Raw genomic sequence first — 144,179 nt, forward strand, 5'->3', positions numbered from 1 at the left:
AATCGCCATCAAGCCAAATGATTCTATTGTTCTGTTTACTAACTGAATTTAAATTTTTGCCTTGTACAAACAGGAAAGCAATAACTGTATAAGATTAATGAACTGTCGTTATTTTTGGATTTGGCTGTACCAGTTGATACCACCTGGGCATTAAAACAGTTACTTGACATGTACAGCTATGAACTCACTGTAAAGTATTGTAATTGGATAGACCTTTCATTTGCATGTTTAATGTATATAATGGATATAAAAGCCAATAACTGGATTATCTCCCTTGCTAGCACTTTTTTATTATTTTGTTTTCTTATTTTAATTTTGAAAAAGATATAGATCTTTATGTCTCCTGTAAAACAAAAACTGAAGCTCATTTTTTCTCCTCTTTGAGATGTAAATGTCAGTGTTATATGTACTATATATAATTGCCTTTTGAGACAAATACAAATCTATCTATCTATCTATCTATCTATCTATCTATCTATCTATCTATCTATCTATCTATCTATTATATAGTGCCTTTCATATCTATCTATCTATCTATCTATCTATCTATCTATCTATCTATCTATCTATCTATCTATCTATCTATCTATCTATCTATCTTACTAAAGGTTGTTAATGTCTTTATTATGTTTTGCATTAATCTTCTGCATGTCAGGAAACCGTTAGAAAGTTCAATGTGTTCCAGCAGACTGTGATCATTGTGGTGTGTAGAGAGTTTTCAAAATAAAATATTTAATTACTACAAAGAAATGGTGTCTTCTTAAATAGGTGATAATAAAAACAATTGTGACGCCCAAACAGGTAAACATTGCTTGTGAATAAAGTTGACGTGGGGCAGCTTGCCTGGGATGTGCTACTTCTAGATAAACCACTGTGAGGATGTGGAGCCACTAGTCATAGTGACTCAACAAACGGATACATTTCACAAGATAAAACATCATTTCTTTTTGTAAGTTTAGTCTAAAAGATAAGATTACATACCAGTGTAAACCCCAAAGATATTTAAGCAATTGACCACAGAGTCAGCTCTAATGTAGCATTCAGCCTAGGAGCTCTCCCAAAGCTGCATGTGCACCTGATTTTGTACCTACCACTATGTTATTCAATATACTCGATGCCATCTTTGTAGATCAATAGTTGACTTTTACCCATCAAAGAACCACACAAAGGAGCTGTATAGTGTGTATATGTAAGGAGCCTGGTAGATGCAGAGACACCTAAGTACCTGCTTACACTGCCTATGCAATGGGATGGTTGTTAGTAGTTAAGACAAAGAGGAATGAGTAACATGGGATGCACCAGCCCTGGACCCAATTCGTGTCCATTATGGGGCATGCTTATATACACTTCCTATGCTTGGCTTAGTTTTACATTACGTGTTTAACTTAACACAGATGAACGCATTTGGGATTTGGGAAGAAACACAAGTCTTCAGTACTCAATGACTTGACTAAGAATTGAAATCTAGTTACTATAGTTGTATTGTTTAATCTCAGCCCCAGCCTCATCAGATCTAACCACTGAACCATCATGATAATATCTAGTTGTAGCACAATACATTTAAACAATAATTCAAACAAAAAAAAAAAAGTTGAGGGTGAGTCATTAAGAAATTAGTAGGTGTTTAATGTGGTTTTCTCCCCAGCAGCAGTCGCTAATGGTAATTTCCTGAGAACTTAAACACTACAAATGAAATGCAGCTTTAGTGTTCACTTCTGCATGAAGATAACTGCAGGATGCAGATCTCTAAAGTTTACCTCTTTATTGGTAAGTATGGGTCTTAATATGAAATGTTTAAAGCGAAACTTGCTTTACCAATGTCAGATACAGGTCTTACGTAGACAACGCTAAATTGGATATGGTGATAACAATGAATTTTCAATGGCAAACATAAAATGAAATGTAATTGATCATATGTGATTTGTGGGCTGTTAGTCTAATTTGGTATGTGAGAGGCAGGGTTTTTTCTTCTAAAGCAGTTACTGGGGATGCTATCCTAAAATAATATGGCATATCAATGGAAGTGTTAATGATGTAAAAGAACAATGCTAACATAATTTAGTTAAGAACAAATCAAGAAACAAGCAAGAAGCATTACGTTTTCTTTTAAAATTTACCAAGTCAATGATGTTATTTTGTGACAGAGTCCAAACACTTTAACCCTAGACAAATGCATATTTTGCAAGGGGCTTTAACAAAATCCACTATAATTGTTTGATGATTAGGAATACATGGTGTTGTTATAAGTGAATTTATTAACAGAGTTAGAGCTGTGTCTAGTTACATTGTTAAAGGAGAACAAGGAGTACAGTAAGGGTACCAGTGTGGTGCCTGTGCTGAGAAGCAGTGTGCAATAAGACCAAACACGAGGAGCTGGTGATTCCATGACCATCTTTCTTGCTAAGCTGTAGTCTATAAATGGTTCTTGTGAATAGCAGTTTGTGTTACCTTTTAATGTAACCCAAGTCATAGTCACTGCAGAAGAATGAATATTAAATTTGTTTTCTCGATCTCATAGTGGAGCAACAGGCTCTCAGTGCGGACTGAAACAACACTGTGTGTCTCTGTTCCCTCTTCAAAGAAGCAATGCTGGAGTAACTCCTTAAAATACACCTCAGACAGTCGTGGAAATAAAGAGGGTGGCTTGTATATTCAGTGGCGCAAGTCAGAAAATTGATTCTATTATTCAAGTTTCAACTTTTTTTTATATCAGTCATGAAATAGGGCCAATACTTTTTATTGTGAATGTAACATATAAAGATAATTGAAAACATTTATAGACATGCACTGAACAGGTAGTCTGTACTAAAAAATATAAGTTATTAACTTTTGCAGACATTAGTCCTTAGGTATATCAAATCAGTTTGTCATTTCTAAATTGTACATGATTTTTACCTTCTTATTTTTCTTTATACTGAAGTCACTCTCTTGTTTTATATTTTTAGATCTTATGAGACTCCCTTATATGTCAGATCTGATCTTCATTCCTATCATCATAGATTTTTTTTTTTCTGAACATCATCATCATCTCACATCTTTCTTTATTTTCAGGTCTGACTGTCAGGATGTTCTCAGCACAGGAGACAGGTGAGGGAATTTTTAATTACATCTTGGCACTTTGACAGTCTAAGTCTCACAGTCCTCTCTGCTGAGATGTTCTACAACTATTCTGTTTCTAAACCAAAATCTTTGTTTTACCTTCACATGTTCTGTGACTTCATCAGTATTTAGAGCACCATTTTGTCTCTGCATTCATACACTGGTTTTGTTCCATCACTCTTGTAAGTTCATTTTTGCTTCAGTTTGCTCGTTCTTATTTTAGACTAGGCAATTGAAGATGTCCTTAGCACACTTTGTGGTTATTCATTGCTGTCTCACATTGTCATTGCTATTCTTGTACATCACTCAGAGGTAATGCCGCAGATACCATCAATACCTATCTGTCCTCCTGTTATTTTGTTTAAAAAGCACATACAAAAGAAACAAAAATAGACTTCGTCTTCAATGTGAGGGGCCTGCTGATATAGATTTAATAGGGCCTGGAGGAAATACTTTGTTCAGGGCATGCTTTATGGTTCTTGTTGCCATTTTTTCAAGGCTGCCTTTTTTCATTTTCTCACCGGTTGTAGTCCGACTTCTGTTTTATTTCCTGCAGAGCAATCAGATCTTTCCAAGCAGCACTCCTGTGTCTCTTCTTGGTCCATTCAGTCAGCTAAAGAGCTATCCTGTTTATTTGTTTTTGTTTTTGTCACAACATCTTTCATGTTTATCTGTTTAGGTGCTGTTGAACGCAACAAGCCATCAGCCACTACATCATGTTTGTCTGTGAAGCCGACACTCTCCTATCCTTGGTGGCTACAGTCCTCCTTTCTTGTCTGTTGTGTTCAGTCTACTGACTGATACTCAACAACCAGCTACTCGATCCTGTGTGTCAGTATGGCTGGCCTACACCTGTCATCACCTGTCTTTGTAGTCAACTGAGTTTCTTTCACAGTGGGTTTTTGCATGGCTTCTTTAAAGATTGGGACACATTTATTCTAATTAGGAATCCTGAGCTTTGGCCCCTGCACTACCCTATCACTATATTGCTCTTTTCCTTAGCTAAAAACGTTTTTCCTTTATTGAACTCTCATTTCAGCGTTTGCCATGATCACTGTGTTCAAGTGCGTCCATTTTGTAAGAATATAACCCAGAGAGAGTGTAATCTTTGATTAACAACTGTAACATTAGTGAACCTGGATATTGCATTTATTTATTTATTTTTATTACTGGCATTGATTTCTGATTGTACATCTTTTTCACAAACTGACATTGTAAGACTTTTAGTTAAAGACAACTGATTTGATGCTAAATACTGTATGTATTGGTCTAAAGATAAAGTAGTTACACCATCAATCTACCTGATATAATTAAAATACGGTACTTTATTTCTTGCTTTTTTTTTAAGAGAAATTAACTGAATTATATTAGTACAGTTGAACCTAAAATGAGAACAGAAAAGAATATCTGTAACTTCTGACAACAGCACATGTTGGGTCCCAATCTCTCCATGGACGTGCGATAAAATTTAAATAGTGAAGTAGTGAACATCACAGCTTGACAGTTTCAGAATCAAGCGGTCAAATACCAGTACAGTCTTTGAGGTATGAGCATACTCCATGGTCTTGGGTGGCTTATATCAGGATACTCCCAGTTCTTCCCAAATCCCACAAAATGGGAAAGCTACTTTACTTGATGGTGGTAACCTACAGCTGTATGATTAAGTGTGCAAATTTGGTTTGTGCTTTGCAAATGTTAAGGGCCAAACACAACCCTGTAATGGAAAGGACATGCTTAGAAAAGAAATGGATGAATATGTTAATCTTAATCACAAACATTTTTATCTTCTAAGAAGAATAAGTAGGCAGATTTGTGGCAGATAAAATTAAATGTAAAGTACTAAACATCCATCCATCCATCCATTATCCAACCCGCTATATCCTAACATAGGGTCACGGGGGTCTGCTGGAGCCAAACCCAGCCAACACAGGGTGCAAAGTACTAAGCATAGGATGGAAAAATGTTATATTTGAATACACAGTAGGAGGTCTGAAAATCAAAAGTTTACCTTATGAAATGGTCATAGTGGATTTAACACTATCAACTGCCAGACGGCGTTCCTCAAGTGTTAAGGGTAAATTTTGCACAAACACTAGGATGTTTTTCCTCACATAGAGAACCATAGACACATGGAATAAATTACCAGACAGGAGGACTATATGGACTTTCAAAATATGACGATGTTATTTTAGAAGAAGTGGATAGGACTGACAAGCTTTATTAGGCTGAATGGCCTGCTCTCTTCTAGATTGTTTTAATGTTCTAGTATACACTGTCTATATATTACAGATGCTTTCCTTTATTTTGGATTTTAAGATAGATAGATAGATAGATAGATAGATAGATAGATAGATAGATAGATAGATAGATAGATAGATAGATAGATAGATAGATAGATAGATAGATAGATAGATAGATAGATAGGCTGTCACAGTCACAGTGAGGCATTATATACATTTCTATTGTATAATCCGTTGCCTAAAATTACTCAGTGTTAGTGTGTCAAGATAAGTTAATATGTACAATGTATTCATATGCTTTTACATTTGATAACTCAAGATGTATACCTTTCATTTTTATTGGGTGGTTATAATATTTTTAGAAAGAAATATAATAAGAACTTATGCAAGTTTTTTTTTTCTTTTAGTACCTGTCTGAGCTCTTATAGGTTACTGAGTTGTTGACGTATGGAGTTTTTCATTATGTTAACTTTCACGTTGTAAAGTAAAGGAACAATTAAACTTGTACCTAATTGTAAACCAAGTGCTGCATAAATAAAAAAAAAAAAAACTTGTTTCAGATGGTGTCATATGATCAAATATCTGCACAAATAAAATCCACACTTGTTGCTTCTTTTGTTTATGATGATTGTTAGCTTAGTTGTCCTTTAAGGGTAAATGACACCTTAATTCTCATACCTTATTCTGCACTAAAAGTTTTAAACAATAAGCAAAGGGCACTTGGTTTCCTTTCTCATCAGAAACAACTAGAAATAGCTGTCATATGTCTGATTTTACTTTTGTCATTGTAATGGGTTCAAAATAATTTTTTTTTAAACTTTTCTGGTAATGGTCTTTAGTGCTTCCTCCAACTACATGCACTTTTATTTCATACTAGTCTTAATATCTTCCAATATGACTGGAATTTGTTCAGAACTTGCTCTCTGAAGCCTCACTAACCGCAGTTTTGTCACAGAAGTCCTTACAATAGTGAGGTGTGGCTTAAAAACAAAAATGATCAATTATGATTTATTCAGCAACTAAACAAAAAAAAAGCAAAACTAAAGACTCACATTTTTAACTCACACACCTAATGTTTGGCTGGTTGCTCCTACTCATAGTACTAAAATTGTACCCAGCAGTATAAAAAATTAGGCTTAGTCTCACTGAACTAATACAATGATGGAGATCTGTACAATAAAGCACTTCATTTAAAGGTGCAAAGAAACTGAACTCACACATACTGAATTGATAACAGCAGTTTTAGCTTTTTATTTTCTCTCTTCGCTGTCTTTTGTTCAGTTTCTTTTGCTCTCTCCCTGAAACTCCTGTGGTTTAAAGTGCACAGACAGGAGGGATTAAGGGCAAGTGTTTTAGGAAAATGTCCTGTGGGCAGAACCTTTTCAGTGGCAGATGCTGGAGTTATTCACTACAGACTTTAACAAGTTGTCTCCAGACGCGTGTTCTTGTTCAAGAATCGTGTCTGGCCCAGCAAGACTAGTTTTTGGGAAAAGTGGTAAGAATTGGAAAACTTCTTAAGGCCCATAACATTTTTTTTTGCTTTAAATCATGTTTTATAGCTCACGAAAGTTTAAACTTTTGAAATCTCAATTTTCATGTTTTTGTTTAATGTGTGCATTTAATTATTTTGTCTGAAGAAGATTTACATTTTTTTCTGATTTATTACTGAGTGTTATACTGTGTTAGAGTCTCTGTGGGAGTATAATGGGTTGCTAAGGAGTGCTTCTCAAGAGTCACCATAATTTCCATCACTTGTGAAGAGGTGGGGCTGAACGCACTCCTAGAAGACATGATCACTCCTCCGAAACCTCCTCTTAAACGGTGATGCAATGGGAAACAAATACAGTTTTTTACCTCCTCTTTGCTCGATTACCTGCTAACTTGCTGTTGCTGTTGCTATACCGTATGGTCTGCTTATTGCACAGCGCTTTGAATATTTAAAAGCCTGTACAGCAGCTGTCCTTTTGTCTTTTTGCCTTGTCTCTCTTCTCCCCCAGACATTCTCTGCTTTATTATGCTGTATACAAATAAAGTTTATGTTTCTTGAAAACCCTGACTGAATCTGTGCAACTTTGTAACCAAAGCCTGACCCACTAAAACTTGCTTATAAATTCCAGTGCAGTGCCAATATCCATTTGTCTGAGATTGCAGATTTGACCTGTGTACGTGCTGTTTAATAATTTAGTTTTTGGAATTCTGGTTTAAAATTCATAGCTTTCTTATCTTAACTCGATTCTCTATGTTAGCGTTTTGGATCTGATTGAATAGTAATGCTCGAGTAAAATAATCCCTAAAATTTGTGTCCCACTACAATAACAGTTTAGGCCTCTGGTTTTCATAGCAAATTAATCTCTTCAGAAACCTGATTTGTTTTTGAAGTCTTTGTCAAAGATACACACATCTCCTGGTCAGTTAAATTACATGTTAGCAGCTGTTCTCTTCTCTTTTTAACAACAGACTATTTTAAAAAGTTGTCTAAAAAAAGGCAGGTGGTTAGTGCCTGTGCTGAGGTCCAGCCAAGCCACTTGGAGTTTTTGTGAATGATATTGCATAAAATGATTTACTGCCATTTTTCTATTCATTTTCAGTCTGTATTTTTGATTTATTAAGTGAATTGAACTTCCTAATTATAGTAGCTATGGATAGTTCAAGAATAAACTTTAGCATTATGTGGTAGATAGGGGGCACTCTCGCTCCCTTGAACCCCTGTCCACGACTCCAGACACCAGGTAAAAGTCCAAATGTAGACTTTATTTAATTGCCACATTGCACAAAGCACACTTTCCACCACAATACTCATATAAATCACAAATACTACACAATAAATCAATCCTCCATTCCCAGACGCGTTGCCACCCTTCCACCCAGCTCAGCTCTCCGTCTGGGAGCTCCCGCAGTCATTTTATACTCCCTGACCCGGAAGTGTTCCTAGCCAACAGTCCACAAGCCCTTATTCCTTCTGGGTCAGGGTAAATAGTACTTTTTTTTCAACCTGGAAGCCCGTTGCTCTTCCTATGATGAACTTCCGGGTCATAGGGCATGAAGAACTCTTCGGTCCTCCCTGCAGCTCCCTCTCGTGGCCCCCATGGCATTCAGCAGGGCGGTGCATAAAAACTCCATTGTCCATGATGCCCTGCTGGTCTTCTGGGGACCTCCATGCTGCAAGAAGGGCTCCACCTGGCGGCTTGGGGGTATTGGCCGGGATAAACAGCTGGCCATCCTCCACAATGTTTATCTTGCATTAACATTTATAAACACAGTGGTACTGTTTTCAGAGCAGAGTTTAATAATAGGATAATAAAATATTAATTATTTAAATAATTAACCAGGCTAACCTTTTAATACCAAATTGTACTAGTGAAAAATAATTTTTATTACTTCACTGGTCATTGGGACTCAAAATGAAACTGAAGTTTCCCATTGGGTAGCCATAATGGCTGGGTTTCAACCTTAATGTGACTCGGAATTCTGAAAATTAAAGGGGCCCAATAAATATTTTCCTTTTTGTCTTGATTACATTTCTCTCCTGTAAAATAAAGCGAAGCTTATTTATTATTTCATGATCATAAACTGAACTGTGGACAATCTCTTGGATTCTTGTCACTTTTGTTAACTTCAGCAAAGTGAAATGGTCAGTGAAGTTTGCTGGAGCTGTTTGTGAGCCTGACAATTCACTGCTTAGCACTGCTCTCTTACTGCTCCAAGGACTAAGACTTAAATCCCATCCCAGTCACTGCCTGTCTCATGTTTGACTCATTTTCCAAATGTCTGCATGGGATTCTGTCTTGATTTTCTACTCCCTCCATAACTTGGACACTTCTAGTGTGGCACCAGTGGCAAAAGAAATGCACTCCAAACTGCAGTGTTCAGTTTCATTCATAACCAGATCTTCCATGTAACTGTGGGCAGGTCACTTGCTCAAATTTAAAAATACATATAAGCAATAGTACTAGTAATCTGTATTTGTATAGTGACTAGGAGTTGTTTTTACTTAGAAAGGGTATTATATAAAATATTTTTTTTTTACTTGTTAGGTTATGTAGAAACTCTAAGTTGCCAGGTAGGAGTCAATGTGAATGTTTGTATGAGTGGCCCTTGTGATGGCCCATTAATACTAATAAACCTGATCTCATGTTTTCGGAATATGAAAAAAATCCTCATAAACACGCCATGAATGTGTAAATACCTCACAGAACTCATAGCAGCTAGGAACTTTAACAAAGGCCAAGCTCTGCAATTAAGCAGTTCTACTCAATGCAAAACAAAAATTTTGTTTTCACTCAGCACATGCCTGTAGTCTGACAACAACCTTAGATGTGTGTGTTACTGAGAGTACCAGAGACAGACATTTTTATTAAAAAATTAAGGTTTTGTGATAACTTTTACAATTATTACTGAAATTTTTTAATTTCATTTTTTACACATATAGTACAGTGAACCGTAAATATCAGACATAAAAAGCAGTTGATTTACTTTGTGTGTTTAAACATACTTTTTGGGTTTATTTACTGATTTAATTTTTCATCTCTTTCTGCTTTCTATATCTCCACAGAGTTGCTCCCCAAGTTCACACTGACAGTCCACCCTCATGACACAGTGTGGGAGGGGGACTCGGTAACCCTGACTTGTCTGTATGAGACAAACAATCCAAAGGAGAAAGAACTGACATACAAGTGGTACAGAGAATTGACACCTCTGAGTGAAGGAATTTTACAGAATCAGTATAAAATAAATTCTGCTCAGCAGAGCCATACTGGGAATTACTGGTGTGAGGTGACAATAAAAAAGAGTAGCACTAAGAAGAAAAAAAGTGATAAAATGAAGGTAACAGTGAAAGGTGAGTGCACATATCTTCTGCTCTAAATATCTGTATCGCTGTCTAATGACTTTTGACGTTGCTGTTTCTCTTTGATGACATGGAACATCTGAATAACACCTGACATTTCCTGAGCTTGATCTCTAATCCAGTGTTATGAATATAATAGAACCGAAGTTTTTGGAAAACTATAATCTTCAACAAAAATCCTTACAACATCTTATTGTAGTTAGGAAGTGGACTATTTAGTCACATTCAGAACGTTTGCTTCTGCTTATAGACCATTTAGTTTTTGATCAATAAGTTTGGTGTATGTAGGATTGTTTTGACCATTTGACCTCTGAATAGTCCTTAAGAGTTTTCTTTGATTTTCCTTTTGACTCTTATTTCCTTTTCAATTTTTTTATTTGTGTTCACTTTTTGGTCTGGTCCTTTTTTCATCTGTGGTCATTATAGTGTGTGTTGCCATTTTGTTTACCATTTCTGACTGCAAGCACAGCCATTTTGTGAAGCTTTTTCAGATATTTGAACTTTAGCTAGGTGATCCAACTGCAAATTTGGCTAATGTTTTAATGGTGTCATGTGATTAGCTTTAGATCATTTGGCTTTTGACCCAGGCTTTATTAAAATCCTTTTCTGTCTCATCTCCTGCTCCTGTCTCCTGAAGTATTTAAAATACTTCTACATCATATCTGGCAGAACATCAGTGAAAGGATAAAAGACTAAGACTCAAAAAAATGGTCAGTACATTAGCCAAGTGTCGAAAACATATTAAATATCCTAACTATTATAAACATGAAACAAAATTAGCTAGGGAAAAAATAAACATTTGGGTAAGAAAGTGGAAATGGCCGGTATTATTTGTAGCCTTCTTTGCTATAATGAAAACACAATAAGGGTTTTGTATACTTCTTTCATTCACACTAATACGGAGAGACTTATGCCCACATCTTTATGTGTGATGGAGGAAAAGACATTTAATTTATTGTATTACTCATTGCAACCAGAAGACCTTGGAAAAAAGTCTTATGGAAACATTGTAGCTACATTTCAGCATACTCCATTCTTCACGGAAGCACTTAGTTCAGATCTTTCCAACCTGGGGTGGTTAAATGGGGCTTGAGTGGTGTCACAAAGGTATTGCTTTAATTATAACTTCCTGTAAATAAAAATTGTTTTAAATTTAAACTTTTAATATAGAACAAATCTCTAGAACGGCTATCAAAAAATTATGATTCAAATACTCACAATAAGATGAGTATATTTTTACATATATTTGAATGTATCTTAAATATTGTGGACGCTATGCAACCACAACTATTTTTAGAGCTGGCTGCTCAGAAAAACTGAGCAACTGGGAGAAAAGGTAAGTGAGGTGACCAAGAACTCGATATTCACTCTGACTTAGCTCCACAGAAGCTGTATGGAAATGGGAGTATCTTTCAGAAGGACAACCATCACTAATGTGGGATTATTGCAGAATTAGATTACATTATATTAGATTAAAACTTTATTTGTTCCCATGGAGAATTGTTTTTCACAGAAACTCTTTAAATAAGATAAAGACATAAATAGATAGATAAATAAATATGTATAAACATACTATGGTCTAAACACACCAGAATGACTGAAAAGAAAGAAATTTAAAAAGAAAGAAAACTTCTGACTTGGCAGTCCCATTCACATTGAGGGGCTATACGGGTGTATTGCTGTTGGTATAAAGGATTATAACTAACAGGTGAGGGGACACTGGCACACGCAAGTTGCTGCTGCTCCTATCTGTTAACAACACTTTTCGCAAAATTCACCTTTATTCTACACTTGCAAGAGTCCTTACTCAAACCAGCAGCAAAGAGCACATCACACCCATCCTGCTCCATCTTCACTGGCTCCCTGTGTCTTACAGAACTGAATATAAAATCCTACTAATAACCTACAAAGCCTTAAATAACCTTGCGCCAAATTACATCAGTGACCTTCTCCATCACTATGTGCCTGCCCGCTCACTAAGGTCCTCTGATTCTGGCAATCTTGTTGTGCCCCACACTAATCTACACTCCATGGGTGACAGCAGGGCCTTCAGCTGTATAGCGCCCAGACTCTGGAATGACCTACCGAAATTAATCAAGTCAGCTGACTCCATGAATTCTTTTAAAAACAACTCAAAACTCATCTGTCCAGGAAGGCTTTTAGCTCTACTTGACTTCATTCCCCTTCTCTCAGTTTACCTCTCTGTCAAGATGCTCATGTAACCTGTGTGTGCTGGACCATCAATTATGTTGTCTGTTAGGCTTTCTCTGAATTTACTGTCTTAATCTTCTTTATTTATTTATTTGGTTTGGTTTGTACTATGCTATATACTGTATACCCTGCCGTTCTTTCTTATATTCTGTAAGTGCCTTGAGCATGGGAAAGGCACTATATAAATAAAATGTATTATTATTATTATTATTATTAAAGGAGCCCCTTTAGCGATTCTTGACACATTTCTGCTGAATGATTCATTGGCTGAAAGTCCTCAGTGTTTGTATGTCACAGAGAGAATTTGCATTCATAATGGCACACAGTTTTATTTTAATTCTCTCCTCTTCTACTACCTCCTGGGTGGTTCTGAGTACATCCCATAACTGAACCTGTCCTTTTAATTAACTTGTTGAATCAGTGGGCCTCTCTTGAAGTTATGCTACTAGCCCAGCACACCACAGCATAGAAAGTTGCACTGGCCATCACAGAGTTGTAGATGTTGCCATAGAAACACATGAAAGCTTGTATCAGGTTTGTAAAAATGGACATAAAGGACTCTCAGACTGGTAAACAATTTTCTCTGGACTGATCAAACCGCATTGAACCATTTGTCTTCAATTCTAAGTGTTACCTATGTAATACCATTCCAAAAAAAGCATGGTATTGGAAGTATCATGGTTCTGAGTTGTTCTTTAGCACCAAAGAAACTGGAAGACTAGTCAGGGTTAAGAGAAAGCTGAACAGCGTGAAGTACTGATATATCCTTAATGAAAACCTGCTCCAGAGGATTTTACACCTTAGACTTGAACAAAGGTTCACCTTCCAATAGGACAATGACACTACTCACAAAGCAAAGACAACACAGGAGTGGCTTAGGGACACCTCTGGGAATGTCCGTGAGTGGCCTGACCCAGCCAGAGCCTAGATGTAAACCAAATCAAACACTTCTGGAGAGACCTTAAAATACTGTAGCTTCTCACTGATGGTCTGCTTCCAGCCTGACATAGCTTGAGAGGATGTGCAGAGAAGAAAGTCAGAAAATTACCAACTCCATGTGTGTAAAGTTGCATCAGACCCAAAAAGACTCCAGACCTTGATCACTGCCAAAGGAGCTTCAACTGAGTGCTAAAGTAAGTAAAGGGTTGAAAACTTGTGTCAATGTCATATTTCAGGTTTTTTTTTTTAAGAAATTTGCACAAATTGCTAAAAAATGTTTTCACAGGATATCGAGGGTTGCTTGATGAGGGAAAAAATTATCTTGAATAATTTTAGCACAAGGTTGTGACACAACAATATGTATTAAAATTGAACAGGTCTGAACACTTTCTGTAGGCACTGTATGTGTCCATGAAGAAGCAATGGTTAAATAACCAGAACACTTCAAAATGGCTAGAAATATTAAAAGCAAGATGAAGATAACTAACATTCATATTCATGACACATTGCTTTACAATTTGTGCAAACCCTGACTGGAAACTCAAGTTCGACTAAGGAAATAAACAATTCCTAAGTAAAATTATAGGGTGGACATAAACAAAAAAGGGCAAATTAAAGAAAAAATATTTTTCCTTCTTTAAGGAGAAAATGTCACTTTTCTCCATTAAACTATATAGAACTGCTTACAGCAGTGGCACTGTGGCTAGTGCTTCTATCTTGTAGCATCCATGAACTTAAATTTAATTTCTCGCCTAACTTGAATCTCCTCTTTGTGTTTATATGGATTATACCCTGGTACTCTCATTTCTTATACATTCTAGGAAAGTAAGTCAAGGTTAGGTTGATATTATATTGATATTGATAGGTGTGTATTTCCCCTTGGGATTAATAAAGTATCTATCTCATCTTTTAATAATCTATCTATCCATTTAATTGACACTTAATTGACTCAGTTTGATAGAATTTTGACATGAATGAGGATTTCACATGGTGAAACTTCACTCTGCCAGCATTGGTTTCTACCTTATTATGTTCAGTGCTGCCCTGTAATGTCCCAACTCTGTGTAACCCTAGAATTGTGTTAATTGAATTCTATTAATTTGATTTAAGAAGGTATGACTAAGTGTGTGTGCAAAAGTTCATTCTATTATTTACTGGCACCCATCCAGAGTTTACATTCTGCTTGTATAAGGTTTGGTTCACACAAGATTTTGTTGAATTAAGCTGGCTTGGAAAATAAATTCTTCAATCAATACTGATTCCATATAAAACAAAAAAAAGCTGAATAATGAAGCAAGCATTCAAAGAAATTAAATTCAAAACTGCAAGGTACTAAAATATATCTTGTTCAACAAAGTAGAATAATAAGAATAAATATATTTATTTAGCTGATTTCATAAACAATTACAACTGAAAGTCCTTTACAAAAAATGACAATACCAATTTTTGTTGAATTTATAAAGGTAAAAACAGAGACTAGTAATATTTGCGCTGAAATAATGATTATAGGAAGAAAAAAAATAAATAACGTACACAGAGTAGCTTAAAGTATGCTAAAACAATTATCTATGTAACATACAAGTGATGGGCGGCACAAGCGGCACGGCACGGCACGGCACGGTGGGTTCGGTTCCCGGGTCCTCCCTGCGTAGAGTTTGCATTTTGTCTGTGTGGAGTTTGCATGTTCACCCCATGGGTTTCCTCCCACACTCCAAAGACATGCAGGTTAGGTATATTGGCAATCCTAAATTGTCCCTAGTGTGTGCTTAGTGTGTGGGTGGGTGTGCCCTGCGGTGGGCTGACACCCTGCCCGGGGTTTGTTTCCTGCCTTGAGCCCTACGTTGGTCTGGATTGGCTGCAGCAGACCCCGTGACCCTGTAGTTAGGATATAGCGGGTTGGATAATGGATGGATGGACATACAAGTGATAACAAAATAAAATGCAATGAGCAATATCGTAATGAAAACAAACCTACAGTATGTAGGCCCACAGTCTTAAGTAGTTCAATAGTGTTTCAAGTTTTGTTGACCTATGCCAAATGGCTGCCTAGCCCTCCTGTATTTTCTACATTTACATTAACTAAGTCACTAACAGTCACACAATTATAGAGATTTGATGATACACACATCATTGTAGAAGCGTAGTCCTTCAAGCAAATGGCATCTTTCATTAGATCTTCAAGTAACTGACACTGGTACAGTCAGTTCTCTGTCTTTGTGAAAAAGTCAAACTGAAAAAGTGTGCTTTAATTATCTTTCTTTCTTTGTTGCTTGATTGACTTACATTTGTTGGTAAAACATTTCAAATATTTGCTGCATTAAAACAAAAAGCTGCCTCACCAATCATTTTATGCTTCATTCTAGATTTATCAAGGATGCTGGCATTTAAAGAATAGTTTAAATAATTTGGGATGTATACAGAGAAACATTCTTTTGATGAGCTTTGTATAAAGTTGAGTTCATTTTAAAAGCAGTTCTTAAAAGATTCTGGAAGCCAATGAAGGGCAGCTGAAACTAGTGTTATGTGCTAAGGTGCTCTCTTTATGGTTAGAACTGTTGTTGCTGCATTTTTAACAAGTTTTAGCCTTTTTTGAGTAATTGTGTTTTAAAAATGCATTACACCATTTATACCTGTAGTTGTACTTCAAGAAGCAGGAGCAGATGTATCAGTTTCATTCATTCTTTAACTAAACTTTCTTAGTCTTATCTTAGGGTTGAAGGGGGCTATAGCCCATCCCTATAGCATTCTAGGATTTAAACCTTTTTTGCCAACATTCCACACAAACCTGCCTATTTAGTCTGATTGGGCAGTCTAAAATGGTTCATTGACTATATGCATTTTTATCCATAGTGCAACTAGAAATTAAGTGCAATTTACTATAAGAAATTCACTGCTCATACTCCTATGTTGATTTATATAATATAAATCTTAATCCTAAACAAAATACTTACAGAATCATTTTAAACAAATCACATAGTCAGAAGCCAGGGGTGCTCCAGCTGCCCCAACCCTGACACAGACAGGCAGAGACACAATTTCCCACACAGTGGACGTTTATTTACAAGTAGGAAGCGCTTTTGTCTCGTTCCCCACAGCAGTACAATACAAAGCAGCACCAAATACAGAGTTCCTTACTGCCTCCCCTACCAAATAGTAAGCTTTGTCCCTCTTCCTCCCAGAAGTCCAAATGTAGGGCTCTGTAGCTTCCCCTGGTAGCCCCAAAGGAACCCAACAGGGCTGAAGGCAATAAGCCAACACCTTGAATTTGTCCTTCAATCTTTAATGATGTCTTTATACTAAGAGAGTGAGGGGGTTTACTGTTGGATGGTTAGAATGTACTACAGTAAAACTGACCCTTACTTGTAATAAGAGTAGATAGAGAAAAAGGCAATAAGATGTCTTTGTTTAATCTTCTTCTTTAGTTAATTAACCCCTGTGTTCTCATTCTGTCATATTTTCAGAAAGGACATCCACACTTGATGTGAAGCCAGAACACTCAGATAGGAGGATATTTGAAGGTGATGAGGTCACCCTGCACTGTCTTGCAGATGGAAATCCTGTTGGGTGGACATACAAGCTGTACAAGGGAACTTACGGGAATGCTATTAAAAGACAAATGGCGAACACCTTCACCTTCAGCCCTGTGACTCTTTCAGACAGTAGTTGGTACTGTTGTCAAGCTGAAAACAGAATGTTTTACACAAAACCTGGTAATCGTATATCACTACATGTATCAGGTAAGAGATTTACCTCTAATGCAACAGATTTATTACATCTGTTTACTGCCTTTCATTAGTTAAAATCACACATACACATAAGAATACACAAGGTTACAATCTTTTTAAAGTTAGACGGAAACAAATTAATCTCTTTACAAAAACTACAACATCCTCTCCTAAACACCTTCTGACTCTTCATACATCTGCTTAATGACAATATCTTAGCCAGCAGTGCTTTGTGACTCTTCTAAAAGACTATCTGTCTGTGAAATTCTTTACTTATTTACAGTATACTAAACTTAATCTTTGATATATCTGCTCATATCAGAATTCACTCTCCAGGTCCATCTGTAATGATTATACTGGCTTGAATTGGATCTGCCAATCCACTCATCTATAAACAAATTCAGCTTGTTATTATTATTTTCTATAAAGGTCATTTATATAATTTAAAAGAGAAGTGATCACACCAGTCATGTATAAGGGCCTCCACTTTTAATAAAATTATCTAATTTGCACAAATTTACTATAACTGTCTCCTGACTTATGTAAGTCGATTCATCTACACACAAAAATTTGGAATCCCACTCTTTTGGTTTAATCACTACCATCTCATGGGATAACTATCAAAAATTGTAATTATAAATTTGCGTATGCCTCTCTGGCCAAGTACTTGTCATACTTTCTTCTGGAATTCTAGCATATTTATGTAACTCAATATCCCCCATCTAAACTCATACTGACTTGTCACTGGTACACCCATACTTGACATATATGGCTCCATCTTGTCTTCAATAATTGCTCCCATTAATTTTTATCTTAATATAACTGGACAAGGGCAGCACAGTGGCACAGTAGGTAGCGCTGCTGCCTCACAGTTAGGAGACCCAGGTTCACTTCCTGGGTCTTCCCTGCGTGGAGTTTTCATGTTCTCCCCGTGTCTGTGTGGGTTTCCTCCCTCAGTCCAAAGACATGCAGGTTAGGTGCATTGATGATTCTACATTGTCCCTAGTGTGTGCTTGGAGTGTGTGTGTGTGTGCACTGCGGTGGGCTGGCGCCCTGCCTGGGGTTTGTTTCCTGCCTTGCGCCCTGTGTTGGCTGGGATTGGCTCCAGCAGAGACCCATGACCCTGTAGTTAGGATATAATGGATGGATAACTGGACAATAGTGTTTAGGATTCGACTGAACACCAAGTTTTTATAATGAGATAGCATTTTTTTATAGTCTTTATTAAATTTCATGGTATACAATGATTTATTAAAATATACATTAAGGATTTAAAAATGTATTCAATATGTTTTTTAAACATTCTTGGGCAAGCTGATATTTTTTTTAAATTTGCATTACTAGTAGCATTTCTCCTTTTGTAATCTCTAAATTATTTAGATTTTATTAATATTATCAGGGCGGCACGGTGGCGCAGTGGTAGCACTGCTGCCTCGCAGTTAGGAGACCCGGGTTTGCTTCCCTGGTCCTCCCTGCGTGGAGTCTGCATGTTCTCCCTGTGTCTGTGTGGGTTTCCTCCCACAATCCAAAGACATGCAGGTTAGGTGGATTGGGGATTCTAAATTGGCCCGTTTGTGTGTGTCCTGCGGTGGGTTGGCACTCTGCCCAGGATTGGTTCCTGCCTTGTGCCCTGTGTTGGCTGGGATTGGCTCCAGCAGACCCCGTGACCCTGTATTCGGATTCAGCGGGTTAGAAAATGGATGGATGGATTAATATTATCTGTAGTGGCTGGAATGTTTCTGAATTCTTCAAAGTGTAAAATGTCTGAAAAATGTGGAAAGCATTTTCTAGTTTTCGTGATATATTTTATTTCCCATAGTGTTATTGTTAAATTTCACAGTAATAGTACAGTTTCTGAAAAATGATACATAAACTAAAATTGGACTGATTCATTGATAGCTCATTTTCTGGTTTTCTTGACTACCTGAGTGTTGTTTTCTTCTTCCTATCTCAGTATACATTTTTTTCTTGAGTATTCTTGCTGACTGAGAGTTTATCATAGCCTATTTAGTACTGCACTTATGGTTCAAGAGGACTGTACAAAATGCAGATTATGCTTAATTTGCTATTGAATTGAAAAATGTTATTATTTGCTATGTGGTTTTTCTATTCATCTATTTTTAAAAGTACCTAATCCAAATTAGGGCCATGAAGGACAAAGCCTTTCTTTGCATCATTGGGTACAAAGCAAAAGCCCATCCTGAATGGAGCACCAATTTAATGCACACACGCAAACTCACTCATTCAGGGTGACCAGTTAGTCTAAACTGCATGTCTTGTGATACTTTAGTGCAGAGCTGGAAATATTGTTACTTAGACAAAAATTTAATTAAGTAAATGGAAATTACTCAACTAAAAGTAAAAAAAAAATACACTTTGAAAATAATTACTCAATTTAAAAGTAAAATTTAGTTACTTCAGAAAAACATTAGCCTTAATTAGTAAATATTCACATATATACATGAAACCTCAAATCAGAAAAAGTTGAGATGTTATGGAAAATGCAAATTAAAAATACAGTGATTCTTAAATTAAATTGCAGACAGTATGAAAACATTTCATGTTTTGTTTGGTCAGTTTAATTTCATCTGTTAATATACATCCATTCCTACATTTCAGGCCTGCAACACACTCCAAAAAAAGATGGGATGGTAAAAAATTGACCACTTTGTAATGTTGCCATTCCTTCTCACAACACTTTGGCGCTGAGGATACCAAGTGATGAAGTGTTTCAGGTGTTATTTTGTCCCATTCTTCCTACAAATACGTTTTAAAGTGTGCAACAGTATGGGGTCATCAATGTCATATTTTCCGTTTCAAAATTCTCCACACATTCTCTATTGGGGACAGGTCAGGCCTGCAGGCAGGCCAGTCCAGTACCTATACCCTCTTCTTTCACAGACATGCACCTTTGTAATGTGTGCAGAATGTGATTTTGCAATGTCTTGTTGAAAAATTCATGGATGTCCCTGGGAAAGATGTTGTCTTGAAAGCAGCATATGTTGCTCTAAAATCTCAGTGTCCTTTTCTGCATTAACGATGCCATCACAGAACTATAAATTACCTTTGCCAAGGGCACTGACATAACCTCATACCATGACAGATCCTGACTTTTGGACTTGTTGCTGATTACAGTTTGAATAGTCCTTTTTGGTCCAGAGCACATGGTGTCCATTTCTTCCAAAAAAGATCTGGAATACTGATTTGTCTGGTCAAAATACATATTTCCACTGTGTGATGGTCCATCCCACATGCCTCTGAGCCTGGAGAAGTCGATGCCGCTTGCAGACATGGTTAACATAAGGCTTCTTTTTTGCACAGTAAAGTTTTAGACGTCATTCTTGAAGGTAACTCCATATTGTAGTGCTTTGCAAAGGTTTGCCAAAGTATTTCCTTTCCCATGTGGTAATATCAGCTATTAATGAGTGATGGTTCTTGATGCAGTGCCATCTGAGGGATCGGATATCACGGGTATTCAGCTCAGGGTTGTGCCCTTGCCCTTTACGCACTAAAATTCTTCCAGATTACTTGAATTGTTTAATGATATTATATACTGTAGAGGGAGAAATATGCAAATCCCTCCCAATCTTTCTTTGAGGAACATTGTTTTTAAACCTTTCAATAATGTTTTCATGCATTTGTTGACAAACTAGAGATCCTCTGCCCATCTTTGCTCCTCACAGACTCAGCCTTTTGTGGATACTGTTTTTGTACCAAATCACGATTACAATCACCTGTTCACAACTTTGTTTGGAATATGTTGCAAGTCTGAAATGCAGAAATGGATGTACAGTATATTAACAAATGAAATGAAGTTGACCAGAGAAAGCATGAAATATCTTGGGTTCATACTCTCTGCAATGAAATAAAAATCAAAGTAAATTTAAGAATGACTTCTTTTTTTTTAATTTACATCTTCCATACCTTCCCAAAAGGGCATATTGGATACAAAATAATGTCTACATAAAACACTAAATATAGATAAATACAAGATATACAAAGAACTGAAATAAAATGAAAAATTGTGTAATAATTGTATAAGCTGAAGTTGCATAAATCGAGGTTCTACAGGACATAATTTTGAAATGAAATAAACAAACAGAATGTATTCATAACGCCAACAAGGTCACACACTTTTCACTGTACGAGACTCCCGGGCGTTGAAACCAATTTGTCAATCTCACTAATAATTTAGTCCCCTATTAACACTACTTGTTAGTTTCTGAGAGTTAATTTAAAGGTTACTCAGTGGGGCTCCTTAATCCTGGCCTGCACCATAGAGTTATCAGCATTGACTTCTGGCTGTGGAAGATCTTGAAAACAAATGGATACCTGAACCTCTATTGCTGATGTGAACCTCTGAACTTACACTTACGTCCAATGGTGACCCATCTATGTCTAACTCTACGGCCCAAAGATTCCCCCTGTGCTACTTAAGGGGTGGATTTAATCCTTCTAAATGACACCTACACCTCCAATTCCCTATTACAAAGTAGGCTTGCTGTCTGCTTCTTAAGCTTAGCTACTCTGAGCTGGAGGTGCTGGATAAGTTGCTATCTCTTTCAGAATTAGTCCTCTGGAAAACAAGTTTCTGAGAATTTTAACGTCAATCAAGGCTGACATTGTGTGAGCTTTTTTCAGTTTGTTTGGATGAAACACTGTTTTATTTGGACATCAACTAAGTTAGGGGTTAAAAGCCTGTTACCCCTCTCTCCGTTAATATAATCCTACCTATATACTTTTACAGCTTGTAGGTGTTTATCTGTAGTGTCTAAAATTTAACATTTTTTAATATCTAGTGCTTCATACTCTCTTTTGTGTTTTAGGTCAGATGTACAGTATGTTTCTGCCAAACCAAAGTTGAATCAGCATTTACTGTACATATCTGTTTCTGATTGTACTAGGTTAAATCGATTAGTGGTGTTTAGTGCACTGCTTGACTATTACTGCAATTCCCTTATCATTTGGTTACATCAGCTACATGCCTTGAGTGTCCTTAACATGCAATTTTTGTTTGTTACTAGAAATTAATTGCAAACTGAAAAAGTTTGACTTGAGTAAATTCAACTGAACTACAAACTAACTTTATTTAACTAAAAACTCCTGATATATTTTTACTAGTGCCTAAGTGTATGTCTTTAAACTTCAGTGTTGTTAATAATGAATTCAAACAAAAGCAAATTAAATGACACTACTTCTGTTAGCTCCCCTTCTACTGTATTTAGCACAGTTTAGGAGACCCAAGCACCTGCGTACATTTACATTATCTGCAAACTTTGCTCCTACACAAATGAAAAAAAAACTGAAAAAATCCTCATTGTTCCTTAATGGAAAAAAATAGAATTTTTTTCAAAGTAAATATTAAGATAAATTATGAGGTTCTATAAAGAGATAAATAGATATAAAACAAAGTAATAAACAAATAAGAAAGTTTTGAATGCAGAAACGTAATCATACAGCCCAAGTTCTGTTTGTAAGTAAAGCAAAGTAAAGCAATCTGTTTAGTTACAGATCCAGACTATCGTCTGTCTTCTTTTCTTTTTATGTTTACAGAGCTGTTCACAAAGCCCACACTGACAGTCACCCCTAAGGTCATCTGGGAGGGAGACACTGTGACACTGAAGTGTCAGTCTGTAGGATTTCTAGGAGTACAACTTCTATATGAATTCTATAAAGTGAGCTCTCTTGGTCAAAATTCAAGAAAGGATACATACACAATTCAATCAGCTCAACAGAGCCATATGGGAAAATACTGGTGTGAGGCGGAGGCCGAAGGAAAGAGGATTATGAAGAAAAACAGTGACAATGTGCCAGTGACTGTGAAAGGTTAGTCAGCGCATCAGACGTTATATAGTTCAACTGCCTAGTGTCCATCTTACAGCTTCTGGTTTCCCTTTCTGATTTTTGCACTCATTTGCCTTGCTGGTCTGAGTCTTGTTTTTCCTGATGTTAGAAAAAATTTGAATCAGTAGCCACTCATGAAAGAGGCTTAAAAGGTACTGAATTAAATTAATTAAATTTTGTTGTTAGCTGTTAAATGCTGAAAATGATCCTGCTCAGTTTTCATACTTGCTTCTTGTGCCTAGCAGGGGAATCCAACTGCTCTTTAATCATCTTGAGGGGATTCAAAATATATTAAAAAAAGACTAATAAAATTGAAAAACACTTAAAATATAAATTAGCCATTTAAAGAAATTGATAGGTATTTATTATGAATTAAAAAAACCATGTTGAAGAAAGTAAGTCTTTAATTTTTTTACAAACAGTCAGTGTTGTAGAAGCTGGTACAGACAGTGGGAAATTATTCCATAGATTGAAAACAATAGACCGACGCATAGTTACATTCACTGCATAGCTTTGTTGGTAACAACCAAAGGTTCAGAAGACCCAAACAAGAGTGAACTGAAAGGTGTGAGTGTAGCAAGGAGATTATAGAGATAAGTAAGAACTAAAACTGTAACATATTTATCAACAATGAATAGGTTGTAAAAGTGGATCCTCTCCTTAACAGTCTACTAGTAATAGGGTGACAGGAGTATATATAATTGTTAGTCCACGTTCCATACTGTTTTGGAAATACTGCAACTTCTGGATGGTGTTTAGCAAGAAACCACCAACAGGAATCAGCAAACCTCATACATCGAGCTGAAGAAAATTTTTTGTCTTATGATTTAATTGTGAATATTCTTTAAGCTCTATTTTCAACTAACATGACCAAATGTATGTTTTGGATTCATTCTTAATTTGAGAAAGATATTAATATTTTGTTATTTAAGTTTAAGCATGTCACATCATGACTTTTGAGTCTCAGCATGTTGCTAGCAAGTTGCAAGAACTCACTTCACCATTGCTAAGTAAAATCTCCCAAGATGCACAAGATATCACATCATGAATGCTCTGCTACAAAACAACACAATGCTACAACTCTCTGTCTGAGAATCCAGATTTAAAACTGTTGAACTCATAATATTAGATGTTCTGGTTAATGACTCATGGATTCCCATTTCTTAATTTGGTTCATATTTTTAGCATTTTCTCTCTGTTCAAATTCTCACAGTTTTGACAACGACTCCAGGCAGTTGTTTTCATATTTGCCTTTCTGTGTTCTGGACATTCTGTTCACATACTGTAAGTGTCCTCATCCTTTAAGCAGCTCCCTCCTTCTAACCAACGCCATTCATATTGCAAAATCATTTTTCTCCTGCGTCATTGTTTGCACTTTGTAAATATTTGGGTTTTCCTCTGATTATTCTTTATTTATTGGTTACTTTAATGGAAAAAAATTGAAAATTCTGACATGTTACAAATGATGAAAGTGTCCCAAGTCAATGATTCTAATCTGGTATCTGTGCTTTATAATCAATGTGGGTTTAATATAAAATGACTGGTGGATAAAACTGTTACTCTCAACACATTGCATGGCAGACAATAGCCTTGTGTCAGTTTATTAAGCTTTAGACATTGTGTGGCAGTAGGGGGCAGTAGTGCACCCTTGAACCCTCAGGGATGACTCCAGACACCAGGTAAAAGTCCACGACCCTTTATTGTTTGATAACAATGTGCACCAAGCACCCTCCACACTACTCATAAACCAATACTCTACGTAACACACAATAAACTCTCCTCCTCGCCCAGACAATTGCTCCTCTACCTCCCAGCTCAGCTCAGTGTCTGGACTGAAGCACCGTCCTTTTATAGCCCCTGACCCGGAGGTGTTCCTGTCCCAGCAGTCCACAGTTCCTTACTCCTTCCGGGTCAGGGCAATCAGTCTTTTACTTTAACCCGGGAGCACGTTGTTAGTTCCTGTCACGTGACCATGACGTACTCCCGGGTCATAGGGCATGAAAGAGCCCATAAGCCCCCCCACAGCGACTCCTGATGGCCCCCAAGGTATCCAGCAGGGTTGTGTAAAAATACTACAAGGTCCATAATGCCCTGCTGGACCTCGGGGCATGATCCTGCTGTCGGAGAGCTCCTCCTGGCGGCCTGGGGTGGACCGGCATGGAAAGCCGGCAATCCTTCACATTTCCCCCTCAGCGGCGACAACTGGGGCGGGCGTCTGGCCAGGGCGTCCTCCTCCAAGAGGGCCAGCGTCAGCGGACCCTGGCTGCGATGTCCATGTCTCCGGCGAACCTTGGGGAGCGGTGTATCCTTTATCGCCCACTCCCCGTCCTTGGGCACAGTCTGCCACTCGTGGCCCAGCCGGCGGCAGTTGTAACACCGGCGATGTCCCCCTGGGTGTCTCCCTCTGCGAGACCAGAAACACCTCGGGAATTCCGTCAGCGTCACCTCCGCCCCTTTCTCCGCCAAGGAAGGGTTTATGGCCGCTTTGCTGCCCTTTAGCCCTCTCTCCGATATGTCAGGAGACCCACGCTTTGGTTTGGGGACCTCCCGTTTCATCTGGGGCTTGTGCTCAGCTTGAGGCTCTCTATGGAAAGAAGAGAGCCTCTTTGCTGTCTGCACACCGTTGCCCTACGCATATTAGGTTCGGCGTCATTAGTACCGACTCGTCCGATGCACAGCACCATCCAGCTGCACCGGCACGGCGGCGCTTCGCCGGCGCTCCTATCACCGGCGCTACCCGCCGCCAGACCGATCGGGTCCTGGAGAGTTGCACAGCCCGGAAAGCCACGTCAAGCGCATGCCCCGGGCTGTTTGCTTCCCCAACCACTCGGTTATCGTGCTCCCGTCTCTTGTCGGGCACACGGTGCTTTGACAACCGCTACTCAACATCTGCGGTGCCCGATCGCACTGTGTTCCCTTACACTCTGACGGCGGGCGGACTCACCTGTACTCCGCATCGATCATCTCCGAGCTTCCCAACTCAGCCGCTGCACGTAGTCCTGCAGAGCCTTTAACGGGGTTGCGGCCGTCGCTCCCAAGTCCTCCACACGTTCCTTCAGCTGTTGTAAATCCTGTAAGAAACGGCGAAGGGGCGCGAGGTATTCCTCGAGCCTCCATAAGTCCACAGAGTTAATGTTTACGGCCGGAGTTGTTTGCGCTTCCGCATTTCGCTTACCCTCCGACCGGGAACCAATGAGCACGTCCCCTCCTGGCACGTGTTCAGCTGGGTCGCGCAAAGGCTCCTGGGCTTTGGAGTTCTTAGAGGGACGGCTGGCTTCTACGAGCCGGCTGCGATCTGCCTTTTCTTTCCCAATTGCAGACCCTTCAGCCACAACCCGTCCCTTCTTGTCGATTGCCGTTTGTTTCGGCGCTGCTTTGCACGCCTTCCCCTCCCCTTCCAGGAGGCTCGGACTCGTCAGGGAATGAGCGACCTCGTCGGAGGACTCGAGTGTCCTTCACCTTCCCGACATGCACCGCGGTGACCAGTCTGTTGTCCTCGTGGGCAGCCTTCGCTAGCCGTCCGCGGCCATTTTGCGGAGCATGAGGCAGTCATCCGAGACGCCGCTGCGATTCTCTTGGTGAGCGTCTGTAAAACATGATAAAAATAAATCCGACACGTCGGACGTTTTACCTGCAGCTCCCTCCATAGTGTATGGCGGAACCCCCGGACTATCTAGGGAGTCCGAGGCGCTCGACAGCGGTCCGTGTCCCGACTGACGCGCTACCCGGGCTAACTCGGCCCGAATTAGTTCTCGGTCCTCTTCGCTTCCGTTCAGGTAGGTCCAGGACCTCTCGGCGTCCGTCAGGCCCTGCAGCCAGCTGGGACTGACCTTCTTTTCCGGTCTTCTTGCCCATGGTCCTGCAGAGCGGGATGGCGCACAGTTGCAGCTTTCGGTAGCGGGTGGTGTTTGCACCTCCGTGAAAAGATGGGGAATCCCCCGAGGGTTGTCTGCCCACACAAAATTTGTTTTTAATGCAGGTCCTCTGCCAACAGACGGCCAGAGAATCCTGCCGGCTACGCCAGTGTGGCAGTAGGGGGCAGTAGTGCACCCTTGAACCCTCAGGGATGACTCCAGACACCAGGTAAAAGTCCACGACCCTTTATTGTTTGATAACAATGTGCACCAAGCACCCTCCACACTACTCATAAACCAATACTCTACGTAACACACAATAAACTCTCCTCCTCGCCCAGACACTTGCTCCTCTACCTCCCAGCTCAGCTCAGTGTCTGGACTGAAGCACCGTCCTTTTATAGCCCCTGACCCGGAGGTGTTCCTGTCCCAGCAGTCCACAGTTCCTTACTCCTTCCGGGTCAGGGCAATCAGTCTTTTACTTTAACCCGGGAGCACGTTGTTAGTTCCTGTCACGTGACCATGACGTACTCCCGGGTCATAGGGCATGAAAGAGCCCATAAGCCCCCCCACAGCGACTCCTGATGGCCCCCAAGGTATCCAGCAGGGTTGTGTAAAAATACTACAAGGTCCATAATGCCCTGCTGGACCTCGGGGCATGATCCTGCTGTCGGGAGAGCTCCTCCTGGCGGCCTGGGGGTGCGGACCGGCATGGAAAGCCGGCAATCCTTCACAATTGTTAATTTGCTATCAGGACTTGTTTTCCAATCAAATGCTTTACATGCATATTAGGTATGTCCTTTTATCCAAACTCTACACACAGTGATGGAATGTGGTATTCAAACCCAGTGTTGTGGAGATGTGTGGAAGAAGCACTAACTACTGCACCTTTGTGCCTCCACCACATGAAGCAATGAACTAAAAATTAAATTAATATATAGTACTGCCCCTAGGATGAATGTGAAGGTGATAACAAATTGGTTGCTTCTGTCTTCTTCTTGTTTTCTTTTATTTTTCTTAGTAATTCTTGCATTGATAGTCAGCTCCATGAACTATCGTCAGATAGTTGGAGTCCAATTTATTTAAACTGTTCAGTAATTCATGTTGAAATGTCCATTGTTTAAAATATATTAATAGTTTCCACCTTGAAAGGCATATTTAATCAATAATGATAAGTAATATATTTTCAGACATGCAGTACTAAAGCAGTTTTATTCTAGTTATCTGTGTGTAAACATCAATTGTGTTTGTGTCTCTTTGTGTCCTTTTTGGAATGTAGTTTTGATTTGCTCTTTCCTGTAGAATGTCCTAAGGCGACAGTGAAGGTGAAGAATGAGAAGATTCCTGTGTACGTTGGAGACACAGTGACCATGGAGTGCCTCATTGAGAACTCCTTTGAAGGATGGAAATATCGATGGTACAAAAAGAATCAGCCATTCATGGAGCACCAGATTGAATGGTATACTCATCAGACATATACAATCCTGTCTGTGACTCAATCTGACAGTGGAGAGTACTGGTGTAATGCTTCTAGAAATGACTCTCCTCGCTACGCACAGTCTAGAAGTCCCCTTACTCTGACAATTCAGGGTAAGTATGTGATTACAGCAATGTGAAGTTTGGAAAGTGGTCACTCGTTGTCTAGTAGGAACTGCAAGGTAGTGGGCTTTGTCTTCACATTGGTACTCCCATGGCTTTGGAAACATTAACTTGTTGAAGGGTTGATGGCTTATTTTTATTTTTACATATAACATTTGATAGCAGAGCAAAACTATAAAGTAATATTCTCCTCGATTGTCTGTTTAATTACCTTTCTGCATATTATGACAACAAACAAACCTGGAAAACTTATTATTCTGAATTTAGTAGAAATGTCTTGTAGGTGGGAAACTCGGCTTTACTTCTTTTGTCAATCACCTTTCAATTTATGAAGTTCTGGTTCGATGTATGCCACATACTTTGAAATTTGGGTTACTCATCTGCTCTAGCATTTCTTCTTTAATGTGTCTGAAATTCAGGTAACATTTGAAAGTTTACCTACAAACCAAGCAGAAGAATTTCTTTTTAATAGATAAGTTGGGTATTTAACAAGTCAAAATGATTTCTTTACAGTTATAGCATATTTTAGTTTTCTGTATGAAACTGTATTCTACAATGAAACAAGTTCCTAACTCTTGTATTTTAAAACAGAATTGAAGGGTACCATGGTCATAATGTGTAAAGAAAACTTTAAATTTTGTGTGTGTGTGTGTATGGCAGAAATAGTCCTCTTTATGATTCAGTATGGATTTCAGCATTAAGGGTGCACAAGGGTAAAATCTCAAAACTCCAGCTACGACAATCACTGTCAGCAGTCAAGTGAAGTTAAGAAAGCAACCTAACTTCAAGAAAATCATACCATGACTCTATAATAAGAATTATTACTTCCAGTTTACTTTTACTGTCACAAAAATGCCCCAGAAACATGGCAGGCATGTTTCTTTTAATCAAAACCTTTGCTTCTTCAAAGTTGAAATGAATAGAAAAATACTTAATTTTAAAACAAAAATAGAACACAATTTCAGGTGGCTAATTAATATATACTAGCCAACCCGCGCGTACATATACGCGCATAATCAAACCAGTTTTTAATGATTTTTAAGCACAGGGAGAAAATTAACATTTGAAAAATCGGTAATGTAATAAATCAGCAAGAAAAGCAACATTGTAACAATGCACGGAACGAACCAACACACAATCGTCCGTGCAGCGCTCAGGCGCGGAGGGTGGAACGGGAGGAGAGGAGAAGGACGTCCATTCAGCTCCCTCCGTCATGCTAGTCTGCTGATTTCTCGTTCAGTATGCACTGCCCGCTCATATGCCCATCTCCAACTCGTCACTTGAGTCGTTGTCGTCTTTACACAGTCCAGATGCACCTGTGACTCACGTAGACTTTTCATTGCTCTGTGCGGTTTTTACAGCTTTTCTATATATAATCCACCAAGACACCTGACCACGGTAATAGCGAGGTGGGAGGGGGGTGTGCACAAAGGGTAGGGACGCAACCAGTGGGAGCATATGAGTCGCACTAAGTGGGAATTCCATGGTTTGCAGCCCGAATGGGGTTCAACGGCTTACCCACGCCTCTCTGCGACGGGTAGACACACGCATAATCTCATGCATAATTATTTATTGAATGCTAAACACTTCTGGAAAGACACGGTTGTCTAAAACGGGTTGGTGTGAGAATACAACAGTAAGTGAATGAAAAGATGGAACTCTGGAGAGAGCAAAATACAACACAACAGTGAACCCGCGGCATAACAAACGCTGCATAATTATTTATTGATGGTTGAACACTTCTGGAAAGATACAGTTGTCTAAAAAGGGAGGGTTTGAGGATACAACAGAAAGTGGATGAAAAGATGGAACTCTGGAGAGAGCAACATGTAATTGTCCGTGAGTGAAGAAGACGCATGTTTGTTGCGGATGCGAATTGCTGTATGTAGCGAGTAAAACAGTTTGCCATGGTGCACGCGGTCGTGCATTGTAACCGAAAACTCAATTTTTAAAGACTGCTTACTTCATTGTGTTTTAACTTCAGTTGTAAAGGATTGTTTTAAAGATCCCATGGAATACCCCTCGCAAACTGTTTTACACGCTGCATATGGCGACTCACCTCCGCGAGAAACATGCCTCTATGAACAGTCAAGGTGGCTCGGAGGTACATGAGGCCTCTACGACAGACGAATATAAATGACGCCATTCTTTCTGTGTCGTCGTGTCCGAGTTGGTGGGCGTGGCTCTGCAAGTTGTCGTCGTATCCAATGGTCTTGGAATTGGTGGGCGTGGCTCCTCCCTGCATGCACCATAGGTGTTTCACTTGGCGGCTTAGTGAATCCACGCCCCTTCCGGCGTGCTTTCCATGGGTTTCTTGCCTTAGTGAATTATATATATAGATTATTAAGAAGAAATAACTGCCCTGAAAAATAATGAGCTTATTTTTTGATTGACTTTATGTGTTAAGGTTGTTCTTCCTGTCCACTTTTTCTTCTTCAAAGTATTTCCATCTTGCATACACAGTTACCAATAAGCTAAAGTCTTAGAATAGCAGAATGACTATAATAATATATCATAGTGGTATATAGTGGTCCATATCATAGTGGTGATGGACAGAAGAGCAGCTCAGCAGTTAAAACTTACAATTGAATAAATATGCCTGTATGGAAGATCATTTGGAAGTGCAAAGTTGAGCTTTTAGATGTGTTTCCTATTTGTTTTTTTTTTAATTATACAGAAATCATTTTGGTTGTTATTTTGCACTTTTCTATTTATTTTGACTTTGTTGTTTTTTTATTAGCTTTATTTTTGTGATGTCATTTTGTGGAACACTTTTTGGCGCATGTACTGCTATTTCGAACAGTACTATGTTACCATGGCTGTGCTGTCATTGTTGGTGCAGAGTGGCTACTATGTGCATCATCTTTGCTGCTGTCAATGTTTCTAGTTTTCCCAAACAACGATAAAAAAAATAATTTATTTTGTAAATTAGGAATCTGAATTCTTGCTTGGTTATAAGACATCATTTCAGGTTAAAATACTGGGCTTTTGTGTTTTCATTAATTTCTTTTCTGATTTTAAACACAGCTCCTTTAAGTCTTAGTCTTTTACACTTTTCATCTCCTGGTCATTTGTGTTTTTTGTGTCTCAGTTTGTGCCCTGTTCAGGCACATCACCCTAAGCCACTGTTTCCTCTGAACTGACTGCTATAAAAAATTCCTTGAGTGGCACCTGACCAGACAGTCATGTGAAAAAAATTGACTAGAGTTCCTAAACAATGTAAGTTCCAAGGTTTTCACTTCAGTTGTTGTTTTCTTTCTTTTTCAAACTGGCACACAATCTCAAAAAAGTCATTAAATATCATAAAGTTGCTATCCATAAAGTATGAAATATGTTCGGAAACGATCAGAGTGGCTGACGGTTTTTTGAAGCATTAAACAAAAATGTGGCCACTGTCCACTTGAGTTTGTAAAGTATGAAAGGTTGTATGAGCAGATTCTGCATTTCAGGTCTCATTGACCAATCAGAAAAATACTCCATATTTATGTATTTTCAGTATGCTTTTGAGTGCAAAGGATTAATGATAGACAGCTATGGCAAGAAAACCATGCGCTATATGATATATCTTCAAGAGAAGTATCATGATCAAGTCTTTAAGGTGAAATAATGAGGAACACTGTACAGAAGTTAAAAGTTCCTGGTAGCATTGTATGTTTCACCTTTCAGCAGATTAGCATAAGCAAAATAGTCGGCTAGTCAGAAGAGGTGGCTAATTAAACAAATACTGAAAGCAAGTTTAGTTAGATTTAGTCTACTGTAAAAACAGAGATGAAGTGAAATACCACATCATTGCTTATAGCATCAAATTATGAAGGTACCATTATGGAGGTAAAATATTGTTCAATGTTCTAGCCGCTCAATCATACACAATTGCTCAAAAGGCTTCTAACATATTTGTAAGCCCATAGAATTACACAGTGTATGCCTGCTTCAAATCAACTATCAGTACAAATAAAATGTTAATTGTGAAAAGGTACCCCCATCTTCTAATGTAAAACAAATAAGAAAATTGCAAATTGTTCACCCACCCTAAAAAATCCCAAATCTCACTTATTTATATGTAGACATGCAGTCTGATGACTGTCTGGTTACAGTTCTAGTTTATTGCGCTTCTCTTTTTTTTTTGTCCATCCATCCACCCATCCATTATCCAACCCGCTATATCCAAACTACAGGCTCACGGGGGTCTGCCGGAGCCAATCCCAGCCAACACAAGGTGCAAGGCAGGAAACAAACCCTGGGCAGGGCGCCAGCCCACACACACCCACATACCAAGCACACACTAGGGACAATCTTTTAGGATCGCCAGTTCACCTAACCTGCAGGTCTTTGGACTGTGGGAGGAAACCGGAGCACTCGGCGGAAACCCACGCAGACACGGGGAGAACATGCAAACTCCACGCAGGGAGAACCCGAGTCTTCTAACTGTGAGGCAGCAGCACTACCCACTGCGCCACCATGCCGCCTTTTTTTTTATCCCCACAGACATATTCTATTAGTTCACCCTAACAGTCCACCTCAGTACCACTATGTGAGAGGGCAGAAAGTGACCCTGAGGGAGACAATTAGCTTACAGTTTTTATGGAGAAAGGTGACTCCTAGTGAAGAAACCTACCAGAATAATGTTCACAGTTTCTCATTTTAGAAAGGTGTCACTGGGCATGGTGTGATGTAGAGACAAAAGAGAAGGTGAAGGAAAAGAAAGAAAGACAAGCACAAATGCAGACATTTACTCTACAGATCCATGTCTGCATAGTTTGTTGTGGCACCCTTTGGCCCCTCCACCACATGAGAAGATTAAAAATTAAAAATATCAGTACGCCCCTAGGATGAATGTGAAGGTGATAACAAATTGGTTGCTTCTGCTTCTTCTTGTTTTCTTTTATTTTTCTTAGTAATTCTTGCATTGTTAATCAGCTGCATGAACTATCATCAGATAGTCTATGGAGTCCAATTTATTTAAACTGCTCAGTAATTCATGTTGAAATGTCCATTGTTTAAAATATATGAATAGTTCTCACCTTGAAAGGATATTTAATCAATAATGATAATAATAATATATTTTCAGGGATGCAGTACTAAAGCAGTTTTATTCTAGTTATCTGTGTGTAAACATCAATTGTGTTTGTGTCTCTTTGTGTCCTTTTTGGAATGTAGTTTTGATTTGCTCTTTCCTGTAGAATGTCCAAAGGCAACAGTGAAGGTGAAGAATGAGAAGATTCCTGTGTACGTTGGAGACACAGTGACCCTGGAGTGCCTCATTGAGAACTCCTTTGAAGGATGGAAATATCGATGGTACAAAAGAATCACCCATTTATGGAGCACAGATTGAAGGGGATACCAGCGGACGTATACAATCCAGTCTGTGACTCAATCTGACAGTGGACAGTACTGGTGTAATGCTTCTAGAAATGACTCTCCTCGCTACGCACAGTCCAGAAGTCCCCTTTCACTGACAATTCAGGGTAAGTATGTGATTACAGCAATGTGAAGTTTGGATAGTGGTCACTCATTGTCTAGTAGGAACTGCAAGGTAGAAGGGCTTTGTCTTCACATTGGTACTCCCATGGCTTTGAAAACATTAACTCGTTGAATGGTTGATGGCTTATTTTTATTTTTACATATAACATTTGATAGCAGAGCAAAACTATAAAGTAATATTCTCCTCAATTGTCTGTTTCATTTCTTTTCTGCATATTATGACAACAAACAAACCTGGAAAACTTATTATTCTGAATTTATTAGAAATGTCTTGAAGGTGGGAAACTCAGTTTTACTTCTTTTGTCAATCACCTTTCATTTATGAAGTTCTGGTTCGATGTATGCCACATACTTTGAAATTTGGGTTACTTATCTTCTTAAGTGTGTCTGAAATTCAGGTAACATTTGAAAGTTTACCTCTAAGCCAAGCAGAAGAATTTCTTTTTAATAGATAATTTGGGTATTTAACAAGTCAAAATGATTTCTTTACAGTTATAGCATATTTTAGTTTTATGTATGAAACTGTATTCTACAATGAAACAAGTTCCTAGCTTATTCTTGTATTTTAAAACAGAATTGAAGGGTACCATGGTCCTAATGTGTAAAGAAACCTTAACTTTTTATGGTGTGTATGGCAGAAATAGTCCTCTTTATGATTCAGTATGGATTTCAGCATTAAGGGTGCACCAGGGTAAAATCTCAAAACTCCAGCTATGACAGTCACTGTCAGCAGTCAAGAGAAGTTAAGAAAGCAACCTTACTTCAAGAAAATCATACCATGAATCTATAATAAGATTTAATACTTCCAGTTTACTTTTGCTGTCATAAAAATGCCCCAGAAACATGGCAGGCATGTTTCTTTTAATCAAAACCTTTGCTGTTTCAAATTTGAAATGTATAAAAAATACTTCATTTTAAAACAAATTTCAGGTGGCTAATTAATATATATTATTAAGAAGAAATAACTGGCCTGAAAAATAATGAGCTTATCCTTTCGATTGACTTTATGTGTTAAGGTTGTTCTTCCTGTCCACTTTCTCTTCTTCAAAGTATTTCCATCTTGAATACACAGTTACAAATGAGCTAAAATCTCAGAATAGCAGAATGACTATAATAATTTATCATAGTGGTATATAGTGGTCCATATCATAGTGGTGATGGACACAAGAGCAGCTCAGCAGTTAAAACTTACAATTGAATAAATATGCCTGTATGGAAGATCATTTGGGAGTGCAAAAATTTAGACTTTTAGATCTGTTTCCTATTTGTTTTTTTTAATTATACAGAATTCATTTAGGTTGCTATTTTGTACTTTTCTATTCATTTTGACTTTGTTGTTTTTTATTAGCTTTATTTTTGTGATGTCATTTTGTGGATCACTTTTTGGCGCATGTACTGCTATTTCAAACAGTACTATGTTACCATGGCTGTGCTGTCATTGATGGTGCAGAGTGGCTACTATGTGCATCATCTTTGCTGCTGTCAATGTTTCTAGTTTTCCCAAACAACGATAAAAAAAACATTTATTTTGTAAATTAGGAATCTGAATTCTTGCTTGGTTATAAGACATCATTTCAGGTTAAAACACTGGGCTTTAGTGTTTTCATTCATTTCTTTTTTGAATTTAAACACAGCTCCTTTAAGAATTAGTCTTTTCACTTTTCATCTCCTGGGGCCTCATATATAAACAGTGCATGCACAGAAATGTTGCGTAAAAACTTTTTCCCTTCAAAACCAGTATAAAACCACACTTGGCGTAAAAAACCCGCACTTTTCCACCATACTTTTTTTCAATTCCCTTAACAAGAGGGCAGAAAGTGACCCTGAGGGAGACAATTAGCTTACAGTTTTTATGGAGAAAGGTGACTCCTAGTGAAGAAACCTACCAGAATAATGTTCACAGTTTCTCATTTTAGAAAGGTGTCACTGGGCATGGTGTGATGTAGAGACAAAAGAGAAGGTGAAGGAAAAGAAAGAAAGACAAGCACAAATGCAGACATTTACTCTACAGATCCATGTCTGCATAGTTTGTTGTGGCAGAAACACGCTGCTCAAAGAAGGCACTCAGAGACCTCAGGATGTGCAGGCAGAATGGTACTATTTTATTACAAAAAGTGTAGAACCATCTCAAATCAGTGAAATGAGCGTCCAGCAATGGGGCTGTCTTACTTTTATTACAGTTCTTAATGAGGTAGTACTCTGCTCTATTCATCATGCCCACTTGACAGGCCCTCTCCCCACCTTGCGCCCGTCCTGTTCCTGTCACCATTATTTCCAGTCCTCAGCTCACGTTCACCACATAGAAGGGGGCGGGTGGGGGTCGAGTTTGTGCCTGTCAATCCCTCTCTGCATACCTGACCATGACTTATGAAATATTGGTGGTTTCCAGAGGAGAGGTTGGGAGCATGCACTGCCAGTGCGTTGCTGCACCCAGCACACAACAAACCACCTGGATTGGGACCCGAGTGCAGCAGGTGACACCTCAGCACCACATTGGAACAGTGTGAAGTTTCCTGCAAGTTGGAGGACCTGGATACAAATTAACGTCATACCCAGGACAGAGCAATTACAGGTTAAGGGTCATGCTCAAGGGCCAAACGGGGAGTTAAACCAGCAACCTTCTGATTGGTGGTGCAGATCCCTACCCTCAGAGCCACCACACCACCTCATGGTTTCCAGCTTGCTAAAAAAAAAAAAAAAATGACAAGCAAAAAATATATAAGTGATTTAACCCTTACTATTCTAGTGTACACTAAGATGTAATGCTTATTTTCATATATGTTCACAGTTCTCTCTAAACATATGTAAATCAACAGTTTTAAGAATATACTGTTTTATAAGTTCCCCTGGAAACTTTGAAGAGTTTGCACCCTTACTATCTAAATAGTTCAACAGCTCCATGTGCACAATGTTCAGTGTCCACTTTAACAAATTCATTTCTACTAATGACTGCCCTGCTGGTCTTTATTTTCATCTCTATATATATAAAATCCAACGTCTTTCCGAATGTCTGTCCTCTTTTCACGCGAGAACTACTTAACAGATTTAGTTTGGGTTTTTTTCTATAATTTTCTTGAACATTCCGGTTGATTTTGCGACTGCTCTCATTGCGCTAAATATCATAGTTTGCCTGCGGTAACAAATTATTTGCACAAATCCGAGAGATACGCAATGGGCCAAGGGGAGAAGATCTGGGCCCTCCTCACTCACAGGCCAGCCTCAGGGTGGAGCTTACCTCTGCTTATCTAGCAAATGAGAAAACTACTTAACAGATTTAGGCTGGGTCTTTTCTATAATTTGCTTGAACATTCCAGTTGATTTTGTGATTTCTCTCATTGCGCTAAGTATCATAGTTTGCTTTCCGAAGTGATAAATTTATGCTAATCCGAGACAGATGCTGTGGACTGAGGGGAGAGGGAAGCGTGACGTCAGGAGTGGGGATCCGGGCAGGGCCCTCCTCACTGTCCTGTTTCACTACTACATGGGCTGAGCTACAGGGTAGAGCTAGTGCTGACTAAAACTAGTCAATTCCAGTTGAGGGTGGGCACATGCACTGATACAGCACATTGCCTCACCCACCACACAAAGAACCACCGCAAGATTCCAATTTAGGACCTGAGAGGAGACAACTCCTCTTCACATAAAATGAAACAGTGTGAGGCTTTTTAGAGTGGATGAAGTGCCAATCCTGCCACCAACCCTGCAAACTGGAGGACCTGCTTGCAGGTTAAGGGCCTTGATCAAGGGCCTAACAGAGTGGAATCACTTCTTGCATTTATGAGACTCAAACTGGCAACCTCCCAATTGCCGGGGAAGATCCCCAGCCTCTGAGCCACCACTCCGCCATAATACCAATAGGCAGACATAAAAAAACAAATGGGCCAGACCAAAAAAATTCAGTTGCTCTTAATGTCATTCTGTTTATGTGTGGCATTAACATCATGCTTGAGGAACCATTTTTAGATTTAAAGACTTCTCCTGCTTTCTTTCATTCCATGTTTCAGTTTCCTTCATTTAGATATTTTCTTTCCTATTTGGGGTTCATTATGCACTTTTCTTTTTCAAATTAATTGAAAGAATAAATTACAACAGAACACAACTCTATCAGATAAATAAGAAAAAAAACAAACAAACAGTATAACGTACAATCAATCCACAAAAAAAAGAACTCAGCTTTCAGCCTTCTGGCATAATTCTCTTTTATCAAATTGGTAAATTTGCTAATTTGCTATCAAATACTTTACATGTATATTAGGTATGTCCTTTTATCCAAACTCTAAACAGACAGTGATGGAATGTGGTATTCAAACCCAGTGCTGTGGAGATGTGTAGAAGAAGCACTAACTACTGCACCTTTGTGCCTTCACCACATGAAGCAATGCATTAAAAATTAAATTAATATACAGTACTGCCCCTAGGATGAATGTGAAGGTGATAACAAATTGGTTGCTTCTGTCTTCTTCTTGTTTTCTTTTATTTTTCTTAGTAATTCTTGCATTGTTAATCAGCTGCATGAACTTTCATCAGATAGTCTATGGAGTCCAATTTATTTAAACTGCTCAGTAATTCATGTTGAAATGTCCATTGTTTAAAATATATGAATAGTTCTCACCTTGAAAGGCATATTTAATCAATAATGATAATAATAATATATTTTCAGGGATGCAGTACTAAAGCAGTTTTATTCTAGTTATCTGTGTGTAAACATCAATTGTGTTTGTGTCTCTTTGTGTCCTTTTTGGAATGTAGTTTTGATTTGCTCTTTCCTGTAGAATGTCCAAAGGCAACAGTGAAGGTGAAGAATGAGAAGATTCCTGTGTACGTTGGAGACACAGTGACCCTGGAGTGCCTCATTGAAAACTCCTTTGAAGGATGGAAATATCGATGGTACAAAAAGAATCAGCCATTCATGGAGCACCAGATTGAAGGGTATACTCAGCGGACGTATACAATCCAGTCTGTGACTCAATCTGACAGTGGACAGTACTGGTGTAATGCTTCTAGAAATGACTCTCCTCGCTACGCACAGTCCAGAAGTCCCCTTTCACTGACAATTCAGGGTAAGTATGTGATTACAGCAATGTGAAGTTTGGATAGTGGTCACTCATTGTCTAGTAGGAACTGCAAGGTAGAAGGGCTTTGTCTTCACATTGGTACTCCCATGGCTTTGAAAACATTAACTCGTTGAAGGGTTGATTGCTTATTTTTATTTTTACATATAACATTTGATAGCAGAGCAAAACTATAAAGTAATATTCTCCTCAATTGTCTGTTTCATTTCTTTTCTGCATATTATGACAACAAACAAACCTGGAAAACTTATTATTCTGAATTTATTAGAAATGTCTTGAAGGTGGGAAACTCGGATTTACTTCTTTTGTCAATCACCTGTCATTTATGAAGTTCTGGTTCGATGTATGCCACATACTTTGAAATTTGGGTTACTTATCTTCTTAAGTGTGTCTGAAATTCAGGTAACATTTGAAAGTTTACCTCTAAGCCAAGCAGAAGAATTTCTTTTTAATAGATAATTTGGGTATTTAACAAGTCAAAATGATTTCTTTACAGTTATAGCATATTTTAGTTTTATGTATGAAACTGTATTCTACAATGAAACAAGTTCCTAGCTTATTCTTGTATTTTAAAACAGAATTGAAGGGTACCATGGTCCTAATGTGTAAAGAAAACCTTAACTTTTTTATGGGTGTGTATGGCAGAAATAGTCCTCTTTATGATTCAGTATGGATTTCAGCATTAAGGGTGCACCAGGGTAAAATCTCAAAACTCCAGCTATGACAGTCACTGTCAGCAGTCAAGAGAAGTTAAGAAAGCAACCTTACTTCAAGAAAATCATACCATGAATCTATAATAAGATTTAATACTTCCAGTTTACTTTTGCTGTCATAAAATGCCCCAGAAACATGGCAGGCATGTTTCTTTTAATCAAAACCTTTGCTGTTTCAAATTTGAAATGTATAAAAAATACTTCATTTTAAAACAAAAATAGAACAAAATTTCAGGTGGCTAATTAATATATATTATTTAGAAGAAATAACTGGCCTGAAAAATAATGAGCTTATCCTTTCGATTGACTTTATGTGTTAAGGTTGTTCTTCCTGTCCACTTTCTCTTCTTCAAAGTATTTCCATCTTGAATACACAGTTACAAATGAGCTAAAATCTCAGAATAGCAGAATGACTATAATAATTTATCATAGTGGTATATAGTGGTCCATATCATAGTGGTGATGGACACAAGAGCAGCTCAGCAGTTAAAACTTACAATTGAATAAATATGCCTGTATGGAAGATCATTTGGGAGTGCAAAAATTTAGACTTTTAGATCTGTTTCCTATTTGTTTTTTTTAATTATACAGAATTCATTTAGGTTGCTATTTTGTACTTTTCTATTCGTTTTGACTTTGTTGTTTTTTATTAGCTTTATTTTTGTGATGTCATTTTGTGGATCACTTTTTGGCGCATGTACTGCTATTTCGAACAGTACTATGTTACCATGGCTGTGCTGTCATTGTTGGTGCAGAGTGGCTACTATGTGCATCATCTTTGCTGCTGTCAATGTTTCTAGTTTTCCCAAACAACCATAAAAAAAATATTTATTTTGTAAATTAGGAATCTGAATTCTTGCTTGGTTATAAGACATCATTTCAGGTTAAAACACTGGGCTTTAGTGTTTTCATTCATTTCTTTTCTGAATTTAAACACAGCTCCTTTAAGACTTAGTCTTTTTCACTTTTCATCTCCTGGGGCCTCATGTATAAACAGTGCATACGCACAGAAATGTTGCGTAAGAACTTTTCCACGTTCAAATCGCGATGTATAAAACCTACACTTGGCGTAAAGCCACGCACTTTTCCACGGTAACTCATACTTTGTTGTACGCAAGTTCTCCGCTCGGTTTTGCAGACTGGCATCACCCAGCGTCAAAGCAGTGCTACTGTTCCTGTGTGGTTACTCTTTATTTTCCTGACGTGGCTTTATAAATACACTGAAACTAACTGCATATTTTTTATTAGTGTAACGCATCTGATTGTAATTAACTTGTAACAATATAATGGTCCAGGGAATAGCCATAGTATACCAAATACCATAACTGCTTTAGCGTTGTTACTCTACCTGCACCTTCTTCTTCTTTCAGCTGCTCCCGTTAGGAGTTGCCACAGCGGATCATCTTTTTCCATATTACTGTCACTGCACCACTCGGAGTATTTATATCACTGTATCTGAGTGTGAATCACAGCAGCAGCTGATCGGAAAGAGAATTATCGGTATACAGCATCAAGAACACGCTGTCTCAGCCATGGCATAACGGCAAAAGCCTTTCCTGTGAGGACCTCGCGGTTCAGAAACATTTTCATCCCAAGAACTTTAAACGCACTCAATCAAGTGCTCCTTGTAGAACTGTTTGTACTTATAAATACAATTACCTCACTGTAAATTTGCACTACAGTTATAATATTACACAACCTGCACCACTTTATAAAGTGCGTATTTACATATAATGACGATATCATTTTTAAGATGAAATGCAGCAAAATATGTTGATTATATTATACAGATAGCAAAATACCCGCGCTTCGCAGTGGAGAAGTAGTGTGTTAAAGAAGTTATGAAAAAGAAAAGAAAACATTTTAAAAATAACGTAACATGATTGTCAATATAATTGTTTTGTCACTGTTATGAGTGTTGCTGTCATATATATATATATATATATATATATATATATATATATACCTGTGTGTATATATATATACATATACACATCTACATATATATACATATATACACATATCAACATATATATACACATACATATACATACATACAACACACACATATACATATATACATACATACATATAGATAAATATACATACACTGTATATATATACACACATACACATACATATATATATACACATACATACACACACACACATATATTTATATTTATATATATATATATTGTATGCTGCATCATATATATATATATATATATATATATATATATATATATATATATATATATAAAAGGGAGAGAAGTTAGGGGAGATCAATATATATGCTGAAGTCAGAGCCCTTTTACACAGAACATATATACATATATATACAGGTCTACATATATATATATATATATATATACATATCTACATATATACACACCTGCTGTATATGCTGGAATAAATGACGGGAATGCATCAATCTGGAAACTTGGTTATCATTGCAAAACCTCCAACTGCCGCCAGGCTTAGCAATCAAGACGATGGGACTGGACCAGGGACTACTACTTTCCTCGATTACTCCTAGTGCCAGCATTCGCTTGATTTCCAGTTCCACTTCTACTTTCTTTGCCTCCGGAGTAAACGCAATACGGTTTTCACTTACCACCTCTGGGACAGAGCGGATAGCTGCTTCGAGCTCTTGTTTCTGCCTGGGGGATAGCTGCTCGAAATTACTATCAGACCAGTCTCGGGCCCGAGGATTACGGGAGCACGGTCCCTCCTAGGAGGATCGGCCATGCTAACTTCGCAAACCTGCCGCCGGTACCCCTCATGTTCAGCAACAAATCATTATCAACGACAAAGTGAGGTCCCTGTGGCATGGGCAAATGCGTCTGGCGGTATTCTTTATGTGTTTCAGCTCAGAGAGCGTCCGGTCTGACCTCAAGGGCATTTTAGACTGGTCTTCTTTTTAATCCACTGTTGCGGCAGAATAAAGCGGCGAGCAACGACAGACACGTTACTGCGGAATCGAACAGCGCTGTTATCTTATGTCCATTAATAAGAAGCTCCCGTATGTTTATCCGAGGGATTGCTAAGGGCACACAAACAACCCGCCATTGTCCCCTACGGTCCGCCTTGTTCCCGACAGGTCGCAAGCCAGGCGGCCCGGCGACTTCGGAACAAGCTCTGGAATGCGTGGAAGGGACTGCTTTAGTGGGACATAGCTCCCGGGTAGTCCACAGAGCGGCTGGTCTGCCCTCCCAGGTTTCACAGCCGGCCTCTGGGTTTGCAAGAGCTGCAGCAGCTCGTCCATAGAATGGAATTCGCCCCAGGCGGCTGGGCAAATTCCTGGGGTAGTCTTTTAGCAGCAGAAAACAGGCCACTTGCTGCACTATTTGTAAGGGGTTAACTCAATGGCGTAGCCACTCACCCACCTGTTGCCAGAGAGCCATAGCCTGCTCTGACAGCCCTTTGCTTGGGTTAAACTCCCAGTTTATGATTTCCTTCACCTGCCGGCCTGGGGACAACCCATCGTTAACTGGGACCTTGGTCCCGATGGGCAGCTCGGCTTTCCTGCCAAGGAGAGCATACTGAGCCACTCGTGTGTGTTCCCCAGAAGCCAGCCCACGCCTGTGGGTCCCCTCTACGTTCTCCACGAGATGGGTGGTCCCCACCGAGTTATGCTCATGGAGCAGAGCCTGCACGCGTCCTTCCTGACCCTCTGGCGCTCCCGCCCGAAACTCGGCCCCGGTACTCACCCACCTGGTTCCGTGATAGTTCGTGTCCCGGGTTCATCGGGGACACCATCCTGCCGACTACGCCACTGTAATAAGTGGAGACCAGAGACGTGGAAAGGTTTGGGGCAGCCACCCGTTTATTACGGTTTCCCGGCTGCAAAAGTCTTTGAGGCATTGTAACAGTTGTTTACACAACAGAGTCCAAAACAGAACTGCCTGCCTAAGCAAGGCAGTGAGCTTTATAGCACAGAGGGCGGAAATGATGTAGTCCTCTGGGCGGAACTGGAAGTGACATCATCCTTGGGGCGGAACGGAAGTGACCTCATTCTTGGGCGGAAGTGATGTGTCCTTCCTGGAAATGGCGGCTCCTGGTGGGATTTCCCGGGTAAGACCTGCAGAGAACTCAGAAAGAGCGTCAGTGCACCCCGCCCCCTGGGCAGATGTATAAACAGTATTTCCTAAGCCCTTCAGCTGCTTCCCATGCACACGTGTGTGACAATATATACACACACAGACACATATATACATATATATACAGGTCTACATATATATATATATATATATACATATCTACATATATACACACATATATATATATATATATACATACATACATACATATCTATATATATATATATAAATACATACATACATATCTACATATATATATATACATACATACATACATATCTACTTATATATATATATATAAACATACATACATACATATATATATACTGTATATAGCAAAATCCCCGCGTATATCACATTGTCAGTTCAGCAGTCCGGTTGTAATATGACCAAGCTGTGCACTGAGATTACTTTTGAGAATGCAACGTCTAGTTTTGTCCAGGAGGAAAGCAATGTTGCCTCAAATCAATGGCAACCTTTTGTAGGGTGTGTCCCTGAGACTTATTAATTGTCATCGCAAAGCAGAGCCTTACTGGAAATTTGAGGCATTTGAATTGAAATGGGAGATCAGAGGGTATAACGGTGATGCGAGGAATACATTCAGTGTGTGGCGCTCTGCTGTTTTTTTGTGTAGCTGCCTTCACACAGCTTCTCCGCTGCTTTATAAACGAACACCATATAAGACCATCGTTTCTCCTTGCTTCGCGGTTCTGTACTATTTTATTGTCCATTTATTACGATTCTTATAGCTATTGTGTAGCTATTCGAGACATACTGTACTGTTCAGGTACCCATTTCCTTTATTTAATCCGCGGCTTGTACGCTATTTTTTGTTTGTTTATCACGATTAGAGATATTTATTGATTCCCTTCTTTAGCTGACTGCCTGCTCATATAAGGCGCTCCACTGGCTTTTTGTGAAGAAGCTTTTACACAGCGTCTCTGCTGTTTTATAAACGAACGACATATAAAGCCATCCTCTTTCCTTGCTTTGCCAAGAAAGCTGCCTTTTTATTTAATCCACGGGTTCTCCGCTGTTTTATTGTTCGTTTATTACGATTATTATAGTTCTCTTTATATATCACGTTGTCAGTTCAGCACTCTGGTTGTAATATGACGAAGCTGCGCGAGCTCACTCTTGAGAATGCAACGTATAGTTGTCCAGGAGAAAAACAATCTTGCCTGAAATCAATGGCAACCTTTTGTTGGGTCTGTCCCTGAGACTTCTTACTTCTCATTGCGAAGCAGAGCCTCACTGGAAATTGGAGGCATCTGAATTGAAATGGGAGATCAGAGGGTGTAACGGGGATGCGAGGAATACATTGAGTGTGGAGAAACTCTAGAGACAGCATGTGTATTAACTTGTGGATTTTTCTGTCAGTATTTGGTGGCAGCGTGACGAAGTTGCTTCCACAAGACCGCGTTAGCTGTGGAGCTCAGCTCGGAGGATATTCTTTTCCCACCCTGTCAATTGCGTAATGCGTTTTTTGAACAGGTTTGATGCATGAAAGTGATCACTCGTACTGCGTTCAGTCAGTTCACGTGAGCTGCTCTCTTGTGTGATGTTGCGATGTCCACGGCTTTATTTAATGTTAGCTAAGACCCAGCATTTAAAAGTTTCTCGCTACAGCAAATTTTAACTCCGTTACAAAGTGATCCAAAGTCTTGTTTATACCTCGTGTCTTCTCATTAAACTTGTATCTGGGGAATAAAGTATTCGGCGTTTTTCTTCAGTGCTTTGGGAGCTCTTCCTTCTTTTCCACGTACTGCGGTCACAGTCAGTTCACGTGATTACGTGGGAGGCGTGATGATGTCATATGCAGCTCCGCCCCACCCACGTCCATCGAGCTAACGTCCATTACAGTATATGGAGAAAAATAGGTTCCAGTTATGACCATTACGCGTAGAATTTCTAAATGAAACCTGCCCAACTTTTGTAAGGAAGCTGTAAGGAATGAGCCTGCTAAATTTCAGCCTTCTACCTACACAGGAAGTTGGAGAATTAGTGATGAGTGAGAGAGTGAGTGAGTCAGTGAGTGAGTCAGTGAGGGCTTTGCCTTTTATTAGTATAGATAAAACTTTAACTTCATTTAAATAATCTACATTCTTCACTGGGACTGGCGTGAAGGATAGAATAATTAAACATGTACTACGAAGATATTTCAATGTTCCTTAAACGTTTTGAAGAATCGGCGCTCTAAGCTTACAGATGGCTTAACGTCTATTACTGAGCTGATTGTGTGGCGATCCACCGTGCATAAGATAACATATTGACATTGGACTTTCTCTATTGAACATAGAGCCGCCCATGAGTACTGCTGCAATAAATAATTTCATCGAAGGTCGCACACAATCACTGCACCGTGAAACCCATTTTTAATAATGTGCTTTATCATCATGAAAATGATATCACGTATACATCTCAGTATTTTAGTTATTCAGAGAGCTGTAATATGCATGTAATGGATTCTCTTTTCTGTTGGAGGAAGAGATCCAGTTTAAGAAGCACGTAGTGATTCACACACATAGAGCATATAGAAGATCACATACAAAACAAAGCATTTAACGTGCTTTACTTTAATTATGATGTGATTTGAGAAACTGGTTAATTAAATGATTTTAAGATGAAGTTTATGATGTTCTGTTTTAATGACAAAATAAACTACATGATTAAAGTGTAAATTTTGAGATTGAAGTTGACATTTCGTGCTTTTTCCCCACTGTGTGCCTTTTTTTTCTCTGTACCCTAATAAGCTTTCATACAGTTCATGGCGACTTTGATATGTGACTTCTTTTTTATTTCCGGCACTGTGCGATTTTGTGAACGTGAGCTTTCAAGTTTCTCCAACATGCTATGTCCCTCGATCAACTTCCTTTTGTTGATTATACCACAGTTTATTTGAACAAATACTATGTTTTCCTTTGCCTCCACTTGGTATTCGCTGAAATTCTTATATTTTCCCCTGTGCTTTTCCCATTGTCTTTTCACAGAAGGCTGCACTTAAGGGCGATTTATATTGATTTGCATATTCAAAGAGGCGTAATTCTGGGAGGAGTTGGGCGTTACATGAAGCGCGTGCACGAGCGTTAGTTTTCACGCTGATCGGGATTTATGTAGCATAAGAACGTGGAAGCTGGAGTACGCACAGATTCCTGCATCTGGATTTTTCTGTGCGTAAGCACATTTCGGCTTTTGTGCTTACGCCATTTTATAGTGCGAGTTCTATGCACGGCGTTATACATGAGGCCCCTGGTCATTTGTGTTTTTTGTGTCTCAGTTTGTGTCCTGATCAGGCACAACACCCTAAGCCACTGTTTCCTCTGAACTGACTGCTATAAAAAATTACTTGAGTGGCACCTGACCAGACAGTCATGTGAAAAAAATTGACTAGAGTTCCTAAACAATGTAAGTTTCAAGGTTTTCACTTCAGTTGTTGCTTTCTTTTTTTTCAAACTGGCACACAATCTCAAAAAAGTCATTGAATATCATAAAGTTGTTATCCATAAAGTATGAAATATGTTCGGAAATGATCTGAATAGCTGACGATTTTTTGAAGCATTAAACAAAAATGTGGCCACTGTCCACTTGAGTTTGTCAAGTATGAAAAATTGTATGAGCAGATTCTGCATTTCAGGTCTCATTGACCAATCAGAAAAATACTCCATATTTATGCATTTTCTGTGTGCTTTTGAGTGCACAGAATTAATGATAGAAAGCTACGGCAAGAAAACCATGTGCTATATGATATATCTTCAAGAGAAGTATCATGATCCAGTCTTTAAGGTGAAATAATGAGGAACACTGCACAGAAGTTAAAAGTTCCTGGTAGCATTGTATGTTTCTCCTTTCACCAGATTAGCATAAGCAAAATAGTCGGCTAGTCATAAGAGGTGGCTAATTAAACAAATAGTGAAAGCAAGTTTAGTTAGATTTAGTCTACTCTAAAAACAGAGATGAAGTGAAATATCACATCATTGCTTATAGCATCAAATTATGAAGGTACCATTATGGAGGTAAAATATTGTTCAATGTTCTAGCCGCTCAATCATACACAATTGCTCAAAAGGCTTCTAACATATTCGTAAGCCCATAGAATTACACAGTGTATGCCTGCTTCCAATCAACTATCAGTACAAATAAAATGTTAATTGTGAAAAGGCACCCCCATCTTCTAATGTAAAAAAAATAAGAAAATTGCAAATTGTTCACCCACCCTAAAAAAGTGTAGAACCATCTCAAATCAGTGAAATGAGCATCCAGCAATGGGGCTGTCTTACTTTTATTACAGTTCTTATCAAGAGATTACTGTACTTAGCTCATTAATCACCCTTATTTGACAATAGCCTTGGTCCTGCCTCTAATTAGCTCCACCATTATTTCCCAGCTTAATGAGGTAATACAATGTTCTATTCATTATGCCCACTTGACAGGCCCTCACCACACCTTGCACCCGTCCTGTTCCTGTCACCATTATTTCCAGTCAACACCACGTAGAAGAGGGGGTTTGTGCCTGTCAGTCCCTCTCTGCATACCTGACCATGACTTATGAAATATTGGTGGGTTCCAGATGAGAGGTTGGGAGCATGCATTGACAGCGCATTGCTGCACCAACCACACAACAAACCACCTGGATTAGGACCCGAGTGCAGCAGGTGACACCTCAGCATCACATTGAAAAAATGTGAAGGTTTTTTTTTACGGTGGCTAGAGTGCCAATCCTGCCACCAACCCCCAAGTTTTTCCTGTAAATTGGAAGGACCTGGATGCAGATTATCGTCATACCCAGGACAGAGCAATTACAGGTTAAGGGTCATGCTCAAGGGCCAAATGGAGTAGAGTCACTTCTGTCGGTTATGGGATTTGAACCAGCAACCTTGTGATTGGTGGCGCAGATCCCTATCCTCAGAGCCACCACTCCACCTCATGGTTTCCAGCTTGCTAAGAAAAATAAATAAAATAGGCAATCAAATAATATATAAGTGATTTAACCCTTACTATACTAGCATACACTAAGATGTAATACTTATTTTCATATATGTTCACAATTCTCTCTAAACATATGTAAATCATCAGTTTTAAGAATATACTGTTTTATAAGTTCCCCTGAAAGAGTTTGCACCCTTACCATCTAAATAGTTCAACAGCTCCATGTGCAGAATGCTCAGTGCCCACTTAACATTTTCATTTCTACTAATGACTGTCCTGCTGGTCTTTATTTTCATCTCTATATATATAAAATCCAACGTCTTTCTGTATGTCTGTCCGCTTTTCACGAGAGAACTACTTAACGGATTTAGATTGGGTTTTTTTTATAATTTGCTTGAACATTCCGGTTGATTTTGCAACTTCTCTCATCACACTAAATATCATAGTTTGCTTGCAGTACCGATTTTTTCACATGAATCCGAGGGAAACACAATGGGCCAAGCGGAGGAGATCTGGGCCCTCCTCATTCACAGGCCAGCCTCAGGGTTTAGCTTACCTCCGCTTAGCTATTGAACAAGAGAACTACTTAACAGATTTAGATTGTATCTTTTCTATAATTTGCTTGAATATTCCGGTTGATTTGGCGACTTCTCTCATCGCGCTAAGTATCATAGTTTGCTTGCCGGAGCGATAAACTCGCGCTAATCTGAGACAGAGGCTGTGGGCAAAGAGGAGGGGGAAGCGTGACATCATGAGTGGTGATCCGGGCAGGGCCCTCTGAGCTGTCCTGTTTCACTACTACATAGGTGAATCTGCGGGGTACAGTTAGTGCTGACTAAAACTATTCAATTCCAATTGAGGGTGGATGTATGCACTGATACAGCACATTGCCTCACCCACCACACGAAGAACCACTTCAAGATTTCAATTTAGGACCTGAGTGTAGCTGTGCAACAGGTGACACCTCAGCACCACACATCAAATGAAACAGTGTGAGGCTTTTTACAGTGGCTGAAGTGCCAATCCTGCTACCAACCCTGCAAATTAGAGGACCTGCTTGCAGGTTAATGTCATACCCAGGACAGAGCAATTGCAGGTTAAAGGCCTTGATCAAGGGCCCAACAGAGTGAAATCACTTCTGACATCTATGAGATTCAAACTGGCGACCTTCCAATTGCCTGGGAAGATCCCTAGCCTCTGAGCCACCATTCCGCCATAATACCAATAGGCAGGCATAAAAAAACAAATGGGCCTGACAGAAAAATTCAGTTGCTCTTTATGTCATTCTGTTTATGTGTGGCATTAACATCATACTTGAGGAACCATTTTTAGATTTAAAGACTTCTCCTGCTTTCTTTCATTCCACGTTTCAGTTTCCTTCATTTAGATATTTTCTTTCCTAATTTGGGTTCATTGTGCACTTTTCTTTTTCAGTTTATTTGAAAGAATAAATTACAACAGGACACAACTCAATCAGATAAATAAGAAAAAAATAAATACAACAGCATAATGTACAATCAATCCACAAAAAAAAAGAACTCAGCATTCAGCCTTCTGGCATAATTCTCTTTTATCAAATTGGTAAAATGAAGTCCTAAAATTATATTTGTTTTTAGAACATTTTTTTTTCTTTTTAATCCTTTCAAAGCATTTCAAGCTTATGCTTTCAAGCTCATTAGTTAATAAAATAAAGCTGTATACTTTTAAAGTGCCGAAAACAACTTTGGCCAGACTTCATGTTTTCTTCAAATACCAATGAGAGTTTTTTTTTTTTTTTTACAGCTAAGACTTCACAACTACCAGCTTTCTGCATTCCCAAATCACTCCACTAGATGGCGATATACTCAACTTTGAATGCTGAAACCTTACAAGCTCTTTGTTTGAATAATAAATAATAATAATAATTTGTTTGAATAATAAAGGCCATCTTAGCCCAACTGCAGAAAAACATTGCATAACAATATAATCAAGTCAGAAATGGACTGGAATGGCCTAAACAGGAATTATTATAAAAATGTGCAATATTCAATAAAGATTAAGAACTATATAGATACAAGAACAACCAGAACTTGAGCCAAAGTATTATAACATTTTCTGACTTACTTTGACAAACTTCCTAAACCACAAGTTTGTAAAAAAAAAAAAAAAGGTGCACTCTGTTAAAAAATACCTTAATCTTAAGGTTTAATCTTAAACAGTCCTTATAGCAATTGCTTAGTATTACTCTTGAAACCTTTTTTTGTCTAAACAGAATAATATAATCCAAAAGTGATTTCCCCTTGGGATTAATAAAGTATCTATCTATCTATCTATCTATCTATCTATCTATCTATCTATCTATCTATCTATCTATCTATCTATCTATCTATCTATCTATCTATCTATCTATCTAGTACATGGAATTGTTTTATGATAAGTGCAAGAAAAAGAGAATGTGCTGCTTATAAAGGTGAATGCTAAGCACTTTTACTGAACTATCAAAATGACTGTAAGCAGATCTTCCTTTTAAGGTTGAATTGGCCAAAAAAAAATTGCCTGGAAATATATAAATAATTAGATTGTTAAGTTAAATGGGTAGGGCAAAGTCTCTGTGACAGTGACACAAGATTTTAAGGATTTTACTTGCTAAAGATTGTGTGATTTTGATTGTATATTATTAATTGATGGCTAGGAAATAAGGCGTCTTACTGTTTTTTTTTTATTTACAGTATTTACGTATTCTAATATTTTTAAATTTCACTTAAATAAAAAATAAAAATTCTTTTATCTTTAATCTGGTGTAGGCCCTGAATTTTCTTGATCTCAGAAGTGAAGGTGGGATGGGGAGGAAATCAACGTAGTCATTTTGCTGAAGGGTAAAGCTGGGGTTTAATGTTGACAAGACAACAATATGTTGTATAATCTATCTGCATATACTGTAAGAAATGTTATGGATTGTGCCGGTCTGTCACACAGTCACCCGCCAACCACTGGGGCTTGAATTTGAATTTGTTGAACCAAACATTTTGGGTAGCAGCAAGCTCTGTGGAGTTATCAGGGTTCATGTCTTTCTCCCGGTAGAGCGCTCAAAAGGGTAACATGGCAGAACAGAAAAGAACGGCTGTGACAAGTGCTGAGCATCAAGTAGGCAATGCAGAATGTATGCACAACAAAGACAGACAAGTGCCTGTGAAAAACTGACCGGTGTTTGTGTCCTCACAGCAAAGTGATAGTTATGATCACAAAATACAATGCTACACACCATGGTGGAGTGAAAAAGAACTCCAGTAGAGACATCTCCTGAGCATCAAGCCAAACACAGGAGGTTCTTCAGTGAGGAAGAAAGAAAAACAAAAAGAAGAAAAGACACTGAAGCACATAGCAAAGCAAAGAGTAAGCCTGACTACAGAGCCATTGAGCAGCTGGCTAATATTATGGGTCATCGACAAACCACAATACAGAATGCAAGAACAACAATGATGGAGAAATGTTTGCCCAAAAACGAGCCTCCGCTCACATGCAAACTTTGCTTTTTACATCAGTGTTTATTTCAAAGAGAACTGCTTACGAATGTTTGATCAGCAATGTTCTCATTGTGGGACAGTATTTTTTAATACTGAAAACATACTGTGTTGCCAAAATAGAAACATTCAGCTTGCTTTACGTGAGCCACCAGAACTAAGAAAAGATGATTTATAATCCTCCAGGACATGATGTTAATGCATTCAGTTCCATGTTATTTTAGGACAGGAGACCCACATGTTCCACTAACATGGGTATAATATTGCTTTTCTGATAACATACCTAAAGTGTCTAAGCTGCTAAATATTCAGTGACTTCAAATGCCAACCAAATGATAAAAGTGAATGGGAGACTAAAATCCAACCACAGATATTACAAATCACATTGGACTATCTGTAGCAAACAATCAGTTTTTCATTACAATTGCAATATTTATTTTCTTTGTGCATTTATGTAAATCTCATATTTATGCCTCACCAAGGGAGTATAGTAGAGCAGAAATTATTAAGTTTGATTGCACTTCATGACGCCATCCTCCTTCAATTCACCTTTTATGACATGCAAGAAAGATGGTCACCTCATTCTAACTGCAGGTCTGGAAATTGAAGGAGAAAAGTGTGAGAAATAAATTTGCTGAAGTTATGTTAGCAATGATGGATGAGGCTTCAGAAGCATCATGATCAAAAGACAACTGTTAAATGATGAAGAAAAGAATGGGGACTGCCCAGGCACAAGGAAACACGGTATGGGAATGCTGAGGTAGAGACGAAAATTGATGAAAAGATGAACAGCTGGAAAACACAGGCAGAAGGTGACAGGGTCATTTATAAGAAAGCAAATTATAATGCAAGAAAAGCACTTGTCCTGGAGGCCTAAATCTATCTTGTCTGCTTTGGACAGAAGGCATGATCCAACCCTGGAATTGCGTGCCATTCCATTGAAGAGCACAGTTACACACAGACCTTTGTCTGCTTTTACCAAGACAGCTTAGGGCTTCCAGTCAAAGTAACTGTCACTTGTTTGAGAAGTGGGAAGAAAACTGAGAAAGATAGTGGGAAGAACTCCATATAATAGTAGTCAGGCTGGGATCAAACCCAGTTTTCTTGTGCTAACTATATTTTTCTTTAACAAAAACATTTTGCATTTTGCTCTTCTTAAAATATTTCTCTGGTACTACAAGTTCAATGGTGAAAGTTTCAGGGAGAATACTGTAAGAGAGCACAAAATCTTTCTTTCTCGTTATTGAAACATATAACAACGGCATTAGATGAATATAAGTGAACAGTCAATCTCCCTTTGGTCCTCTACTCCCATTCACACACTAATTCTGCTCATGCTATCATTTCAGCTATGCACATAACTCTGAAATCTTCTCCTGGCTGGTCTGTAAAGGTGGGAGACTCCCTCAACCTGACTTGCACATGGACTGGAAACCAAAGCTCTGACCCAACACTCCACTTCAGCTTCCTTAAAGATAATGTGACTGTAAAGAACAGAAGTGCTTCTGCAGTGTATAACATCAAACAGTGTGATAAAAGCCACGCTGGGACCTACATGTGTGTTGCAGAATCACCAGGCGGAGGAAAAATGTACAGCACAGAGATGGAAATTGAAGTGTGGGGTAAGAAAATATTTACTAATGCAAATCTCACCTACAGATATTAAAATACAAGACTGGTCAGAGAACAAATTTTTATTTTTATATTATTAAATCACAAAGTAAAATTCAGCAAGCCTATTAGTTTTTCTCCTCTTCATTTAATACACTATGTTGACATTGTATCTGTTACGGCTCCCTAAACCTTTGGCTCACTTAACTCTCCTAATGTTTTTTTTTCTCAATTCATCCCTGTAGTAATTTAAATTTGGTTTATGTTAAATATAATTCTTTTCCTCCACTTAATCATATATTTTCGGATGGAATTTTCTTTTGCTAGGGCTCCCTAGGTTGTGTATTAATTTAGCACACTTATTTAGATAACGTTTACATCTAAATTAAGCAGTTAAATGCATTTATTGAGTGCAACAAATGAGAGCAGTGTCAAAGTGAAGCTTTCAAAATTAGAAGAATTTATGAACTCACAAATACCACTGGAAGCCCAGCATGCTCCTCTGCAGTCAGGAGACATTAAGTCAGAATTTGTCTTCATGGAGGAGTGTCTTTCTAGCACCAACTCTTCCATGAACATCTAACCAAATGTCTCTGCACTGCAAGGCCAGAAGACTCATCTACACACAAAAACACAAAAACTTGGGTGCAATTGCTCTGGACTGACACATTTTGATAAATTTGTAGCTCAAACGGTAGTTAGTTGGCCTATAGAAGAGCTGGACAGGATGACATAGATGACCTCAGCCATCAAGCTGCTTCCCCAGTTTGGCCATTCCACAGCTGAAACAGTGCTGGGCCAGCCAATCCGATTAAAGGACCCCTCTACCACACGATTCCTGTGATCCTCCATCAGGGATGTCTTTACCTTAGGCAGGTAAAACAACTTGGCAGGTGGGCTGTGGCACCAAGTGCCACATTTGAGTACCAAGAAGAGAAACAGAATAGGTGAGGGTCAGTAACAAATTATAACAATCATGTTACTTATGTTTTAGTGCTTATGACTAACAAAAGTGATTCAGTCTGTACAGTTGATCAGCAGCTCTAGTCAGGGTGTATTTCAGGGTAAACTGAAGTAATGAGTCTTCATCTGGGATTTAAAAGCTGACACCGAAGGGGCATCTCTTATGGTAGCAGGCAGACTATTCCACATTTTAGGGGCCTTGTAACTAAAAGCTCGACCTCCCACTGTTATTTTATTAATTCACATCCACACTCACACACAGAGTATAAATTTGAAATTGACATTTAACCTAATCTGCAATTTTTGAGTAATGTGAGAGGAAAACCAGAGTACCCAAAAGAATTTTCTTGGATAAATCTATTAACTATGTAAGTATGTTCAGTGTACCAAACACAACTACCAAATGTATAGAAATTCTCAGGTGAGAGCTACATGTACCTGGGGGTTCACATAAATAGTAAATTGGACTGGTCTGACAACACAGTGGCACAATAGAAGAAGAGCCTGTGTAGACTGCACTTCCTGAGGAAACTCGAGTCTTTTGATATATTCAGCAAACTGAAGATATTTTACGTGTCTGAAGTAGCTGGGTGTATTTTTTTACATTGTGGTCTAATGGGGAGGCAACATTAGTTTAAATACTTGAACAAACTCATCACGGAAGCCCTTTCCATCACAGGGCTAACCTGGACACACAGAAAACACTTGTGGAAAAAAGAATGGTGGCAAAATTGGATGCCATCATAAAAAAAAATCCCCTGCATTGCATCCAGGAGGTGCTCTTTTGGAGCACTTAGAGCAGCAGGCTCATTCCATCATGGTGTGCTAAGAAGCGTCTATGGGGATCTTTTCTACCTGTTTCTATCAGCCAATTCAATGCTTCCTCCTGCCATTCCAGACAAACTACTTATATTCTTTAATTTCCTGTTTCTGCATAACATTACATTATTTATTAGTTATCTATCTAAATTTCCCCTTGAGATTAACAAAACTTAACTAACAAGTAATCTGTAAAACACAGTGTCTAGAACAGTGGCATTATTAGGGTGTGGAACTGGGTGAGTTTTTGAATATTTAGGAAGGGCAATTGAATGCCAAAATAATAACAAAATATTATTTTATTGGATTGGCAGCCACATTCCTTATTCAGAAGAAATTATTCTTGTCATGGTGATAATGTGTATTTTCTCTGTTTGTCTACAGGGTCTCCTCTGACTGCTGCTTTAGTCAGTATTGGACTTGTTCTGTTTTTGCTGGTACTTCTACTGCTGCTATTTGTATACCACAAGACTCGAGGTGAGTGAGTGGACTACACAAACTCTCACATCTCATAAATGGATGCTGTTTATATTGCAGTTGTTCTTCTTTGCCAACATAGCGACTTTTCAGTTGAGTGCAAAAGAAACTGCAGAAATTGGACAAAGTGTGTCAGTATATTAGGCATAAGAAAACCTGGGGTCAAGGAGGTTGAAGGCACTTTAGGTCAGCAGATTACAAAGGAGTTTTTGCAGGAAGAGAATATACAGAGATGGTTATGAATGATGCAAAAAAAACATAAACTGGTTATAAAGTTTCCCATTCTATATTTACGGAGATCTGTTCTAATAGGATACCATTGTATAATATGCTGCTCAGCAGTGCTGCTGCTCTGCATGTGTAGGCTTACATTAACTCACCACTGGATGGGTAGATTTTGCATATCTTGGATGATGAAGAAATTCTAAGAGATTTTTTTTTTGTTTAAACTGTAGGCTTACCATGCACTTGGAGTAAGAATATCAGGTGAGTCTTCCTAATATCTAAAATTATGGTCTACATTGCAAAGAGACAAGCGTATTTTTTAACTTTTTTTTCTTTATAATTTATCATTCCTTGATTTAAGCCTTTTTATCAACTTGTTGTGAGGAATCTCCTCAAATCTATCTCTTCACTAGAAAACATCAGTGGTAACCTTCTCAGTGCTCTAGTATATGTTGAGTTGCATATATATTTCTACTTTAGTCATTGGGTAGTTAACCAAGATGTTATAGTAGCACCACTGTGGTTCTCTAAATGGACATTGTTAGCATTCTTTTCCAATCCAGTCAGTCATATTTGTAAAAACTGCTGTACATTCACATGAGCTATAAACAACAATCCATTTGAATAAGTTTGGCAACCCAATCATTTTAGTTTTATGGAGCTTTTTCAATAACAAAATGCCAGCAAAGGCACACCAATGACGTTACTATTTTGTTCATCAGACTTTCTTACACTTCACTCCTTCTTGAACTGATTGCTCATTTTCACTCTTGCAAAGAGTCAGTTATTTCCTGGCCCAGCCTTTAAAGTCATCAAAGGCACAGCCTGTCTCAGGATTTGACCAAGGGAGCAAATCCTTATATGAATACATCTTGTTTTGAATACACATTTGTACATGTTTTTATTTTTTGCCTTTAGTTATTTTCTACAATTTTACACTTGTTTTGCTGTTATTAAAAAATTTCCCAATTCATTCATGTGATACCGGACACATACCCGTGCAGCAGAACTGAAGTTGGTAAAGCCCACTGCGGAGTAAAAGTCAGTAGTCCAACAAATGACTTGAGCCAATAAAGTTTTGCTTTGATTCAACTGGCTAATAAGGCTGCTGTTTGCACTCAGTGACAAGGGGCGATGTGAGATTATGTCTTGAGTATCCAGTGGAGGACACTTCACAACAAGAGTGATACACATGCAACAAGGGTTACACATTGCTCTGATTAGGAACCACATCAAAAATGTTTGAGGCTTCCAAACCTAACAAAAGTGGGCCAGAACCTTAACCAGCTGGCCCTGAAGAGGTCCACCCCAATCCAGCTCACTCCAACTGCCAACTGCTGGTTCTGACCTATGGGAAGCTGGCCTAAATAACTAAACAAAAGTCCTAAAATAATGTATATCAAAAGCCCCTTAAGGAAGAGGGATGGCTGGAAATCCTTTTATTGTACACAAAAGGGCAAACAAAGAATCTTTATCAGTGCAGAATTTATGAAAAAAAAAATAAAAAAACAAATACAAGTAAGGTGCTCAAAAGGGTGAAACTGGGTACAAAGCAGTTGCTCAAAGGTAGTTCTAAACAAACCAGTCGCAAAACACAATCCAGAAGACAAAATCCTTAACCAGAAGCAAGAAAAACACAATGACCAGTAAATCCAACAAAAATAGCAAAATTCATGATATTCTAAACATAAGCACAATGAATTGCTGAACTGGGCCTTAAATAGCCAGAGGGCGGGTTCAGTAGGTGTGACATCAGAGTGGCCCCGCCTCCCATGGCTCTAACTACAAAACACTGAAGTGCAGTTAAAGGAACAATACACAATTATGAGCATAACAGAAAATGCATTAAAGTATGAAAAAAAATATTCAGAAATGGCAATTAAACATGAAATACACATAAATCCAAACCATCACAAAACAGATACTTTTTTTTCTATAAAAAGAACACAGAAATATAGAAAAACACTTTAAGTGAGGCTGGAGCCATTTTTCCCTTCTGATGTTTCATCTAATTTTGCCCATTTTGTTGTGTGTTTAGGGCATTTTCCGAGCACATTTTCTTTCATTTTGTGCCTTTGTGCCTTTTGCTTCTTTTATATGTTTTTATTTTTTTCTAGTTATTTTATATTTGTTGCTTTTTATCTCACCTCTTTGGTGTCAGGTGTGATAAATGCATCCTGTAGACTCAGAAAAGGGCTCAGCAGGGAGCCTCAATAGCACATCAACAGCAAATTATTTCTTCAAGTGAGATCTAATTATTAAAACAATACATTTCAACAGTGGTGGTGCACCCTTTAGCTCTACAGCAGTGCCATGCAGGCCATTTTATTATAAACCAAAATGTGTTTAATTGTCGTAAGACATGGAATTTAACTGCAGTGAATGCAATTGAATTGATATTACATATATGTCAATGATTATAAAGAAGTTGTTGGGAATGAATGTATGATGAGTTATGTACAGCTTCTGTAGTTATTTTAATGAATTTTAAATTATGAGTGGACCTGCGTGAATCTCTAATAATATTTAACTTCAAGTGCACATCAGTGTAATAATGTAGAATTAGCAGTCTTTGCTTGCTGCTAACATCTAACTGTTTCATCATTTTTTATTTTAACTTTATGGTAAGTGATCGAGTTTACCACTCTCTGTGAAAAATCTGAGTAAGATATTTTCTTATTGATAGGAGGTATGGTTTCAAAGTGGTTGGTACTGCTGTCACTCTGATCAATTGTTCTATTTTCGATTATCAAAGCCTGGTCATTCTCCGTGTGATTGTATGCATGTTGTCCCGATGCCAGCGGACATTTTTTTTAATAAGTTCTCCAGTTTTTCTTCCACATGTCCATTAGGACTAAGTTGATTGGCAATACTAAGTTGCCCCAGTACAAGTGTGTGTGAAATGAAGACTGTGATGGGCTGGCAACCTGTCTATTGTTGCCTCCCTTATTGGACCCAGTACTATTGGGATAGGCTCTGATCACCCACAAAGTAATGGGCTTAAGAATGATGTTTATCTTTTTTAACTGCTGTGCTATTTCTTTTTAAATTTCTTATTTAAATGTGTTGCTGCGTTTCTCCAGTATTTTCTTCTGTCTAAACATACCAACTTTTGTGGTTGCAAGCATGAGTCCTAAACAGGGGTCACTGATTAAGGTTTTGATAGATTGGAAAATGGAGAACATAGAGCAAGTATGCATAAAGTGAAGTGCTATAGTAACCCATAGACGTCAGCTGTACATTTCAGCCCATTGAGCAGATTGAAAACATTAATGCAGTTTGGTTCCCATTAGCAATATCTTTTATGTTTTATGCTTCTGTAGGACAAAACAGAAGGAATCTGATGTGAGTACCCCTGGTGAGGGTGGTATTAAGATGGACTCACTGAATAAAGAAGGTGGGTAAATTCACATTAGTTTATTGTTATACAGAGGTCTTCATTGCATACAGTGCTTACACTAATCTGCAAATGTAATGCAAAAAAAGTAAAGTGCATAATCATTGACCAGTTTCAGACATAAACATGAATATCTAGTTAAACTAGCCAAAGCACCCAATGGTGCATTGATATAAATAAATAGTTATAGGGGGACCATGTGACACTCGGTGCAGTATGACTGTGTCCTAAACTTATTCCTTAACCCAACCACGCAATTACTCGTTTTTCTAAGGATAACCCTTATAAATCTCTCATCAAAGCATAGATATACCTTTCTGAATAGTTGATGATTTTTTATGGATCATTCAGGTTGACAGAACCATCCAAACTCTCTTTGTTCCAGCCCAGTGAAGAAAGCCCAGAGAACTACATAATAGCACCCATGGCTACAGACACTGTTCGAAGTGATTTGATTTTCGACCATTTGAAAACCTTTGTCTCTGAGAAGAATGCCATTTTAAGCGCAATCCAGAGAAGGTTTTCCAACCTTCATGCCGACATCGTAGAAATAAGAAATGAACAACAGAAACGTTTGTCAATTTTTCTGCAGTTCCACATTCAAGTGGAGCAACATGAAGTGGAGATACCCTCTTGGCCTGCTGAAACCAAATCTCTCCATGAAAGACTTTATGAACAAGAGGATAGAGCAAGAAGGGATATTGTAAGAGTTATTGGGATCCCAGAAAATGCTGAAGGTGGAAATAGGGACTAGGGAGCTGGGCAGGGCCCTCCTCACTCACATGCCAGTCTCCATTCAAGTTACTTTACCTCTTGCCAAGTTTTGGAGCAAACCTTGCCTCCGCTTAGTTAGTGATACCTATTTGTACAGCAGACATTATCATCTAGAGATTGTTAAAAAGCAACGTTTGACGTTTTTGAAAGAGAGATCTCAGTTACGTTTGTTTTAGAAGGGAACCTGCTCATTGGCAGAGATATCATGGCCACATACTTTTCTCCCCATGTGGGGGACAGTCTCCCATCAGAACTGAACACAATCAGATATAGTGGCAATGTTTGATGTTGGAGTGTACCTGCCTTCTGCTTGGCCAGAAATACCTTGCCAACTTTTTACATTTTTGGCAAAGATATCACCGCTACATTCTCACCCCGATAGCAAAACCAAAATTATTGTATATCAAGAGACCCTCGGATATGAAAGCTATCAATATAAATTCTTCTCAATATAAATTATTATGTTTTTAATAGTTTTTAAAGTTTGTCCTTTTTCACTACTACATGGGTGGAGTCGCAGAGGACAACTAAATAATATAAAATTGTCCATAGAGTTTATTATTACCTTAAGAAGAATTTCCAGATGGTCTTGGCCCCTGATTCACTCTACCATCAGTGTTCCCTTAATGCACAGGACACCTTTCTCCACATATTCTGGGAATGTCCCACTGTTGCTTTATTGTTAAGGCCGTCTCTTCTTTGCTCTCCTTCCACTCTACCTCTGTTAGATTTCTCTTCTGTCTCTTTTTCCCTTCACAATCAGCACAATAGTGGCCAAAGTTCTAATAGTCTCCTGATGGAAGAATCCCGTATCTTTCACTTTATTGGTCCAGAAGCCCTCTTTTTACAACGTAGCATTAGTAGAACTGTCAGTCACGTGGATTAATGGGATACCTGCAAATACTAAATGGGAAAATGCTGTCTCCCTGATCAAGTCATGGCTGACTGCAAACCCTTGATTTAAATCTGTCTCTTTTCTGTTAGATTTCTTTCCTCATCCGACCATGTGAACCTCTGGGCCTAAATTAGTATCTACTTTCTTAAATAGCTCTGGGATTTGGTTGGGTGCCAGTGGCTGTGTTATTTTTTTTCTTTAAAATTTCAATATGAAAATGTCTTCTTTTTTGTTACTTTCCTACTTGTTTGACATCAATAAAAAATTATTACAAAAAAACCCATAAATAAATGGTTATAAAACTGTTTTTGAGAACTTCAGCATGGCTAAACACAACCACGATAAGGCAAACAGATGAACTCTTAGATAACAGCTGTATTCCAATGAGACAATGAACTTGTTATCCAGATTATTGGAGAAAAAACCGCTGTACGTACTTGTGGTCTTCAAAGGGAATGTAGTTTGGCTGCTACAAAACTTTGTGTCTGCTGAAGGTGTCCTCCCATCCACCTCTGCTCACTCCTACTGCCTGATGGGTATGGTAGTTCCCACGTTAGAACTCTTTTTCGGTTTGCGCCCTTCCATTCTATCCCCTCTCCCCAATATGACACATTTTAAGCTGACCTATTAGCAATACAGATGCAAAGTTTTCTGAAAATTGGTTCAGCCTAGACATGTAAACAAGTGGTAAAACAAAAAGACAGAGCTTACAATTGTATTTATATAGATAAAAAATACAAAAGTCAATATATTATCTTAAAATATACAGAAAACCCTACTAACATAAGTTCATGCTAAGAAATTGTATTATAATTTAACAGTAGAGGAGAAGAAAGTAATAAACAATTAGATCACCACACTTTATGCCAGCACTGTTTAAACTTCTTAAAAACAAAAAGCACTGACCCTATCCAAGCTGCCCCTTACCATCTGCTCATCTAATATTATTAAGTGGGATGAGAATTTAAACCAGGGAGTTACAGAGTGAAAAACAAAAATACACTTGGCAGAGTGATTTGATTATTAATAATTTAAATTATATTGTAATGCCAATGTTTACCTCCAAATATCTTTGACGATTTAAAGAATATGAATGTGGAAATTCGAATAAAATTGTAACCTCCTGCTTCTGCACATTTTATAGAGGAAAACTCATCAATGGTCTACTCTGAGCTGGTGTATCTTCCTGACGATAAGAAAAAAGGTGAGTGTCCTCAATGGGTCGTGTTCTGCACAAGCTGTTGATTTTTGCTGTCTTTACAAGTTTGCCTTTTATGAACAGCAGCCCACTGTATTGAACTCTAATGTTAAAAATCATCAAGATTTACAGTGCCTTCCATAATGTTTGGGACAGAAGCACATTTTTCCTTGTGATTTGCCCCTCTGCTCCACTCTTATTCCAATTAGAGAAATTAGGTTATTAGCATCTGAGAAACCTAATTAACAGAGGCCGATTTCTCCGGAAATAATCCAATTATTTGGCCCTGTACACCATAACCTGGTTAGTGTTAGGGACTTTGTAGTCTGTGCATGTCCATCGTACTCTGTCAGACAGCGCATATCCGTTGTGTTCAGTCAGCTCGCGTATGTATTTGCTTCACACACGCTTTCAGCAGACATGGGTAGAAGCATCTGCAAATTTTTTGGCACAAAATACATTTCAAGAAGCAAAAGTTCAGCCGTTAGCACTATTCTTTCTCCTGGCTAAAATAATTGGTCTCAATATTTCAGAAATTATGTTGATGAACTGAAAGTAAAGAATGATTTAAAAGTAAAGTTTCTTACTTACACAGATTACATTTTAAAGTAACGAGCGACATAACACAATGTTTATCACATTGAAGTTAAAATAACTGGTTTATTATTATTCCAGCAGCACTGGGTGTAAGGCAAGAAGAAAAGAGAGTGCTGCTGTGTGCAATCCAGTAACAGAAACCTATAAAGAAAGCGTCAATTTGTTTAAACATATTTATAAAATAAGAAAGTTATCACAGGCGTCATGCTTATTTTCAGATTTGCAGTTGGCGATAACACATTTTACTGATTTTGCAGTGCTTAATGACATTGGAGCATTTTGTCAAAGGAGAACTCCACAACATAACATTTAAATGCAGATTATTAAGAAACCAGGTTTCTGCCTTAATCGGGTTGTTCACCATAATTTGATTATGAGTGCAGAGGTGAATGCATTCCATGTGTTTCTTTCCTCGTTTTCAGTTGCTAAATTAAGCTTTTTTCTCTAAATAACAGACTGGTTTGACCTACTTTGCTTCTTTTCAAAATCGTGGAAGTTCTTTTACTGAGTTATTTTTTTAGACTGGGATTCCATAGTGTAGAACTATTTAATCATCAGATTAAGCAATGTCCTCAAAAGACATCTTTTAAACCTGGATTAATTTAAGTAGCATATTAGTCTATCCTGTCTTAATGTAAACCTGTCTCTGACTCTGTCAATTGAGTATTATAACAGGTAATTTTGATACACTTTGTCTGTAGTACTAGGGTGTTGTACCGTGTTAGCCATTATGAATGTAGTGAAAAGTCAAGCAAAATGACACATTTTATTCGCTAATTAAAAAGATTACAATATGCAAGCTTTCGAGGCGACTCAGGCCCCTCGAAAGCTTGCATATTGTAATCTTTTTAGTTAGCGAATAAAAGGTTTCATTTTGCTTGACTTTTGATACACTTTGTGAAATATAAATCTATGAAATCTGACTTTCCCGCTTTGCACACATGGTTATGGCTGATGTTCACTCTAACATTGCTGTTATTTGTTATGAATTGTTTCATTTTTCTAGGTAATTCTACTGCTGAGTCTAGCACTGAGGTTGTGTATTCAGACCTTGTAATAGAAAAATTAAAAAAGAAGAAGCCAGGTGAGAGTCTACATCAGATAAACAGCTCATTGGGGTGATTTAATTTCTCAGGAGATATTGACACAATTCTCAGAATTTGTTACAAAGTCCCATTATTCTGAATTAGTCACATTAGGTTTGGTTGTGTGGCCGCTCCTTTTTTTAAGACTTTTATGATGTGTTCTTATCAGATTTTGCAGTCAAACACAGTAATCTGAATTTGTTTACCTTGATAGGGAAAAAGCCAGCAAAGACCTTGGAAAATGTGTACGCTGATGTCATGTTAAATTATGCCACAGGTAAGTGGGGGTGCTGACAAAAAAGACTTGGGTTCTAATATACAAATATAAACACACCAAATGAGTGCTCAATTACGCCTGGCGTTCAGTATGACCTAGTATGTGCTACAAGAATACATCCACACCACCCCACTTCTACCACCAGTGTGCTTTGTTTGCCATTAGCATGAATGCTTCTTGAACACATGGCATTTCTGACATACTCTGGTCCAACCATCAGGTTGAGTTAGCATTCATCCAACAATTTAATGTTTTTAAAATTCCATTGTGTTCTGTATTTCAGTCCATCAGATGGGTCATTTCCTGCTGTATCACCGTATCTATAGATTGATGAATGATCTGTTCTGATATGGCTCTGTCAGCACTGCTGTTATACACAGCTATTATATGACTGACTACAATGAGTCTTTTAAACTGTACAAGTCATGTCAGCTTTGTCAGATTTGTTCCATCATTAGTCTGCTGACAGCTATACAATCACCATTTGCTGGATTTTAGACTTCCAGCATCCTTTTCCATGCCTTGTTCAAAACAATTTAAGCCTAAAATCTTGGGCATTCTATTTCTGAATCAAGCATACACACAAACACACACACACACACACAGACATTATCTGTTGGTTGTCTTAAGCAGCATTATCAGAATATTTGATCAGTCACAAGTTCCTTTTACACATACAAGCTACTCAGTCAATAGCATGTATGGTAAAAAGAAAGCCGAGGCAAAAATCCTTCAAAACTTGAACCCATCAGTTTTTCTGAGACCTAAAATAATTTAATAGGAAAATCTCAGCTTGGCATATGTGTAAACAATGGTATAAGATTTATGAGCAATATTTGGAAAATGTCATGGAATCCTCAGAAGGTCATGGTGACCATATTAGAAGGAAATTGAGCATAAGAGACTCAAAAACCTATCTCAGTCTTTGCACAGGCATTTAATTATTTTATAAAGTTAACATTTTTTAGATAAATTAATGTACATAAACACAATGACAACATACTAGACCATTCCTGCTCACCCCCTTATTTTCTCTGAGACCAGAATATAACTCTGCATTCTGAGATCTTTTGCATACTGTGCCTTAACTGAGATCAGAGTTTCAAATGTGATGTAATGCAATGACAACTCCATTCATTCTACACCTCTGCGTGTCTCATCACACATTGTGACATGGAGCAAACAGAGTATTATTATTAAAACCAACAACAACATTTATTTATATAGCACATTTTCATACAAACAGTAGCTCAAAGTGCTTTACATAATAAAGAATAGAAAAATAAAAGACACAATAAGAAAACAAAATAAATCAACATTAATTAACATCGAATAAGAGTAAGGTCCAATGGCCAGGGGACAGAAAAAACAAAAAAACTCCAGACGGCTGGAGAAAAAATAAAATCTGTAGGGATTCCAGACCATGAGACCACCCAGTCCCCTCTGGGCATTCTACCTAACATAAATGAAACAGTCCTCTTTGGATTTAGGGTTCTCACGGAAGGACTTGATGACGATGGTCATGTAGACTTCTGCCTTTTAATCCATCCATCATTGTTGGAGCATCATGAAGCTTTGAGTAGGTGGAGGTGGCACAGGCCATCACCACAAAGAAACCGGAAAAAGAAACAGAAAAAGAGAGTAAAACCTTTCATGATTCACTCTCTGCAGTCTGAAACTTTGAAATCTGAATTCTCAGCATTCATGTGTGCTTATGTCCGAGGTGCACTATTAGTTACTTTTCATTTTTTTGTTTTTGTAGATGACACTGCTGCAAAATTTAATAATGCTGTCTTTTCAAATGCTGTACAAGAAAAAGTACAGAAGAAGAAGAAATGTGAGTTTTCCTTTACTTAAAAGTTTGACAGGCTGACTTAACTTCCCAATACAGAAACTGAAGATAGATAGATAGATAGATAGATAGATAGATAGATAGATAGATAGATAGATAGATAGATAGATAGATAGATAGATAGATAGATAGGGGGAAGCATGGTGGCGCAGTGGGTAGAGCTGCTGCCTCGCAATTAGGAGACCCGGGTTCACTTCCTGGGTCCTCCCTGCGTGGAGTTTGCATGTTCTCCCCATGTCTGAGTGGGTTTCCTCCACAGTCCAAAGACATGCAAGTTAGGTGCATTGGTGATTCAAAATTGTCGTGGGGGTGTGTGTATGTTTGAGCATGTTTGGCTCCCTGCCTGGGGTTTGTTTCTTGCCTTGCGCGCTGTGTTGGCTGGAATTGGCTCAAGCAGATCCCCGTGACCCTGTAGTTAGGATATAGTGGGATGGATAGATAGATTTAGTGATAGTGATAGATTTAATTAGATAATTAGATAGATAATCAAATTTAGTATAGTAGGCAGGATTAGATAGATAGTACTTCAATTGTCCCAAAAAGGAAGAAAACTTCTGACATGGCTAAAGACAAAAGAGCACTTACATCGAGGCATTAGAAAGACTTATTGCCGTAGGTATGAAGGAGCCCCAGTGGCTTTTCTTTACAAATGTCTAATGAATAATGTATTGGCTGAAAGTACTCAATGTTAGTGTGTCAGATAGAGAATTTATAGCATCCTTAGTGACAAACTGAACAGGCAGTGAAGGAGGCCACATAGTTGGTCAGCAATGGCCTTAAATCCTGAAGGACTGAACCATGGGGTTCTGCAGCTTTTCCTGTGTGTGGTCTCCTCAGTTGTCTCCTCACCTGGTCATTCATTATATACATCCCATACTGTTCATTAGTGGTGGACTCATCACTGTCCATGCCATTTGAAGTGATAGGAGTTGTTGATGTCATAGGGATGGCTTGGAGGACTTCTCATTAAGAAAAGGTCATGGTAAGGAGAAATCTATCTATAAAAAAATTACTTCCAGACATTAGCTTGGTGCATATTCCCTTTTAACACCTGGGCCCTGGATTGCTTGAGTCCAGTAATTGTGCTCAGTTCATTCCAAACATCTTTCATGTTTTCCTGAGTGAGTTTGTTGTCTATTTTAGCTTTGTACACTTCCTTCCTTTAACTCAGCTTTTGCATCAGCAATCGCAGTATGCCCCTTAGAACCCGATTTGAATGCTCTTTTCTTCTATTGCTGTTTCATTCCTTGTGGTCATTAGTTGTTTTTAAGCCCTTGTTTAAGTTTAGCAGATGGGAACAGAATTATGAATTTGTTCCCCTTGTAAGACAAATGACAGCAAAGACTCTGCAGGTGCTGTACTCTGATGTCAATTTTAATGAATATTATGGATAAGACAAAATAGGTGGATTAACTAATAAAAAAAAAGAATGTGGCAGAAGTGAGGGAAGCAAAGTAAGAAATTGGGGACTATTCCAGTGTGCCCACCATTTGTCAGTTTTGGTATGCTAAATATGTTCCAGTTTTACTTTTTGCCTTAATTAACGCTTACTTATAAACACATGCGTTTTGCAGACGGACCTCCTGCAGTTGATCCCAGTGCTCTTTATGCTTCAGTTCTCCCAAGAAAACACAAGGTAATTAGTTTTAATATTTGGCTAACCAAAATTTATGCCCAGTGTTATTCCTGTTAATTAAAACTTAAACAAAATATGTTGTAAATGAAAAACTAACTAAACTAAAACTAAAATACAAGTGCAGTCTAAAAACTAGAGTTAAAAATAAAAAATAAAAAACTAAACTAATTTTTAAAATTTTATTTTTGATTTTCAACACCATAACAGTGTCAGTGTCTATATGGAGTTTGCGTGTTCACCCCATGTGTATGTGGACTGAGTACGCGTAACTTCAGATAGAATTCAATGGCTGGATATAAGAAGTGAGCCATTAAGCCCTCCCAGTTCCCTAAATCTGTTTATTCCATCATATGTTGTTCAAAAGCATCCTTCCAGTTTAGGCTCACAAGTAGCATCCCAGGCTTTGCAAGTTGCTACTTAAGTGAATGATCCGAGATGTTGCTATAACAGATATTCAGTATTTAATGTAAATTTAATGTATGCCTGTAGAAATGCAGTACTGTACATGGAAACAAATGAATCTCTATTTCTGCTACTATTATTAATACACTAATACAGTTCAAGTTGTGATTTCAACAGTATTTAAACAAGTCAAGCAAAGTAAGAATTCCCTAAAAAATGTACTTTCAAAGTTTCGAAATGGGTAGATGACTCATACTCTTCATGTTTCGTCATAATCCCATTTCTCCCATCAGAGAAATTAAATATAAAATAAGAGTATATGTGTATGTTGGCCTTACTGCTCTATATTGGAAGCCTTGAACTGTCACATTGTCAGGAAAAAATGGAGTTCTGTCACACACAGTGATATTTTATGGATTAAGTTTATAGGTACAATGGGAATGATCTGACAACTCTAAAGAAAACCGTACTTTTACACTTGCAAAACTGTCCTTGTGAACATTTTTGGTGAGTAATATAAAGCTAATAACGTCAAAATCTAAAACTGAATAAAGACAAAAAAGAATGAAAAACTAACATTAGAAAATGGTGAAAAACTAAAATTTAAAAAAAAAATGCGAAAATATAATCAAAAACTAAATAAAACTAAAAAATATCTTAAAAACCAGACAAGCACGGCTTGTGTCTTTCCTTATAAACACGAGGACACGGCGTTTCCCAGCAGCCTGTCACCGATCCTGTTGGTAAGCTGCATGACTCTTCCCTGCCACTTTGATTTTCTATAACAGAAAAAGTGTTGTGAAGGCTCCTCATGTCTATTTGTTGTGAATAAAAAAACAGAGTTTGAGGTTTAAAGTCGGCTCCTACATCCTCAGAGAACATCACAGTAGTCAGTTAAACAACAGTTTCCATTCCAGGACTGTGTCCCTCCCTTTCAGTTCCTTCTCCTGGTCACAATTACTAATTACAGTTTTAATGTTTCTCCTTTTTTTGACAGAAGTAGCATGTTTTGGTTTCTGGTGTCATATCTGTGAGACCGCAGACACCTCAAGGTCCTCAGCTGGCATGCCTCTAGTTGTCAGCCATTTCTGATACTCTAAACTGACCAGTTTTTGTCAAATGGAGGAGCAATCTGGAGCTGTGGTGTCTCTGTAATGAATGACAACAGCAACAACAATAAGAGAAAAGAAGAAATCAACACTTTGGATGAGGACAGACTCCATTAGTGCAACAAAAGTGATCAAATCTTATTCACGTGAAGTCTTCACACCAAATTCAAGTTTGATTTTTGAAGTTTTCCCAAAAGCTGCTTTCAACCAAACTGCCAGACAAACCATTCTATAGATTAAAATTTTTCTTTGGTCAATAAATATATAAGTTTCTTCATGGCAAATTAGGCATTCCTTTATTCATCCCTTTGTACAACATTATTTAATATTAATATGTTGGTTTCTGTTCTTTTAAACTAATGATGTCTTCTTGCAAAACAGATGTCCTACTGTAATATTTGACCTTGTCCATGAAGATCTCTGCTTATGAAAAATGACTAAAATTAGGTCTTCCATTTTCGTGCCTCATTATATACTTGATTGAGTAGAGGATTACATCCATCCATCCATCCATTTTCCAACCCGCTGAATCCGAACAAAGGGGTCACGGGGGTCTGCTGGAGCCAATCCCAGCCAACACAGGGCACAAGGCAGGAACCAATCCTGGGCAGGGTGCCAACCCACCGCAGGACACACACAAACACACATTGAATATAATATTTTCCTCCTCTCCTATAAATTGCTTTTAAATTAAATGTGCACAGTTGTAACAAGCTTTTAACATTTTGATTTATTTTATCCACAGTCGATGTCCAGTTCTTGTTTATTAGCAGTTTTTTGTGGAAATCTGGAATCTGTATGATTAATAATTAAAGTCTGGATGCCCAAAATAGGTGCAGCTGTTTTGAAAGTCTGGATTCTCATTTCTTTTCATTCCCCCTTTTACTTCTGCTTGTCTGGAGCCTTTCCATCCTCCATTCATCCTTCTGTCTGCCTAAATTTATTTTTAATTTACAATGTTTTACCATTTTGATATTGAATGATAATGACATAATCAGCCCCACTATTTTGAATTTTGGTTGCCGTGATGCCACATGTCACTAGTACACGTCTACATACACTTACACGGATCTGATGGTCATGACAGCCACCTTATTTAGGAAGCTGCATGCTCAGTCATATTTGAACTTTGTTTCAAATAAAGGAAACAATGTTTAACTAGAAAAAACATTCATCTGGCCATTTCTTTGCAAAGCAATTTTTGACTTTTGGATTTGATTTTATTTTGTATTTGATTTCAATCCTATGTTCTCTAATTGCTTTTGCTTTGAATTCTAAAAGACTTCTGTCTTTCAGTTTCTACTCAATCCTGACAATTCATCATGTTTTACCCATTAAAACTCCACAGCACTCTGTGTAATTGAGAATTAAGGTTAGAAAGCAAACTTATTTGAAAAGACAGAAACAGTTACAGCACCTTCTTTCTAGGAGATTAGGCTTCTTGATTTGCTAAATTTCTTATCGAGCCCTCTAGTGGTGTTGTTTAGTACTACTGATGTGGGCGGGACTTTCTTTTTATGTGAGAAGACATGGGTATAACCAACAGGAGAGAGCTCCGCCCCTTTTGGTACCCAGTTAGATGATGTCAACAGTCATATCACTAATACTTTCAAACTTGATTGGTTGTTTTGCTTAGCCTCTTTTCCAATAGATATTTATTCTTCAGAATCAAATCTCAGACTTCACAAAGTTGGACATTAATAGTATTATTTTGTCTGTTTTTCTTTGGTATGTATTATCTTTTTATTTACACACACACACACATATATATATGTTTGTTTGTTTGTTTTTAATTTTCTTGTTTAGTGCCATTCCCCAATATCCTGGTCTCTGTCTAATAAAGACCATTGTTATGATACTGTGGCACAAGTGTGTGAATGTGAAAATGCAGAAGTCCTTTGAATTAACAGAGTCTGAACTTTCTTAAAGAAAAGAAAGAGAAGAGCCACCCCCCAAAAAAATCTTCAGCTTTATCATTTAGCAGAAAGACAGCTTTTGATCATTTTACCCTTTTAAGTAAGTTTGAGCTTTTAGCTTTGCCCATTTAACATAGAAGTCTCTTACGCTTGTTAATTTAAATCAGGCTCCTGTTGTTCTGCCATTCACAAAAAACAACCACATTAAGGCACCAGGAATCCCAGAATGCTGACTTCTGAGCAGCATTTGCTCTCCCGTTTGTCCAAAAGACTTTTTCAGAGTAATTTAGTTTCCTCTTCAAGTTCTAAAGATTTCCACATTAGGTGAACTCAAAGCTCGCCATTGGCCCAGGATGAGTGGGATCATCTTGTCCAAGATGGGTCACTGGATTGTACTCAGTAAAGCTTGCAAGGACTCCATCTCCACGTGCCCCTTCATGAAACACAGTTTGGCACAATTAATATATATATATTTTAACTTTGAGTTGATTTATACAAGTTTTATTAGGCAGCACAGTGTGAGTGCAACATTGTGAATTTCAGATTTTGTTATGCTTTTTATTATTAATGTATTTTTTAAAGAACAGTTTGGTGTCCTTAGGGCATTTGAAAGAAGCCTTTGCTTTTTGATGAGCATTTTTGTTTGAAATTTTCAATTTATGTATTTAGAATGTTTTATTAATAATACACAGTATGTTTTTAATTAAGTGCATGGATTCACAGTCGGGTCAGGTTGAGGAGCATGCACTGGTACAGCACGTTGCTGCACCCACCACACGACAAAACAGCTCAGAGTCCTGGCTGGCAGCCCCCCTGGCAGACACATGGTCCTTTGTGTTAAATATTGTAACAATTCTAAAATTTACTAATTTGCTTTTATTAATAACATAGAAATACTGCAGTATGCATTTGTCTTTATTATTCATCATTTACTCTGCTATTGTCTGTTTCCTATTTTTAGCACAATTTTCCTTTTGTGTTACTCTAACTAGATTGTATTTTTTTTAAATCATAAATGTATTTTTAATAAGATCAGTGGCCTAACTATAGGCAGTGTGGGTTAAGCAGTTGCTCTGGGGTCCATGCAGTTTGGGGCCCATTGGGATGACATGGCTGTTGTTTCGCAAAGTCTATTATTAACATGTCTGCCTACTTGACATCGGAATGAAAAAGTTTATGTTGGAATCCAGTCCTGGCTGCAGATAAAAATGAGTCCACATATGAAATACTAAGGTGGGCATGGTTTGATAAAAATCACAAAAATCAGACAAATAAAAGTATACCCAACAGTGCAAGTGGGGGATTTGACATGCTATTGCCAGGGCTTAGTCGAGCTAAAAGACCCCCTGGAGCCAGGGATGGTTGTATCATTCTTATAACTCCATAAAGCTTAATTACAACCATTATTTTTTATGTAACTCATTCACTTGACATATCTCACTGATGGCGATCATTTCTTATTTGGATTTAATTTAGTTTGACACAAGTGGGGCCTAATATGTTCTTGCACTAGGGCCCATCAAGTTCTAGTCACAGTACTGTTAAAAGGTAACTGTTGTTTGTATACATTTATAAACTGATTTATTATATGATGCATACAATAAAAAAATAAAAGCAATAATTTTCATTATGAATGTCTGTGTTTACTTCAACTTAACCTCACTTGTGGGAGACTTCACTGGGTGTTCATTCTACGCACCAGCACTTTGAATCACAATCTGTATCAATGGTCCCTGCTTTGTTTAGAAAATTCAGCAGTGCCGTCCCTTTTTGACAAAGCTAAGGAAGGTCAGTCTGTTTCTTGGATCCTCACTAACACCTGTAGATGTGGAGCAGAGGACGTGTCGCAAGTGGCCTAGCTGGATCACAGTCTGGTATGGCAAGTGCACTGTAGCATAAGATTTAACCAGCAGATACAGCACAGAGCTCATACTCTTCATCACATTTCTCCCATCAGTATTCCTAATGCCTTACTCTGCTCCTGACGGCTGAAGTTTCACATTATTTAACACTTATCAGATGTCTGCACCGCACGTCAGCTGTAATTACAATACAGACCGAAAGCTGAAGTTCAAGATTCTTTAATCAAATCGTCATTCATCCCCCTATTTTTAAGAACCCTAATGTTCCAATGTAGTGTCATTGGAGATGCAGCCTGTCCAAGAAGCACTGGATGTCAGACATCGGAAGAGACCACACGCATATTGCACCACCGGACCAGTTTAACGTCACTGATGAATCCTCTTTGCTCATTTCTGTGGTGTGGGAACATCTCAGTGTGGTTAGTGCAACTGAATACTGGACTGAAGAGGTCATTTGTAGTATGAATTGTAATCACAAGACTCCGTTTCACCAATCAGACGTAGCAACAATAATCACATGGCTCCATTTCACAAATCAGACGTAGCCATGCAGTCACATGACCACACTCAAACTGCTGTGGCGGCATAGCGGCACAAACTCCTCATAGAGAGCGGACAGGGAAAGAAAGAATACATGAAAAATGAGAGCCAACTCCTGCTGAAGCTCAACCATCACTTCACTGAGTGAAGAACAAGCACGTGTTAACTAAACACGCACAGACACAGACAATCAAGGTAAAGTGAGACTTCTTGGACATGCACGAGCTGCCTTGTTCTGATGTTATTTTCTATCAGCTGTGCTATTTGGAGGGTAAGTGAATATGCAGTATTAGACTGTCAGTGCACAGTCCGTATATCTCGTCACTGTAAATAGTCTGCACTGTTCAAACACACATGTCACCTACTGTAGGTATCGGCTTCAAAAGCTTTGTTGTGAAAAACTGAGATTTGGAACTTTGTGTTATTTGTGCATCTTTATTTTGTAAAGATGTTATTTATTTTTACTCATTTTTTATTTTATTATTTGGAAATAGAAGAATTTGCACATTATTTTATATTTTTGTCTGTCTTATTACATTTCTAAAAAATAAGTCATTTATTATGATTACTCAGTACTTGAGTAGTCTTTTCACCAAATACTTTTTTACTCTCACTTGAGCAATTTTTTGGATGACTGCTTTTTACTTCTACTTGAGTAATATTATTTTGAAGTAACGCCACTCTTACTTGAGTACGATTTTGGGCTACTCAACCCACCTCTGATTGAGAGTGAAAGTTCAGCACCAGCACAAAGGAGAATCAAAGGGCTGTTGTTTAACTCTTGCTTTGTTGGCTGTTCTTCATAATGGAAGCACTATGAACTGTCCACCTTGAATTAAGAGGACGAGTCAGGCAGGACAGCATTCATAATTACAACCTAGCAAGAAGATACGGCAATTCTGGAATTCAATCGAAGTAGAGGCTTTAATAGATAGATAGATAGATAGATAGATAGATAGATAGATAGATAGATAGATAGATAGATAGATAGATAGATAGATAGATAGATAGGCACTATATAGATAGATAGATAGATAGATAGATAGATAGATAGATAGATAGATAGATAGATAGATAGATAGATAGATAGATAGATAGATAGATAGATACTTTATTTAGTCCCAAGGGGAAATTCACATAATCCAGCAGCAGTATACTGATACAAAGAAACAATATTAAATTAAATAGTAATAAAAATGAAAAAAATTAAAATAAAATTAATGTTCGCATTTACTCCCCCGGGTGGAATTGAAGAGTCGCATAGTGTGGGGGAGAAGTAATGTAGGTTACGGATGGGAGTGAGACAGCTAGCAATGACAACAGGGTCACCATTTTAAAAAAAACATAAACCTTTGCTTTCTTTTGTTAACCCGTTCTACAAGTACATCTGGGTGACACTGAATACTTCAGCTAGTTTTTTTTAAAGGATGGCATAGTGGCACACTGGTTAGGCGCTGCTGTCTCCCAGTTCCACAGTCCAAGGTTTGAATCCTATTGATATCTTTGTGTAGTCTGCACGTTCATCCTGTGTCTGTGTAGGTTTTCCTGGATAGGTGAACTGGTCACTTAAAACTTCCTAATGTGGGTACGTTGATAAGTGTGCCTTCTGATGAACTGGAGTCCAATCCACGGTGGGTTCAGGGTCTCGTGCCCTAGTGCTTCTAGGTTTGGCTCCAATCCTGTGACTCTGAACTGGATTAGCAAAAATGGTGGAGGCCCTGCATAGGAGGATAAGTCTCTTTTAATTTTAAAAAGTGAATGTTAATAATATAAAATGTTTCCTCTACACAAGAAATAACAATTAAGAATTATTTTTTTTGCTTGTTTTTTTTAACACAGCCACATTCTAGAAGCTTCTGTTTGTGGTTTTGCACGATGCACTGTTTTTAATAGTAACAGAGAAGCACAATAAAGAAACTGGAGTCATAGGCCACATGGCACACTAATCATTAACATTTAAAAAAAATCCTTCAAGTGTTTTTGGATCAGTCTGGTGTGGGGGTCAGTGAGAAGGCAGAGCAAGTCCCAAAATAGTTGGAATGCCAACCAGGCAAAACTCATTTAATTTGCACTTAAAAAAAATTAAATTTGCACTTAAAACAAAGAATTAAATTACTAGGCATACAACAAGGCTTCTTAAACAGACAATAGGCAATAGCCCATTGTTGCCCTCTAGCAGCACTTTCTGGTATGGTCAGGCTTTGGAGGAGTTCCAGACAATCGGTCACTCAGGTCCAAAAGTGATGCCACCTTTTACGAATTTCTCCTTTATATTAAAATTTATTCATATTGGTCGGTTTTTCTGATACAGACCCTCTCAAAATCACATAATTAGGCCATGATGGGAGTTTACCATTGAACTGCTACCATGCAGTATCACAACATGACCACTTGAGGGAGACACATTATCAAATCTTCTGTTATTGAGACAGAATGACTTTTTTTAGCAGTCAGGCACTGAGTCTGACAAACATTTTGTTGTTGTTGTTGTACTACCAGAGCATAAGCTGTCATAAGGCTTCTCAATACCACATAAAGCGCCCAAGTTTTGGACTGGATGGTCAGTCTTGTAATTTTATAATGAGCACTGTACCAAAGTGCTGCACATGATCAGTGCATTTGGGAGTGCTGACAGGTAAAGACATCTGCTTACACAGTGAGTAATTGTTGGAGGTACAGGTGTCAGTGGTGTGTTTTATAAAGTGCCTTTTAATGGGGGACATCATCCTAGATAGCATTTACAAATGTCAGTCTTATTTCTACACTCTAAACATGAATAGGTGAAGTGACTCACTGAATATCACACAGTAAGACAGTGGTGGGCATTTAAACAGTAGCCTGCAACTGGGCAGTCTGACTACATGGCCACTAGAGGGAGACAAACGACACGATCATTGCATATCCACTCAGTAAAGAAATCAATGGATGGGTTTGATTGATGGAACATCAGTGCTTCTTTTTATCCGCACACTTCCTCAAACATATTTTTATTTGTCTATCAGTGTATCCCAAACCTCTACAGGGAAATAATTTTCACACAACTAAAACTCACAGACTAATAAAATCGATATGTTTATAGTGAGTCGGTGGCAGAGCTTGAACAGGAAATACTGTAATTTTATGTAGCATCTTCCCATTCTGAACGCTGCTCCTGGACACTTTATAACTCTAATAAAATCACTTGCATATTGTGCTGCTAGAGTAACGGTAAGTGAAGTGACGCTCTTAGGATTATACAGTGGTGGGCAGCAAACTAGCAATATGGCGCTGCATCATCTTAGAGAACAGCCTCAATAATAATAATACTAATAATACAACATAAAATACTTAGTTCAAGCAGTAGGGCAGTGCTTGACATTTAATTACTAAAATGATAGTCTACAGCATAAACACTAGAGGGAGACAGTCTGCCAAAATATCATGTCTATGAAGAGCAACTTCATTTGTACTTACAGTGAGGCAATGGTCTATATTTAATGACCAAACTGATAATCTACAATATAGACAAAAGAAGAAGAGGGTCTGACAAAATACCAAGTATAATATAAGCCAAAATACGAAATTTAACTGCCTCAGTGCATACAGCGAGGTAGGTACAGTACTTGCATTTAGTTACCGAAATGATATTCTATGATACAGCCACTAGAGGGAAACAGTCTGAGAAAATATCATATCTTATATATAAACGTCTACGTGTTGAAGTGTGTGTGTGTCTGTCTGTCTGGCCTAGAAGTGCGAGGTGGAGTCAGGATAAGGGCTTCACCTCTGAGGATATGCAAGCGAGGCCAGCATGACTGCAAAGTGAAACCGCCAAAGAAAGAGTCACTCGCTTAGCGGCTAATACAGAAGTGAGGCGAGCACACCGGCAAAACAAAACCTCCGGAGAAACTTTCAATTACCTGACATCTCGACATCTCAATTTTTTTTTTTGACCTGTTCAATAGTTTCTAGGACCCCGGGCTTTTTACAGCACAGGCTTACACAGGTAGTCTAATATAAAACAGAACGTGACATTTGACTTTGTACATACAGTGAGGCAGTGGTTGCATTTATTTACCAAAATGATATTCTATGATATAGGCACTAGTTTGGAGACATTCTGCCAAAATATTACATCTTATATAAGGCAGAATTTGAGGTTTAATGCACTGAGCACATACTACAGAGACAGTTAGTTGGGAGAATGTGTGGATAGCGCAATGCCACATCCACCGCACAACGAACCACTTGAATTGGGCCCAAGTGCAGGGGGTGACACCTCAGCACCACCCTGGAACTCAGTGGTCTGCATTTAATTACCAAAATTATATTCTATGATATTGCCACGTGAAGGTGACAGCCTTCCAGAATACTGAGTCTTATTTAAAACAGAGTGAGAAATTGGACTTAGTACACACAGTGAGGCAGTGGTCTGCATTTAATTAACAGAATGATACTTTACAACAGTGAAAGGCAACCTTTGTCGAGTTGCGGCGCACTAAGTCCAAAAATTTTCTTTGGCGGCGCACCTGAGGGACTGCCCATAAATAAAGTCGTGACGACACAATCTATGGACAATCGCCAATAAAAACAGTTAATTTTACAAGTTTGAAAAACATTTTGTTAATAAAGGAATCAAAGGATAAATCTTAAATTGAATTAATGTGAACGTTGAGATTGTTTTTCAGCACATATGAGATTGATGCGAGGATCAATTTTCGAAAGACAGACGCGCATTTCCTTGTCGATCATTTGAAGTCTCTCGCGTTTCTTAGACTTCATTTCTGTAAGTGTTCAGTTATCTGTTTTTCCAACATAAAATATATTTTAAAAAATATATCTTTTTAATCAACCAAAAGTTCAAAAACACTAGCAATTTTAAATATTTTACAAACGTTTTCGCGGCGTCCCTAGAAAATTCCGCGGCGCACTGGTTGCCCGACAATGCTTTACAACATAACCACTAGAGGGAGATAGTCTGCCAAAATGTCATATTTAATTTAAGGCGGAATGTAAAATCTTACAGTGAAGCAGTGTTAGGAATTGAATTACCAAAACGATATTCTATGACATAGCCACTACATGAACAGTCTACCAAAAAGTTAATGTTTAATATAAAACAGAATGTGAAGTCTGAATAAGTTTGTACACAAAGTAATCAAACGATATTCTACGACATAGCCACTAGAGGGAGACAGTCTAACAAATGATAAAGTCTATGGAAAAACGCGAAGTCTCACTTGGAGAAACTACCAAACTGATATTCTCCGATATAACCACGAGAGGGCGACTGTCTCCCAATAATATCGTGTCTAATTTAAAGCAGAATGTGACGTCGTTTGTGGCATGAAATAATAATACAGATGACCTCTAATGCTCATTCCAGGGCATTTCACAAGTGTTATGAAATGCAGCAGAAACCTAATTCAACGTTTTTTGGATGCTGTTGTTATCAAATAAAGTGAAATAAGATCTTCTTTCAGTAAATCCGAGTCTTTTAAAGTAACTTCAGCACTGTTGCTGAAAGGGCCTCGATACTGATCTTTTTGCAGCGCTTTCCTGAATGTGAACCCAAAATGAATAAAAACGATTTTGTGTATATGATGTGTCCCATTACACCGACGCAGGTTGGTGCTCTATTTCGCGTCATTTCAGCACAGGATTTCTGTGAATTTGTCCGCTCAGGATGACAAAGAACTGAAATGTGAAAAAGAAAACCTGTGCGCCGCGCGCTGTTGTCACTTTGTGGACGGTGGACGTGTAAAGCATTGCTGAAAAGTTAGGATTCTGTGTCGTTATTTGCTAATCGGATTTCTCTAAAATGATTGGCACTGTTTTAGTAATATGTAAATAAATTAAAATGAAAACTGGGCTGCATTATGATTGCAGCCTTATTTTGTTTTTTTAAAGTTGCTGCGCCGAGCTACAGACGGTCCGTCTTCAGGCTCTCGTGATCTGTGTATATCAACAAAACGGGGGCGTTGATGTAAATTAATAACAACAGGAAATCCATATATTAAATATAACAAATCAGGGATTTTAAACATGGGCTAAGGCTAGCAGTCACAAATGTAACAGAAAGGTAATGATTATAGTTATTTTTCAAGCAGCGTGCATATGCGACACAGCCTACGCAACGCCTCTGCCACGTGTCCACACAACCCGCCAGCGACCGATCAACAGCCACGGCGCACTCTGACTGCGCATGACAACTAAGAGAACTGAACTCTGGGTAAAATACATCTGTCAGCTAGAGTGGTGTTTGTCGCTACGGGGATTGACAGCTTGGGTTTTGCATGGTACTCGTGGAAGGAAGACCTCGAACTTTCCTTGCCACTGCACGATTATAATAAAAAAAAAACACTTGAACGCTTGAACAGACACCACTGTGATTTTATTAAATAAACGCTAAACACCATCCTGAGACTTTTAACGGGTTAAATTATTTCCATATTTTTACAATCCAACCCTCTGGAAAAGTGAAGTTGTTGGAGAAAACGAGAAGCCCGCTTGCGTGCAATTCAAAGTATAACCACCAGAGGGCGACGATCGGTGACGGACTGTCGTGGAATGTCGATGATACAAAATAAAGAGCTTTTAGCATGTTTTCTGTTTTTATTCTTTAATTTAAATATACAGTACCAAAATAATTTTCAGCTACAAATATTTATTTTTTATTCACAATTGTTGAGCATAGACCTGGCAGGAGAAATAACGTGTTTAGGATCACATAGAGAAACGCAGCGGTTGGACCTGAACTGCTAACGTTGTGATTTTTTGTTCCTTTTTATAGTGAACAACAACTCAAAGAGTTTTACGGCAATTGCGATTTTTTTCCTGATTGCTACACGGTGTTAGTTAGTTAAGATGAGTTGCTCACTGTTGCTCATTGCATAGTGAGATAAAGGTGGACTTTTAACAAGCAATCCGTCCAGTGTAGTTCAGCAAAATAACCACAAGAGGGAGACAGTGGTTATGTAACTTCATATCTTATTTCATTGTTCCAGAATAAGACTTGATTTTTTAGCGTGCGCGACTTTAATTCGCACATCATCTTCACTTAATCAACCTCATCCACATGCTTTTAAACTGCTGATCATTTCTATATTTTAAACAACTGGAGTCCTGACAGACAAATTGACTTAATTTCAGACACAGAGTCAGAAGACTGAAAAGACAGTGACGTGATTTAATAATAATAATAATAATAATAATAATAATAATAACATTTATAAAGCGCTTTTCTTGCCACATAAAATTTTATTCTAAAGTAAAGCATATTAAAAAAAGATAGATATGAAAGGCGCTATATAATAGATAGATAGATAGATAGATAGATAGATAGATAGATAGATAGCCTACTCTTCCATTCCATAATGGTGTCCCACTGAACGTTTTTTCTTCATAATGGGACCCCAGTATCCGTCTTCTCTATTAAATAACACAGGAATAATTTAAAATGTATGAAAAAAGCTCACCTTTAGGATATAATTTCACATGGCAAACTAATATATACCATGTGTGGACCCTAGAGGGTGCCAGCGAGCCCCAACCTCCTGACACACCTGCCATGGACACCAAGTGGTTCCAAGGATTAAATAAAGCTGTTTAATTTTTTTTTTTTCATCACTCCAGATAGAAGATTACAATACCGAGCTCCTTTCTGTCTCCTTTCACATCTCAGTGAGTGTCACCCCCTGCCTCCCAACTCTGAGTCACTGATCCAGGAGAATCGGCTTCTTTTATGTTGGACCTGGAAGTGTGTTCAGTGCCACTTCTTTGCACATTAGAAGCACTTCTGGGCACAATGCAGCCCTACAGCTCTCCCTGGTTGTACCCAAGTACCCAACAGGACAGTTCATTATACTGTTGTTGCTCATGTGCATCAGAGGGTTCTTCTGGGCCCATCAAAGATAAGCACTACCACCCCGAGACACCAGGGGGTGTGATTGCTAACCACCTTGTCTATTTTTCCACCCATAGCAGAAGCCACCCAATGAGGGCAACTAACTCTACCCACTCCGGTCCAGGAGCTACAAAAACAAGGCGATCCTGGGGAGGAGGCATCTCATTTGGTAGAACATCAACCCTCAAGATGGATCTCCAAACCACAAACCTGACCGCTATAGACAAGGAACGCTACATTAGCCAACAGCTAAAGCTACTTCTGTTAATTTCAGGTTGGCATCCCAGCATTTCATCTGAGTTCCTCTCCTTACTACTGGTCGACATCAACTTCTGCACCCGCAGACATGTTTGATATAACCAGAGTGTGCTCTGCCCCCCAAAACTGACCCTAAAAATGAGTCAAATAAATCCTGTAAATGAATTAATAGACAGACACTGATAGTACGTGTGACAGGCATCATTTATTATGGGGTCCTCAAGTTTTACAGGCCTGTTAAACAGTATTCCTGTGACTATTGCTATTATAAGAACTCTGTAATATAAACTGTCCAGTTTGTCCATTTAGTGTGTCCAAAATATCTGGAATGGTAACTTTATTCAAGGTTTAAATTTAAAGTGTGCCCTCGTATTACATGGCCAGTGATCCTGTGTGGATTAATGAAGACAACCTTAAGATTTACAGCCAAACAGCCATGTGCACCTGGAGAATGGTAACAAAAAAAGAACAGAAATGATTGATTTGGTGGTGCCAATGGAGCAAAGGGGTAAGCTTACCTCCTCTCAACACTTGGACTCTGTTTGATGTCATGCCCTGTAGGGGGTCTTTGCCCTTTCTCTCCACGTTCATGTCAGGGTTTCCTTGACTACAAAGACACCACATTTAAGTTGACTAGTTTGTCTAAATTAAAGGTGTGAGTGTGAAAAGAGTCAGAATGGTACCTGCTGTAGGGAGGACTTTGACTTGAGCCGGTTACTGAGAAGTCAGATCTCTATGACCACAACTAGGACATTAAAGCACATGGATGTTTAAAAGGGACCATCAAAACAGTCTCCTTCTGAATTTGCCTTAGGTGGAACCTCTGAATGTGAAGCCTGGTAATGCAAACACTGAAACTCCCTCATATTGAGAGACGTGAAACATCGTAATGGTGCATGTTGGGACCGTCTGTATACAAAGATATGTAACTGACTGACTAAAGCTTTGAGTGTTCCTAGGAGTACAGTTGCCTCATGGATTGTAAAATGAAAGATGTTTGGACCCAGTAGGACCCTTCCTAGAACTGGCCATCTGGCCAAAATAAGTAACTGGGCAAGAAGGGCCTTAGTCAGGAAAGTCACCAAGAATCCAATGGCCACTCTAACAGAGCTTCAGAAGTCCTCAACTGAGATGGAAGAACCTGCTGGGAGAATGGCATCACGACATCAATTGGGCGTGAATGGTAAAGTGGATAGATGGAGGCATATATGATAACTCACTTGGACTTCGAGAGGAGGAGGAAAACGTTTCTCAGGTCGGATGAGACAAAATAATGAACTCTTTGAGCAAACTTCCAATCACGATGTCTATTGAAGACCAAGCACTGCTCATCACCTTCCTTTCACTTTCCCCTTGGGATTAATAAAGTATCTATCTATCTATCTATCTATCTATCTATCTATCTATCTATCTATCTATCTATCTATCTATCTATCTATCTATCTATCTATCTATCTATCTATCTAATACCACCGCCATAGCGAAGCATGGCAGTGGCAGCATCAAGCTATGTGGGTCCTTCTCAGCAGAGGTAGGGAAAGTGGTCAGAATTGAGTTAAGGATGAATGCCAGCAAATACAGAGAGGTCCTTGAAGGAAACCTGCTCCAGAGTTTACACCACATCAGACTGGAGCAACGGTTCACCTTTCAGCATGACAATAACACCAAAGCTCATAGTTATGGCAATGCTGGAGTGGCTTCGGGACAAGACTCTCACTTTCCTTGAGTAGCCCAGCCAAAGCCCAAACTTAAACCCCATAGAACATCTGTAGTGAGACCTGAAGGTGGCATTTTACAAAAACTTTCCATCTAGTCTAACTGAGCTTGAGAGAATCTGGCAGAAAGAATGAGATAAACTGCCCAAATCCAGATGTGCAAAGTTGGCAGAGACTTACCAAGAAGACACAAAGCTGGAATTGCTGCTGAAGGGGCTTCCACAAAGTACAGAATAAAAAGTCTGAATACTTCTGAAAATGAGAGATTTCAATTGGCGATCTGTAATCTGTTTGCAAACCTTTCTGAAAACATGCTTTCACTTTCTTATTATCGGTTATTGAGTGTAGTCCAATGGACAAAAAAGACAAATTTAACCATTTCAAATTAAATATACAACACAATAAAGTATGTAGAAAGTGAAGAAGTTCGAATGGTCTCTAAAGGCACTGTATAACAGATAGATAGATAGATAGATAGATAGATAGATAGATAGATAGATAGATAGATAGATAGATAGATAGATAGATAGATAGATAGGGGGCGCTGTCATACCCTTGAACCCTCAGATTAGACGCCAGACACCAGATAAAAGTCCAAATATCATTTTTATTTGGAGTAATAAGTGCACAAAGCACCCTCCTCTCCACAATACTCATACAATAACAATACAATTCAAGAATCAATAAATTCTCCACTCCCAGACGCATTGCCACCCTGCCACTCAGCTCAGCTCGTTTGTCTGGGATTTCCCATGAGTCCTTTATAGTCCTTGACCCGGAAGTGCTGCTGAACCCTCAGTCCATTTGACTTCCTAGCACTTCCGGGTCAGATCAAAAGCTCTTCTTTTTCATCCTGGAAGTACGTCATTCCGTCTGTCCCTGTGACCAGGATGTACCTCCGGGTTATAGGGCAAATACAAGTCTCTGAGCCTCCCTGCAGCATCCCCTTGTGGTTCCTATGGTATCCAGCAGGACTGTGAAGGAAAACTCCAATATCCATGATGCCCTGCTGGAATTCAGGGCACCTCCATGCTGCCGGAAGGGCTCCATCTAGTGGCGTGGGGGTACTGGCTGGGATGGGATGAACAGCCGGCCATAGTTCACGATAGATAGATAAGGCACTATGAAAAATGCATGTTATTTAAATCATAAAATTTAATTACAGTATACAGTGGTGTGAAAAACTATTTGCCCCCTTCCTGATTTCTTATTCTTTTGCATGTTTGTCACACAAAATGTTTCTGATCATCAAACACATTTAACCATTAGTCAAATATAACACAAGTAAACACAAAATGCAGTTTTTAAATGATGGTTTTATTATTTAGGGAGAAAAAATCCAAACCTACATGGCCCTGTGTGAAAAAGTAATTGCCCCTTGTTAAAAATAACCTAACTGTGGTGTATCACACCTGAGTTCAATTTCCACCCGAATACCTTATCCCAGGCCTGATTACTGCCACACCTGTTTCAATCAAGAAATCACTTAAATAGGAGCTGCCTGACACAGAGAAGTAGACCAAAAGCACCTCAAAAGCTAGACAGTATATGGAGATGTAGACTCCCCAACTCTTCAACTTGTTGTTTGTGCTTCATGCCAAGATCCAAAGAAATTCAGGAACAAATGAGAACAGAAGTAATTGAGATCTATCAGTCTGGTAAAGGTTATAAAGCCATTTCTAAAGCTTTGGGACTCCAGCGAACCACAGTGAGAGCCATTATCCACAAATGGCAAAAACATGGAACAGTGGTGAACCTTCCCAGGAGTGGCCGGCCGACCAAAATTACCCCAAGAGCGCAGAGTATTTACTCATCCAAAAGGTCACAAAGACCCCAGGACAATGTCTAAAGAACTGCAGGCCTCACTTGCCTCAATTAAGGTCAGTGTTCACGACTCCACCATAAGAAAGAGACTGGGCAAAACGGCCTGCATGGCAGATTTCCAAGACGCAAACCACTGTTAAGCAAAAAGAACATTAGGGCTGTCTCAATTTTGCTAAGAAACATCTCAATGATTGCCAAGACTTTTGGGAAAATACCTTGTGGACTGATGAGACAAAAGTTGAACTTTTGGAAGGCAAATGTCCCGTTACATCTGGCGTAAAAGGAACACAGCATTTCAGAAAAGAACATCATACCAACAGTAAAATATGGTGGTGGTAGTGTGATGGTCTGGGGTTGTTTTGCTGCTTCAGGACCTGGAAGGCTTGCTGTGATAGATGGAACCATGAATTCTACTGTCTACCAAAAATCCTGAAGGAGAATGTCCAGCCATCTGTTCGTCAACTCAAGCTGAAGTTATCTTGGGTGCTGCAACAGGACAATGACCCAAAACACACCAGCAAATCCACCTCTGAATGGCTGAAGAAAAACAAAATGAAGACTTTGGAGTGGCCTAGTCAAAGTCCTGACCTGAATCCAATTGAGATGCTATGGCATGACCTTAAAAAGGTGGTTCATGCTAGAAAACCCTCAAATAAAGCTGAATTACAACAATTCTGCAAAGATGAGTGGGCCAAAATTCCTCCAGAGTGCTGTAAAAGACTCATTGCAAGTTATCGCAAACGCTTGATTGCAGTTATTGCTGCTAATGGTGGCCCAACCAGTTATTAGGTTCAGGGGGCAATTACTTTTTCACACAGGGCCATGTAGGTTTGGATTTTTTCTCCCTAAATAATAAAACCAACATTTAAAAACTGCATTTTGTGTTTACTTGTGTTATATTTGACTAATGGTTAAATGTGTTTGATGATCAGAAACAGTTTGTGTGACAAACATGCAAAAGAATAAGAAATCAGGAAGGGGGCAAATAGTTTTTCACACCACTGTATGTTTACATCAGTGGTTCTCAACTTGTGGAGCGGGCCCCCCTAAGGGGACGTGATGTAACAAAAAGGGGGTTGCGAAGATGTGAAAAAAAGAAAACAAGAATCGAAAATATGAAAAATACATCTATTGAAACCAAAACAAATTAACTTAAACTACATTCTGATACTAGAACAATAAATATAGAGTTAGATAAATGTCGATAAAAGTTAAGTAGGTATAATAAAATATGCATCTATGACATATCATTAATTAAAAAAAACCAAATTGGTATTAGTGGGCTACTTTCAAAAAAACGTTAGAGGGGTGCAATTAAAACTGTTATGAAAACTCGGGTCGCAAATACGTAAAGTTTGAGAAACACTGGTTTACATCCTTAAGAGTGTTACGCATGAGCGCTTAGGGAGCAACTTAAGGACCTAAAGAGCAGCACAAAATCACAAGGCAGGGGACGATGACGGTGCGCTAACCTTTCTTTCTTTATTTCGACAGGAAAGACAAAAACACGCAGCCATAAATCCACCCGAATACCTTATCCAGCAGAACAAGCCACTTCCGGGTTCCTTCCTTCCCTCTGGTCCCACTATGATGACGTCACCACGTTCCATCTGCCCCTGCGGTTCCTTTCCCACCATTTAAATGTCCACCATTTCCATATGAATTTGTCTGTACTGAGTTTTCATGCTCTACCCAAAAGTCTGTATAAAACAAACCGGTTTACAGTATATGGAGATGGACTCCCCAACTCTTCAACTTGTTGTTTGTGCTTCTTTTACAAGAGATACAGAGCTTTGAAGGGAGAAACAGCAGATAAGAAACTCATGGTTAACATCAATTTTAAATCTTCCTTATTTTCGCTTTCAATTATTTATACTTTTGAAGATATTATATAGGACATAGTGAGATATCCTGTGGATTTGAACTTTTAAAAATGCATTTTAAGTTGTAACCACAAGGGGGCGCCACAGAGCTCCAAACCACAGACACAACAGCACCCAGCACAAAAGGGTATTTACTTGTCAACAAAACATTTCCAATAATCACCAGACAGAATGTCAATACCAGAAAACAATGATCAATTTCTTCCCTCCTTCCTTCCTTCAAGTACGTGTCACCCACTGCCTCCCGACTCTGACTCCCTAAGATGAGGCTGCTTATGAATTAGACCCAAGAACTGCTTCCAGTCTCACATACATGTCATCCTGTGCACTTCCAGATTGAGTGGAAACCAGAGCAGTCCTCCCTAACAGCACCCTCTGGCAGTACCCAAGGACCTGATGGGGCTGCAATTCCAACCTCCAATTCCCAGCATGCTTTGTGAGGGTTCTAGCTGAGTTCAGTCCTGTGGAACACTGCCATCTGTCCAGGCTAGAAATCATCCTCCATCCCAGTCAGGATATCTCTCCTTCCTTCACAGCACTTCTAAGTAAAACACCTTAGAAAATGTACTACACCAACAAGTAAAAGATTGTGGGGTGGCCACTGAAAGACTTGCATCCACATGTCTGGTCTATAGATTAACCTTTGGTGGTCCCGCTTGGAAACTGTTATGTTAAATTCACTTCTTTAGTTCTTTATCAGTGCTCATTACTGCTCCAAATTGTTTTTTTTTTATTTTATTTGCTGCAGAAAGGTCTTCCAGAAGTTGGTGATTCCACCTGTCATGCCGTCCACTGCTTGCCTGGATAGTTTAGTCCTGTGGTGGGCAGTGACAGTCCTGGTGGGCTGCCATGTAACCTTTAATGTCCATCTTGCTTATTCACTTCCTTGTTCATTCAGATGCCTGACTCTTGCTGTCTTTTAATTTACTTTATCCTTTGCCTTGTAGGACCACTACTACTGCCATGACTTGCTCGTGAGTTTTTTATTTTCTGTTTTTTCCTTCATTTTAGTTCATTTACCTGTCAAAAATATAAAATCTGTATTTTTTTTTTCATTTTTATTTATCAGACAGCAATTCTTCACTAGTCAGTAACAACAAGGCCTCAACCTCTATCTGATCAGCTAAACAGGTGCCATGTTCACTTTCATGCTTGTTTTCATTAAATACAGCAGCTGCAATTAATAGAGTACTTTGCACAAAAGCACATCTTTTATAAGTTACTTACCTCATTTTCACTGTAGTGATGGCCAAGAAAAAAAATGTAAATACATGTTTTCATGCAGAAAGGAGATTTTAAAAAAAGATTTTGATAGAACAGAAGTGAATGAAGATCAAATGTGATCATCGTTGGACAACAGCAAACAATATTATAAAATCCAAGAAAAAAAATCTTAAATTACTTGTGCTGCCTAATTCACACGTCAAGCCATCCAGTTGTGAGCTCCCAATCTCACAAACACATGGAATCTTACTAAAATATTGTTAAATAAGTCACTTCTAGACACAAATGAGAGCTTGAATTGGAGACCCAGAATTCATTTGGTTTCTCATTCTTTTATTAGGCATGTCTGATATTTTCCTTGATTGGTGGTCACATGTAATTATGAGAAGGGCGCTATATAAAGAGACTTTATTTTCACAAGACCCTCCCAGTGTTTCCATATTTCATTCTCCTCATATCTCTTTTTTTATAGCATGTGCCCCCCAGCCTGCCACCCCACATGTAGAGCCCATCACTGCTGCTCCTGTCCAGGATCATCTTCTTGACAGGAATGCAAGGACATCCTAGAAGAAGATGCTAGCTGACAGCTGGTACAGGGCATACTGGGGGGCAGGGGGCAGTTAAAGAGGGTCTGAGAATGGTGAGCATGAAAAAGGCGGTGACCAGCAAATGACAGCTGACTAGTGGGGGTAGGGAGATTGTAGGGGGTGTCCATAATAGAAACAAATGGCAGCCACCCAATGACTGAGAGAAACCGAAAAAGACTGCTACGGCTGTGTCAGCCCTAGTGTTGTTGGTGACATTAAAAGCATGTGGCGCCCTACAGATTAGATAATCATTATCTTAAAATGTCTGGCCACTAAAACAAGAAAGTCCCTGATGAGTGCTAAAGTGTGATTAAAAAAAAAAGCAGCATGGGACTGTCTACATTTTTATTGATGCTCTGCAATTTTACTCAGTAAAGAAACTCTTATTCAGAAAAGAGAAGGCACGGGGATTAATGTGTTATAAAGTAGAGGAATACATAAAAACTTTTGGAAGCATGATGATCAATGTGGATAAAGAAAGAAGGAGAGCAGCAGGGGGATGCCAAAAGTCTGCCCAAAACCTTGTGACGACGATCACCTTTACAAGCCAGGTGTAGGTTATAACAGGTCATGTGTCACAAATGTGCAGCCGCCTGTAAAAATACAAGAGACACGCATAGTTAGTCTCCATTTCAATACAATACAGCACCAAATGCAATGATACAGCATGTCCATTCATGCATCTGCTTTCATATCCACTTCTTGTTTTCATGGTGCTATTGATGGAATGAGGAAGCAACTGGTGAGACAAACAGGGAGCAACTCTGTAAAAAAAGTAGAAAAATAATAATGAAAGGGCTTTTTTGTGCAATAAAACTGCCGGGCGGCTAATCACTTAAACTTTACATCCATGTGTTTATATAATCCACTTGATATAGAGCATGTTCACGGAGCCCACTATGAGAGAGGTTCTATTAATTTGTCCTTTTCAGTTTTAAACAGAAGCTGTCTATAATTCCTCTCTAAATTCTGTTTTTCTTCCCTCAAACCAAAGATGTGTGTGATGATCAGTTTACAACACTAAATTGGCACTGCGCGAGTGAATGTAGGTGTGTGAGGGAGTGTGCCCCAAAATTGACTGCCATCCCATCTAGGGTTAGCTCCTGACACACTATTGATGCTATTGGAAAAACGTCTACTATTGTGACCCTGAAGTGAAGTAAACGGATATATTATATTATATTATATTATATTATATTATATTATATTATATTATATTATATTATATTATATTATATTGTGATTAAGCGGGATTAGAAAATGGTGTAGTATGGTATGGTATGGCATTGTAATTTATGTATAGTAACGGCGGACTGCACGATAAATACAGTGAATCCACTTGACTTGACCATTCCTAGTTTTCATCCTCTTTCTCTTTACGTTTACTATTCGTTTGACCATCATCATCAAGTCCTTCCATGAGAACCCAAAATACAAAGAGGACTGTTTCATTGATGTCAGGTAGAATGCCTAGAGGGGGCTGGTTGGTCCCGTGGCCTCAGAACCCCTGCAGATTTTATTTTTTCTCTCCAGCCGTCTGGAGTTTTTTTGTTTTTTTTCTGTCCTCCCTGGTCATCGGACCTTACTCTTATGCTATGTTAATTAGTGTTGTCTTATTTTTATTCTTTTTTTGTCTTTTATTTCTCTTTTCTCCATCTTTGAGCTACCTTATTTGTATGTAAATGTGCTATATAAATAAACATTGTTGTTGTTGTTGTTTGCTCAGAGGTTGATGCGCTTGCTCCTTCCTGAGCAGCTCTTCTTGTCTCCACTCTAGCGGCTCGCTTCTTCTCTTCATTCGTTGGTATGTTTTCGTGTTAAAACTGATTAAGTCAGTGTTTGTGTTACAATTGCTTAGTACATTTTCCTTAATTTTTCACTTAAGTCGGCACAATCTGCCTCAAGAATGATTTAAGATATGAAGAGGTAGGGGAAGTGACAGCGAAGGTGGTAGGGACTGAGAACGACTCCTGTACACATGCAATACACTGCCATCCTGGTGGCTTCTGCAGAGAGTTGATTCTACAATAAAATAAAATAATAATAAAAAGACTAATAATTCCCAAACTCTTCCCTTTTAATATAAAGCTGTAGTGCAGAGTTTCAGCATAGTCTATGTGTACCAAATTTCAGGCTACAAGTTATTTGATTATTGAACTTCACCTTCCTGGGATGAACTTTGACCTTGGAGGTCAATCATCACCCAGAAAGTGGATAGTAGCCATCATGTAGTATATGTGTACCAAATTTCAGGTAAATTTTTCAAACGGTTTGCAAGCTATAGGTGATTTAAAATCCTGGACAGACAAACGGACAGCCACGGTAGCATATTATATAAGAAGATAATATATTATCGTGTCTCCATGGGTTACCTCCAGGTCTTCCAGTTTCCTCCCACAGTCCAAAGATATGCAGGTTATCTGAATTAGGGATTCTAAACTGGCCAAAGTGTTTGTGTGTGTGTGTGTGTTTGTTCACCCTGCAATGAACTGGTGCCCTGTCCAGGGGATTGTTTCTACCTTGTGCCCTATGTGTGCTGGTAAAGGCCCCATATCCCAGTAATCCTGGTCATGATAAAGGAAGCTTAAAAGATGGTATTATATTATATTATATTATATTATATTATATTATATTATATTATATTATATTATACTACTAGCTGTGCTACCTGTCTAAGATGGGTTAAAATCTGACAAAACAATGTAGACCACAGAGTATTCAGCATTAATGCTTTCAGTGCACTATCTATTGGAGTGTATTTTGTTAGTCATGCAGTAATAAAATGCACTGCATGTTTAATTCTAACAGATGGAGCATCACAAACATTAGCACTGCTTTTGCTAATCTAATGCCAAATGGCATTCAACAGAGAGACAACAACCAGATGGACACACAGATACACAGATGATTGTCCTTTTATTAAGGTAGATAAGCTGTTTTCTGTCATTCTGGCAGTTATTCTTTGTTGGACACATTCAGTGTTAATGTTTGCACTGTACGATCTATTGGAATATATTTTGTAATGCATGCAGTAGTACAATGTTTTGCAGTTTTAATTCCAGCAGAATGGCACATCACAGTCATTTGTGCTGTTTTAAGGATTCCCATACCAAATGACATATAACAGAGACACAGTAACCAGATGGACACAAACACACACACAGACACAAACACACAAACACACAGCAGACACTTGTCCTTTAATTAAGGAGGATAAACTAAATTCTGTCTATCCAGCATTTACGCTCTGTTTGACTAAATCAGCAACGTTTGCAATGCATCATCTATTAAAATGCATGTAGTAATGCATGCAGTAATAAAATGCATTGCATTTTTCATTCCAACAGATGGCACTTCACAAACATTAGCACTGGTTTATGAATGCAAAATTGCATATAACAGAGATAAAGCAACAGATAAACAGACACACACAGATACTTGTCCTTTTATTGTCTCTATTCAATAAGTGCGCGTACAAAAAGGCGAGCTTCAAAAGTGCGACCTCAATTGGGTGCGGCAAACAAAGGCCCGCATAAATAAAGGCGAGCTTCAAGGGGACCTCAATTGGCAAATAAAGACGTTCGTAGATAATTTAGTTCAAATGGCTCTGGAATATGTGAAGAGCAACAATAATAATACATTTTTTTTTGTTGCCTTTATTCGCTGCGCCCAATTGAGGTCACCCTTTTGAAGCTCGCCTTTATTTACACGCCCTTATTGAAGGATACCCCTTTTATTAAGGTGGACATTCTATTATATTATGCTATATTACTACTAATGCTGATGTTCTAATAATTTTTGTCTGTGCATAGATTTCACATTCTCCCCATATCTAGAAGGACAAGGTTATTTCCATTTCATATATGAGCATGTATGTTGTCTGTCATGGTTCCAGTGTATGAGAGGGTTCAGCATTTGACTGATACCATGTCCAAAACTGAGTCTTGTCTTGTGCATGAATCTATTGGTATTGGATATGGGCTCCAGCGTTGAAAATGAATAAATATGATAAAACATCTGTAAAATATCACACCATATCAGCATTAGTCATTCTTTACTGGTCTCATTCCAGGGCTGAAGAGTACCAAGAATTATTATTTGTACGCCGTATTAAATAAAAGTATGGCGTAATAATCTGTCAGACAGTACACCAAATCAGAAGGCTGAATGTGAGAGAGACGGGAACAGCAGGAGGCTGAATCTAAAAATACTAGAGAGGAACTGGACCCCCTTCAGCTGTCCCTGTCACTCTGGCCAGCGTCGTCTTGCCGGACTCTGACACGCTGAGGCATTGACACAAAACATTTTCTGAGCTGGACGAGGCAGGCCGCATGTTGAGAAACTGAGACAGGATGCAACTCTTGACAACTGAAACTTAAGCTCTGAAACTTTTTTTTCTCTTTCTTATTTTCTATTTTACCATTTTGACTGAAACTTCTAAAGAGGAGCAAAAAAAAAACAAATCTCAAAAGTCTTGTGGTCAGCCAGAATCAACTTTCTTTCCTTCCTTCTTGTTGGTTTTTCTTTCTTTCTTCAAGCCTTGGTGCCGTCTTCTACACCCGTCCTCCTCCTCCTCCTCTTCCTCCTCCTCCCCTCCTCTCCCCGTCTCCCCCACTTCTCTACTCTTTCTCCCACTTCTGATCATTGTCTTCATTACTATGCACCATGCTCTCATCTCCTGCTGTCGTTCTTCACCCCTATGGACTTCCCGTCTACCCACAGACTCCTTCTTGCTACTCCGGACTGGTTCAGGTACTTCTCTCTTTTTTCATTCTGTTGTCTGTCCTTCCATCTTTCAGTGTTTCTGGGTGGCTGACCTCTCGGTTAATTTGGGACTGGGGTTTGTGGGTGTTTGAGAGTCAACTCTGGCTGACGAAATTCAGGTGTTAATGAGCCCTTTCCATTTCTCAGTATTATGTGTAGAGTGAAATTGGGAGCACCATAGTTACATTTAACACCTAACCTTTAGTTGTGACAAATATTTGTACATTTAACTACAAGCAATGAGCTCATTGATAAGTGTGAATGTATCAACCCTTGTTCAATGGTGTATCTATTATTGAATTAAATGGACTAACACCTATGTGCAAGTAAAAGGCCTCACATTTAACTATGAAAGTAAACTAAAATAACAAACCTGAAAAGTAGGTGAAGTACTGAAAAAAGTAGAAAACTCACAAAAAACAGATACCATAAGACAGGCAGAGACCGAAAGTTCTGCACCTTAAATCTGTTCACATGAATACAAGAACAGGATCAGAGCCAAAGGGGCCAAAAGTCTGCACTGACCCCACTGAGCTGAGTGGTGACCGGACACACAGTAATAAAGCATTAGTGGAAGGAGCGGAACATGCTTGACGTGTGTGTATGATGAACAGTAAAAAATGCATCCATAATGCAGTATTTGTACTTTCCTTGTCCACTTCACAACTGGAGGTCCTAGAAGCTTTATAAGTGAGGCCCTCACTCTCCACCATGTCAAACTGCTAACCAGCTTCAGCTCTCCTGGTTTGTAGCCCCTCTCTGCAGCTGATACTAGTCTAGGATGTTAAAAGAATTCCGTATGAATGCTTTAAATATAAACAGCTTTATGATTAATGAATTAGAAATAGAATCATGAAAGTAGGAAGTTACAAGAACTTTCTTAATATTTCATTAAAGACTGTCAGTAAGTGAATAGAAATGATCACAATAATCAAATACCTGCTTGGCTGATTGATAGGTTGTTTAAATAAGAAAGGACGATGTTCACAGACAAGAGGAGACGTTTGGTCCTTAGGGCTGGTTTGTCCAGCTAAGAGCTAAAATGTCCCATTAGATGCCCTTATCCAGATATTTGGGAAAAAGTGTTAAGGATTCAATATGAACTACAACTTTAACAATTTGTTAAAGAGTCCCACGACTCTCGTGTACAGAAGTGATCCTGGCATCAGGCTGAAATGAATCACATAATTATGGGTTTAACTGATATATTATATTATATTATATTATATTATATTATATTATATTATATTATATTATATTATTGTAGTGTTTGTTAATATTGTGCTTTTCAAAAAGAGAAAACTGCAAGAACCGTTTAACCTGTCCATTCATTCCTAATACAATAAACCAGTTTGCTGAAGCCACTTTTTTAATGCAGGGTTATGGGGAAGTGCAGGAGTCAAACCTGAACAGGAGGCAACTCCATTAAAGTTGTTGCACATACACAATCACAATCAGGGCCAGTTATGAGTCACTAATTAGCCTTATAACAATATTATTGTGATGGAGTCGAAAACTGGAGATTGTGAGAGAACAAGCAGCTGAATGACTGACTAACTGAGTAAGCACTTGAATTATTGAAAAATCTAGAGGCAGCACTGTGCTGCCTTTCTGGCTTGAAAAAAATTGATAATAAAATGGGAAAATCAATCAAAAATTGTTATGTATCAGTATGTTCTTCTATACTGGAGCCCTGCCCGGGGTTTGTTTCCTGCCTTGCGCCCTGTGTTGGTTGGGTTTGGCTCCAGCAGACCCCTGTGACCCTGTAGTTAGGATATAGCGGGTTGGATAATGGATGGATGGATGGATGTTCTTCTATATAAAGTAAAGCCATATTCGGACAGGATTAGTTTTATTCCAGGAGGTGGTGTAAAGCCATTTTTACCACTGCAATTTTTAAGCATTATTCAGACAGGATTAGTTTTTTGCATCACAAGGTGAGATAAAGTCTCCCCATTCCACATAGTTAATGTATGCATACCGTCAGTTCACACCACGTTAGCAACCCTTATTTATAAGAACAATATGTCTCCATTTGCAACTCCATTTAGACCTCCAAGAGGATTTAACACCCCACCTCACCCCTCACCTCACCCCCCTGTGTTCAGGTTGTACAAGAAGGAGTACACTGACAGTTCTAGTTTTCTACTTGAGCCCTGGGTAAGGTTTTAATTACTGGAGGACCTCTGAATTTTGGTTCCGTTCAAATTTCATACATGACAGAATTTTACTGACTTGTTGATTTGCATGGGATTAGAATAACCTGGGGTTATTTTTTTATAGACTTTTTATAGAGGGTGACACAGTGGCTCAGTGGTTGACCACCATTCACATCCCAGGTCCTCCTTATGTGGAGTTTGCATGTTCTCCCCGTGTCTGCATGGGTTTCCTCCGGGCACTCCGGTTTCCTCTCACAATTCAAAGACATGCAGGTTAGGTGGATTGGCGATTCTAAATTGGCTCTAGTGTGTGCTTGGTGTGTGGGTGTGTTTGTGTGTGTCCTTCGGTGGGTTGGCACCCTGCCCAGGATTGGTTCCTGCCTTGTGCCCTGTGTTGGCTGGGATTGGCTCCAGCAGACCCCCGTGACCCTGTATTCGGATTCAGCGGGTTAGAAAATGGATGGATGGATGGATGGATGGATAGAATAACCTGGGGTTATTTTTTTATAGACTTTTTATAGAGGGTGACACAGTGGCTCAGTGGTTGACCGCCATTCACATCCCAGGTCCTCCTTGTTTGGAGTTTGCATGTTCTCCCCTGTCTGTATTGGTTTACTCCAGGTGCTCTGGTTTCCTCCCACTGTCCAAAGACATGTCAATGCTATATTGGGCCTAGTGTATATTTGGTGTGTGGATAAAGGTGTGTGTGTGTGTTCTCCCTGTGATGGACTGGTGCCCTATCCACAGTTTATTCCTGCCTTTCATGTTATGCTAGCTGGGCTAGGCTGCAACACCCCCAGAAACCCTGATATCAATTAAGTGGTTTAGAAAATGACATGACTTTTTATAGAATTTAAAAGTCTCTATAATGTTAAATAAACATTCTGTAAAAAGTGACTGACATGAGTGATTCAAATGGGAAGAAAATTATAGCGGTCCTCCAGTAATAATTACTTTACCCCACCTACTGGTGTAGAACTAATGCCATCCAAACAGGGCATTTGCCCTACAAATGTGTTCTATGAGATAGTTATTCAGTATTTCTCACATCTAAATTAATGTTTGCCTTATTGAACCACCATGCTGCACAAACTCCCTATAAATGGCATAATGCCTCACCAAGTTCTACAGGTTACTTTGGCAATCCTGACTTTTGCTTTTTGCAGTTTATTGTACTAAATGACTGTAAATGTTATTACATCTCAGGCGCTTGCTGACTTAGCAGACTTTCAGGGCTGGTGGTGTGAGGCCCACCATTAATGGATCAATAAAGCTGACCAACTATCTTCATTTCCTGTAATGGGGGTTTATACCCCATGTTTATCTGGCATCCCATTGTGATTGTTAGGCCACTTTGTGCCTTATGGTTACGGAACACAATTCAGAGATTAATAACCTGAATTAACACCAAGAAATATGTAGTTGCATGTGAAGGGTCACAAATTGAAGTTGATATGTGTAAAAATGCCTCTAGACAACTTATGTGGACATCCTCTTGTTGTCTGTTTATTTTACAAAATCAAAATCTCTATCTATCTCTATAGATATTTTTGGATTTTTTTTAGACGGAAATTGAAGCAAATGTATGTCCATGGCAACACACCAGCACTTCTCTGTATTCACATTAGCATTATGTACTGTGGCACCAATAAGCAACCGAAAATAAATTCTCTTGATTTTTGTTGACCAGGGCTACTGTGCCCGGCGGCTTGTCCTCACGGTTCACCCATGGTGATTTGGCCTCATGCCATCTGACGAAGAGGCATTTCTCTGCTTCTCTGGGCTCACAGGATTGGATGCTGTAGGGTGGTACCCTAGCCTGAGATCTCACTGCACTGGAACAATTCTAAATTATGCTGTGGTGGGATGTCATTAAAGTAAAGGAGCTTGCCTAGTTTAGCCTGATGATGTTGGTTTTACTTGCCACCGTCCAGGAATAAACATCCACATGGGCAAAATGCCCAGCTTTGGATTTATGTGCTTGCTTCTCATAATCCGGACCCTATTGTAAATTGGAAAAAGTGAAAAGAGCTGAGAAATTCTAATGGTTAACTTAAAATAAACAGAGCCTGGGACTGGGAACAACATGGTCCTCACCTTTATTATTTCTATTACTGTTACTATTGTTAGATGTTGTAGCAGTATTAGTATTAATTGTTATTACCCTAATGTTCTTGAATAGAATTGCAGAACCCATCATCATTATTATTTTGTGAATTGAATTTAATTTTAATTTAAGTTATTTATGCTTCACATTGCTTTTGTTATTTACCACAATGCCATTTTGCATTCTTTATTTTGATAATGGGTGCCGCCATTTTGCGCATTTTGTGTTCTGCATAACTGACTATTAGCAGATAAAGAAAACAGTTAAAGGACCAAGAGAGCTTCAAAAATGTTTGTCGAGAACAGGCTGGGGTCAAAGTTGAAAGTAAAAAAATGCTCAGTAAACAAAACCCAATACCCTTTATAAATCACAGTCAACATTAGAATGAAAAATTCATAAACCAACTCCTTTGCTAACAACATTGCTAACAATTTTGTTTGTTGTCCATTATCTTGGACAACCAGAAAGTGAGTGACACTGACCTTTGCATTGTCACAGTGTAATGATTCTGTCCCAAACTGGCAATGAGGCAAGCGACAGCAGATAAAACAACAACCGAAATGGCAGCACCCACAATTAAAACTCAATGTCTTTGTATTAAAACGGCCTTATTTTACACAAAGCAATCAAATGAATTCCCCATGCCCCATAACCACAGAAGAAAAGAAAAAAATAAAGAAAACTAATAACACTGAGCCAAAAAAAAAATTTAAAATTAACCCAATTCATGATAATTCGTTTGTAGTAATGGAACTAACTGTTGTCCCCTAACATCTGGAAGTCGACAGACTGTGACAGCAACAGTCAAGAGACAGGGGTTAGGAGCACACGCTGATACAGTGCATTGCCGCACCCACCACATGACAAACCAATTCAAGATCTCAAATTAGGACCCGAGTGCAGCCATGCAATAGGTGACACCTCAGTGTTGGCTGGAGTGCCTGTTCCGCCACCAACCCCCATGTTTTTCCCTGCAGGCTGGAGGGCCTACTTGCAGGGCTGGAGGCAGATTCACGTCATACCCGGGATGGAGCAATCGCAGGTTAAGGGCATTGCTCAAGGGCCCAAAAGAGTAGAGTCACTTTTGGCATTTTACGGGGTTCAAACCTTTCGATTGCCAGCACAGATCTCTAACCTCAGAGCCACCACTCCACCCAACAGTCAATAACAGTCAAGATTCTTGGTCAACCTCTAAAGCAGTGTGTTCTGAGCCAGTGGGCTGGAACCCATTTTTGGGTCAAAGGCTGCCACTGGTAGGCTATGAGTGTCTACTCTTCCTAATAGAAGTGGGTAATGGGAGAGTCACAAACACTTAATCACTTTGGGGTGCCTAAGTGCTCGGCATTGCCGCATGATATTTTCATGATATGTTAAATTCACAAAGGAGGGCTCCTGTTCTGATGATTATCTTTGAACCCCCCAAATGGGTCAAAAAATCACTTACATATGAAAAAGTGGGTTACATCATTTTGAGAAACATTGCTGATGTTAATGATAAAACTTCTATAGACAGTTTTAGGAATTAGGACAAAATTTTCTCACTGTAACTTTTTTAATTTAGCATTTTGTTAGTGTTATTTGAGTAGAATGGATCTTCTGAAATTTCACAACTGATTGTTTCCTGGCTTCTTGTTCAGTTTTAGTTCACATCCTTTTCTACAATTCTGGTGCATGCTTTTTGTGAGAAAATTAATTCTATAATAATAATGGAATAATAATAATATTAATGATATGTAACTTTTCTGAAATGAATTTTAATTAAGGGAAGTATCAGACACACGGCTTGAATCAGCTTTAAAGTGTGCATCAGTTCATCAAACCAGACCAAAGTAGAGGGAACAGTTCACCTAACATGCAACATCTTTAGATTGGGAAAGCACTGGAGTACCCAGGCTGAGAGTCAAATCCAACAGTGCTGCCCAAATACTGATACTTAACCAAATAGCCAATCAATCAATTAGCTAATTAAATCATTGCATGAAGCATTGATCAGCATAGTTGCACAGTACTGCTGTCTCTTATCCATAGTTCAACAATTAATTAATGGTCAGATATTTTGGGTTCTATTTAAGTAACATTGTTTCTCTGTCAGTTTAAATATGTATGTCTCTTTGTACTTTTCATTATGTAATTAGTAATTCATAAAATTTCTAATTACATCACCTGTGAACTTGTTACAACATTCCAGGCCTGTGCTCCAGTGCTATACAAAATAAATAAATATACTAAAGCTCATAGATCTATCGTCTTGGTTTTAAATCCCATTCTTAGTCATTGTCTTTGTGGTGTCTGCACATTTTCCCCAAGTTTGTAAAGATTTCCTCCAGTGGTCCAGTTTTTGTTTCATGTCTCCATAAAGGAGCTGGTGGGGTAGATTAGCGTGAATGGTTTCTTCCAGGTACTGGTGCCATATCCAGGGCTGGCTTTAGTCTTGCAGTTGATACTGCTGGGCTAGGCTCCATCCTCCCTAACCCTATGAAATGTTGTGTTAATAAAATTCAACAAATAAATTTAAATTGATAAAAAATATAACCTTCTCAGTATCACTAAATCCGATTTTAGGGTAGTGGGCAGTCAGAGCTTATCTTAATGGCATCAGCTGTAAAGCAGAAGACAACCCTGGATAAGGTGCCAGTCCATTGGAAAGATTGAACACCTATAGAAAATAGGAGGGAAAATTGTGTACTTGGACAAAATCCTTCACAAAAATGGGAGAACTTGCAAACTGCACACAGAATCCATTGACTGGGCACAGGATTAGAACCAGTGATACTGCATCTTTGAAGCATCAGTGCTAACCATCATTGCTACCAGTTCATAATTAATTGATTAATTTCTTTATAATTTAAAAAGTAAATGAATTAACTGATGCATTCATTCATGGTTTTATCGACCACTAGAAGACTGTCTGAATGTGGGTCATGAGTTGCTATTGTTGGTGGTTTTCAGTGGGTCGTGAAGTGGTTTGCGAGGAGGTCATGCAGTGGAGACAATCGTGTTCAGTTCCCTCCTGATCTGACAACTGCAGATTCACCAAGGAGTACACAGTCGATTCACCTTGCTGGGCCACATACACACTTTGATTGATTGATTTGCTGCTTTAGAAATTGATTGATTTATGAGTAAGTTAAAGAGACGATTGCAGATGCTGTTTAACAAAATCATGGGAATGACAGGCATGACAATGCAAAGTTAACAGCCAACTTAGAAGCTAACCTTCAGAGGAGCACAAGAGTTCAGTTTGTGCCAGGACTTGCTATCAAAAGACCTGGCAAATTGAGAGCTGACAGGGTCTGAACAAGCTGGATGCCTCGCAATTAGAGCTAAGTGAGTGGCTGAAGAAGCCCTCTTAAGGTGCTATGTGAAGAGATGTGCCAGCTTCAGGAGAGAGGAGGGAGAGAGCAAGCAATTAGGGGAAGGGACCAAAGACTGGTGGTAATGAGGAGCAGAGCTATGTGAGGACTTGAAAGTAATCCAAGCAGGATTAGACATCTAGCGTTCAGTGCCATGTGGATGTAGCAGGTTGGTGATCTGGTCCAACAGCATTTCCTGAGGATGCAGTACTCGTTCTGCTACATTTACTGACTTGCTCTGTGCTGCTGAGTGAGTCAGCTCTCCAGTTACAAAATCATGGTAGATACCATAATCTCTGGATATTGAGCATTGGGCCTGAATCCATTATAGTTTTCTAATTTATTTGTAGGGTAATGCCAGTGAGACTCTGATGCCAGAGGCCCCACTAGGACATGGCTTTCCATTGTATTGTTACACTGCATTGTTGGACTGCCAAGTCATCTGTTTCATGATAAGTCACAATCTGTCCTTTGGGACATCTCTTCAGTGGAAGGGTGATTACAGGAGAGTCAGATGAGCACTGAGGCGGGCAGCTGAAGGACACGGAAAACCAGTAATGTACCCAGCCATGGGCCATGAAGGAAACGAGGGGCTCAGATTGAATAGCAGCAGGTGTCACCGACTCAGGGAGCCCCCCGAGTCATAAACACAATCAAAACAGTTTTTGTCTGATCATCATGTTCTCCTCACCTGTCCACTCCTCTTTCTCGCTCACACAAACACCGCCTTAAATGGGCTCAGCTGGCACAGAACCTTGAACTGTGACCCTGGCAGCTGACAGCAGATGTCACAGAGACACAAAGCATTTCACACCTCCCGAAAATAGACAGAGCCAGTTGGCAGCAGCTCAGCTGTGTGTGGCTGTAAGTGTGCTGCAGGTCATTGAAGTCAAGAAAGTCAGCTTCAGCTAAATGCTCTGGTGGGCTTTTCTTTTCCTGACTTGATTATTTTTGTTAAAAAGTGCTTCACTATTGAACAAGTAAGGTCTTTGGTAAATTGTGACCCTAAAATGTCAGTGACACCTCGACTATTTTCAACAAGCTGACACTAGAAGGGGTAACACAGTGGCTCAGCTCCAGGAGCCTGGATTTAATCGCAGAATGGTCAGAAAGTTATCTACCTTATACTATATAAATGTAGTTCATAGTAAAGTCAGTCAGTCAGTCATTATCCAACCCGCTATATACTATCACAGGAGTCTGCTGGAGCCAATACCAGCCAACACAGGGCACAAAGCAGGAACAAATCCTGGGCAGGGTGCTAGCTCACCACAGGACACACACCCACGACAATTTAGAATCGCCAATGCACCTAACCTGCATGTCTTTGGACTGTGGGAGGAAACCGGAGCACCCGCAGGAAACCCACACAGACACGGGGAGAACATGCAAACTCCCCCGGGATGTGAACCCAGGTCTCCTTACTGTGAGGCAGCAGTGCTACCACTGCTCCACCATACTGCCCGTTCATAGTAAAGTACAGAATAACTATAGTTCATAACTATCTGAACTAATCAGATCTGCAGCATCAGTTACTTAAGCATAAACAAGCAAAATTACCTTTTATTGGCTAACTAAAAGATTACAATATGCAAGCTTTTGAGGCAACTTCTTCAGGCAGATGTAATAGGCCCCTTCTTCAGGCCTCGAAAGCTTGCATGTTGTAATCTGCTCAGTTCGCCAATAAATGGTGTCATTTGCTTGCCTTCTCACTACATTCATAATGGCTAACACGGTGCAACACCCTAGTACTTTAAGCATAAACAAATACGGATATAAAATCATTTTCCACAGGCACTACATCTTTGTAGATGGTGGTGTTGCTGGTGAAGGTGCTGCAGTAGCTTGTTCTTACATCCCATGGTGTTGTTTTCCATGACCTATCAAATCATTTCCATCAAGTGAAAAGGCCATCCTGTAGCCACTGTCATTGCCACACTGTCATGTCCATTTGTGAATCTTCAGTAATACAAGAGTTTGACCGACCTGCCCCAATGAACTCACACAGGTGTTCAATTGACTAATGATCATAATACAGTAAACACATTTCAAGGTCACCATGACGTGAGTTGTACGCTTATGACCTTATTATGGTGAGCCTCTTCTGAGACCCTCTTGTGGCCTGTAACGTGTATAACAGACATGCAAACCTAAGCATCAGAGTACCTGCCCATGCTGGTGTTACATGTCAGTTTTTGTGCAATGCAGACAGTTACTTCTGGTGCAGCTCTCTATCTCTCTTTTCATCGCAGGCTTTCTGACTTGTCATTGTATTGTTTAGTGCTGCTGCCACACAGCAGCACAGCTCTGGGTCCCCAGGTTTGATTTCTGGCTAGGTTCCCATTGGTGTGGAATTTGCTTAGGTGCTCAGTATTTGTGTGGATTTTCCTGTGTTTCTACCCATGAAAAAAAGTTACCGCTACATCAGCACTTTTATATTCTGCTGCTTTCATCCTAACCAGTTCTATAATTTCCTATTTTTGTGAAATGCATTATTGTTACCGTTATCTTTTATATTGGTAACTTTCTAAAAGTGTTCTGGTTAGTGCTAGTGCCTCTTAAATACAGTGATTAGGTTAAATTCACAGTTTAGCCACCTTCTAGCTTCATTCCAAAAGAACATGTTAGACAATTCCATATTGGATTCCCTTCCAAGGTTTAGTCCTGTTTAAAGATTAAGAATGGATTGATCATTTGAGTAAAAATTCAGTTTTTGGAAAGTAATCCTCATAATCAGGAAGAGCAAAAGTAGGCATTGTGGATTAGTAGTTAATGCACAAGGCTGATAGTTCAGTCTCCAAAACTGACTTTACTGTACTCCATTTTTAGAAAGTAAAATGCCATTTAATTTATTGTAACTTATTGTATTATGTTATTCTGTGCCTCAATAGTTAGTGGTGCAGACTCACAGATCCTGGGTGGTGCATTTTAAACCCACACTCAGTTGTGGCCTATGAGGAGTTTGAACCTCCTCCCTGTGAATGACTTTTCTTTAGGTTCTCTGGTTTCCTTCCGTTATACTTAGACACGCAAGTTATGTTAATTGGTGACTCTAAGCTTTCAATGTGTGAGTGAGTGAGCATATGTACAGAAGTGGATCACGAGAAGCTCTTACACATCCAGATCTAGTTCATACTTTGCACTTTTGTGTTGTTGTGTTGTGTTGTGTTGTTGTGTTGTTCATATAGGCTCCAGTTACCCAGGACTGGATTATATTATATTATATTATATTATATTATATTATATTATATTATATTATATTATATTATATTATATTCCAAATGTAGACACACTTCTTGGACATAGGAGGAAGCAGCAAACTCCACACAAACTGAGACTAAGCTAAAAATGGAACTCAGATGAAATCTGGTGTTATCAGCAGTAGAACTGAACACCGTGGCACCAAAATACATATAGTATCCAAAAAGTATACAAAAAGTATCTATTGTATTATCTATCTATCCATTTTCTTATCCAGTTCAGGATCACTAGGCCTTTGCCATTGTCAGCAGTATTGTTTGCAAAGAAGGAACCAAACAGGCTTGTGGAGCCATTCCATCACAGGGCCTCACATACAAATACCATACCATTATATTCTGGTTCAATTTGAAAAAAAAAATTAATATGTAAGGAAATCCTACATAACCACAAGTAGAACATACAGTACAAACTGAACAAATACAGTGTCTAGGCCCAAGATTCAAAACCAAGACTTCAGAACCTTAACATAGCAGCACTAATCATTATACTTTAATGGAAGTCTATATAATATAATATAATATAATATAATATAATATAATATAATATAATATAATATAATATAATATAATATAATATAATATAATAATATAATATAATATAATATAATATAATATAATAGAATGATAAGTGTCTATTTACCCATGTGTGTCTGTCTGGTTGCTGTGTCTCTGTCATTCCAACAAAAGGTGCATTAGAAACATTTGTAGTAATAAAATGCATTGCATTTGTCATTCCATCAGATGGTGCATCACAAACAGTAACAGTAATTTCATGAATCCCGTAGCAGTTAGCATATAACAGAGACATTGCATTATGCACTGTAAACTTTAATGCCGAGGGTTATGTTGAATATTTAGATTTTGACCCACCTTATATGTGTAGTACAGCTAGTCTATAACAAGAAATTAAACTTGGACATGGAATTGAGCTAACAGAGACATATGCAATGCATTTGTCATTCTATCAGATGGCATATCAAGAACATTTGTAGTAATGCATTTTTTACTACAAATGTTTGTGATGTGACATCTGTTGGAATGACAAAAGCAGTGCATTTTAATGCATTACAAAATACATTCCAATAGATGGTAAACTGCAAATGTTAATGCTGTCTTAGATGGGTAACACAAATAATATAATATAATATAATATAATATAATATAATATAATATAATATAATATAATATAATATAATATAATATAATATAATGTATGCCAGTCTGTCTGTATGTCTGTCTGCTTTTCAAGAGAGCACTACTTGACGAATTTATACCGGTTGATTTTGCGACCTCTCACATCTCACTAAGAATCGTTGTTCACTTGCAGGGGTAATATATTTGCACTAATCTGAGACAGAGGCTGTGGGCCGAGGGGAGGGGGAAGCGTGAAGTCAGGAGTGGAGAGTTGGTCTACCTCTGCATTTTGGAGTGTAACTTGCTTCCGCTTAGCTGGTGATGCCTTTTTGTTTATTGATTTTTAAAGTTTGTCCTTTTTCACTGCTCTGCGGGCAAAGCCATGGGGGACAGCTAGTAATATAATATTGGGCAGCAGGCACCACTGCTACCTTATGTTCTGGTTGCTCCCGTAGTGGAGCTTTTAGGTTCTCCCCACGTTCAAATGGCTTCCCTTCAGGAGCTCGGGTTTCCTGCCACAGCCAAAAGACAAGTAGGTTAGATGGACTAACAATGCTAAATTGACTGAGTACAAATGTGTGTGTGTGTGTGTGTGTTCTCCCTGTGATGGAATGGCATCACCTCCAGAGATTGTTCTTTCCTTGTGTGTGATGCTTGCTGGTGTAGGCTCTAGCTTCCCTGCAAACTTGATTTGGATGAGCAGGTTTGGAAGATAAAAGGATAATATAATATAATATAATATAATATAATATAATATAATATAATATAATATAATATAATATAATATAATATAATATAATATAATATAATATAATATAGCATGGTATGGAAGATGTTTGATGTTGCTATTTCTCAAATCCATGGATCTTCTCTCCATTTTCTTTCTGATCCATGCCCGACAGTGGTGAATGTGTGCATATTTGTGAATGTACATTTTGATAGACTGGACATTCAGTCCAGTGCTAGTTCCTGCTTTGCATCCAATGCTACTGAGATAAGCTCCAATGTCCTGGATAAAAGTAAGTTCAGAGAAATAGATGGCTAAATGAATGGATTTAAGGTGAGTGAATGCTCATATTTTTCAGGCCTTTCCAATTCACTTTATTTACTGCCAGTAACTTCCAGATGCAGCAGAGCCGCTCTTTGCCCTCCCTTGATAAGCACATTAATTTTTTTGCCTGAAATAAACTCACCTTCCAATGTTCAGATCTTTTTATATAAATTGTTGCAAATCTATGGAAGAAATAAGAAATATTTGTAAGCATGAAATACAATGGGTCTGAGTTTTATTTCAGTTAAAAACTTTTAAGGAGCACTATTAATGAGAGCAATCTGATAGAGATAGACCATCAGGCCTAAATTGATGACTGGAAAACACAACAGAGACAGAATAAGTATAAGTGAGAGTGTTGTGCTTTTTTTGTCCCCTCCATTATCTAATCTTAGGCTGACTGCAGCCAAGCGTCACCTTGTACGGTAAAACCCTGGAGTGGCACTGTGACGTCAGAGGGGATTTAAGGCAGAGGGTGTTGAGGGAACAGAGGGAACACTTAAGGAGACCGACGTGAATTTATAGACTGTCGAGAAAGAACAGCCTGAGCCACTACTGATAAAAACAAGAGTCTTAGATACATAAAAAAACATCTGGTCATCATCATCGCCACTGTCAGGGACACTTTACTTGCCATGTCAGGTATAAATGACGTCCTTACATGGTTTTATTGTGCCTATGTGTTTCCAGATATCACAGATCTTTATGTTCTCTTCAGTAGCATCCACCTGTTAGCGATAACTGTCCCAGACATGACAGGCAGGAATTCAGAGGTGTGGACCTCAGCAGCTGCAAGTAAAATGGAAATTGTCACTGTCGGGGAATCGTTAATGTAGTTAACTTCAGTTATTAAGTTATTTATTTAGCTATTATTTATTATTTACCGCATATTTATAGTTCTATTAATGATGTTGATATTTATAAAGTCATTTATTATGCCCTTTTGTATTCTTTCTAAATGCACAGAGTTCAGTAATTAAGTATTTTACCACAAAATTTGATTTGATTTGATTTGATGTGAATCACTTTTAATCAGTTAGTAAGGAATGAGAGTACAAATGAGCCCTGAAAAAGCAGTGGGGAGAAGGTGTCTGATTTAGTAACAGCATAGAGTCCATTTTCAGGGCATCTTCTTAATTGCCTTTAGTTATCATCTCAGGGTGTCCAGCACAGTACCTTGAATGTGGGGTTATCAAGTGCAGCATTGGATCAGTGTCTTTTGGTAGATATTTCTCTTTTTTAGTGCATTTTTGCTGATGTCTAGGAATTTGTTAACTTGAATCAATATGCTGTTACTAACTGAGAACAAGTTCACTTTGACCTGTTTGTCAGTTGCTGAAGATACTTGTTGCCCCTGTAGTGTCAATTTTTCCTTTGACTATTTGTTTTTTTTGCCCTTGACTTCTGCTTTGTTTACATCTAAATTAACTGATTCAGTTCACAATGGGAGCCACAAATCAACCTTTGGCATTCTACAATAGAGTGGCTCAGTGGTACAGTGTTTGAAACTGCTGACTCATGGATCCATCATCTTGGGTTTGAAAGCCTGGTCATTGTCAGTCTGACATTTGCATTCTCCCCATTCCCTCTTCTATTTTTCTCTGAGTTCTCTGATGGAACGGTCCTTGCGGATGGCACTGCAGTTGTGACCCACTGGGCTGGCTACTTTGAGCAACTGTTTAAATCTAATCCTCTGGCAAGGATGTTGGATATCTTTGGGTCCGTGGTTCTTGAGCCTGATCCTCCAATTAGCTGTGAACCCCCTAATCTCACTGAGATTGCTCAGCTGAGGGTAGGGAAGGCGGTAGGAATCTGTGGTATCTGGGATGATCTTATCCAGGCTTGATGGTAAGGCTGTCTTTCTGGCATTGCAAACAATCTTTGCTTCCATTTGGGAGACAGGTGTCATCCCAATTGACTGGAAAATGGGACTTGTTGTCCCTATCTGGAAAAGGAAGGGTGATCGCCTAGATTGCGGCAACTACAGGTAGATAACACTGCTTTCAATGCCAGGTAAGGTCCTTGCTATGGTCATCCTCAATAGGATCCATGATCACTTGTTCACCTACCAGCGACGGGAGATGTCTGGTTTTACGCCTAAGAAGTCTACCATCGACCGCATCCTGGCACTTAGGGTTTTCATGGAGTGCAAACGCGAATATCAGTAGAGTTTCTTTGTAGCCTTTGTCAATTTTCGTAAAGCATTCAACTCAGTTGATCGAGCTGCCCTGTGGGACATTCTGAGATTTCGCTGGATCCCCTTGAGGTTGCTGGATATCATGGCCTGTCTGTACGCTGGCACTGTGAGTGCTGTGCAGAGTGGAGGCAGACCCTCTGTGTTTTTCCAAGTTGATTCAGGGGGTTTGTCAGGGGTCTGTTCTGCTCCTACTCTGTTCAATGTTTGCATGGACTGGGTGTTGGACAAGGTTATGGGGTCCAGTGGCTGAGAGGCACCTGTTAGTGAAGTAAGATTCACTGATTTTGACTTTGCCAACGATGCTGTGATCTGCTCACAGTCAATGGAGGCTCTGATTGGGGCTCTTGAGAGACTGAGCGAGGAGTCTGAGTGTCTGAGCTTATGTGTCCTGATAAAAAACAATATCAGGCCTTTAATGACCCCTTAGGCACAACCATCAGCAGCGTGTCTGTCTGCAGAGAGAGTGTCAACCTTCTTGAGAGGTTTACTTACCTCGGCAGTGACATTCATGTCTTTGGTGACTCTTCCTATGAACAGTAGACGGATTGGGACAGCATGGGGGGTCATGAAGTCGCTGGAAAAGGGTGTGTGGCGCTCTCAATATCTATGCAAAAGGACAAAGGTCCAAGTCTTTAGAGTCCTGGTGTTTCCTGTCTTTCTATATGGTTTTAAGACATGGATGCTTTCCAGTGACCTTAGATGAAGACTGGACTTGTTCAGTATTGTGTCTCTTGAGCGAATCCTTGGGTACTGCTGATTTGACTTTGCTTTGAATGAGTGGTTGCTCATGAAGTCTCGAATGAGGCACATTACCTGCATTTTGAGGAAGCGTCAGTTACGGCACAACAGCCATGTGGCCCGATTCCCAAAGAATAATCTGGCTCACAGGATCTTCATTGTTGAGGGCCCAAGTGGCTGGAACAGGCCAAAGTGAAGTCCAAGTAACACCTTGTTGCGGCAGATAGATGGTCATTACCGGAGGGTGGGAGTGGACCGAGTGTCTGCCTGGGGGGTTTCCAACCAGGATCCCTAGTTGTTTAGTCAGGTGGTGGGCATGGCAACACACTGTACTAGTGCATACTTTCCATCCTGACCTGACCTGACTCCTATAACATTATGAAAAATGTCAGGTTGTCTGGTCCTATGTGAGTAGGGCCTACAAAGGCCCTGCCAATCCAACAACCCCACGCTGGACTGAGTAGGCTGGAGAACTCAGGATTGTTCTGTTCTATAATACTGCAATCTTATCAGCACCTCGTACTGTATTTGTGCTTCTCTTTCCTAACTTTACTTTATGGTAGGGACAGGGGCAAGCACCATGTTGACTGTTTCACTTGGGAAAGCAAGGATTCCTTCAATTTTGAAAAGTCCACATACTGTATAAAATTCTAGCAGTCAGACAATCTTCATCCTCTTCCAGCAATGTGACTTTGACTTGATGGTGGGTGGCTTGTGTTCCTTAATGATCATTAGAGTCATTGTCCTTTGATTTGTATTCTTAATAGAATTTTCAAAGGCATAATGGTAAAGGGGGAGGGGCCAGACAAAGAAAAAAATCATAATAGTCCTTATAATCTAGGTAAGCGTAACTAGTTATATAATAAATAATATAAATCTTATTCAATCTAACTACAAAGCCTTTTTATTGTCATCTTTTATTTGTATTTATTTTTATTGTCTAGATGTTGTTTAATGATGACGTTGATGACAGTTATAATGTTCTTGTATCTCCATGTCGGATTTTTGTTACAATGACTTAAGGCATCACTAAGGGGCGTGGCTACCTTTAAGTTCTCCTCTGTTTTGGTGGGTGATTTCTTAAACTTCAATGAATTAACCTCTTCTCTGTCCAGATGACTCTTCTTATTTTTCCCCCAAAACAAGACCACTGGCTCCCTTTGTCAGGACTGTACAAATAATGCACTATTTTTATTCACTGAATTGGTTAATTTTCATTTTTAGCATTCCTTGAGCAATGTCACAATTGCTGTTGTTTTGTGTATATGTTTCTCAATGCTGCGGCTATTTCATGCATCAGTGTTTCACGGGCACTCACATTCCAGGACATGGGAGTTACCAGACAGAGCTACAATAAGTTGCTGAGAATACGGTAGTCTGGCTGGTTCATATAACATATTAAAATGTGAAAATAAAGAGAGGACTGATTTTTTATTTTGGATTGTCCCCAGATCCAGAGAAGTTTCCTAGTTTGTATTTAATGCTCCTTGGGTGATTCTAGCCCCTCCTGAGATCCTAAAGTAAACCAAGCAGGTCTGAAAATATTGTAATATTAGCTACAGTTTTTCAGTGTCTTTTACACTGAGCATAGTATTACAAGTTGCTTTACAAAACTCTCACGATTATAACTCAAAAGAACAATGAATAACAAGAAAAATGCCTGTTTATTAGTCTAACCATCCATTTTATAAACTCACTTAATACATTTTATGGTTGTAGAAGTTGAAATCTGTCCCAACACAATGAACAATTTTTCCAGTTATAGAAAATGTAAATTAACAGTGACTTCTTTAAAATTGTTAAATTCAAATGTGCAAGGCTCTAAGTTGAGAAAATTAACCAAATATTGAAGGATATCGGTTGAGAAAAATAACCAGAAATCAAGTGGAAGTGCTAACTGGATGGCATTTACATATTTATAAGCTGTAAAAATTGCACACTAGTTACTTTTAGGTTACAAGGACAGAATTTGGCAGATTATGTTGCAGGTTAGGCAGCACAGGCACACTCAGCCCCAAAGAAATCACTAGGAGCCTCAGAACAGGCAGCAGAATCAAGATTTATTGTATGGTGCATTCAGATGACTTGAGACATGAGCCTTAGGCATCTCTTACATGTATTACAATTTTTATCATACAAGTCATTATTCATCCTCATATGACTCCTATCATTTCACTGCTCAAATTTTGCCTCTAATTAATTCTACCAATATTTCTTAGCTAAGGAGGTGTCAAAACCCTCTCTGTCCATCATTTCTGTTTGACAAGACCTCTCCTTACTCCCTACTAGCTTGACGCTTACTACCATTATTTACAGCCAAAGAGTTCACATTCTCTCTCTAAGCGAGGGGCACATCCTTCTCCAACTATCCTGCACATCTATTCTTTGTCTTAATGAGCTATTGGTAGTTTCTAGCTCATGCAGAATTATATCTTATATATCTTATAACTTAATACTTAGTAAAATATTGCATCTACTTTTCTCATTTGCTTACAATACTTTTCTAATGTGCAGAGGTTAACAATTTTAAAAATACATTTTTTTATATTTTCTGCATCACCATCCATTTTGTAGATGTGGTTGTTTAATTGTGGGACCGTAGAAAACCTGGGGTACCAGGGCATACTCACTTAAGGCATATATTAAACTTCTGAGGCAAGCTTATGCAGTAGTTACACCATAGCCCATGTATTCTACAGTGTAGCTACGACATGTCCCCAAAATGTGATTACACATTGTATTGACAAGGACCCTACACAAACCCCTATGAATCTGATTGGCCAGGTTGGTGAATGTGTATTTCCTGACACTCATTTCCTTTCATGTTTTGCTATTCTGAAGTAAATATGGAGCACAGCAAGAGAAGACTTGTTGAAGAAGTTAGAAAAGATACACATTTATATGATACAGCATCACAACACTACAAAGACAACAAGAAGATTGGTAATTCATGGTGCAAAATATCAGCTAAAATCAGTTCAGAAGTTTTCGAATGTATGAAAAAGTGCAAAGATATGAGGGACAAATATGTCTGCCTATGGAATAAAATATTTAGCAAGAGGAGCGGTGATACTGGACTGCAAAAACTGCCTGCATTTTAATGTATCATTTGCTTTTTTGCATGCTACAAACATTGCCGACTAGTGTTGAGGCACGTGCCTGCAGGGCAGCTCGACGCAGAAGTATAAACTGTTTTCGATGGTGTTTGTAGGCTATGTAGGTTTGACACAGAAGTATAAATCAGCCTTTACACAGACTAATGCACATTTAACAAAAATGAAATGGCAATGAAATGCCGAGACAACAAGTGGAGCCTGCAATCACAGGCGCAAAAATTCCCAATAAAAACACAATGAAGTAAAGATACTCAATAAAATAGACAAATACAATTCAGTTACAATACAGTTTATTTCTGTATAGACCAAAATCACACAGGAAGTGCCGCAATGGGCTTTAACAGGCCCAGCCTTGACTCTCTGAAAAGTCAAGGAAAAACTCCCAAAAAAACCTTCTAGGGAAAAATGGAAGAAACTTCAGGAAAGGCAGTTCAAAGAGAGACCCCTTTCAGGTAGGTTGGGCGTGCAGTGGGTGTCAAAAGCATGGGGACAATACAATACAATATACAGAACAGAACAATTGAACAAATAACATGTAGATCATAATAATCATACAAAACAGCTATTGTTACAATACAGTTAGTAATTCATGATTTGAATGTGAGATTAGCAAATCTGAAACACAATGGAGTGGAGTCTCAGGCCGCAAATGGCTGAGCATGGCCACGATTTTTTTATCTCTCTAATGTGTCCAGAGTCCATTCTAATTTTTCCATACTCTGTAATGAGAGAGGTATGCAGTAATCACTGATATTGGTAAGGTGAAGAGTGAGGCTTTTTTTTTTTCCATTTAAGAAAATCTTCCCTTCAATCATTTATAGGCAAAGGGTAATAAAATGGCTCATATTTACAGGTTTTTCTTATTAATTTGCTACAATATATGAAATATGATCAATGCATTACAAATACTGTAGGTGGGCTATCCAGTACAACACACCCGTGAACAAAGACAGCACAGCAGGCTGTTATTGGGCCGTCATTAAGACGTTGTTTTATGGCTTGATCAGGCCACCTAGCTGGACAACAGTGAGGGTGGGCTGCAGTGATGTGCACAGCTGAATCAGCCATAGGGTGAAAGAAAGTGTAGGTCAGTCTGAGTCCCAGAGCACTCAACCATGTGCTATACACATAACCACAATGACAGAGCTTTATACTGAAGTTCCAAGATGCTTTATGAGACATTTTCAATTAATTAGACTTTTAGAGGTAAAGTGACTCTATAATTGGAATAGAGAGACTGCCTATAAAATGTATTCACCTCCTTGGACCTTTTCACATTTTATTGTGATACAACATTGACTAAGAGTGTATTCAATATGGCTTTTTTGAAACTAATCAACAGAAAAACACTTTTAAGGTCAAAGTGAAAACCGATCTTTACAAAGTGGTCTTAATTAATTACAGATATAAAGCACAAACAAATTGATTACACCTCTAAATCATCACTCGTGCAGCTAATTGTTTTCAGACATCCCAGAATTAGTTCAATGAAGGTCACCTGTCTGAGTTTCAATTGATCGTTGTATGAATGCAGTTGAATGTGAAAGGGACAACTTGTGGTGAGACAGTGGCCTAATGTACACAATGAAGACAAAAGAACATACAAAGCAACTCCATGAAAAGGTGATTGAAAAGCACAAGTCAGGGAAGACAAGAAAATCTCCAAGTTGCTGAAAATCTGCTCAGAATACATTTAAATCAATCAGTAAGAAATGGAAAGAGTAAGGCAAAGCTGCAAATCGGCCTGGAGAAGGTCGACTACAAAAAATGAATGATTGTGTTAGAAGGCTAGTGATGAAGATCTGAAAGAGCTCAGGTGACATTGGAAGAGACTGTGCAGACAACATCTGTGCCCCAAGTGCTTCACCAGTCACAGTGTTAGGGCGAGCAGCAAAGAGAAACCTACTGCTAAAAAATGCATATGGCATCTCAGCAGACAGGTACATGGGAGACTCTGAAATCAGTTTGAAGAAGGTTCTATAGTCTGTTAAGTCCAAAATTGTCATTAGACAAAAAAGGTCATGTTTGAACACTGCACATTATCAAAAACTTGGTGATAGCATCACCGTGAGGCATAGGGCTGCTTCTCTGCAGTGGGCCCTAAGAAGGCTTGTAAGTGTAATATCAATGCTGTGAAATAAATACAAGGAAATTCTAAAGGAAAACCTGATGTAGTTTGCAAGAAAACTGTGCCTTGGAAGATGACTTGTTTCCCAGCAAGACAACAGCCTCAAGCATAAAGCCAATGCTACACAGGAATGGCTCCAAAACAATAAAGTTAATGTTCTGGAGTGGCCATGTGAGAGCCCAGATCAAAATCCAATTAAGAAGCTGTGGATGGACTTGAAAAAGGCTGAGGAGTCTTAATCAACATGCAGTGTGACAGAGCTTGAGCAGTTGTGCAAAGAACACACTTTAAACTACAGTATAAAATGATAGACAGTGACAGAACTGTGCACTGAAAGCTGTCATGTCGGCTAAAGGTGTATTTACTAAATACTGACTTGAAAGGGAGGAATATGTATGAGATTGATTATTTTGTGTTTTATATTTGTAATTAATTTAGACCACCTTGCAAGAATCTGTTTTCACTTTGAAATTAAAGCCTTTTTCTGTTAATCGGTGCCAAAAAGTCAAATTAAATCCACTGTAAATCAATGTTGTATAATCATGACCTCCAAAAGGTTTAAAACTTTCTAAAGGCACTGTAGATAGACAGATAAATAGATAAGAAAAATAAAGGGGCTGTATTGAATAGATAGATAGATAGATAGATGTGAAAGGCACTATATAATAGATAGATAGATAGGTAGATAGGTTATTTCAATCAAGACCCCCATCTTCTTATTTTTTTCCATTTTTATATTTAACCCTTTCAGCCCAGCAAGATTTCATTGATGCCATGTGAAAAGCAGTATTCATGTCACTACCATCACATCACACTTTTACACAGTGATAGCACACATATCAAACATGCCTTCATCTGCCTGGGTTTTGTTCTTCCCTTTAACCCCCAAACTCTAACCTTTTCCTCCTCACTTGAGGGTACGTCAGTTCATTTTCACTGTTCACAGAGCTGTACTGTCTACTCTAGTTCCATTTTCTCTTTCTTCTTATACAGTTATAATCATACAGTAGTAGTTCTGCTCACTCTTGCTTACTTTTCTTTCTCATTCTCTGGTGCTTTTGATGTTCACACTTTCTAGTCATTCTTGTATGTATTATAACTTGCTTGCAAATCGCCTTGGATGAAGGTGCCTGCTAAATAAATAAATAATAATAAATAATACACCCCTAAATTTGATTAGAAATACCAACTTTACCATACTTTTATGCCAATCCCCTTGTAAATCAATAGCATTTGACTTTTTTGCTGGTTAAATTGGCCGTAGATGTGCTTTGAATTTACTGATCTTTAACATTATTACTGAGGCTATGTTCCAGGTTGCTGATGACGTACTTTCGGGTGTCACTTCACCAGCTCTGGCCCAGTAGGGTTGCCATCATTTCCGCACTCCCAGTAGCTCATTAGTCCCTATGTAACTGGAGGAGGTGTTTACTAAATTCTTACTAGTACTATTTCCGTCAGGCTTCTGTTTTAATTCGTCTTGTCTCAACAAGCTATAGCCTTACCAGGGTTCAAAGCGACATTGGTGACATTTGGGAGGATTGGCAGGCCAGCATGTGAGAGAGCCTATGTTGCCATTTTTCCTTCTTTATTTTTTTCTTCCATCCTTTCTTTCTCCTTAATCCCTTTCTCTTATTTCAGTCCCTACCCCCACAACCCTATCACTTAGGTGTCAGCTGTCTGCCACAGTCACTTGTAAAAGCACTTGTCATAGACAAGCAGCTGGGCATTACTAAATTTAACCCCCACCCCCCACCAACAATGAGGACAACTACAAAAATTTGTTCTGCTTCTTTTTTTTAAGCCACTTAGGAGATAGTGAGCAAGTGGTGAAAAAAAAAAAAAAACAGCTTCGATCTGGTGTGGGGGACAAGGAGACAGAGGTCACCCAGATCCACTGCTTGGCCCCTCCCACTGCACTGTAATTGGCTCAAGCCGTGTATATGTAGGGTCCAGGAAACCTACAGCTCAGTCAGTGGCACCTGAGGTGAGAGGCACCCTCCAGTGGTGACAGTGTGGGCCGCGGAGAGGAGGTAGGACTTGAAGCATGGGCACCTCTTGGAGCTTTTCATTTTTATTATTCCTGTAGTTTTTATTATAAAGTGTTATTTGGCAGATACCTTCACCTGAGGCAACTTATAAAATCATTATATTTAGTAAATGTTTTAATATACTTTTTGCTTAAGTTGAAGCAAAGCATAGATATTATTGAAAATATACGATCTGAATAGGTTGTTATTGTTTTTACATTTTTTAAGGATGAACAAGAAACAGGATAAGTGACATATTCAGGATGGATGCATTGTGTCTTGTATTGTGTTTTTGTTTAGCTTATGAAGTGTAATAGGGATCATTGTGCTGAAAAGTCTGAAAAGTCACTTGCACAGGGGGTCACACGTCTGTTGAGAACTGTGCAAAAAACGAGGGCCCAGAAGTTTTAAAGGGAAGTGATTAGGCAGGTTTAAAAAAAATCATACACAGAAGCAGCTTTCAGACTGAATAAGAATTCTAAGAGTCAGTCGGTCAGTCATTTTCCCTAACCCGCTATATCCTAACACAGGGTCACGGGGGTCTGCTTAAGAGTGCCTAGCCTTTATAGCGTGGGGAAGATATGCAGTTTCCTAATTACATGTTGGTTGGGCATAGTGCCCATAACCAGAAAACAGGTTTTAGGACCAACAGCGATTTTCTGTGGCTCAAATATGTGCATGGAATCATGACAAATGAACTGCATTCATTTGAATTCAATTGCTGTACATCCCCAGAAAGTATATTGTGGGTATTAGTTTAACTGGCATCACTAAGTTGTCTCAATGTCACTGAGTGTGCCCCGTGAAGGACAGGCATCAAAAAAACATAAGAAATTTGAAAAAAATGAGAGGATTCCATTCAACTCATAGCTAAGCTGCCCCAAAATCTCATCCAGTTAACTTCTTAAAGGTTTTCAACGTGTCTGCTCCAACCATATGTCTCACTATATAAATGCAAAGAATTATCATTAATTATTATTATTAGATTGTTCCAGAATCCACCAATTCTTTGAATAAAGAAGAGCTTCCTGGCTTCAGTCCTAAATGCAATGTCCTTTAATTTCCACTACAGGCCTTGAGTGTGTCATTCACTCTTAAGTTGAAAGCATTCTGCTAGTTCTGCTTTATCGATGTCTTTGAGGATTTTGAGAACATGTATTAGTTCTCAACACACACTTTCCTCTGCATCCCAAAATGGGGTATATACTGAAAGGGTTACCTCTGACTCCCTGCAAAACTGCCCCTAAAATAGTGGATGGCAAAAATGTCTGGCTGCAAAAATATAATGTAAGGTAGTAAGTGTTACCACGTCACATCAGCACGACTCTGACTTCAGATTCTGGACGTCTTTACTGCCTGTGCAAATCTGCACTTTTTTCTTCTATGTTTGTTAATGAACTGTGGCCCCTTTCAGGGCTGGTTCTCCAGAATTTGATAAGTTGGTTAGAAAATGAAGGGAGAGGTGTTGATTATTGTAAGCAGCTGTATAAGCAAGCATGTGAGGTAAACGTCATGTTTATAGGCTTTCAGTTTCTACAGTATGGGGTGGGTGTTTAATGCAGTGTTACTGGTGGATCTTAATAACACAGTAGTGAGACTACAGGATGATTAATGCTGCCTTATTACACAAGCGTTCTGATAATTTTGATCCCACCTGGAAAATATGTGAAGTTTATTTGTTCTTCTTGTGCCTTCCTGGGTTTTTCACCTCAGATGTTACCTGGCAAATCTAAAATATTTCAGTCTGAATATGCCTCAAGGTGGGTTGGTCCCTGTCTTGCAGTTCATACTGTCAGGATAGGCTCCTTCTCTTTCTAACCCTTGAAAAAGCAGGTTTGAAAATGGATCAAGGGTGACATACATTTTTTAGCATGTATTGTTTGCATGTATGCCAGTAGTTATTATTTAAAAGAGTCCTAAAAAGTGTTGTAGAACACTTTTTTAATATTTCATAAAAGTAACAAGCAGGAAATATCGCAAAAGTCAGAAAAGGTTTTTAATTTAGAGTGTACTGAGCAGCTACTTGGGACATATGGTGAAAATCTAAAGACAGCTTAACAGTGTACAATTGCATTATTGGTAAATCCCATACCACATTATTACATCTGAGCATCCATTTTCAGTACCTGCTTAATTCAGCTGCTCTTATGAATACATTTAAGAGCTAATTTAGACATTCCTGGTTATGAAGGTCTTGTCACCTCGATCTTACTCACTTAGGTTCAGTTATGGATGAACAGATCAATTGAGTGTAGGACAACAATGACATTTACTTCCATAGTACATTTTCATACATCACAGGATGTAGCTCAAAGTGCTTTACAAGATGTCAAAGAAATAGTTGCAAGGAAAGAAAAAACTAATTAAATTAGGTAAGAATAATAAAGAATGGCTAACAAATAATAAATCAATATGAAGTTATGTAAGGCAGATATATAATTAGTAGAAAGGTAAAGTCCATATTGAAGTTACTGCCTTCATCAACAGATGCAGCGTCCCAGCCATGAATTCCACCCAAACTATTGTCTATGTTAGCTTTCCACACATATCCAAAAATGAGCTGGCAACTCCAAGTCAATGTAGTTGTATGTGAGTGTGTGCCCTGGCATCCTGTCCATGGCTGGTTCCTGTCTTGTGCCCAGTGTTGCTTTGATGACTTTGCTATTCATTTGGACAGAGCTGTCAGCGATGGCTGGGGGCAGATGGTGGATAATTTCAAGATTTTTAGTAGTTCATCTTGTAGGTCCTCTCTCTTTATTCCATTCATTTTAGACACTGATGTCTAATTAGGCATACTAATGTGAAGTTTGATCCATTGCACAGCAGCTGCTGAAATAATGAAAATGGATATGGTCAAGCACGTCCTGCCACTGACGAGGATAATCGCTTCAGTAGAGTATGCAACTGATGCAACAGAAATATAATTTTGCAGACATTTCTTGGCATCTGCTATAGCAGGAGAATTTAAAATAATCCATCTTTCTTTTTATCTTGTGCTCGTTAATAAAAAATAGTTCATTATTACTTCAGAATCTATGGATATAATGTCAGTCTTCGTAGTAAACACACAAGAGGCATCCCGAGTGATATTTTGGAATGCACATGCGACCCCCTGGCATATCTAAGTAAAGAATGTCATCTCATTAGTCTTCTTGTGTCCTCCAGCTGTAACTGCAGGCGGACAGGCCGGCCATTTCTGTACTGCACACAAGTCCCTGGTGAGTCCCCAGGGAGGGTCCAAAAATACCTGTAAAGTCCCCTCCATAGCACTGTCATGTGATCTTGGTCACAGATGCTGGAGCTGCTGCCTCAATGTCTCCTTCTGTCATTTATTACATGTCTGCACTCGGGTTACTTTGATACAGGCTCTAAATCCGTCTCAGTCAAAGTCATAGTCAAAGTGAACTTTATTGTCATCTCAATCATATACAAGTATACAGACAGACGAAATTGCGAAGCTCAGGGTCCACAGTGTAACAACATGACATGCAAATAATAAATTAAAAATAGAATTACAAATTTAAAAATTAAAGATTAAAACACAAACAAGACAAGGCATTGTGCAAAGATAGGACAAAGAAGTAGCAGCAATATTGATGTGTAAGATATGTAATATAATAAATAAATAATAAATAATAGATATAGATAATACAGAAATTATCAGTGTATGATAATAGTTGTTTAAGACGTGTGTAAACAATGACAGGTCAGAATGTTTCACAGCAGAAGGATATCAAGAGTGAGAAAATCCTTAAAGGTCAGTATGAGATTTTCAGTTCTTTTCTACATGCACACTCATCTTTGCAGGACAGTGGTTTTCATGAATTAAAGTTCTGTTTTTAGTGGTGGTTGAGGTCATGTGGAAGGTCCCAGGGGACAGCCTGGTGTTAAGGAGTCTAACAGCTTGGGGGTAAAAATCTCTCCTCAGCCTGGCAGATTTGGCTTTGATGCTGCAGTATCTTCTCTTGGATGGCAGAAGTGTGAAAAGTCCATGTGAGGGGTGTCAGGACTTCACTTTTACTTTATGTATCCAATCCTTTTTTCATTTCATGCTTCACAGATGTCTATTCAGAGCTCCAAAGTCCAATATATGACATGTGTCATCCCATATTTTTGAATTTCCTCTTATGGACTATCTTAGGCATTGATTAGATCTTTATCTGGCTGAGATCATGTGTGGGCAAAAGCCAAAGTTAACATCCTAGAAAAATTGGCTTAAATATGTTTCAGGTCAAAACCTTATAAGAATTTGCTACCATGACTCTAGTGTGAGAAAAGCAAAAAAAAAAATTATGGTGGCCAAAACACAAAACTTTACAGGTTCTCTCTGCAAGACATGTTGATTCAAATTTTATCATTAAAGTCGGCAATAATGTATTTAAGTGTAAGTGAGTTTTCTCAAGCAACAGGTAGATTTAAAATGATCAAACAATGGGGGCTACAGTATTTTCTAATGTGAGTACACATACCATCCTCAATGTATTTTGTAATGCTGTGCAATCAATGAGCAGAGTAGTTTTCATGGAAATTTACTATGATAGGCATCCCACCATCCTGGTAGAACTGTTTACAGAGTAAAGTCCCATTCCCATATATGATTACAAATCACAAGGTGAAAACTTCTCTTATGATGAGAAAAGTCATATGCAGCACCTTCCATCAAAATCACTTTGCTAAACAACTGCTTATTGTTTGTTTGCATTGTTAGGTTACATTATATATCTAGAAAACTGACAGAGTCCAGGTTCAAGATGAGGTAGAGGAAACCATTTTGTGAATTTGGAAACAAGAAATGAAGTTGTGGGTTACAATTAAATTACTCAAAGACAAATTTGCATAGTTGAGTAAGAGAATACTTCAGATTATAAATCAGATATGAAATGTCAAGGGATACTGTAAGCAGAGAAGTCTAATGCAATTTCCATTATCCCTTCTATCATGACTTGTGTTTATATAGCATGTTTCATATCTATCTATCTATCTATCTATCTATCTATCTATCTATCTATCTATCTATCTATCTATCTATCTATCTATCTATCTATCATACTGAGTCTAGCCTCTTTGTTCATTGAGTGTTTGTTCCAGCTGTGTTCATATATGTACACTCCAAAGGTGTGGTGTTAGTTTGGCTGCCAACTCTAAATTAGTCCTGTATAATTGAGTGTCAGCATGATGGATTTTGATAGACCAAACTCCTGTCCAGAATAGCAGCTGTTAGACACTTCTGAGGCTGACAGAATAAAAAATGAAAATTGCAAATGATATATAAAAAAATGTGTACGGAGAGAGAAACATGTCCATATTGCCTTTGTATCTTCTTTTTCTCTTTTTTCAGGGTGCCCCAGCACAGGATGGAGGCTCTACAGCTGCTGACCCTGCCCTGACACAAGCGTATGGGCCACCTCCAGCTTACCCTCCCACACAGCCCCCACCACCCGCCACAGGCCGAATCCCACTGGAGTTTAGTGCTGCACACCCTGCCGTCACCGGGGCAGAGTTCCAAGATCATGCTCTGAGAGTCTATCAGCCACCACAGCCACCACTGGCAGAGCAGAGTGTCGAGAACACGGCACCCGCGGGCACGGTGAGTGCTTTAATTTGGTGAAGGAGAGGGAAGGTGGGCAGCGAAGATAATGTAGGAATTATTGTATAGGTGCTTTCAAAATGTTCAGTTCAATTACATGTAATTGATTCTTATTAAGTGTATTCGCACCAATGAGAGCAGTGTGCTATCTAGTATTTACAAATGCTGTATAAAAAGTACATTATAAACATGAAAATATAGCTAAATAATATAGAAATAGTTATTTAAAATCTAAGCAACTGAATGAAGACAAATTAATTATTTTCAAAAGTACCTTAAATGTAATTAGGCTGTAACATTATGGGTACAATATGCAGTAGGCCAATTAAATATTAGTTTGAAAATAAATGCAATATGTATCTTTTAAATAGCACAAACCTCCGCAATGTTTCAACTTTATCTCTGAAAAGGGATCCCTGAATGTCAAACAGAACAAAGTCTTTGGCTAAAGAATGTGTACAGAATGCATTTTCATAAGGCCTCACACACTCATGGTGTTCTCTGGCTCACTGCACAGCTCAGTGCACAGACGACACAAAACAAGGGTCTTAGTGTGCTTCTTCATCCTACAATGAAGAGCCAAAGGTCTAGAGCAGTTCAGCTTCAACCCTTTACTAAAAACAAATAAAAAAGTAATGATGATGGAAGTGTTCCAACCAATATTGGCTTTGTCTTTTTGAATTCTCACCCAATTCTTTTCAGCATGGGCACTTGCAGTCTTTTTTTTTTTCCTTTCTATCCCTTCTTAATCGCACCTTCTCCTCCTTTCTAAGACAGGAATCCAACTGACGGCAAAATTACATGGGCAGGCAGACCAGCTGAGAATAACACTTTCAGGTTTACTGTTCTGGCATCGTGGCATTCAACCCTCCCCATCTCACCCACCAGCTGTGCCTCTTGTTCTATCCATCTATCTATCTATCTATCTATCTATCTATCTATCTATCTATCTATCTATCTATCTATCTATCTATCTATCTATGTTCTGTATGTTTGTTTGTGCTCCCCACCTGTTTTATTAATTTGATTTTTGGAAATTGGGTAATGAATTTTAACCTTAGCAGCAGCAGCAGCAGCACCACAGTGACCTGTCAACTCACCTTTGATTTTCACTTTCACCCCCTGCTTTTATTGCAACTACATTTGCCTGTATGAGGTTTTTCTTGTGGTTTTGGAAAGAGTTTCTTTTTTTGGTCATCTTTGCAGATTTTTATCTACTGTACATCCATTCTACATTTCTTGCTGAACTGTGCTCTTAAAGGCCGGAGATCTGTAGTTGGATATTTCTTTCTTTCTTTCTTTCTTTCTTTCTTTCTTTCTTTCTTTCTTTCTTTCTTTCCTCAATGAATGATTGAATGTTTGATTCAATTAATGACCTCTAAAAACTAGGGTGGGCCTTGTATCATTTATTATAAACTAAAGGTCTGTCCAGTTGATTGTGATTGATTGATTGATTGAATTCCTGGCTGATGTAACTTGTGAGCACCATTACAGTTTTATCTATTCAGTCATTAATCAATCCTAAATTTCCTGGAACAAGAAAAGATTTGCAGATATATCAGTGCATAAATAAGAAGCTTAGTCAGGTAACCACATGTCCTCCTTATTTCCATAGTTAACAGATTCACATTTTCCAGCATCTGCTCTTGAATAATCCCCTCTAATCCAGAGAATCAGTGACATCGCTTTTTCCTTTCAGGCATACCTTATTAGACAATGAGTCTGCATCTTTCTTTATTGATTGATTGGTGAAAAAGTTGCATATCACCTGTAATATAAGGTGGTTACTTATTATTATTATTATTATTATTATTATTATTATTATTGACTAATCACTTGCATTGAAGTGGCTGTGATTGTGTAATATAAAATAAAATTAACTGGTTGGTTGATTAACTGAAGCATTCATTCATCATATTGAAAGCATTAGAGTTATGTAACATTTATTACTGTATATAAGAAATCTTTTTATTATTACAGTGTACTTACAATATAATTACTCAATATTTCCCTGGCTGCCTGCAGTTTAACTAAGTATTATTACAATATACTAACTCTGTACGTCAAATAAAAGAGTGAGCATACAGTCAGATATAGAGTAATAAGTGCTTACCTACACTGTTACTTTAACTGTATAGCAGTTACACAGTAATAATGCCTAAGACAACAGTAAGGTAGTCAGGTAATGAATGAACGTATTAAAAATGTAAGTATGCTGCAATAAGTTACACAATATTTAGTTTCTTTCTTTCTTTCTTTCTTTCTTTCTTTCTTTCTTTCTTTCTTTCTTTCTTTCTTTCTTTCTTTCTCAGTTCAGTCTGAATCCATTCTTACAACCTCCTGGATTTCTTTTCACTCTGCGCATCTTGATTTTTATTTCTTGAAGAAACCTTGTTTTTCTCTTTTTTTGCACTTGCCCTCTTTCTCCTCCCAGGGTTTGATTTTCCTGCTCGTTCCATTTTAATCTTTACACAGTAGGCCTTCTTTAATCATTTAGAAAGGCTGTAGTTGTCACGGTAGCATTGTGATGCATCGTGGGATATCTGCGTTCTGGCCTTGGCACATGACTGCATGTGGGGTGGGGTGGCTTGCCGCACAAACAGGGTCACAAGCCGCACTCCGGTCACTCGCTGTAAAGCTGAATCGTTTGTCAGGCTGAATGCATGGTGATTTGTTGGCACGGTCTAATGCCCACCTGTATAATGAGACCACGCAATGTGGTGGCATGTGCACTTCACTGATAATGAACTTGAGAGTAAAATTAAGGGAACAAAAACAAATGAACTTTCATTAGTTAGCAGATTATTCTAATTTTACTTGCTACATGCTTTCACACAGATCTTGCTACATCACCATGCAATATCTTCAGTAGTGACCGCCACAAGTGTACAGTATTCAGTATATCTGAAGAATTTGATCTCGGCTGCCACAGGTTTGCCTTCTTGTAAATGGTAACCAGAATCTGAATCATAGTCCTCTAAGGTACAGTGGCCTGTGCCTCATGGCTCACCTTGTCATTTTTCTGATGTTTCGCTGTAGCAGAAGTCTTGATTGCTTTTACCTTTGTTTTAACTCCTGGGCATGAATTAAATGATCCCACCAGCTTGGATGGACTTTGTTGGTTTATTTCTGCAATGTCATTTGGGTTAAACAGAACCGTCATTTCCGACTGCTGCATGGCCAAGGACTGACTGACCACCAGCCCCTGGCTGGAAGAGGCACACCAACTAATTTACTACACAGCCCCCCATCCCTTCAGGGATTTTGCAAGAGACACATTAACTGAACCATAATGTCACTTTCTTTCCAAGTCTAATATTGCGGAAGAATGCTGCTGCAATGAGGTTGAAGAATGATCACTAAAATGCACGCATTTCAGATTAAAATCATCTTCCTTCCTTTTCCTACCCTTTCTCACTCCCTTCTTTCAGCAGGAGACCTCATCGCAGGCTGACTTGACCCAGAGCCTTCATCAGGATGAAGATGATTCATCAAAGCCACAGCCGAAACGCCTGCATGTGTCAAACATCCCCTTTCGCTTTCGTGATCCTGACCTGCGTCAGATGTTTGGGGTGAGGAGAAGGGGAATTTGGGAGAGGTGTGGTGGGCAGTGTCATAAGGAATGGAATTCATTTAACGTTTGCATGCTGCACCAATCTTTTTTGTGACCAATAGGGAATGTTCAACCAATCATAATGCAGAACACTGATGTTTTTTAAGCCCAGGTATATTGGTTGTGTCTATTTTTGTATTTGGACACTTAGAAGTTAAGGCTAAGATGGACCTGGCTGTGGTGAGGTCTCTTTAAGTCATTTCCGCTCACACAGCCTCGGCTTTCCTCCTGGAGTTGACCGAGCGTCCTCTTGGGTAGAGGATTAAACTTCAGTGGCTTCCAGTGGCCCGTTTAAGGTGTGATTTGGACAAAGTGCTTCTGATTTCATCTAAAGGAAAGGAGCAAAAAGGCATATGGAGCTTTTAAACTCCTCTCTTTGATGTAAAAGTAGAACAAAGAGCAAACTGTGATATTAAAAAATGTTCATTACAACATTAACACAGCTATAAAAAAATTTTCATTCCATCTAGAAGTGTTTTGCATTTTGAGTTGACTGGTTGGATCCTGCCATGTGGTCCCAATACCCTATAACCTGCAATGGAATGGGTTTGAACAGTAGATAATTACAATTGTGAAGTAGTCCTGCTATTATGTGTTATATTAGTAAAGCAAAATAAAATGTAGCAAAGTGAAAGAATTAGAATTAATTGTGTAAAGTCTCTAAATGAGAGAAATTATTAAATAGGAGGGGCGAGTGTAGAAGTAAGCAGCAGCAGAAGACAATAGAAGTAGGTGCCATTTCTTACTTTCCTTTCTCTCCTTATTTGCAGCAATTTGGAAAAATTCTAGATGTTGAGATAATTTTCAACGAACGAGGATCAAAGGTAAGACATTATTTTTTTTTTGAATGGCTCTTAAAAGTGTAGTGACTCTATGGCTCTGCTGGATGGGTGATTTGGTCAGAATGGCCTTATTCAAGCTACACCATTCTGTCTCAGATATCTTATTCTGTTGAGCTGTGAACAGTCTATTTGTAATCTGTGCTACATAATCCACTTGTATACACAGTAATTCTTCTACTTGAACTGTTTTGGAAATCAGTGCTACATAAAAACTTCTAACTTACTTTCCACTATCCTTGTCCATCAGGGATTTGGTTTTGTGACATTCGAGAGCAGCTTAGAGGCTGACAGAGCACGTGAAAAACTGAATGGAACCATAGTGGAAGGGCGCAAAATTGAGGTAAATGTCTCCCTTTAGATTTTTCTTCCTAATGTTGCTGCACCTCCTTTTAACCTTGGTGCTATTCCATACTTTGCATTTCCAGACCAACTGATTTGTTTCTAAATTCCACTGATAATGCCGCTTGCTTTTAAATAACATTGTTGCTGCTCTTGTCATTATTAATTTCTTGTTCCATAAATCTTTGACTTGAATTTCAATGTAACCAATGTGCAGTAGCTGATGACCTGAATTCTTTTGCTTCAGGTCAATAACGCAACAGCAAGAGTAGTGACCAAAAAGGCCCAGACTCCACTCATAAATGGTGAGTCCTTTATTGTTTATTCATAAGTATTTTTTTATAAAGTGTTAATACTAGAAAGCTGGCATTAGTTGCTTGGGCCCTGAAGCTTTTCAGTCTGTCTCGTAGTCACACAACCTGTAACAAATCAATTGAACTAAAGCACAATTTCAAATATCTCTTTAGGTCAAAACGTTAACTGTCCTTTTTCCATTTGAATCTTCATGTGACACATATAACACTGGCAATGCTCTAAAATGTTTGCCATTCATCAGCTTCCATAAAATAAAATAGCAACTGGAAGACTAAATAAAAGCTAAGCAGATGGTTATAGAGAAAAGCCAAGCAAAATGACACCTTTTATTGGCTAACTAAAAAGATTACAATATGCAAGCTTTCAAAGCAACTCAGGCCCCTTCTTCAGGCAAGATGTAATGATTGATTACATCTTGCCTGAAGAAGGGCCTGAGTTGCCTCAAAGCTGCATATTGTAATCTTTTTAGTTAGCCAATAAAAGGTGTCATTTTGCTTGGCTTTTCTCTACATTCATAATGGCTAACACGGTACAACAACCTAGTACAGCAGATGGTTATTAATCCCTTGGAATACCAAACACTTGGCCGACCAAGGGTTAAGGTTAAAGACAACAATGAAGCCTGATTGTTGAGATGTCAAGAACTTGCTTCACTCACTTGGTTCTAGGTGGATAGATGCGAGTGTCTGTTTGAATAAGCTAGCTCCTAGAGAGCAAACAAAAACACTACAGAACTAGAAAAAGGTAAACTAATTTAAATTAAAACAAGTAGCCAACATGTACAAAAAAGAAAAGCATAAATTCAAAGCATACTTTGAAATTTTAGAAAAAAAGAATGTTAAACAATAAAATTTGAATATTGACAACCTGAAACATGTAATCTTTTCAAAGACAGTGTAACAACTTTCAGTCAGAAAACTAATTTCTTTGATTGCTGCTGAGTGTGCAGCGGACATGAATAGCAGAACATTAACACCTCTTCATTCTCAATATCTTTTCCATAATTTTCCTCAGCTGGGTGGAAGATAAACCCGATGGTGGGAGCAGTATACGCACCGGAGCTTTATACTGGTAAGTGTTATGTCTCAATTTGTCTTCTCTTTTTATTTATGAATCTCTTGTCAGTTCATCCATTTATCATTCAACCAGTCATGTTTATGTTCATCCATCCATTCTGCTCTCCATTTGACCTGCTGACAGCTACAGCCTTTGCCGGACGATCAGAGTAGATCAAATTCAACTCAACTGACGCTTGTAATCTATTAAACTTGGCCCAGCTCTGTCCTGTGCCATACAGATAGCCATGTCCGTTCCATCAGTAAGTGAGGTGCTTTGTAGCGTTATCTGCATCAACGGTCCCTTATGAATATTCAGCATTTAAGCAGGTTAAGTTCCCACCAAGAGCGATGGCTGTTGATCCTCCCATTAGCATAAAATGTCTATGTTTTAAAAATCCATCCATCCATCCATTATCCAACGGCCTAACTACAGGGTCACGAGGGGGATTGGTCTGCTGGATTCAATCCCAGCCAACACAGAGCGCAAGGCAGGAAACAAACCCCGGGCCGGGCGCCAGCCCACCGCAGTGTTTTAAAAATAATAATCAATAAAGCCTGAAATGTAGTCAAAGAAATCCTGGACTAGAAGGATCCAATAATTAAAAGAAATGTGAAAGCAATGAAAAGCAGTTATCATCTGTCTCCTTTTAGGGTGTTATGGCGGTGCTGTTGTTTAAACTGCTGCCTCATAGCTCGAGGGGCCTGCGTTTAGCTCCAGCCTGGTCACTCCCTGTATGTAGTTTACACACTTGCCACATATCAGACTGTTTTTTATTCCCACATATGGTTTGTTAGGTTAATTGTAATATATCTGTCTATTTGTAGAGCATCTTCAGGTATCGTTCACTGCAGAAAGGTGCTAAATAAATGAACAGTTGGCCAAATATGAACTAGCGTGTGTTGTGATAGACTGATATCCCATCCGGGTTTGGCTCCTGATGCTATCGGAGTAGGTTCAGATATTTTTGCCGAAAATGGATGAATTTGTATTCCTTTCAGTATGAAATGAACTAGTTAGAACAAGAAAACCTCTCAGGAAATTATTCTTTGAGTTAATAAATGGTGTGACTCAGTTTTGAATCAATTAAATATGAATTTTGAAATCAGGCATATCAAGTCAAACAGATGACTTATTTTCTTACAGATTTTAATTGCTTTATGGCTCTCAAAGGCTTTCACTTGTCTAGGCTGACACATGCAGATCAACATAAGCTGATTGCTTTGACAGAATTAGTTTCATTCTCCAAAAATCCCTTTGGCTGATGCTAGCAATTTTAGAAGTCTTGGCTCTAAGAGCACTTCTGTTAAAGTAATCAAAGTCACTTTGGGTGTATTTTAGCAGACTTCGCTTTTCCTTTTGTTTATCACTCAAGACAGACTCACCAAACTGTGAAATTCTGACTTCATTTATGCTTAAGATTACCTGAAAATATTTCCTTTCAAGAGATTTTAGTCAATTGTTCTGTTCATCATTAATATCCTGTAATAATTATTTTAAACCTTCATGTCTTTTCGCACACCTTGTGTGTATTATACATTTCAGATACCATTAAAATCTACAGTACATACAGTATGTGTTAATTTACATTGGCAAGCAATATGGCACTTTGTTCCAGTTTGCAGTGAAGGACACTAAAACTGGGCTGAATTTTTGTTTTCTGTTTGCCATTTTATTTGCAGGTCACATGGCTGAAGCATTGCAGCTAGGATCAGTATCACTCACTCAGTATTACTCACTATAGTCTTTCCTCTTTTCCAGTGGCCAGTTTCCCATATCCAGTTGCCGCACCAGCGCTGGCCTACAGGGGAGCCACTCTGCGAGGAAGAGGACGAGCTGTCTACAACACGATTCGATCAGCCACTGCCGCTGCTACACCTACACCTGTCCCAGCCTACCCTGGGTAAGTATCTAGTAGAAAAGCAGGCAAGCAAGTCAGTTATGGAGGACCCAACATGGTCCTCCATTGGTAATTCAAATCAATTTGTCAGAAAATCTTCAGATTTTTGGGTAACGTTACTTTTGCTGCCTGAATCCAAAGTCTTGTATTTGAATCTTGCACCAGTAGTGTTTGCCCTTTGTACTCATGTCTTTGCAGAATTTTCTTCATGTCCTCCTTCCAAATTCCAGCATTGTTCATGTTTGTTATAGCATTACATAGATTGCTATATATGCTTCCCTGGAATGAACACCAATTTGCTCGTGCTGTACATGTCATGTCACTTAAGAGTGAGGGTCACTGCAACTTCTTATCAGAATCTTGTCTAAAAAATAATGTATGAAGTAAAACTCACAGAAAATTAAGTTTTGCTTGATTAAGAATTTCATGTTCCTTGATTAAAGCACTTTCTTGATTAAGATCACATCACAAAGGTCAACAGATTTACCCCCAGTCATGGCCTTAATATTCCACTTCAGACACCAGAAAACAACATGTGAGAATATAAATTTTAAAAACAAATGAGAGAAGAACATTCAATCCATCAACCTCATTTGTTTAGCTAATAGCCAAGCTGACCCAATGTCTCATTCAGATACTTCTTTAAGGTTGCCAAGGTTCCTGTTTCAACTACATGGACTGGTAGCTTGCTTCAGATTCCCACAACTCTTTGTGTATAGAGGTCCTTTCTGGCTTCATTCTTAAAAAGATAAGCCAACATGGGAGTTATTCTTATTTCTGACACAATTCTAAAAATTGGCAGATTGTGGCCCTTGCAATGGGCCTGGTGGCCCATCAGGGGTTAATTCCTGTCTTGTGCCCCCGTGATGTTGTGATGGACTCTGGCTGCTGCAATCTGCAGGTTTGCTAATGGAGAGACGGACATTCACGTTTTGGTGAATTTATATCAAAATCATTATCAAACCTGCACCCCATCCTTTTTTCAGGTACCAGACCAGTAGCCATGCCACCTGTACTTCAGCATAAGTAATCCACCTGAAGTTAAGCATTTTTAGTCCTAGCCAATACTTGGATGGGAGACCAACTAGGAAAAGCTTAGGTTGCTGTAAGAAAAGATGCAGGTCTGTGTATGGATCCCAATGTCCCAATGCAGTGATAGGGACTGCAAAAGCTGGCACAATCCTTTGGATGGGATGTAAAACCAAGGATTTGACTTTCTGTGGTCATAAAAGATGCCTGCAAATCCCGGCTAAATTGCCCACACTACTAATTAGTTAACCCCCTTCACCATCTTAACAGCTAATGTGTGGTGAGCATACTTTTCAACAATGTTGATGGCTGAAGTGACTTTCTGTAAACCACTATATAAATGTAATTATTATTATTATTATTATTATTATTATTATTATTATTATTGTTATTATTATTATTATTATGTCTGTTTAAGAAGCAACTCACGTTATTTCAAAAAATTATGTAAAAACACTTTCCCTCTGCAGGGGGTGCCATGTTCCTCCTGAACACACAGTATCTACATTCATTTTTTGCAGAAGTGCAATTTACATACTACTAAGAGATGCAACAATTTGTCAAAAATATTATCTATTCAGGGTGGGTAAATTGGCACCCTAAATTGTCCCTATTGAGTGTGTGTGTGTGTTTGCCATTAGATAAACTGGTGTCCTGTCCAGGATTTGTTCCTGCCTTGTGCCCTGTGCTAGCAGGGATAAGCTCCAGCAGACCCCCGTGACCCCGTTCTGGGCTAAGCAGGTTTGAAAGTGACTAACTGACTGACAATCTAAATGATTCAACATCAAAAGAAACAGACACAGGCATACTCCCCATCCTACATATCACTGTGTGGAATCTGAATGTTCTCTTTATATTTTGTGGACTTCATCCAGGAATGTCACTTTCCAGCAGCCCTGTGGTCAGGCACTTCACTGAGTCTGAATCGTGAGTTGCTGATCTTGTCCATCGGTTATGTCCCTCAATGACCATTACTCTGTCTAATTTATATTAAAGAGGTAGCCCATGAACTTGCTGTGTAAATAACAGATGACAAAAAAAAATCGAGGTGGAAAAACCAATTTAAAAAGTCTTAGCTATTCATCAGAACTTGGCAAACAATTAGAAAATGGAGTTTAGTTTAGTAAAGTGCCACATACACACACAGTTGAAGAACATTAAATATAAATACAAGATGGAAACGCTGACCTACAGAAAATAGTATCTGAAAAATATTTAGGGATCTACATTGACCAAGGTGGGATTAAGCCTCCCATGGGCCCCTGGGTGTCAGAGCTCAAACCCATAACACCACCACCACCACCACCACATTAGATGCACACATAAACAGACATTGTCAAAATCACATATGTTAGTAATAAATCAGGTACAGGGACTGAAGTAGAAAAAAACTCCAAACTATATATCAGGTCAACTTCACTTTCTTTTTTAATTATTACATTACATTCAGTTTCACGGAGCCATTTAAAAATAGCAACTGTAGCTTAAAATAAGGTGCAGCCCTCCTAATAGAAGCAGTGAAGGTGGAATTACGGGCTAATACAGTGTGGCTGATAGGGGGATAGGCTTGTAAACCGGGACGTGCAATTGAACATTGAGAGTAGCCGCTCCTCATTAGCTATATTGGGAGCTGATAGAGGCAACACCTGCATCATTAAATAAAGCAGGGAAATGAAAAGAGGAGGTCTGTTTTTTGGAGATCAGTTTTTGAGGCACTGATTGTCACGTCAGTTGGAGGCAATATGTAGTTTCCATTGGTGTGGTGACTGAGGAAGCAGGGGAGACAGGTGATCCAGTTTATACTCTGTGGGTGCCAATTAGAAATGCCAGAGAGGGCTTTCTGTGGACCGTCCAGAGATTTCAGTGAAGGTGCTGGAGGCACGACTGAGGGTTACTGAGTGAGAGTAGTGGAGACATGTGAAACCAAAAGGTGATGAACCACAGTTAGTATGGCTATTGAAGGTATGGCACTGGCATGGAGTAAGCAGGGAGAACGAGGCGTCACATGCATTTTCATCGGGATGGTGGCAAATGAAGTGATGCAGTCACCGCTTATGGACAGAGTGTGAGGAGGCTGGAGATGCAAAGGGAACATTTTTAGAGATACTGCAGAAAGAACTTAACTGATTTAAACTATTTATGACATCTTCTTTGTGCAATTCTGTTGAAAACACTGCATAAAAGACACCCAGAAGAGAGTAAGCAAGTGTATCCTGGGACTTAAGGACTTGCCCTACTGTGACAGGCTAAGGAAATTAAACCTGCTTAGTCTCTAGGAGATAAAGTTGTGTAAAAACCTAATCCATGTCTTCAAATTCCCAAAGGAATCAAAGTTGATCCAAAAGAATTATTTTAATCAAAGCACACATACTTGATGACAGCAGTAGAAACCAAGTGGAAATGTATTGGGGACTAAAGCCAGGGACCTTTTCTTTACATAATGAGCCATGGAACTTTTATTGTTATTTTTGTGACACTTTCATGTTGCCATTTTGTTTAATGGTCACCTCCATTTTGTGTTTAGTTTTTCCATGGGTACCACCATATTTTCTATAGCAATGACAGCTGTTGTTAGACATGTGATGCAAAAGTCACATGACATCTGATGTTACCAAGTTGCAGCAGTAAAACTTTGTGACACTCAAAAGCAAATGTCTTAACTTTGAATGGCATAACAAACGGAAGACCTAATGTACCAAAGACTTAAAGGGGCTTCCAAAGCAAAGGTCTTTAGTATAAGCTTCTAATTCAAATTGTACTAAAAGTCCCTAATTTTAATTTTATTTTAATTTTGTTTTTGGTTCCCATGACCCTGATATGGTATGTTTAAGACTGGCTAAGTTTGGTTTCTAATGTTCATGTTACTGTGTATTGACCCTTCCCTGTTACCTGACTACTCTTTCCTTTAAGACATTTCATTATTGTGTTGTTTAGTATTATTTTTAGCTTATTTCGACTTTTTTTCCAAGTGATCATTACAGTTACCAAGCTGAAGCAGAGACCATGAAAACTTTTCTGCCTCAGATATTGGGACAGCACAACCATTAGCTAATCAGACAAACCTGACTGACTGAATAGTCTCTTCTTCTACTGTTCTTTCTTGACTTCTACTGTGGCCTGTACTGGGAGGGGTTCATGATTTGGGGTGCTACCTGAATTGGTTTAAGCCATTCTTGCTTAATTGATTTAATTCTGAGAATATCATTAGATTGTTCTTATATCATATTTGTAAGCTGATTACATCTTTTGGTGTTTTTCTAGTGTTGTTTACCAAGACGGTCTTTATGGGGCAGAAGTTTATGTAAGTACCAAAATCTTTGGATTCATCCTACTCATTTAATCTGTTAATGATAAATCATATATTAATTTTACCATATTAACCCCCCTTCTCTCTCTCTCTCTTTCTCTCCATTCATCCTTTTCTCAAGGGAGGATATCCGGCCTATCGGGTGGCTCAGCCAGCATCTGCCACTACTACCTATAGTGATGGGTAAGTCCTCCTTAATGATGAGTGCAGTGGTTGTCTTGAGGAAAGTGATGGGAGTGAGGCATTACATTTTCTTAGAACAGTATGACTTTTGCACATATGGCTGGTATCTGTCTGCAAAGCCTTCATAATGGCCTCTGTGGTTAGCCCCATATGTGAATGGTCACCATAAAATAGGCAATAATCCAACATCATGCAATTCAAATTCTTGATTGCTGAACAGTAATTTATGACTTACCTCTGCAGGTATGGCAGAGTATATGCAGCAGCCGCCGACCCTTATCACCACACTGTTGGACCAACCGCCACCTATGGAGTGGGGACAGTGGTGAGTTATCCTTCTGTCTTTCTGACATTATGACACAGAACCCCCTCTGCCATATTGTACATCCTGACCTGTCCTCTGCTCAACTCAGCTGCTGTCAGTCTGCTCTTACTGTACTTTCACTCTAACACTCATTCGGTTCATTGAGTTTATTGTCATTTACTGCCAGGTGTTTCCAGACTCTAACTCTGCACTTCTGTATTTTTTTGACTTATCCTTTATTTGTGTAGCCAGTATTCTTACTGGGCAGCCTGGACCTGCAGTGGAGAGTATCTACCATCATGAGTTTTAATACTGAACCCAGTTGCCATGTGTGTGGAGTATTAGGTTCTGGGTACTAATTTTGTGTGGCAATTGTCAGGAATGCTGTCCTCTCTTTATAGAAAGAGACCACAGAGGTCAGGAAGAAGGTTGACAGACCCCAAGAGTAATTGAGAGCAACATATGTCCATGATGGCCATTTCACATTATGCAACTTTTTCTTTGATTTCAGTCACTGCCTTCATTTACATAAGCTTAGGGAGTCTGTGCTAGTCAGTTGTGTGCTTCTATGAAGCGAGCTGCATTAAGTGACACGCCAAGTGACTCCATCCAACTTGTCTGTAACTTGCTAGTCATAGGGGAGGGATCTGTGTGTATGAGAGCTGCCAACCAATGAATGCTCATCTGGAAGTACAATGCATATATTGCAGTGATGAGGAATAAGAACACAGATGTTTTGGACCTCAAAAACAGAAGAGATGTCTGTCTGATGTCTCATATTGTACATATCACGACAGAATCGAAACAATCAAAATGAGGACAGAGATTGCAGCTGAAATCACCATGCCTGCTAACCCTTTGCACAACACCATCACTGTCAGGCAGCACATTATCGGTTCTCAGAAAAAGGGACGAGAAGGACTGTGCTGAAAGGTTGGCATGCAATCACAAAAAGTAACATGGCCAGCAGTTTTCAGTCATGTAAACTGACATGGGTCAGGAATGAGATCAACAACTACAGTTGGCAATCAGAGATATCCAGCCCCTAGAAGTTGTGTAATGTGACATTGGTTGAGGTTGGGTGGGCAGGGACAGTGTTTTATTTTCAAGTTCTGAGCCAGCATGGGCTGCCTGGAGACATGTCACCATTAAAGAAGGTGATGAGATTCAGGAATGTCACGGGGGTAACTAGAAGGAACTCTAGTGGCAGGCGCCTATAGCTTGACCACAGTCTTTTCTGATTCACTTTTACTGTGAACTGCTACAGCACTGGGAGCCTGTGGTTGCTTCAGGATGCTCTTCCACGTGTCGTCGCATTGGGGGGAATCCCAAAATAGTTTAGAAACCTTACAGTGCGTAAAGCATTATTTTTATTTTGTGTCCAAGTGTAGTGACTCTTCAGGCAAAAGCAACTGTCATTGGATAGGTTTCCTTTTTAAAGTCGCAAAAAAAGAAAAAGATTCTAGTGAGCCAACAGATAGCGGTGATTCCGTTAGTTAGAGTGAAAGTCGTCCTACACAATAACCCTCCTCCTCCTCCTCTCCTCTCTCTCGTCTCGCTCACACAAGCCATGATTCTTTTCAAAGGTAAAGTGCAGGTTAATTTGTTTTACGTATTTTTACTTTATATTTTGTATTAACCATTTTTATATAAATATTTGTGGGTTGTGAAACAAATTATCAGAGCTTCCATTATTCCTTAAGGGGAAATTCGCTTTGATATACAAGTGCTTTGGATTACAAGCACGTTTCTGAGACGAATTATGCTCACAAACCGAGGTTCCACTGTACAAAGAAAAACACAAATAAACATGAATAAAATTATTGCTAACAAAAAGTATCCAAAGCATCACAATGAAGAGATAAAACAAGGATTTTTCATGTTTTCTAAACGTAACATTGACATTTTGCCTTAATTTTCGTCATGTGTTCTTACTTGCTGTGTAAGGTTCTTTGTAATAGCACTCACTAAATAAAGACTGACCTCTGTGGTAGCATTTATGACAAAGGCAGGCCACTTCTATTGTGCAACATAAGCACCTCATGCCCACTATGCTGACCAGCTGCCAATTTTCTATGTCAGGTTTGCTCCTCAGACGACTCACCCAGTGAGATAAGTTGCTCATTTCCACTAACTAATTACTAAATTCATTTTTTTTTTGTCATTGCAGGCCAGTTTGTATCGTGGGGGCTATAACCGCTTCACCCCGTACTGACCAGCACCCAGTTCCACCTGGATGAGCAGCTGCGCAGAGTTTTGCAGAAGGGCCAGTGAGCGCCATCAGGGGTTGTATGCTGACCTTGCTTCACGAGACCAGGAGTCAGGTTTTCTACGGTGGAAATGATACAGTTTCCTGTTTTTGGAAATTTTTAAACAAAAAAAAAAAAACACAACATCAGCAAAAAAACTTATAAGTGCTTATAAGTGTTTTAGCAAGACAACTTCAGGGACATTTCTTGGGCTCTTGCACCAAAGTGCACATTTGTCAATCATCTCCTTGTATTTATCTTTGTTAAAGTATTAGAGTCAAGTGGGGGTAGTGGGGTGGGGTGATGGGGTGATGTTGAGCAGGGTGGGCAGGGGCAGGGCATTGTGGGTTTGAATGGGACGGGGCATGTTTGTTAGGAGAAACACAATCTGGAGTTTAATAATTTGGCATCACTACCTCATTTAAGGCATCACTTTCCATCACTGGTTTTAAAAAGCTTTAGGAGTCAGGGAGCAAGCTTGCCATGTGAGAAGTGCTGTGGCTGAAACTACTGGGGTGACAGGAGCCCAAGAGTGACAAGAGAAATCTCAAAATGGCCATGTGGCTCCACAATGGCCGATAGGGAATAGTGAAGGGGCTAAAGCCGAATAAAAAAGGGAGTTTCTTGTTAGGGGAAGGGGATAGGTTTGTATATATTACACAGCAAAGGGATTTCTTCCTTTCTTTTTCCTTCCTTTCTTTCTTTCTTGCTTGCTTTTCTAAATTCTCTGGTTCTTTCCTTTCTTTCCACACTGCATTGTGTCCTCCTTTGTGTTAAACATGTGCCTCTCAGCTAATAAACATCCTCATTTTTAAACTCTGTTCTCCTCTTTTTTTATCTGCTGCTCTCTTTCAATAAAACTCTGGCCTGTGTCTTGATTCTGTCATCTCCTCCTTCATTCTCTGATCTCTGTTTCGCTTTGAACTTCTCTTCAGTGGCCTTTGCCTGTGTTCTGCTGTGATGTTCTGCTATCTGGCATTCTGGGCTAGTGTCAGACCCATTATGTGACTCTGTGATGGGGCAGATGCTAGCCCAGCTATTGCCACCTTCTTCTCATCCTAGAGATTCTGGGGTGGGCTCCCCTCTCAACATCTATCAAAATATCTACCTATCCATCATCTCATCTCACTTATTCCACCGGATGTTCATTGTGTGCTGAGGTCTATCACTAACATTGGGTAAAAGACAAGACCAAAGTCTGGATAGGGTGCCAGTCTATCACAGAGCACACTTGTGCTGACAAGGCCAGTTTAGAACCACCAACCAGCCTAACATGGATGTCTTTGGGAGCAAACTAGAGTATACAAAGAATACTCCACATTGAAACTGGGAGAACATACAAAGCAAACAGTGTCCATGTTAGAGCTCTAATAAAAGTTGAGAACATGCCTTGAATTAAAGAAGTCGAAAAGCCCAGGGAGCTGTAAAACAGTAACACACAATTATACAGCAGTCCTATCAATATTTAATTATGTTATAAAATACTCATTCTCTGAATTGGGACTTTGTTCGTATATCCTAACAAACTGTCACTTGTGATTAGGCTACATGTCAGTCCAGTTTTTTGAGTGTCCTTTTCCATTTACTGTGCTCTATGATGTGACTAGCTGGCTTCCTCCTTTCCCACTCATCTATGTTTCATTTTAATTTAATTTGATTTTTTATCACACTTGTGTCAATGATATCCAAAGGTGTCTGCTGTACTTATTCCACTCAATCACTTTCAGTTGCACAGTTTGAATATTCCTATGGATGCCTTTATCCAATGTCCTCCTCCACTGTTGGCCTTCATTTCTATTGATTGATTTTCTTTTACCTGCCAAGTTGTGCCCTTCTCTTTTTTCCTTCAATGATATATTCCACATAAAGTTAAGTTCTTTTTAATTCTGTTAGACACTCACCTCCTTTACTATTCCTCTCTGTTTCTCTGCCACACATTTGTAGATTTTCCTACCATCCTCTAATAACTGCTCACCTACTGCTAAATTGCAGCTCTACTCCTGTTTTAATAGATTCTCCACTCTATACTTTTTCTCACTCTCTTTTTCAATTAATTTCTCACATCAATAACCAACATCAATTCAATTTTAGTGTTAAATTTAATATACCTTGCAACCCTGAATTAGAGTTAACAAGATTGCTATGTTGTTCATATATAGTGAACTTCCATTTACAAACTCACAATGCTGCTCACATGTCCTTACTAGATAAGCCCTCTATTGCACTGTCTTTCTCATTCCTGCTATTATCTTCTTTACTCTCAGATATTCTGATCGTTTTCATTATTCGATAATTCCCTGTTTTTTTGTTTGCTATTTCATGGTGGACTGTATTTCTCTTTTCATTAGATTTAAATTATTTCTCTAACTTCGACTACTGCTTCTCAAGTCTAAGACACTCATCTGTACTTCTATATAACACCCTACTCCACTCAGCTCCATTTTAAACTCCTAATTTCTCATTTTTGTTTCCACTCCTTTCCCTTTTATATAACTTCCTCTTTTTTCCTTAGGTTTCCACTATTTTCTTTAGTAAATCTTCTCTTTGTGCCAACTCATTCTCCTCTAGGCTTAAGTATTCACCTCTACGTTACTTTACTATCACACTGTACTCCACCCTGCTCTGTTCCCTATTTTTCTGCTATTAACTCATTTCTTTTTCTCTTCAATGCTCTGTTCCTATAATTTTGTGTGCAATTTCCTCTTTTGCTATTAGCTTTTTCAGTGTTTCCTATAGACTATATACACTGTTTTTCTCTAGCTGATTATCTGTTATCGCAAGTCATCCTCATCTACTCTTGGATATTTAAAATAATGTGCAAGTCCTACTGTTTTCTCTTTTCCACTATTGATTCCTAATTTTCTTTTCTGGTAAACAATCTGCTCCTTTTCTTTCTTTTATTGGTTTAACTTTCTTATTATTTAATCTTCAATTGTTTCCTCAGTGTTGACTATAGTCATCTTTAATTTAGGTTTCAACATTTTTCTCTAGTAGATAATCTTATGTGTGAACTCATCTTTAGTATGTTATAACACTCTGCTCCTCTCTGCTCAATTCCTAATTTTCTACTTTTAATTCCTCATTTCCTTTTCTCTTAAATATTCTGATCCTTTCCTTTTGTATCTAATTTCCTCTTTTTCTAAACTTCAATTAGTTTTTTTCAGTGTTGATTATATTCTTAACTCTTTTATGCTTTCCACTTTTTTTTCTCTACCTGCTCTTAGATATTTAACTCTATTGTAATATTCTACTCTATCTTCTTCTAGTTCTCCTCCACCTTGTTCTATTTCTGCTTTTCCACTGTTATTTACTCATTTCTCTTTCTCTTTCCTGATGTTATGATTTAGGTTTTTGGAGAGTCCAGATTTAAGTTTTGCACTTATTTCTGTAATATGTTTTCATTTTAAAGGTGCAACAAAGCTCTAGCATTTTTATTTATTTTCATGCTGCCGTTTTCTGTACTACAGATGCCAGCATTTTTTTCAGCTCATTGGCCGTGTTGCTGGTAACAACATAGCCTGTTGCTGCCACGTGACACCTAGATGTTGCATCACATGATGTCATCTCCTAGAGGGTATGGCAGCATCCAAGATTCTGGTATCAGTATACAAACTTTTTTGGAAATCAGTGCCCAATTTTCATAATGAGTTTGGTTAGCGTTTTCTGTTTGAAACTCCTTTTTGACATTTTCACTCTGAACATTTTCTGATTTTTGAGTGCAAGTGCACTTACAGTACATCTCCAGATCTTATTTTTGTAATTACTCTTCTTCCTTTTTCAGTCTGTTTTCTATTTTTCTAACTCTCTTGCAATTTTTCCTATTTTCTTTTCCATAGGTTTCTTTTATTCTTGTCTCCTTGCCCCAACTTCCTTTACTCTTTGATATTCACCTCTTTTCTAATATAACACTCTCCTCCACCCTTCTCTATTTCTTAATTAATGTTCTCTTTTGACTGTCTGCTCTTTCATTATTAGAATATCTTGTAAATACTGAAATCCTTTTCTACTGTCCTTCATTTTCCTTAGGTTCCTCTTTTTTTTCTTACTGTAGTTTCTTTTGCTTTATTCTTTGATTTTCACCTCTATTCTAATATAACACTCTACTCCATCCTTCTCTCTTCCTCTATTAGGTAGTCATTTTATTTTTCTAGTCCTCTTCTACTTTCCTCCTTTATTTTCCTTAGGTACCCCTTTTTCACTTACTCTTGTTTCTTTTTCTTTACCCTTTATTATTCAGCTCTAGTCTAATATAACACTCTATTCCACCTGCTCTGTTTCCTCTTGTCTTCTACTACCTCCCCAGCCTTCTTTCATTATTATTTACTCGACACCAACCTCTGGTTCTCTCTGTTCCTCATTACTTACTCACATGTCTCCTTTTTGTTTCAATTTTAGTGACTGTCCATGCTGTAGAGCTTTTCAGTCTTTTTCTATCAGCTGCTCGTCTTCTTTTCTCTTTATGATCTCTTTAGTTTCTCTTTTAACAAATCTACTTGATGTTTGATTCACTTTGTTTCTGTTGTCTGTGTTAATTATTAACCATATTAATTATTATACAATCAACTGTATTCTCCCTTTAATTTTTTCCTTCCTTTTTCTGACCTCGCTTTTAATAACTGTATTGCCATCAGGAGCCTGAGGTTGTCACAGAAACGCTGGTAGGAGGAAAGAAGATACTTCTGGTGGTAATACCAGTCGATTGTTGGACACACTCATCCCCACCAGGCCTATAGAGAGTCACCCTGTATTTTAGATGTGTAAGGTAATCTGAGCAACCTACAGAAAATATATAAGGGCACCAAGGGAACGTGTACACTCCAAAACAAGTTAACTGGACCACAGTTCAATGCAGATGCAGTAGAGCAATCCACTGTTCCACTGTGCTTGCCCTACGTATATGTGAACATATACAGTACACCTTAATGGGAGGGTTAATTATAACTTTTAAAACTCATAAGATCAATGAAGCTTCATCATTCTGTTAGATAAAGTCACCTCTAACATGCTTGGATTTTCCTCTGCTCCTTTGCTAGATACTCCTCTTTTTTGGGTGTGCTGTTAATTTATTTCCTCCACCTCCCTTGACATATTTTATCACATTTTCTTTTACAAGTTCTGCTCAGGCTCTCTAACTGACATTTTTCTTGATTCTGTACTATAATAGTTGCTCACAGACAATGGCGATGCTTCTCTCTTCTCCTCTATAACTGGCTACATCTTTTTTCTTGATATGTCCTTATTTACTGTCCTCTGCTTTACTAGACGCTTGGCTCATTTTCTTAACTGCTGCACTCTTCTCATCTCTTTAGTGCTCTGTTGTTTCATCTCTGACATCCTTCATTCAGCTAACTCTTCTCAACATGCGTTCTGCTCTCTTCTACTGAGATCTCCTCCTCATTGTTTTCTTTTTGTTTCTTTTATTCCAATAGCTGCTCCCCTGAATGCCTCTTTGCTTATCTGCTGCATTTCTCAATATAATAATCACTGCACTATTTTATCCATAAGTACGACTTTTTACTCTTTTGTTTAATTAATTTATTTTGTTATTTGATAATATCCTTTTATTTTCTGCTCCTGTTTACTTCTTAACTTTCAAATATTGTACTCTTTTTCTCCTGCTTGGTGCTCTGTTTTCATTTTTACACTATTAATTAATGTCTGTTTTCTCTTCTTTATTTTTTCCTCCAATTCTTTGCTGTTTTTTCAAAATTCTTTAGTGTGTAGTGTCTTTACTCTAATATTTCTTCCTCATTTAGCTCTTATATGTTCTACGTCACTTCTCTATTAGGTGGTCTTCACTCTCCTTTCATTTTCTTACTTTCCTCTGCTAGTTATACTTCTACTTTCTCCTCTGATGTTCTATCTTGCTTGGCACTTTCATCTTGTACCTCCAGTCTCTACTTATTTCCTTTCTTTTTCTGTTCCTCTATTAGTTGTTCTCCTCTTTTCCAACTCTATGAAGTCTCTCTCTTGCACTCTCTCCTCTTTTCTTTATTGTTACTTTATTAAAAACTAAGCATTTCAGTATCTGTCTATTCTGTAATCGATTTCTCTATCATGCTGTCTCTATAGCTGCTCACCTGCTTTGCTCTCTTTCTATATTCTTTTTTCACCTCTTAACTTTGTTACTCTCTCTTTACCTAAATGCTACTTTATTTCTATCACCACTACTTTGTATCCTCTCAACTCTTGTCCTCTTAAACATCCTGTTCTATCTGATCATCTCCACCACACTGCACTTTCTCTATTAATTGC

General features: G+C 38.6%; 2 protein-coding genes across 3 annotated transcripts; both read left to right on the top strand.

Moving 5' to 3' along the window:
* The first annotated feature begins 1,730 nt into the window (after positions 1 to 1,730).
* LOC120519066 (Fc receptor-like protein 5) lies at positions 1,731 to 70,002 on the top strand. The gene is made up of 18 exons (XM_039742153.1): positions 1,731 to 1,767; positions 3,052 to 3,087; positions 9,892 to 10,176; positions 16,797 to 17,072; positions 22,614 to 22,886; positions 28,061 to 28,348; positions 33,538 to 33,652; positions 38,588 to 38,898; positions 53,502 to 53,774; positions 55,930 to 56,022; positions 56,478 to 56,508; positions 59,571 to 59,644; positions 62,458 to 62,517; positions 64,115 to 64,192; positions 64,408 to 64,470; positions 66,233 to 66,307; positions 67,897 to 67,958; positions 69,358 to 70,002. The coding sequence occupies exons 1-18, from the start codon at positions 1,737 to 1,739 to the stop codon at positions 69,361 to 69,363; spliced, it is 2,430 nt and encodes an 809-aa protein (XP_039598087.1). The 5' UTR covers positions 1,731 to 1,736; the 3' UTR covers positions 69,364 to 70,002.
* A 23,574-nt stretch (positions 70,003 to 93,576) lies between these two features.
* rbfox1l (RNA binding fox-1 homolog 1, like) lies at positions 93,577 to 138,740 on the top strand. 2 transcript variants are annotated; one of them, XM_039741258.1, is made up of 12 exons: positions 93,577 to 93,915; positions 122,539 to 122,787; positions 126,222 to 126,359; positions 127,171 to 127,224; positions 127,490 to 127,582; positions 127,829 to 127,886; positions 128,911 to 128,967; positions 130,714 to 130,855; positions 135,143 to 135,182; positions 135,310 to 135,371; positions 135,615 to 135,696; positions 137,846 to 138,740. In XM_039741258.1, the coding sequence occupies exons 1-12, from the start codon at positions 93,829 to 93,831 to the stop codon at positions 137,888 to 137,890; spliced, it is 1,107 nt and encodes a 368-aa protein (XP_039597192.1). In that variant the 5' UTR covers positions 93,577 to 93,828; the 3' UTR covers positions 137,891 to 138,740. The 2 variants fall into 2 exon arrangements, with proteins under 2 accessions (XP_039597192.1, XP_039597191.1); XM_039741257.1 differs by having other exon boundaries at positions 93,580 to 93,915; positions 126,219 to 126,359.
* Positions 138,741 to 144,179: the final 5,439 nt, after the last annotated feature.

The sequence above is a fragment of the Polypterus senegalus genome, chromosome 18 (genome assembly GCF_016835505.1).
Source record: "Polypterus senegalus isolate Bchr_013 chromosome 18, ASM1683550v1, whole genome shotgun sequence".
In the NCBI taxonomy this organism is placed as follows: Eukaryota; Metazoa; Chordata; class Cladistia; order Polypteriformes; family Polypteridae; genus Polypterus; species Polypterus senegalus.

Excerpts from the sequence above, each read along its gene's own strand:
- LOC120519066 (XM_039742153.1), top strand. The coding sequence starts at position 1,737 with ATGCAGATCTCTAAAGTTTACCTCTTTATTG. Across the intron at positions 22,887-28,060 it reads TGTGCCAGTGACTGTGAAAG|AATGTCCTAAGGCGACAGTG; the intron begins GTTAGTCAGCGC and ends TCTTTCCTGTAG. Across the intron at positions 64,471-66,232 it reads CATGTTAAATTATGCCACAG|ATGACACTGCTGCAAAATTT; the intron begins GTAAGTGGGGGT and ends TTGTTTTTGTAG.
- rbfox1l (XM_039741257.1), top strand. The coding sequence starts at position 93,829 with ATGCTCTCATCTCCTGCTGTCGTTCTTCACCCCTATGGACTTCCCGTC. Across the intron at positions 127,583-127,828 it reads TGGAAGGGCGCAAAATTGAG|GTCAATAACGCAACAGCAAG; the intron begins GTAAATGTCTCC and ends CTTTTGCTTCAG. Across the intron at positions 135,372-135,614 it reads ACTACTACCTATAGTGATGG|GTATGGCAGAGTATATGCAG; the intron begins GTAAGTCCTCCT and ends TTACCTCTGCAG.